At 49.9% G+C, this 138,523-nt stretch overlaps 4 protein-coding genes across 10 annotated transcripts in view; 3 read left to right on the top strand and 1 right to left on the bottom strand.

Moving 5' to 3' along the window:
• The window catches only part of SRMS (src-related kinase lacking C-terminal regulatory tyrosine and N-terminal myristylation sites), a 7,583-nt gene extending 2,950 nt beyond the window's left edge, over nt 1–4,633 (top strand). The window contains exons 3-8 of the mRNA XM_050907338.1: nt 612–778; nt 1,721–1,859; nt 2,374–2,532; nt 3,521–3,702; nt 3,877–4,033; nt 4,401–4,633. Coding sequence (XP_050763295.1) covers nt 612–778; nt 1,721–1,859; nt 2,374–2,532; nt 3,521–3,702; nt 3,877–4,033; nt 4,401–4,594 — 998 coding nt within the window. The 3' untranslated portion in view covers nt 4,595–4,633. The remainder of the gene's footprint in view (nt 1–611; nt 779–1,720; nt 1,860–2,373; nt 2,533–3,520; nt 3,703–3,876; nt 4,034–4,400) is intronic.
• A 5,387-nt stretch (nt 4,634–10,020) lies between these two features.
• On the bottom strand, nt 10,021–13,173 carry PPDPF (pancreatic progenitor cell differentiation and proliferation factor). Its single transcript, XM_050907398.1, has 5 exons — nt 13,094–13,173; nt 11,809–11,898; nt 10,865–10,942; nt 10,601–10,697; nt 10,021–10,384 (listed from the first exon to the last, which is right to left on the bottom strand). Exons 2-5 carry the CDS (start codon nt 11,861–11,863, stop codon nt 10,273–10,275), a joined length of 342 nt encoding a protein of 113 aa, XP_050763355.1. The 5' UTR covers nt 11,864–11,898; nt 13,094–13,173; the 3' UTR covers nt 10,021–10,272.
• A 10,430-nt stretch (nt 13,174–23,603) lies between these two features.
• On the top strand, nt 23,604–36,747 carry EEF1A2 (eukaryotic translation elongation factor 1 alpha 2). The gene is made up of 7 exons (XM_050907165.1): nt 23,604–23,816; nt 27,641–27,820; nt 28,913–29,209; nt 33,432–33,582; nt 35,025–35,281; nt 35,368–35,602; nt 36,335–36,747. Exons 1-7 carry the CDS (start codon nt 23,673–23,675, stop codon nt 36,460–36,462), a joined length of 1,392 nt encoding a protein of 463 aa, XP_050763122.1. The 5' UTR covers nt 23,604–23,672; the 3' UTR covers nt 36,463–36,747.
• A 13,614-nt stretch (nt 36,748–50,361) lies between these two features.
• KCNQ2 (potassium voltage-gated channel subfamily Q member 2) lies at nt 50,362–118,163 on the top strand. Of its 7 annotated transcripts, XM_050907245.1 has the most exons (18): nt 50,362–50,657; nt 75,135–75,225; nt 76,489–76,615; nt 77,785–77,960; nt 79,118–79,243; nt 81,576–81,686; nt 82,373–82,468; nt 83,183–83,277; nt 86,673–86,702; nt 91,234–91,302; nt 93,304–93,333; nt 98,976–99,029; nt 106,351–106,574; nt 107,014–107,122; nt 107,660–107,791; nt 110,687–110,794; nt 116,593–116,716; nt 117,444–118,163. In XM_050907245.1, exons 1-18 carry the CDS (start codon nt 50,362–50,364, stop codon nt 118,161–118,163), a joined length of 2,718 nt encoding a protein of 905 aa, XP_050763202.1. The 7 variants fall into 7 exon arrangements, with proteins under 7 accessions (XP_050763202.1, XP_050763203.1, XP_050763204.1 ...); XM_050907246.1 differs by lacking the exon at nt 98,976–99,029; XM_050907247.1 differs by lacking the exon at nt 110,687–110,794.
• The last annotated feature ends 20,360 nt before the right edge of the window (nt 118,164–138,523 follow it).

Raw genomic sequence — 138,523 nt, 5'->3', positions numbered from 1 at the left:
CAATTCACAGCGGCTTAATGATGGTTTCGTGGCACTAACTCCCAGGATTTCATTCCAGCGGCTTTTGTCATCTGAGCGTTGTCTAAAAATATGCTGCCGCTCCAGATTATCAGGGCCTGAGCTGCTCCCACGTACAGAAATCTGAATTCAGGGGGTTTCGGACCAGGCAGCTCCATTATGATCTGGTCCGATCCATGTAAAAAGAACCCGAGAAATTCACGGCGAAGCCCGCATCCCGCCCACTGGTCCCTGGGCTGCGGCATGCCTGCGGGAGGTCGGCCACCGCTGCTTTACCCACCTCAAGCAGCAACGAGCTTCGCCGCTCTCTGAGCAGCGTGGTTGTGTGGGGAATTACCCCTGCTAATAAAGCATCACCTCTCTGGTCCAAATGAGCCCCACTCCCCGAGGCCAGGAGTCTTCTGAGCCTGGAGGTGGGAGCAAAGGGGGTGATGGGGAGCGGGATGTAATACCTCAGGGGCGAGTTGGGTTGCTTTAGGGTGAATTAATAGACCGGGTGCCTGGAAAGGAGAGAGGATGAGAGTCAGCAGGGAGGTGGGAAGGAGCCGGCGATTGCACGAGCTGAGTTTTCCCCCGCCTGGGCTTCCCTGCAGTGCGCAACCACGTGAAGGTCAGCCACTTCCGAATCTGCAAGAGCCCTGGGGGCAGCCTCTACATACAGAAGGGGCATCCCTTCCCCGACATGGAGGAGCTCCTCGCCTTCTACACCGAGCACTGGAAGGTCATCCAGAGCCCCTTGCTGCAGCCCTGCAGCCCCGCGGTGCGTACGCCAACGGCATAGCTTGGCCAAGGTCCCAAAGATGGGAAAAAAGGAAAGAGAAATTAGGGAAAAATAGAAATAATTAGTCTATCCATTTGGGATTTGAGCTTTATTAAACTAAATTTAAAATACACCATTAGTATAGCTGCCAGCATCACCTTTTATCAGCCATGTTAAGGCCGGGGCATGGCATTTATATGTATTTTTGACCGGCCAAAATGCACAGGCTTTTCTCAAATGTCTTCTCCATGTCGAAGACTAGAAACTGCATTGTTACAAATCCCTTCGATACTGAATCTGGAAATACCTGCGCTTCCAATTTTTTTCCTAGAGTATAATAAGACCTCATTGCTATTATGTAGTTTTCATGCCAATTAGTGTGGCACTCATAAATCCAATTAAAGTATTAATCCCAAATTGCTGACTCATTTCCTGATTAGAATTCTATCCACCGATTATGACTTAGAAATAACAATTAAACATGTGAATAATCCGAGAGTGAAATTGAAAGGTGTAAGATAAAAGAAATGCTTAATGAGCTGAAGTCTAAATCAGCCATCATATGCAATAATATTCATTTACTCATTTTTATTTATTGGTGGAAATGGAGAAAAGCCACCCTTGAGGTCTGATGAGGAGTGAATTATGACTTGAATTCCTGATACTTCACGTAGTCTCCAAAAATCTCCCCCCTTGCATACGCTGGCTCCCAGCAGAGGTAATGCAGAGGATGCCCCACATGCTTTGTGCCCCCAATGAACATTGAGCAGAGGGAAAAGCAACGCACAGGCTGCAGCCCCAGTGCAATGCAGGTGGTGGAGCACCATGTCCTGCTCGCTCCTCCGTGGCCACGGGGCCTTGGTGGACACCAAGAGCTGGTGCAGGCTCCACCAGCAGGTCCTGCCCGGCGGCTGGTCCAAGCGTGCAATGCCCGTTTCACAGACCCCCCCTGAGAGGGACGGCTGGGAGCGCCCGCGCTGGGAGTTCACCCTGCGGAGGAAGCTGGGCGAGGGCTACTTCGGAGAGGTGTGGGAAGGACTGTGGAGGAACACGGTGCCGGTGGCCATCAAGATCATAAAAGGTAGGTGGAGGAGCAGATGTTAACAGTGGCCGACTGGGTCCCTCTTTCACTGCCACATCGTTCACCCCCTTTTGTTTCCTAGTCCTCTTGGTCACTGTGTCTGTCTTATCAAGCAAACTGTGGTAGGACCTGGCAAGTAGCCACTGGGCTATTTCTGTGGACCCACCTAAGTTTGGGCTGCACTTTTATAAAATGGCTCCGTCTAGTGGGTTTGTGGTAAGTCATGTCAAGTCAGGTCAAATGAGTTTGTGATAAGTCAAGGCAAGTCAAGGCCAGTGGGTTTGTGGTAAGTCAAGTCCCGATGGGACTATGATCCTGAAAATGGGATCCAAAGCCCCGTGGAAAACATCTCTTGGGTGTTTGGATCTGAGACACAGGGTGTGCAGACATGAACTTTGAGAGCAGGGGTGGGCTGCGAGGAGGAAAAAGGTCCTCATCCCAGTTGGAGGTGCTGAGCTCCCAACATCCACGTGAGAAAGTAGCTCACAATGGCCATGTTGGCTTTCTCCCCCAGCCGACATGAAGGCAGAAGACTTCACCAAGGAGATTCAGAACCTGAAGCGCCTGAGGCATGAGAAGCTGATCCAGCTGCACGCCGTCTGCTCGCTGGATGAGCCTGTGTACATCATCACTGAGCTCATGCGGAAAGGCAACCTCCACAGCTACCTCAACAGTGAGTACTCGTGCCGGCACCACGGGGAGCGGGCTCCTGGGGCACTGCTGCTCTGCGGATGCTTTCTGTGCCCCAGAATGGCCCTACGAACCTGAGTGGGGACCCTAAGAGAGCACAGGCTTGGTTTCGGTCCTGTTTAGATCTGTGGTAATGCAGAGCAATCCATGGGCACTTGGTGGAGACAGTCTCGGGTGACCCCAAGACCCAAAGACCTCTCAGTCTGGTGTGATCCTTTTGGTGTCTGTGTGGGCTGGGTCCATATCAGTCCCTGGGAGCCCAAGCGTGTTGGTAGGGACCTTCATCCCTCCTTCTTCACCTACCCACAGTCTGCCAGCTCCCACCAGTGCACAGAAACCCCACTGCCGTGTTTGGGCAACTCTGCCTTCGTTAGGAATGAAATGGCCAAACCTCCCCCTGGGCCGGCAGCATGGTTTTGTTCATGTGCAGAGCTAGTAAGAGGCCATGGTCCACTCATCACCCGGCCATCAGTTTATTTTTCTTGGCCTTTCTTTTCCTGACCCAGTAATCAGTCTTGAAGGGAAACAAGACAAACCGCTCCCACCAAGACCTGTTTTTCTACTGGGTACACCCCCCTCCTCCCCCACACTGACCTCGTTTTTGGTTGGGGCTCCAGCAGCATTTGGTGCCGGAGGAGCTGGAGCTTGCAGGTAGGACAGGTTGAGAGGCCTGGCTGGAGATTTGCATGGCAGAAGGTCACCTTTAGCTTTGAACGAGCCATGGACGTCTGCATCCTCATCGTAGCACAGGGCGCTCTTCGGAGCTCACCCCAGTTCCATTCCTGAGGAGCACGTGGCTGTGCTGAACTTCCCAAGCAGTACCACCAGGATGGTTAGGCAGGACCTCCAATTCGAGGTTTTACGCGTTCCCCTGGTCCCACGTTGCCAGCACAGGATCTCCTTTCAAACCAGAACACCCAAAATAGATGTTGCCAGATTGCCCTCAACGCTTGGATCATCTGGGTTAACAGGTCCTGAAGGGAAGTCCCTGGGCACCTCCCACCTGCTTAACATCGCCTGCCAAGTGGCGGATGGGATGAGGTACCTGGAGGAGAAGCACATTGTCCACCGGGACCTGGCAGCCAGAAACATCCTGGTGGGAGAGGAACTCACCTGCAAAATCGCCGATTTTGGACTTGCCCGGCTCCTCAAGGTCGGTCAGCGGGATGCTGTGCTCCCTCCCATCACCCCAGGCCACCAAGCTGCCCCACGCTGCAGCCGTTCCCCCACCGTCCCCTTTCCCAGCCCACAGCCCCAGCAAAGCCCTAAAACCCGCGGCTGTGTTCATCATACCATCCTTCACGACCCATCTCCCATTGCTTTTCAGGATGACATTTATTCCACCAGCAGCAGCACTAAAATCCCGGTGAAGTGGACAGCCCCGGAGGCAGCCAATTACCGCACCTACTCCCTCAAGTCCGATGTCTGGTCCTACGGGATTCTGCTCTACGAAGTCTTCACGTATGGACAGATCCCGTATGAAGGTAGGGCTGCCAGCACCCTCCAGTGCCGCTCCATCCACATGCCGGGCAGCTTGCCCATGGTCCCCAAAAGCCAACATGTCATGAATTGTTACGCTACCCCTTCCACAAGGGATGTGGAAGCAGCTGCTAGAGCATGAGCAAGTTATTGTCCACTTTGGGGATTGCTTAGAGGGATTTTCAGTGCTTGCAGAGTGGGTGCAGGAGCTGGGGGCAGGAAGGTGGTATGGCTGATCTCCCACAGCCTCTCCTCTACCAGCCTCGTGGCAGAGAGACACCATTTCACAGCAGCGCCAGTTGACATCTTGGCCCGCTGCAGGTGTACGTTTTGGGGACATCAGATTCAGGGACATCTTCTCCTTCCTTGCAGGAATGACAAACCAAGAAACCGTACGGCAAATCACCAGGGGCTACCGCCTTCCCCGGCCCAGCTCCTGCCCTCCCGAGGTCTACAGCATCATGCTGGAGTGCTGGAGCGGCAACACGGAGGAGCGTCCTACCTTCCTGGCCCTGCGGGAGAAGCTGGGCTTCATCTACAGACGGCTGCTCAGCTCCCTCTCCTGAGGGACCCCTTCCCACCATCCTTCCTGCACAAGCCCCTCCAGGCCAGCTCTTGCCAAGAAGCTCCTTCCTTCTGGTTTGCCCTCTGACAGGGCTCCAAGGAAAGCACGTCCCCCTCAAAAACACCCAGGATGCAGGGAGGTGGCCAAGGGAAAAGGCAACGGGTTGCGGAGAACTCGTCGCCAGCGCTTGGCTGTGTAGCAGTCTGGAAAAGCCCCGTGGTAGCGAAGGCATCACCCAAAGTTTACATCTTCATTCAGCCAGTAGGATGGGAGGTCCCTGCCGCTCCCCACGCCAACGTGAAGGTTTGCAGTTTGTGTTCAGTTGTGGCTCTGCTTGATTTTTCTTGTAGTGTGTGTCCAGTGTATTTATCAATAAACATGTGTGCATCCATCCACGTGAGTCCTTGCAGGGCATCGCTGGACGCTCAGCCCTCGCCACGCTGCTCCCCTCCCTGCCCAGGAAACAACGGTTTGCAACCAGTCCCGCTCTTGCAACCACAGATATAACCATCCTCGTGTCTCTTTGGGCTCTGCTCATCCAAGTATGCATTAAACCTTCATGTGCGTCTGCCCAGGCAACAGCCCCGCTTGCGCCGAGGACCCTGCACAGGCAGCTCCCGCCTGGGCTGCTCCGCTCTGGCTCCTTGCCTTGCTTATCATCGTGTGGTTATTCCAAGAAAAATGTATTTCTGGGTTCAAATATGTAACGCTTCCTTAGCCCAGGTGCAGGCAGCAGAGGCAGCACTCGGCAAAACACTGCTTCACCTTGTTTTGCTCTTTATCACACCCACGGTGCAAAGTCAAGAGATGCTCCCACCACCCCCAGCTCCTCGCCGAGCCCCCCTCGCCGATCCCAGGGTACAGCATTACAGGAGGACCTCGAGCATCTTGTCGCCCCATGAGCCGGGGGGAGCATTTGCTCCAGCCAAGTACCTTTTGTCCCCCCGCACCCGTGCACACTCTCAGAGGCCGGGCTGTCCTTGGCAGCAGTGGAAGGACTCACTGAGAAGCAGCACCGGGAGCAGTGCCAAGGCCCCGGGGCTGGTGCAGGCAGCGTCCCCGGGGCCGGCCCGAGCGGGGCTGCTCGAGCACTGACATGCTCAAGGCACTGGTGGCAGGGAGCATGACGTGCTGTGGATGAAAGGCAGCCTCGCACAGCCGGGGCTGCCTGGATTTAAATTTCCTCCTGACAAGCCCATTTTGCCTGTTTGCAGGAGAGGGGGTGACGGGTAGGTCTGAAACAACAGCAGGGTTGGAATATATAAAGTTAATAAAGTTTATGCAATACTCTCCATGCCTGAGCGGCACCCGTGCTGTGCAAAACAGCAGAAACAAGTCTGGCTGTTAATTGAGCAAGTCTCCGTGCACGAGGGGCCCGGAAAGGGGAGGGGGGAATGGAGTTTAGGTGTGTGATAAATTCTGATCTGGCCATGCTTCCTCTGAAGCCCGAGGAAGGGCGAGGCGGTTGCTGAGCCCTCGGGAGCTGCAGCCGTGCCCCGGGAAGGTGGCAGCTCCGCGTTAGAGTGTTCCCAGCTGGCAAAAGCAACAGGTTGGGTTTGCTGCGGTGTTTGCACGTGGTTGCAAGAGGAAACTCTCATCTTGCAAAGCATTTCCCAGCCTGATCAAACACCCAAGCAGAGAGCGCACGTATGCACAGCCCAGGTCCCCTCTTACAAGAAACTAAAGACCGAAGCCGTGTCCGGCAGGTGATGGGTTTATTGTGTGCCAAGAAAGGGCAGGGACACGCGTGGTGCGGGCACGGCAGGGCTGTTGCAGCAATAAAGATATTAAATTTGCAGGTCTGGCTGCCACCAGATGGAGCTAAAAATTAAGCAGGAGGAGAAGGGTGCGTGTGGGGTGATGGGGCGGTGGGGCTGGCGTGGGGAGCAACAGTGAATAGGTGGGGGTCCCTCGAGAAGCCAGCGGGGCTGGCAGGGCTGCAGGCAGCCCTCCTGCCTGCACCGGCCCCATCAGACACGTGGTCCCAAAGCAGCTCACTCGGCTGTAGCAATGCCGTGATGGATGGTGTGGAGAGGGGACACGGGGACACGGCGCTGCCCACAGCAGCCTTTCCTTCCTCCTCCGCAGCGCGATTAAAAGCCGATCCACTGCTTGGGTTTGCCCTCCAGCACAGTCTGCTGGGTTTTGGCATTTCTCCGAGTCATTACTTGCTTTCTAAAAGTAGACAGAGTTGGGTGGAGGCGGGGGAGAGGCCCAGATTTTCTCATCTTCTCCGAGGATCTCAGCCTGGCACTGCAGCTCCCCCCCAAAATCGGGGCCGCGATGGGGACCGGGCTCTTCCCGAAATCCATCCCGCGAAGGCAGAGCTGCCAGGGCCCCAGTCCTTTCCGAACGCCTCCGGAGTGGGCATTGCAAATACTGTTGTCAAAGGCATTCCCCTGCTCTGGTTTCAGCCTGGCACATGCCCCGTTTGCAGATTCAACTTGACCGAGTGGCATTTGCAAACAGCATCAGGCTAACGCGACGTATTTGAGCTGCACAGTTTGTTTCTATTTTTAAGGTCCCGCATTGGCCTTTGAAGGGTGAGGGGGAAGCAAAGCTGCTGGAGGAAAAAAAAAAAAAAAATTCCCCAAGCAGCAAGAGGCAGGCAATGAAAGGAAGTATTTCTCACACCAAGGCTGCTGTGAAAGCTCCTCTGAGGCGGCGGGGTGGCACGAGGGCCGCTGCAAGGGCCGAGAGCGAGCGGAAAGCACCGGCTATTTTTTGCCCAAATACGTGAGTGAGTTAATCAACAGTCAAAACACGGCGCCTTGTCAAGCGGCACGAGGCAGCAGCGGGGGAGCGGAGGAGGCGACGTCCGTCCCCGCAGGGGTTGGTGCCCTGGGAGGTGGATGCTTGCCCCTCTGACAGCAAGCACAATGGGAAGGGGGGGATGCTTAGGGAGGGGTATGGTATATAAAGAGCCCCTTTGCTTGTCTCCCTTCTGTTGCCCAATGAATCCCTTGCTATCCCACCACAGCGGGCAGCACGATGACCCAAGACAAGGGAAATCAGCTGGAATCACAGAATCATTTAGGTTGGAAAAGACCTTTAAGATCATCCAGTCCAACTGTAAACCTAACACTGCCAAGTCCACCACTAAACCATGTCCCTAAGTGCCACATCTACACGTCTTTTAAATACCTCCAGGGACGGTGACTCAACGACTTCCCTGCGCAGCCTGTTCCAATGCTTGACAACCCTTTCGGTGCAGAAATTTTTCCTAATATCCAATCTAAACCTCCCCAGTCGCAAGCTGAGGCCATTTCCTCTCGTCCTGTCACTTGTTACTTGGGAAAAGAGACCGGCACCCACAGCACCGGGGATGGAAACAGCACAAAAATAAATGTGCTTGGCTGTCAAATGCTTTTGCTCCGCTGGACAGGGAGCCGCTGGCATCAGGGCAGCCAACTCACTGATGCTGCGGTCACTGCTGTAAATCCAACCTGCCTTGCAGCAATGTGGGAACGAGCTTAACCTTCATGCAGTGTCCAAAAATGGGATGGAGAAGCATCGATGTGCTGGTGGCATCGCAGCAGGCAGCAACAGCAGCACACCCCGAGCTGGGTCAGGCCGGGGAAAGTGCCCAGCTGAAAACCAGGGACGCAGGATTGGTGCCTTTGCTCTGCCACAGCCTCCCCGGGTGCCTGGGGACAGTTGCTGGGTTTGACCCTCCGCGATCACGAGACCAACAAGCAAATATGGCAATATTGACTTTACCTTTCTGCGTCCACACTTTAATCTGCAGCCCCTGAGGCTCCAGGCTTGGAAAAAATATTTGTCTCTCCAATATCTGGGGCTTCTGCTGGGAACCAGCAGCAGATGAGACCCTGCTGCTCCCCGAGGCATCCCAGGGGTGAGCAGCAGCCAAAGGGGTTTGCTGGGGCATGGGAAGACCCTGGAGCAGTGCTTGCTGGTATGAGCCAGTGCCGTAGCCACCCTTCCCAGCTCACCAGCCAGACAGTCTTGTCTTACTCAGAAAGGAATTTTTTTTTCTTTTTTTGCGTGATTTTCCTGTGTTTTGTGACACGTGCCTCCTGTGATACACAGCCACATGCGTGTAGGTGCAGCCCCTCCCAGCACTGCCCAGCAGCAGTTTGCTGCCTGGCTGGAAGTCATGTCAGATCAGTCATGGGGTGATGTGCTGCCGTGGCATGGAAGTCACCCGCAGGCTGCTGGCAGCCTCAGCAGTCCAAACCGTGTGCCCAAGGCTGCTGGCCCTGGGGAACCCCCCTGCAGTCATTCCCTTCGGAAGCACACGCTTACACAGAGGGAGTGGAGGTCCCAGTGCTGCCCTGGCCCCTCCTAGGGACAGGGGGACACACAGACCCTCTGCCCTGAGGACAAGGACCGCTGCCTGGAGATGCAGAGCTCAGGGCAAAGCTTACACGAGACTTTTCCCTACCAGCAACAAGGAGCGAAGCTGGAAGTGACCCTGGATGCCTCCGCAGCACGGACAAAAAGCAGAGCAGCCACCCCACCTCCCCCCCAGCCGCTCCCTGGGCCGGGCAGCGGAGAGCTGCCTGAACTCAGCTTTGCCCTTCATCCCTGCCCGCAGGGGATGCCGGCGGTACAAAGTCACCGCTCCGGGGTCCCATGGCCCCGCCTGCCATCGGGGCTGCAGCGCCTGGTACACGCAGGGACTGTCCCCTATCCTGTGCTGGGGCTGGAAGCAGACCAGAGCAGGAAGATTTGGCACCTTTAAATCGACTCCTGCCAGGGTTTTGTTTGCTTCCAGCAGGAACAGGGACCTTGCCCCCTTGCATGCAGGCACCTGCAGGCTCTTGTTTTCTCAGTGCTTTATCAAGCAGCACTTCCTAGCCATCAGGCTGATCACAGAAGGGCCAAACAGCCAAGTTGACTAATTAAAGGCAAAAATCAGCCAAACCACCACTTAGGGCAGTACAGCACATGGGCCAGCTGGGCTCCAGGGCTGCCCAGCCCCGTGCACTCCCGGAGCTGCCATCCACACCATGAGCTCCAGCCTGACATCAGACCCACGAAATGCAAGCCCTGAGCAAGCCTTCTCTCCCCGCTCGCTATGGAGGGCTCACTCTGCACCCAAATCCTTCCCCCAGCCCTGACCAGACCCAGGCACTTACTCCTACCCCATGAGGCAGTGGAGCAGGGCAGGGCAGCAATGTGCTTGGGGAACAAAATGAGTTCAGTGCCAAGAGGGACAAGCTGTGCAGCCAAGTAAGGAGAAAAGGGTGGGGGAGGCATCTGCAGCCTCACCGCAGCCGAGCTGGGTCTTGCTCACATGCAAAACACACACGCACTGGTGAGTCACACCGGCACGACCGTGCCATCCAGCGTTACCAGACTCTGCTGCTGCGGTCAGAGGCTGTGCCGTGTCCTGGTCCAGCCCCACCGACATCCACAGCACTGCTCTGCCCTCCCAGCCTGGTTGAAGAACAACCCACAGCGTTTTAAAAGGCTGCCCAAGTTTATTAGTTGCCATCGTATGAGTACAAGGTAAATAAAACGTGTTACCAAGTCTGGGTGGAAAGGGCATAGTTACGTCGAGAAAGACTAAAAAGGCTGGTGTGGGAATCATCGGGGTTTTGCTGCACTTTTTTATTACAAAGCAGCACCTTTGCCTTGGAGCCTGTCTACTTGGGGGGGGGGAGGCAGGGCAGGGGCTGTGCCCGCCGGCGTGGGGAGCAGTCGCCGACCCGCTCATGCCGAGGGTCCGGAGCTGGGCTCGCTGGCGTGGCGCCTCCGTCCTGCTCCCGGGGCTGGCACCAGGCCACATGCCATCGGTCCCGTTGTCACCCGCAGCGCTCCCAAGCTGCAAGACAGAGCAGAGAAAGGGTCAGGCTAACGCGGAGGCGTCGCACTGTCGCTCTGCATTTATTTTTGCAGCAAAGGAGCGGGTGCCCTGGGCATGAAAATATCGCCCATCGGGTCAGGAAGCACCTCAGAGCACACAGCAGGGATGTCCCCAACTGCCCTGGGTGCTGCACTGGCACTCCGCCACGTCACCTTATCCAAGGAAAGCACTCACCTCTCCGGGGACTCCGACACGGTCGTCATGGCTGGGTGAGTCGTCTTCCCGAAGAAGAAGCTGGCCCACCAGTGGCCGGGGTCAGACTTGGGCAGACCTGGGGGACAGCGTGTGCCAGGGAAGGTCCAGGTCAGTGCAACCCGGGCAGCCCCGCTACCACCCCAGTCTCATCCCATAGGAGAGGCTGGGTCACCTCCAGTAAGATTTGCAGCGGAGGGGCCGGGAGCAGAGTCCTCCTGCGGCCCCGAGGCAGGCAGCACTCACCCGGGGGGTGGGGGATGACCTCCCCAGAGTACTCTGAGCTGCCGCAGGAGCTGTTGCTGGATGTGGAGCTCAGGCGCCCTGTGGAGAAATCACGGCCGTCAGAGCCGCCACCGACCCTCAGTCGTGCCATAAAAAGCAAAGCATGGCCTTCGTGCAGCTGTCCCTGGGGTGAGACGGCTCAGTCTCATCACCATCTCACTCCAGGACTTGCCCAGCTTTAGTGCCAGGTCAATAAAAACCACTAGGAATGGAATACTGGTGAGATTACAAGCTGGCCAAGAGCAGGTAGCAGAAAAGCACCTGAACACCGCTGTAGGAAACACTTGCAACCCCAAGGACATTATTTAATGGCTTTGCATCTGTATGCAACACTTGGGAGGCCTCTGCAGGTGACTTGAGGACAAGAGGATGCAGATTCCTGCATATAATCCATGCAGTTTTAGTCCAACTGCTACAAGCCTGTTCCAAGTTTTAGCTCAAGGCGAATACTTTAATTCCCTCTGGTTTAGGCAATTCTTTAAACCAGAACGTCTCTCCCCTGGACAGGTACCAGTAGCTACCATCGCCCAGGCTGGTTTTGCAGCTCATTTCCACAGCAACAGTGCGTGCAAGATGCATTTGAAGCCGTCACCTCCCCTCACCTACAACCTTAATAACAAGTGAAGGAGTTTGCAAGACCCATCTCCAGCTGGTACAACTGGGCAGGGGCTGCGGTGGCCCAAAGGAGGGTCCGAGCCGCAGGAGGGACGGCTGCTGGCTGCCCCCCTTTCTCAGCAAGGAGCCTGCCAGCTCTTGTTGGGGCTTCGGCTGAAAGCACACACCCGAGCTCAGCTTCATCTCTGCTGGAGCCACATCCCCCTCTGAGCCTGGCAGAGCACCCTGCCCTGCCACTTGCCCACCGCCCCGAGCCCACCCCAGCCCCGAGCGCGCACGTGCACCCTTACTTCTGTAGTAGTTGTGCGTCGCCATGAGCGAGCCGCTCGATGGGATGGATGCCATGGTTCTCGATCTTGGTTCTTGTGCAGATCTAAAACCTGCGAGCAAAGGGGCAGCCGGCATTGCGGAGGGGCTGCAGCGCGGCCCCCGCAGCCCCCAGCCACCCGGGGCCTGACCCGCGCCCACACATGAGAAAGCTGCAAGAGTTTAAATGGTACCAGTGTGATTTCTCAAAAGATTTGACATGCATACAGTGGCACTGCACTGGGTACAGAGGTTAGCGCTCATGGTGCTACAGGCGGTTTAAATCCACAGCTGTAAAGCTAAGAGCTACGCACAAAGCCAAAATAATTCCTTCCAAAACGACTGCTTGCACAGAGCACAGGCCTGGCAAGTCTGCGCAGCACCTTCCCTGAACCCCACACGCGTGTGTTTTGCTGCCTTGCAGAAATCCAGTTCCCCTCGTCCTATCAACAGTTGGGAGTTATGAAATCTCAAGCAGAGATTGCGTAAATAAGCAAAGGAGTGTTTACCTCGGGGCACATGCCGTGGCTTTTCCTGCCAGGAGTTGCAGCCCCAGCCTGTCCCCAGCAGCCCCTCCGCCACCCCCGAGGCGGGGGCAAACCTGCCTGCCCTGCACCGTCATGCACAACACATCCCTCCTCCTGCAACGTCTGCTTCCAGCACGGGCAAGAAAATTGCTCTCCCGGCCCACAACATGCCCAGTTCTGAGCTGGGGAAATATTTTTGGCTTCCTGGTCCAAAGCACCCCCCCCGCTAAGATGCTGACTCTTCCCACACCCCACGGTCTGATCCCTTCTTGTTCAAACAAACTCCAAAAAGGCTCAAATAGTCAAAGGGGCCACTTGCCAGCACAAGCCACAGTCCGCTGCGCCTGCGGAAGGACACCGAGCCCCACCGCCATCCGGAGGAACAGCAAAAGCACCGAGCTGGACTGCAAGCCGGGTGCAGGGCAGGCACACAGTGCCCCGGGACCCCAACCACCCGTCGGGCGTCCAGCTCCTCCCCAACTCCTGATGAGGCTTTCCCTGGCCTAACGATGCACCCACTTATTGGGTGGCCTGCTACAGAATGTCCTCCACACACCCACGTCCCCGGTAATACAATCGTTAGTGGGGAAACTGAGGCACGGAGCTGCCTCCCAGAAGTTTCACCCCAAAAGGACTCGGTGCAGCCTTGCAGTTGACCCCTCCCAAAGCAAACCCCTCACCCCCAAATTGCTACTGGCCGCCCCGTTTCCCCGCCGGGGCTGCACTACCGGTCGCAGCGCACCTGGGCTGGGCGACGGCGGGGTCCGGCGGGCACTAGGGCCGCGGGGGCCGCTTGGCGGCGGCAGCGGCGCCGCCCGGAGAACGCAGCGTCCGCTCCGCACCGCACGGCCTGAGCCGCGGCGCTGCCGGCTCCGCCCTCCCCCGCTCCGCCTTTATATCCCCTCTGGCCACGCCCCCGCGGGGCGAGCAGCCAATCGGGATGTGGGCGCGGCCGGGCACGCCCCTTCCCCGTGAGGGGCGGGGTCTGCGCGGGCAGCGTGCGCGCAGCGCCGAGCACTTCTGCGCCGTTCCGCGTTACCGGGGGTGGGGGGGCGACGGGACCCTTCTCGGGACTGGCTTGCGCTGCCACACAGACCCTCCACGTAGCATTCAAATAATACCTGAGATCTGGAGCGAGAAGATTTAAAAAAATACAAGTGATACGGCCTGATGCCACCGTTAAAATTAGAGGAAAAACGAATAAATAAATAAATATGGATTTGAAGGGATTCTGAGCTGCCTGGGCTGTATCGATTTGGAGGGAGAATACTTTTATTTTAGAGGAAAAAGCCTACAGCAAGGCCTAAGTACAACCCACACCAAAATATGACTCCTCCATATTTGGGTACCGCGATAACATACTGTATGGATGCTGCTATAGAAACCAGGGGTATTGCAGGGCACAAGTCCTGGAGAGCCAAGGCAATGCCGTCTCTATGTAAGAGGAAAACAGAAACTTTACAGAACGTTGCTTTCTGTGTGGAAGGGAAATGCGGTTGAGAACACAAAGTGAATCCACTCGAAGTGTCCAAACGGCAGTCTGCAGAGACGCGAGAGCCTCGCGGTACGTCCACGAAGGCCGTTTGATGTTGGCTATAGCTAACGTGTTACTCATTTCTTCTCTCTCCCAAATTCAGTAATACTTCAGAGCAGAGGGCTGCAGCCCGGCACCCCGAGGGTTTGCAATAAAATCTTGCAGTTTGGGTGCAGCTGTGGGAACGAGCATTTTAGGGGAGGGATGCTTTCGCCATTTTAGGGTTTGGAGACAGGAGGGAGCCCATATCCCAGCCTGGGGTGGCTGTGGCACAAACTCTCCGTGCAATGAGGTTCATTCCTCCCCCAGACTGTGATTTTTCTTATTAAGCCGGAGTTATTCGTTAAGCACCGGGGACGAGCAGCCAGCTCCAGGGAAGGCAGCGCTGGGTTGCTTCCAGGAGGACATCCGTCTCCCCACGCAGCTCATGAGGCTGCAAAAGGGCCGAGCTGCCCTTAGGGCTGTGTTTCTTAGCGGGCAAGCCCCCCCGCCCCAACATGGGGACACTCCGGTGACCTGTGTCCCCAGATCCCCCCCGCCTGGCCCACAGAACAAGGCAATACTCCTGCCGTCGCCGCTGGGACGGGCGCCTTCCCCCGCGCACAGCCCATGTGCACGCTCCCAGGAAACCAGCCGGGACAGCTTCAGGGCACCACGAGGTTATAAATAAATTATTTATTTCCAAAGTCTACCCCAGAGGTTTAAGGACCAACACAAGAGCATGCGTGATCCAGCTCAGGACCAAGTTCCTCCAGCCGTGCCTCAGTTTCCCCATTGATGATACTGACTCAGCGCTTTCCAGGGAAGGAGTTGGCTAAAGGCTGTGATGGACTTTGAATATACAAATGCCAACAGGCAGTTTAAGCAGCCACGTGGTTGTGTTCATGCCCAGCATTAGGCTTCGCTTTTGTGCCTCACGCTCAGGTTTGATCAGTGGTTTGATCTCAGGGTCCCTGGGACCCCCAGGCCAGCCCTGCTGGGAGCGTTTGCTCCCAGCCCCGCTGGCTGCAAAGCACGGAGAGCTCTAGGGCACAGGTTTGGGAGATTTTTCTGGCCCAGAAGGGAAAGATAGAAAGGCTAACAACTGGATGCTTCAGACCTGTAAAAGTCACTTTTCTTTTAGTGAAGCCGGTGTCATTTCTCAGGTTCCTCCTCAAATCCTTCCTGAGCGATGCATTCCTGCACCCTAAGTCCCTCTAATAACGTACAGAGCAATGAGAGTATATTGATACAGAGATTATATTCTATAATGGAGTATATTCTCCCCAGTGGGTACAGGATGGCTTTGTACCCCACTGAGCCTGAGTGGGCTAATTGCTTTAATTAATGATAAAGCAGAGATGAACAAACACTTCCTAGTCCCTTTGTGCAATGACACCACTTACACCCACGTTTGGGGCTGCTTTTTAAAGGATCAGCTCATTAAGCAGATAGCACCGGGGGCGCGATGCTGCACCCACAGCGACGGGGGATGAATCGAGGCTTCAGCCCCGTTCAGGGGAGAGCAGTCTCCCCGCGTGGATGAATTACGGTCTCCAGCAAAACGTGTCTTGCTCTGCTCTTCATCCCAAAGCCAAATCCACTTCGCCTTAATGATGCAGCGGGAGCCACGCCGGTGGGACAGAGCAGCCAGGGGGGATTGACGGAGCATCCAGTCTGGTTTCCCAGGACAAAGCCTGTCCTGGGTGTGTTGTGGAGAGGAAGATAAATTTCATTTGTGTTGATCAAGAATCAGTTGTTTTAAAAGCAGGTGGATGACAAGATTTGGATAGATTTTCTCTTCGATTTTCCTCTAATTAGAGCCTCTGAGTTGTCTGCGACTCTCCTTACAGTTTGCTTTTGAGCAAGGTTTCTGTGTTTTCCTTTTTTTATTTTAAATCTGGCTCTCTGGGCTCCATGTTACCAGCTCTCTCTCCAGCTGGCAACTGACTTTTGTTATCTGCTGGTTGTGTGTGCCATTGGGAAATGGCCTTTCGTGTCACATTTTGTAGTTGGCAGAAACATCTGGAAGCCAGCAAAGGCCGCGGAGCTGAAGGAGCTGCTGCCTCTGGACTCCGCCAGCACTCATGGGACATCACAGATGGGTGTTAGCTAATGCTGGGGACGATGGGGCACCCCAATGCCCAGCCAACGAGGCTTAATGCTGCTGCCAGATTCCCTCTGGGGATGTGACATCCCAGTGGCTTCAGGAATTTGGGCAACGGTGAGAAAGTCGCCCAGCAGCCCCTTCCCCACCACCCTGCACCGGAGCACGCAGCAATTTTCCTCCCGGCTAAGAAGGCGGCGCTCACTCTGGGCACAGCAGTAACGCAGACTCGAGCTCTCTGTAGTGCTACAGAGCCTGATCCTGCACCACTGAGGGGTTTGCTTAATTCTCCCTCTGTTGAGGACCTCTCACTGCAGAGAAGGGAGCAGGTATGACCTGTGCTCAGGCTCTGCCCTCCTCCTCCTCCTCCTGCGCTCCATTTTCCCGGCTGTGTTGCTCAGTGCCAGGTTTGGGATTCGGGCAGCGTCCGCCCAGCGCAGGCAGCTGCTGCCACCTATGGATAAAAAATAGCCAAAATGTTCCCCCCAAAACACTACGTTAGGGCCATCCTCTCCTCTCTGCCCGAGGCCTTTGCAGCCACACTGAGGTCAGAGCAAGAGCAGCTGCGAAACGAAACCCAGGGTCGTGTCGTCGCCCGACACAGATGCCTGGGCATCTTCCCCTGCCTGCACATGTTTAAATCGGAAAAGGGGATGTCCTGGAAATGCAAGGGGAGACTTTCCTTAAGCACAACACTTGAGCAGCGTATTTTACCTGTCGACTGGAAATCCTGCTCTGCCTTTCTGGGATATACGCAGCAAAGTAACCCGAGTGCTACCTTGGCAGGAGAATAAACCAACGTCAGATCAGGGCATGCACCACTGTCCCCGGGGTGACGGGAGCAGCTCTGCTGTCCTTACCTGCGGTTTGTGCCGAGGGGTGCAGGCATCCAGGGCTGGTTTCCCAAAAGGCTCGGGGAATTGGCACCAGGGCCCCCCAAAATTCTGAGTCTGATCTGCAAATATGCACACTGTGGAGAGAATTAGGTAGAAAGTCACAAAGTGCCTGATTTGCATATGCAAAAGGGATGTCTCCAATTTGCAAAAAGCAGTGAAGAAAGATGACCGCTGCTTGCTGTAATCCAGAGGCTTTAGGTGAACTTGGTCCCACGAGTTCCTGGCTTGTGGCCCGTCTGTTCCTCTGCAAAAACTGGGAAATCCTCTGGCAGAAACCAGCAGCGGCGCAGAGCAGGATCCATCTCTCTGCAGAAAACTCTTAGACCAGCATCTCCTTCATGGGATTGGGGGAGATTTCACTACCATTCACTACCATCATATGCAAACAAATTCCTCACTAATATAAATCCTTGGGCTTTGATGGGGGTTGGTTCAGCAACAGATTTTCTCATTAAGTTCCCTGATCCTTATTTCTCCCTGTAGATGCATCCAAAGCTTACGCTGTTAGCCAGGTATCTCCATTCACAGCCCTTTGACTAAAGCAATCAGAAGATATGAGCAGCCAGGGCTCTTTTTGCTCAGTGGCCGTGGTTTAATATGAAAAGCCATCCCCAGGATTAATGCAGGCTTCTCCTAACTCGGAGATGTGCACGGCTGCCAAAACAAACACATCAATCTGTTGTAGCTTGATACAGCACCAGACTCCCTTGCTGTAAAACCAGTGTGGTCCAGGAGCAACCTAGCATCCTGCAAACAGCATCAAACCACAGGGCAGAGGTGTCTTATCTCACTTGGACTTGACCTAGATCAGGGTTTGTCCCCTCCTCGGCACGCGGGGAGATTTACAGGATCAGCTTCTCACAGCCCCCGCAGATGCTACATCCAGGTATCAGAAATGTCAGGGTGTCCCCGAAGAGATGCATTTGAAGTGGTGTTTTTCTCCTCCCCTGGTGTTAAAAAAGATTTCAGAGCATGGAAATGTTCATCCTGGCTGCTTCCCGGATGGACAGCGGCTCAGCTTGAGCAGTTTCATCCTCCACAGCCTCTTCTCTGCCAGTGGCATCTCGGATAGCTGGAAGAAATAGAGTAGCAATATTAAAATGACAGTGGGGAAGGTGAAGAGCAGTGCAGGAGTTAAAATCTTCAGAGGAAATCCGAGTTGAGGGGAGGAGCTGCTGCGTTTGACCTGGGGATGTGCACCCAAGGGTGTCTTGTAACCCCTGGGGTGCTGCTGAGCTCGGAGAGGTGGCAGCCCTAGGGTGGAGGGATTTCCCTGTCTCGACCCCGTAACTCAGCCGTTTGGTGGAAAAGGGGTTTCTGGAGGAGCATCCCCCCAGCACCCCCACCCAGGATGGATGGGGACAGTTTTAAAGGCCTTTAAGCATTGTCCCTTCAGCAGTGCTACCTCGGATCACCTCGGGCACCCGATGGCTGTGGCTACACTGAAACCCCATGGGGCAGGTCCCAGCGGTGTGAGCACGATGGTGGGTCCTTGGGTGCAGCCTGGGGCAGCTCGCCTCGCACAAGGCCTGCTGCTGTCCCATCGGGGATGACACCAGACACCGTCCCCAGCTGGCCGGGTGGCTGGAGGGCTTGGGCATCTTGTTATCACCTCCAAAGTTTATTTTTAAACCTCTGGCTCCAATTTAAAGGTATCAGCAGCATGCGCTGAGTGCAGGACCTCAAAATACTCCCCTCCTCCTCCTTCCCCTGCCTTTCTGTCCCATCATTTCTGTCTTTATCTCCCCTCTCCAGGTCCACAGCATGAGCCGAAAAACCTGCTCGCATTAGAAGTTTCATGAAATCTTCTCCTGTTTGGTGCCTTGGGCCGGGAGTGCTGCCAGGCGAACACAGAGAGAGGCACGATAGGTCAACACGGGGGCCTGGAAAGGTTGATCTTAAAGCCAGCCCCGCTTAATCATGCTCTAGAAACCTCTGGGAGATGCAGCGGGGAATCCCATCCCATCTTAGCCTCAGTTAAGCTGGGGTTTAACTGAAATGGGAATGCCTGTTTTATGCGCACCGACACTGGCACTCAGGCTTGCCATGGGATGCATGTTGTATAGACGAGGAGAGGATGGCCAATGTCTTGGTGTTTTGAGCTTGTCCACTTCCAGCAGATGGTAAATGCTGACACATCTGGGTGCAAACCCTCTGCAAAGCCTTCAAAACTGCTGCGGAAGGAGCTGGAAGCCTGACCATGGGAAGAAAGAAACCTAGCAGCGTTCACTCCATCCATAAAGCTGCCCTTCAGAGGACAACCACTGCCCTACACGCCTCTGATCTGCTTTTCCGATAGCTGTTGCATGAGGCCAGCATAAGACCCTGCATTTCTTCCTTTCAGGGAAAATCTCTCTATTGCTTTGCACGGGAAGAAGGAGGAAAATAGCAATTTATAGCCATTCCTGTGTCCAGCCCCAACTTTTCCTCGGCGAGAGCGGGGCTACAGGAGCGACGTCAGAGCAGGCATCCCTCGTGGCTGCTGTCTGCTCTGCCCAAACCCCCGCCTTCAAAGACGACCTGATGCATTTGATAGCGACAAAAACACAAGTGCTCAGTTAGCTGAACGCGTTACTCACAGGAAGAAACATCCCCAGCGCGAAGGCATATTCAGGCAGGCAGCCTGGGGTGTTCGCATCCCAGATACATACAAATTACTGGCACTGCGGATTATTCACTCTCCCAGTCACACCGTGCGGGGCCTCTTTGGGGAAAAGAAAAAAAAAAAATTCTCAATTATTATGTCTGGGCAAATGGAAATTTTAGCACAGCTTAAAGCATCAGATCCTAACCCCGGGGCTGTGGGGCTGGATGGGGTCGAGGTGATGATGAAAGGGGTAAGAAGTACCTGCCATGCATGTGTGCAGCCTGCCCATCCCTTCGGGGGGGTTCTGTTTTCTTGAGTGACCCCAAATCATTTGGTGATGGTTTTTGGGGTGGGGGAATCAAGCCTAAATAGGATGTACGGGAATTGTTTCAGCTGGGACCTGAATCTGAAGCCAGATGGATGGAGACGAGGCGCTAAAATTCAGCCGCCCTCGGATTTTGGCTGGTCAGGTCTCTTTTATTTTACATAGCTGAACATTTAAGGCCAGATTGCCACTATTTTCCAGGAGGGAAAACGGTTCCACTCGGGCCTGACAATTGAGCTTGACGGTCCACAGGGACCACAAGCGTTCGGTGAAACCCTTTTCTCCGGGCGCCGGCCGGACCTGGGCACACAGCTGTGGCTTTAAGCTTCTCGGAGGCTGGGCGTAAGGTGGCTTAACCGAGCCAGGATTAGCCAGGTCTGACAGCCCTCTCTTCTACTCATGTCCCATACTATTTATAGTCCGATGGGCCATCAGGCTCTGTTTCGTTGTAGAAGTAAAGCACAGTGCACTGCCCATTTCTCTTTTCCCTGCCTGGGAAAAGGGGTGAAAATTCAAATTCTCTTTACTGGAGAAGGAACGGAGAGAGGAGAGCTCCATCACACACTCACCTGGCCCGAGTGGCAGAGGGACCTGGGATTTACTCCATCTCCGCGAAGGCTGAAGTCTTCATTAGCAAACGCAGCCTCTGCCCCGCTGAGGGCAGTTCCCAGGCTGCCTGCAGCCCTTGTATAAAAAGGGGACATTATTTCTTGGCAAATCACTCAAATATGGATAGGAAGAATAAGGGATTTATATACCCATCCTTCCTACATGTTATTGCACTTGGTGTCCATCCCCGGCACATCCAGACCCGGGCTAACGCTGCTCCTCCTATCTCAAAACAAGTCTGGGTCAATCCCTTTAAATTCTGTCTTAGAGGCTTCCTCTTGGAAGTTTCTTTTTATTTTTTCTGGCACTCAGTGCATTTTATGTTGCGCAGGGAATGCTGCATAAAAGTAAAAGATATCTTTCCTATCATATTTCTAAGAAAATACCAATGAATTATAGCATTCATAAAAAAAATAAAGTCTCCCTTTAAGCATTAATGAGAGGTTAGTAACATTTTAATCTACATGATGTGTAAGTTTTTAACCCTTAGACTATGAAGGTAAGAGTACCTTCATAAGAGTACCTAAGAGTACCTGATTTAGCTGTTAAATTCACCGGAAGGGTGGTCTGGGCCATAAAATTGGCCTGGACTATTACGTAGCTTAATTCAAAATTAGCTTTCTTTTGACCTATATTTGGCTTTGGGACACAGAAAATTTTGCATTAGCCTTGTAATGGCACAGCTGACACAGGTATAAATATTCTGACCACTACATGTTATTTTTTTAATGCAAGGAAAGTTTCATGGTATTGCCGAAGGAGATTACTTATGATTTCCTTGGCCTCCTAGGACTTGAACCCCATCTCCCATTACATGAGATGATGTTAATAAACCACAGATTCTTGAGCAGCCAACATACGTGTTGCAGGTGCAGAAATCTGTTTTGCTCTATTTGTCCCTTGCTTTGCTGTTTGCTCCTGGGCTAATGCATTTCCACCGAGGCAGAAATGCGGGTCAGTGCCTGCGGGGCTCTGCCCAGGGACGCGTTTGCCCCGTGTGCCGTGCAGGGACCCCTCTCCTCCCAGTATGTGTGGGAAAACAGCCCTTCTGCACCACTGGCCCCACTGGGAGCAGAGCAAGGGCTGTGGTACTTGGTGGCCCTGGGCGCCCCTCCAATTCCAGCCCTGTCCCTTCACCCCCAGGCTGCCATAGGGGGTCCAAGCCCCACTTGGCATCCAGCTATGCTGCTCCCCCTGGACCAGCAGTTCCATTATTTCCCTTGTCTTCCAAAAAGCCCTTCCTTCCATCTCCCTCTATCCCTCCATCTTCCTCCCATCCCTTTATCTCCAATGCCTCCATCTCCCCCATCCCTCCGTCTTCCATCTCTCCTATCTCTCCATCTTTTATCCTTCCACCTTCCTCCCATCCCTCTATCTTCCATCCTGCTCTCTCCCTCCGACCTCTGCCTTCCATCCTTCCGTCTTCCCATCCCTCCATCTTCCACCCCTCCATTTCTCCCATCCTTCCACCTTCCCTCCCTCCCAGCCCCGTCCCCCGTCTCCCCCCTCTCCCCCCGCCTCGCCCTGCTCCCTCCCTCCCTCTCTCTCTCTCTCTCCCCCCCTCCCTTCTTCTTCTCCTCCTCCTCCTCCTCCTCCTCCTCCCCCCGGCGCGCCTCCTCCTCCTCCTCCTCCTCCTCCCCCGCCCGGTACCGCATTGCCGTAGTGCGGGGGGGTCGCTGCATTGCGCTGCCGCCGTCAATAGGTGGGCCCCTCCCGGGGAGATAAAGCTGCCGGAGCCCAAGCTGGCAGCCTCTGCCGCCCCGACCGCCGCTCCGGTAAGAGCTCCGGGTCCCCCCCCCGCGCCGCGCCGGGATGGGGCCGCTCCGCAGCGGGGGGGGGGGGGGACGACGGGGACCAGGCTTTGGGGGGGGTCCTGCCTCAGGGGCTGCGGGGGTTCAGTGCACACCACACCCCGCCCCCACCGTGTGCTGTATGTGCATGGGGTGCTGCCGGTGCTGCCGGTCCCTGGGGTGGGGGGTACCCCCGGGGAGGGAGGGAGAGGATGGGGCTGGGCCGTTCCTTCATCCCGCAGGTGCCTCTTCCCGCAGGTGGGAGATAACCCGCTCCACCACCCCCCCCGCCCCCCGACTTTAGCTCCTTGGGGAGGGGGGGAATAATAAAATAAATCCCCGGTTCCCAAAGCGACCCCGCATCTCCCACCCTGGGTGCTGGGGGTGCGCACGGGGGAGAGGGACCCGCACCCAGGGCTGGGCGCTGCCGGGGACCGGGCATCTCAGCGGAGCTGCAAAATGGCCAGATCCAGGCTGGAGCTGTTCAAGGGCAGGGGAGGGACGGGGCAGCCAGGGCTCTTGCTGCCTAGGGAGCCTTCTCGCAGGGGGATATTACTGCCCGCATGACTGAATCGCTATTAAAGCAGCAAACTCCTCCTGACCTGCTTTACTTTTACAGGCAGATTCGTAAAATTGGATTTTATTAGACGTCAAATTAAAGCTCCTAATTGTGCTGGGTTTGTGTAGCAGCTGCAGAGCCATGGTAACGCTGGGAGATGCCAGAACAGCTCCCCAGATATATCGATTTGCGTTTTTAGCCTCTTCCCTCTGTTTCATCCAGATTCATGGCAGCAAAATATAATAAACCCCCCCACTGCAGGCTCAGCCCGCGCTGCCAAGCTTTCGGCAGCCCCACTATTTGCAGCCCGGCTCGGGGGGAGCAGGCGAGGGCTATTTTTGTCCGTCCCATTTTGCGGACACCATGTTGTCACCCGAACCGTGCACGGCTTGGGAGTGGCGAGGGCAGCCTGCAGGGATGGGCACCCACGGCTCCTCCCAGGGCACCCACAACATGGAGGAGATGCCCTCGGGTTTGGAAAGACCGAGAAGGCAGCAGTAGCAGCCCTGAGCCGGAGGAAGGTTTTCCAGGGAGGAAGGGCACCTTCGAGGCACCGATGACGTAGCCCTGGGAACTGGGGGTCTCCAGGAGGGCGGTGGAGGGCAAGACGCTGAAAAACGTGGCATCTTGCTGAGATTTGGAGGCTGTACGTGGCGGCCAGAAATAGCCCGGCTGGCCTCCTCCGGGTGCAGACTGGCTCCATCCCAGCGCAGGCAGAGCTGCCAGACGAGGCCAGGCACCCCCAGCCGGGATGGGGCGCGTGGTCCAGCGGGAAGGTGGGGCGAGGGGAGGAGAGCCATCCCCGATGGGCTGGGAGGTTGCTGTCACGGGGGGCTCTTTTGACGCGCCTGCCTCTTCCCCCGCAGCCTCCCCAAAAACGCAGCTGCGTTCCCACAGCCCTCCCCGCCGCCGCCAGCCCCGCGTAGCCCACCAGCATGGGGAAGGAGAAGACGCATATCAACATCGTTGTCATTGGGCATGTGGACTCTGGGAAATCCACCACCACCGGGCACCTCATCTACAAATGCGGGGGCATTGACAAAAGGACCATTGAGAAATTTGAGAAGGAGGCTGCCGAGGTGAGGAGCCCGTCCCTCAGCGTGCCCCCCCCCACCCCACACTCCCACCCACAGGGATGCTCCACACTGATGTCCCACAAGTGTCCCACAGGCAATATTCCCCTTTTCCTGGTGCTGCCCTTCTCGTACCTTCTCTTTCTCCCTTTGTTCCCATCTATTTTTTTCCCTCTGCACCCCTGGGTCCTCCCAACGTCTCTGGCCTTGTGAAAATAGGTCATTTGGGCGCTCGCCACCCTCTCCTCCAGAGCTGGGGGACTCCCTGCTGTGGGCTGTTAATGAGGGCAGGGGCACGGCGAGGTCTGCAAGATGGGTTAGGGAATTGGCGGTAATCGTCAGGGTTCTGAAAGAGCCACAAACCATGGTGCTTCAGGGCATGAAATTCCTTCTAAATATTGTGCGTGAGGAGGAAAACCTGATAATCCCTCACTGCCTACTGCAGGACACTCTGAATTTTCACTCTGAAGCATCTGCTTCCAGTGCCTGCTGGGGACAAGGTGCAGCATCAGCTGGACCAGTCGTTTGATCCAGTTTGTTAAAAAACCCCATTCTCATTTTTCTCAGGCAGGTGGTCTGATGTGTAGCTCGATTGGTAGCCTTCAATACAGAAAAGCCGGCATGAAGCATGAGCATTAAGTTAAATTCTTTTGTTTAACTCTTATAATGGCGGCATTAGTAGCAATTTAATAGTGCATGCATTTAGCAGGCTGTCACACAGTAAAGCACCACCCAATACCTATAATGTGGCAAACACAGAGATTAAAGAGGAAGAAATAGTCTTGGGAAGAAAAATGTGAATTGGAAGCTCTCAGAAATTAATGATGGTAAATTCTAGAGAGGTGGGTGAGCCAGGAAAAGCCTGGCTGTGTTATTGATACGGCAGATCTGGTCTCTCAGAAGATGGCTTGTCGTCATCGTTCCAGGAATCTTTAATGCAGATATCCCTCGATTATTTTTTTTTCCTTTTTTTCTGGACAAGATCCCACATTTCAATGGAGGAAAAAAAAAAGGTTTAGAGAGCTGCCACTCCTGATTAGACGTTTTGCTGTCTGTCTGTCTTAACCCTTTGAATTTGCCGATAGCATCCGAGCTAAACCACCCATTTTCCTGCCTCACTGTCAGCCCTTTTTGCCAAGCCCTTAAGCGAAGAGCTTCTTCCTTCGTACAAAATGATCTCTCTCCTCCTTGTTTTAAAATGATCGCTGATATCCCTCCATATATTTCCCCCCCCTTTACCTACAGCTCGGATATGGCGTGATTAGGTTATCGTAGATGTGATTGCGGCTATTTTAATTGAACAGACACTTTCACTGACTTGCCAGAATACGCGGGGACTGGAAGCTGCTATTAATAGCCTATTGACTGAGCTTACAGACTCCATTTTCTGATGCAGGGCTGGGGAAGGGTTTTCTTCCATTAGGTGGCATTCGCAGGAAATGGAGGCCTGCATGCACCCAAAAAGCCAACAAAAAACCCAGGGTCTGATATTTTTTTTTAAGAGAAAGGATTATTTTTTTTTTTCTTTTTGACTCGGAGGCAGAGGTAACAGTATCTCCGAAAGAAGAGTTGTTCTATTTAAAAAAAAAAAGAAAAAAAAATCAGTATTTGTTGTCTCCAAATACAAAGCTGTCCCTCCGCTGGGGTTTGATGAAGGAAAATCAGGCTGTTTCTGGCACTGAACAGGGAAGGTATTGTGCAAAGCTAGATAATACCCTGGGTTTTTTTCAACAACAGCTCTGGGTAACTGAATATACCCTGTGAAAGGAGGGAAACTGTTTGCTAAATAAAGGATCTCATTTGTCTTCAGGCTACGTATGATGCCGAGTTCTGGGGGGGTTTCATGCGAGATGACCGGCTGTTTGTGTGCATGGACATGGTCGCCTGCAATAAGGTGCTGATTCCCACTCCGCTCCTGCAGGAGAGCCAGGGATCTGCTCTGTGCCTCAGTTTCCCCATCCAGAAGTGAATGAATAGGCTGCCGACGGGTGAAAGGCTGTGGGATGTGCTGATTGAACTCCTGCCCGAGAACTACCCATTATTAATGCATTGCACAAAATGCACCGTTCCTCGGTGTTATCTCCGCCATTTCCAGCAGTAAATGAGCACGCTCTAACGACCCCTTCCCTTTTCTCCTGGCAAGAGAGGGGTTTGATGTGCATGCTGGAAAGGGTTAACCTCTGAGCTCCTGCTCTTCCCCCTCGCTAAGCCCTATGCCAGGAGGATGCTTAGGAGCAGAGAGTTGATTCTGGATTTTTCCACCCCCCGACTGCCCTTCCTGCAAGCGCGAGAGCTCGCAGCTGCCCAGCGGGGATGGGGCATCACCCTCTCAAGCCGCCGTCCCCTCTGAGGAGGGGGAGGCTTGCCCCTGGCTTTAGGATTTTGCCCGTAATCCTCCAGAGCAAGCTGCAAAGTCATCGCAGCGCTCAGCTGTTACATAAATGGGCCGGCACCGTTAATTCCTTGTGCTGCCCGGCTACGGGGCTGGAGTGTGGGAGCCAGGGGCAGACCAGCCCCTGGGCATGGTGTGGGCAGGACAGGTTCAGATGTGATGCTGCGTTAGCCGCCTTGGTAAGGATCAGCACTGAAGCGTTCACTGCCCGCAATCAGGAAGCGCTTCCCTCTGGACCGGTGATTTATAATTGGCCAGAATGCATTTTATGCGTTGATACTCCAGAAGAAACCACAGTTGCAGAGAACAGCGGGATGGATGGATGGGAGCGGGATATTGCACCTCTGTCCTTGGACAGCGGTAGGAGCCCACTAAATCATCTGCAAATGACCTGAATTCCATTTTCCATCTTAAAAAACAAAAACAAACAAACAAAAAAACCCCAAAAAACCAAACCCCTTGCATCTGAGGCCAAGAGCTGATGATCAATGCCCATTAACCCTTTGCTTCAGCCAGGCTCCCCGGACTGTCCCGGCACACAGTGTGGTCAGCAAGAGGTGGTCTTGTCCTGCCCCATCTCCACGTTGGCAGGATCCCAGCTCAGACTGGGAGCACCACCTCTGTGCTGGGGGGGAAGTCCAGCTCTCCCTGATGGCACGATGTTAAAGGACACTGACCCAAAGGAGAAAGCGGTTCAGAAGTGACATTGAGGTTTTACCAAGGAATGTGCTTTATCACAGGACAGAGAGATTTACTATAGCTGATCTCACCCAGCGTGATTTTATGCATTACAATGTTGGCTGAGTTTCTGGCCATTTGGCAACAACAGTTGGTCTGGCTGCAGCTCACAGTAGCTTTTCGTGTGAATTCGCACACTCTGTGGCAAAAATCAATCACGTTTCTATTCTGCTCATAGCAACCATTTCGCATTTCTTTTTCTTTTAACCCATTCCCCTCCTACACCCCTGTCAGTTATGGGCTCACTCATGCAGCAATGCCCTTTCCCACTAACCAGCTGTCTCACGGGTTTGGTTAATAGATTAAAACGCAACAATAAGAAGCTTTTCACCATTGCTGTATAGTTCTGTAGCAGCGTGATTTCCCAGCAGCAGTGCAGGACCATGGCGTTTCATGGAGGGGACCTTGTGGTCACTGGCTCTAGCTCCTGCCCATCCAGTCCCACTCAGAGATTCACTTCACAGCTCTTCCAGCCTCTCCTCCATCCTGTTGAGGAACGCATTGAGAACAATATCTCCTTTCACCTGTATTTATTAGTAAATAGATCACGGCTGCCATTGGATTTAGGGAATTTTGCCTTCATTGTTTGCAACGTGACCCTCTGCCTAAGCGAGCTTGGGATGTGCCCTGGAGGGTGGGTTGCCGGCACCAGTGCTATGGGCTCAGGTTTCTCACCGGCTCTTGCCTTTGTGTTGGCCAGATGGGGAAGGGGTCCTTCAAATATGCCTGGGTGCTTGACAAGCTGAAGGCCGAGCGCGAGCGTGGCATCACCATTGACATCTCGCTGTGGAAGTTCGAGACCACCAAGTACTACATCACCATCATTGACGCACCTGGCCACAGGGACTTCATCAAGAACATGATCACCGGGACCTCCCAGGTGAGAAATGGTGGCCAGGAGGTGGGGGGCTGCCAGAGGTGGGAGGCTGAGGCTTGCTGATGAGCCCAGGGTCACGTAGGTGCTGTTGGAGTCCTTTTGGAGGTGAGTAGTTGAGACAGCAGACATCAAGTGACATTGAACAGGGTCCACGCAAGAGGCTGGGTAGCACCAGGGGACCCAGCTTGCCATTGTCCTGTACCTCCCTGGGTGTCTGGGAGAAGGGGCTTCCTTGCACACAGAGAGGTGGTTTCTCCACCCCATTTCCCCTACTTGGAGAAGGTGGGGATGAATATGGCCTCTCTGGGAGGTGGGATGCTATGACCTACAGGCCTTTGTGTGAGGGTGTCTCCCACATTATTTTAGCCTCAGCCAACTGAGATATACAAGAAACTTCCAACAATCCCTTAGGTTTTATTGGCTAAAGGAGACTCCAGGGGTCTTTTCTCCTTCCTTTTTCTCGAAACAGCTGTCTTTGTCCCATAAACCAGATCACATTTCCAAACTCCATGGTCTACCCTTCCAGGGCAGGGTGGTTTCCCCTCGTTGCACTGCAGAACATTCCTGCATCTCGCTGTGGTTGATGGGTGCTGGATGAGCCTCGCTGCATGCCCAGTGAGATTCCCATTGTGGTGCCAGTTGGGCTGGGCATGGCTTTCCGTCAAACCCATGCAGCTTCTGCTGCGGGCTCTGGGTACAGAGGTAAGCCAGGGAACAGTTTGCATGGCTGTAGTCTCATCCATCACCCAGGGAGATTATTTGCAAGACTTCAGTAGGGCTTTAGATAAGGCCTTGTCTGTGCATCCCTGGATGATCAAGATGAGGTCCTGGTTAGAGTCATGCAACCTGGAGGCACCCACCCTGGTTTCCAACCCACGTTGCAAAACCATGCACAGTTGGCAAGGCTGAAATAACACAGTTAGGTCAGTTTTGAGGTAGATCAGCAGGGTTATGGGTAGCAGCTGGCAGGGAGTCTGTCCAAGCTGTGCTTATTCTGAGTAGTGTTCATCTGGGACTTACTCAGAGCTCTCAGGGGTGTCACCAGGAGCAGTGCTCTCTGGGGACAGAAGCAATTCATTAGCTCTCTCCTCCCAGGCTGATTGCGCCGTCCTGATCGTTGCTGCCGGTGTCGGTGAATTTGAAGCCGGCATCTCCAAGAATGGGCAGACTCGTGAGCACGCCCTGCTGGCTTACACCCTGGGGGTGAAGCAGCTGATCGTGGGCATCAACAAGATGGATTCCACAGAGCCCCCGTACAGCGAGAAACGCTACGATGAGATCGTCAAGGAGGTCAGCGCCTATATCAAGAAGATCGGCTACAACCCGGCCACAGTTCCCTTCGTGCCCATCTCGGGCTGGCATGGAGACAACATGCTGGAGCCCTCTCCCAATGTAAGTGTGCGTAGTGTTAGAGTTTTGCCCCCACCCTGACTATCCTGATCCAGGCTGAAGCTGACCTCCATGCTCTGAAAACCACGGGCACATTTCGTGCACCCGTTGTGCGTAATGACCCGCGTTGCCAGCATGGATGTGTTTGTCACGTAGCTCTGATTGCGCCGAGCCAGGATGAATGGGTGCACTGTTCATGGGCACGCTGGTTGCTGTACCATGGCCAGACACCTCAGTGGCTAAACATGAGCATCTTCAGGAGATGATCTGTATGGCTTTGCTCCTCGGATGTGATTTGAAGGTTTCGCACGGTCAGACCTATGGTGACGTTAGAGTCATCCGCAGCGATTGTCACTCTCAGCAGGAACATCGTGTGTGTTTTTAGGGCATTGTTTTCTGAGGGAAATAACACGATCTGGTCACAGGCTTGGAAGGGCTCCCACCGCGCAGCCGGGCTCCCGCGTGGTGGGTATCAGGTACCCTTTCCCATTGGTGCTGTATGCCACTGTGGTGGCCGCACCTCTGGTTCCAGTGCTGGGATCTCACTTCTTAAGGTGACTTTTTCTTGAGGAGGTACCAGGTTTCCCATGCCAAAACCATGGTTTCCTAGAGCATCCATTTGGGGCTGCTCCTTATCCAGTTGATTTTTACAAGGCCCTCCCTCTGTCCATCGGTGATGGCGATGGTGGGGATACAAAAGCGGGGTGCTTTGGGTGGGCCCTTGCCATTATTTCATATGACAGCAGGGGAGAAAGAAGAGCTTGAGGAAGGACAGGAGCTTCTTGGCAGACAGGCTGCCAATAACAGTTGTTACTCTGACACTGTTTTTTTGGAGAAAAAGCTACCCCAGCTTTAGTCTTCTAAAGAAATGATGGGCTGGAAAGTTCTGGCCAGAGGAAGGTCCCTGCTCTCCTTCTGGCTTCTGGGTGACCTCGAGCAAGTTGCTCAGACCAGAAACCCCCAGCAATCTCCTGTGAAACCAATGGGAAATTTGATGCTTAAGGGGGCTTTAGGACTTCACCTGTGGAGTATGGGTCAGGGCTCTATGATGAGGAAGGCAACGTATGAGTATAGCAGCAATTGAGGGAGGTCAGGGATCACGAGCCTGAGCTAGAGGAGCGCTGCAATGCCAGCTCACGCCGTCATAAAACGCAGCTCATAGCCTTGCACGGGAAAGGCAGCTCACTTGGGGCTGGCTTGGAAGGAAGGAATTTTTGGGGTGCTTGAGAGATTCCTGTTCCCTGCGGAGCAGAGCTGGGATAAAGGTCAGCCGCGGCCATGCCAAACCCAGCCGCATAGTTCCTGGGTGCCTCAAATCAGACAGGCTCCAAATGTCAGCAGCTGCTGGGCCGGGAAGATGATCCCGAACAATTCTCCTATTAATAGGCTGCAGAGGGGAGGCACAGAGCAGGATGGGGCTCGCTGGCCCCCTTCCTCTGGATGGGTCTCTGAGCATGTTCTCAACGTGATGCGCTGCCCAAGAGAAGGCAGGGGCTGAAATAACTCGCCCCTCTGTCGTAAGGAGGCAGCTGGCTCCAGGCTGGGTTCCCAGGAGCTGCCTGAGCTGGGGAATTGGGAAGAAAGCCTGGCCAGAGGTCTGGATCAGCATGAGCTTTGCTGGAGAGGGTGCAGGGTCCTCCCCACGCTGTGGTCCCCAGGAGGTCCCCATCCTGCCTTTGCCGGGACACCGGCTTGGGACAGACTTCTCCTCCCCATATCGCACCACATCTAGGAAAGCTCGAGCAGGAAGCTGGTGTAGATATCTCTCCTCTTGTTCCTCGCCCGAAAAAGCTCTGATTTTTTTCACTTGCAGTTTCTGGTGGGGTTTCACTAAAGCACAAGGCAGTCAAGTGACTCGTCTGTCTGTCAGGGGACTTATCAGAAAGTGGGGATTAGAGCCGTGACGTCCCTGCAGTTCCTGTCACCTCCGGGCGAGGGGAGGTGTGGTGGGACGTCAGGCTGGAGCCAGTTCTGCGTGGGAGACTCCAGCCCACGTCCCTGTTGTACAGCAACCCAAGGCCAACTGCAAAAAATGACGGCTGGGCTGCGCTTGCATCAAAGTTTGACATTTGAGAGCTTTTTGGCAAATGGGGTTTTATGTGAAGCCAGCTTTCTGTTGCTGCAGCCGACAGAACTGGGCCATTCGATGTGGTTTGGGAGACTTGCACCCCGTTGGGATGCTGCAACCCGAATGCACCCGATCTGCGGTGCAAAGGAGCGTGGTGGCCTGGGGCTGCAGCCTCAATGTTGGGGTGTGCGGGGTGGGTGTGTTGGGATGCTCACAGGCTGGGTAAAATCAGAGAGAGGCGACAGCTCTGTAAAATGCACTTGGAGTGCAAAAAGAGTTGGAGCTCAGCTGTTATTTATGGGGGCTTGAGCCTGCAATTTAACCTGTCTGGCTGCGGGGTTTGGTCAGATCCTGCTTTTGCCATAGGAGTGGTGGAATAGGAATTGCTCTTTGGGAAGCAGATTTGAGGAACACGTAAGAGAGGTTTTACTTGGGTGGCCCTAGGAGGCAGCACAAACCAGGTTTTGCAGACGCTTCTCACCCTGGGGCCATGCCGAGGTTTTGCAGAGTGGATTTGTTCCCAGAAGGTGTCGAAGTGCATCTTTATCTGATTCTTGGGATGTCAGAAGTTTTCTGGATAAAGCATCAAAAGGAAAAATGATGGCTCTGACAGCCAGGTGTCACGGGGCAGAGGTTGCCATTTCTCCATGTCCCCAAGCCGTGCAGGGGCAGAGGGATGGGAGCTGCGGGCCCATGGGTGGCCGTCACCCTCGAGGGCAGAGCCCATGGGGCAGGCGGCCGCCGGAGCAGCTGCTCGCATGGGCACCTGCCCGGCGTTTTGGGCCATGCGACAGCAGGCTGGAGGGAAGGTCTGAGTCATCCTGCGCATCACATGCGGCTCCGTCACCGGCTGGATGGATTTATCATTTCGCCGAGCTGTTAGCCCAGCGTTGAGGCTGGCTGCGTAGCAATAGCTGCAGTGCCCTGGGAAGGATGCCTCTGCAAAAGGGTCCCCAGGCTCCTCCTGCCACTGTCACCAAGGACAATCGGTGTCAGATGTGACCCTCCGAGGGAGGCTGACTTGAACACGTTCGATGCAGGCTGAATTCCCTGGCTGGACCCAGCTCTTCCCCTCGCTCCTTCCCAAAAGCAGTGTAGATTGCAGGATAGGAAACCAGCCTTGGCATAGCCGTGTCCTCCAGGGATGGCTGTGAAACCGGGGGCACTTTGGGGGTCCCGTTTCACCCCTAGCCCCAGCCCCACGCCCAATGCACCGTGCCGCTGGCATTGGTGCCTAAGGGAAAAGCCACGTCCATAATGTGTGCGATGGAGCTGGGGCACGCGGGCAGCATTTTACATCTGAGTGGGAAAATATTGTCTAAACCTCTCTGTGCAGAGGAAGGGGGAATGACCTTGCAGACTCTGATCTCTGTTGTATTAGGGTTGTTTCAGACCCAGGACTGAATCTTTCTTGCCAGCAAGCCCCAGGCGTTGCTACAGCTTCCAGGTGTGCAGCATCACCCCAAGAAAGCACTGTGGTTCCCTGCATCAAACCATGGCGTCTGCTGAGCACATTTCCCTACCTCTCTGCCTCTTTTCTGGCCAATTTTAGTTTCAAGGGTCCAATTTAGGGCAGGAGCAGAGAGCATCTGTGAAAAACAATCCTGCCCCTTGGCAGCCCTCGTGCAAGCACTGGGTTTCCAGCATCCTCCCAAGCCAGGGTTTAAAATCCAAACCCTGGAGGGGTGATAGCAGGAGTGAGCAAGGAGAAGTGTCTGTCTGGGGCTCGCCTTGAAGAAACTTGGTTCCCAGAACTGAAGGTTGGGTGCTTTGTAGCTGGGACTTGGCTGGAGACCCTGTGGTCCCTGTGCTGGAGGCATCGTTGCTGGAGGGCAGGATCCAGGCAGCTGGCGCAGCACCAATGGGTTGGTGTTGGAAACGGGGGCTGTGAGTTTGCTGGTTTTAACCACTTCCATCCTTTTTCTCCTGTTAATGGATGTTTTTCATGTTTCTAGAAGAGAGGGGGGGAGATTGAGAGGGGTGCAGGTAAGCCTGCAGGGATGGTGGAGTGGAAAGAGCTCCCCAGCCCCCAGGTAAAGCCAGGACATGGCTGGACTGACTCTGTAAAAGTTGTCCTGGTGGGACATCTCTCTGGGATCACCTCTGGATGCTAAGGACAGGCACACTCAGTGCATGTTGTTGCTGCTCTGTTTCCAGATGCCTTGGTTCAAAGGCTGGAAGGTGGAGCGCAAGGAAGGCAACGCCAGTGGGGTGTCCCTCTTGGAGGCCCTGGACACCATCCTGCCCCCAACCCGCCCCACAGATAAACCCCTGCGCCTGCCCCTCCAGGACGTCTACAAGATTGGAGGTGAGCAAAAGCCTTGCCACTGTCCCTCTTCCCTCTGCTCTAACTGGAGTCTTTGTTCCATGGGATTTTGAGAATGACATTTCCAGGTATTGGGAAACTGGGGGGACTGGACTCTTCAAACTTGAGATAATGTTGGGGAGAAGGGTGGTAGCTCCAGGGCAAAGACCCTGTTTGAGACTGGACTGTCTGGGGTGGAGGTAGACAAGCCCAAAGGTGCCCAGGGACCAGAGAGGAGCAGCAGGTTTTGAGGTCTTCCCAGGGAACACGTGATGCCAAAATAGCTGCAAATTTGGGTGTCCCGGAGGTCATGGCTGGCAAGGCAAGTTGGAGGCAGCAAAAAATGTGCTGGGACCCAGATGAGGGACAAGACCAGCAGGGAGGGCCACTGGTGAGGCTGGTGTGTGGCAGCTTGGCCACGGTCTGCCCGTGCTTCCCAAATGCCGGTGTCCATCACCAGCACCTCCGTCTGCTGAGCTGGACCACGGTGCCAGCCATGTAGGGAGTGCAGCAGCCGGTGCGTCTCCCTTTCCCTCTGGAGCGGTGATGGGGATGCTTTTCTGAGCTATAAATACCCTCTGAGCTCTCCGACCTGCTGGCAGCAGTGGGCAGCCCTGCTGACTCACCCGGCTGCCGGATCAGGCAGGCACAGCCGTTTCCAGCCCTTTTCCACACTTTTCCAAGGACACGTGCACAGGCAGGGATTCGAACGTGGGTTTTAGCAGGCTTTTTAATGCAGTCTTTTGTTTGCAATGGAGATGAAAGGTGGTGAGCAGGTCTGTGTCCTCCCCTAGCTCAGCTGGGGCAAAGAGATATGGTTTTACCATGAGGCAGGTCCTTAGAGAGCAGAGACACCGTGGGAAGCAGGGAGATGGAGGCAGCAGGGTGGATGTGGAGGAGCAGATGGGTCCAGCCAACCTCCCCAACCTCTTTTCAAGGTTGTTTCTCTTAATGATTCTTCACCTGACTCCAAAGGTGAGTTTTCCCAAAGTCTCCTGATGACACAGGGTGTAAAAGGTCGCCTTCATTTAATTAGCCACCTCGTTCCCTGGCACAGCTGGGCCTCATCCCATGCTGCTGGTGTGGCCATCAGGGATGTGGAGCGTGTTGTTGCACGCACGCTGTGATGTGCCCAGTCCTCCACGCAGGAGATGTCAGAGCTGCTACAGAGGAAGAGCTTTCAGGGCACGTGGATTGCTCAGGGCCTTCTGATTATGGTGTTACTCCTTTTTTACAAAACATTGGGTAGAAAGGATGGACTCATGGTATTTTTGAAGACCCTAATGTTGATCTTGCAGCGAAAAACTGGGGTTTTTTGGGCAAGAAGCAAATGTGGTCTTTGGTGAAAACCACTGGAGATATCTTGCTTTTGCTGCAGCCAGGCTCTGGCCCAGGGATATGCCAAGCAGGTTACATTTTGCTCTGCTCTGTCCTTGTCTCCGCAGGGATCGGCACAGTCCCCGTGGGCCGGGTGGAGACCGGCATCCTGCGGCCCGGCATGGTGGTCACCTTTGCACCCGTGAACATCACCACCGAGGTGAAGTCCGTGGAGATGCACCATGAGGCCCTGAGCGAGGCTCTGCCTGGGGACAACGTTGGCTTCAATGTGAAGAACGTCTCCGTCAAGGACATCCGCCGCGGGAACGTCTGCGGGGACAGCAAGTCGGACCCGCCGCAGGAGGCAGCGCAGTTCACGTCTCAGGTCAGCAGAGCTGGTGGTGCCACCATGCATGGTTTGCCACCGTCACCTGGCTCTCAGCCTTGCCCTGACATCGCTCTGTCCCCCAGGTGATCATCCTGAACCACCCCGGCCAGATCAGCGCCGGCTACTCGCCCGTCATCGACTGCCACACCGCACACATCGCCTGCAAGTTCGCCGAGCTGAAGGAGAAGATCGACCGGCGCTCCGGCAAGAAGCTGGAGGACAACCCCAAGTCCCTGAAATCGGGCGATGCAGCCATTGTGGAGATGATCCCTGGCAAGCCGATGTGTGTGGAGAGCTTCTCCCAGTACCCACCCCTTGGTAAGGGAACAGCTTTTTTGGAGGTCTCCTGCAGAGGAGCATGAAGACTCTACGGGTGTAGAGTTCACACCAGAAGTGCTGAGCCTCTCCCAGTATCCCCCACCAGTTGTTAGACTGGGGAGGGAGCTGAGGATGTTTTGTTGCTCCCCCATGTGCTGGGAGTGAAAAACTGGTGCATGAACTGTGTTAGGGCTGGTAGGGTGGGACGGGCTCTCTGCTGAGCTGGGTTTCCAAAGGCAGGGCTGGGTTTTCCCTCTGGGAGCAACAGGACCTTTCCTTCAAGGTTACTAAACCCTGATTGTTTGTGAATGCAGAAACATTTTTCAGCTTCCCCATTTCTCCCCTAAAACACAACCAGTCAGGAGAAGAAAGAGGGAAGTTTGCTCAGCAGAGGTCACCTTTTAAGACAGGGAAGTGCTGTGCTTTCCTTGGATATGATGTTGCACATCTGGAAGCTTTAGCAATGCCGGGAGCTTGCAGAGAGCAGATGTGATTTAAGTTTAATAAATAGTCATTTAAAGAGAGAGGAGCATCAGGGCTAGCTTGGTGGTCAGAGCAAGGGGCGATGGCTCAGGGCTCGTTCCTGCAGGGACCTGCTCCAAGGACAGGGGTAATGCATGGCACCACGGGCGGTGAGTGCAGATCCCACCATCACCCACCCAGAAGAGTTCAGCCTTAGCGAAGGCAAGGCGGCCGCGTTTCACTCACGTCCCCCCGTTCTCCATCCCACAGGCCGCTTCGCTGTCCGTGACATGCGGCAGACCGTGGCCGTGGGCGTCATCAAGAACGTGGAGAAGAAAAGCGGTGGGGCCGGTAAAGTCACCAAGTCTGCCCAGAAGGCCCAGAAGGCTGGCAAATGAATCGTGGGCTCCCAGTGCATCGCGCAGAAACCATCCCTGACACCAGGACGCTGCCACCGTCTCCCCCGGGCGCATGTGTGCACATCAGCTTGTAAGAGTTTATATGTCAACGACTGGATGCTCACCATTAAGGTCCAGTGGAAATTCTTTAAAAGGAAAAGCATGTTCCAGCGTTTGTGAGGCTTCATGTTAATTTTACCAATAAAACTGGTACAACATCCACAGTGGAAAAAAAAAACCCAAACAAAAAAAACAAAAAAACAAAACCAACCAACCAACCCAAAAGGTGTGGAGCTCTGTGTGTGTGTCTGTCATTGAGAGGGGCAGGTTTTGCTGGGCTTTGTGTAGTCCCACTTAGAGCAGATGGTGGGGACGGGCACAGGCGGGGCTGGGTTGGAAATTTGGAGGAAGGAGGAGAGTTTGGCACCCATATTCAGGGTGTCACCCAGTGCCCAGCCCTTCCCCAGCTCTCGCCCCTCGACCGGCAGGTGTCTGGTCCAATTCCCCCAGCCTGAAACTGGGTTTTTCATGTTCTCCTTAACCTGCTCAACCCTCTAATATCAATTATCAGGGCCTTTATTATCATTTTTTCCATGCAAAATAAGCTTAAGTTAACCTGCTAAAGTTATGCCATTTGAAGAGAGAAAATAGCATACCCCATGCCTCCTGGAAGGGCTGGCAGCATCGCTTTTATTCTTTATAATACCCCATCATTTTGGGAGAAGTGGCCAAGGCTGCCTTCTCTCTACACCTTTCTTTGCCTCACACACGGCGGATCCCCCAGCCCTTTCCAAACAACACAACAGGAACGTTTCTCCCCGATTGAAGCCATGTGCTGGAGCCCAGAGGTGACTCAGGACTCCCAAGAAGCCCCAAAACTCATGGTCTTCACCCAGGACGGTGTCTTGGCTCGCACTGCAAACTTGCAGCCTGGGGCAAGGTCTGCGCCTCTCCCTACTCCCGCCAGAGGCAGCTGCCCCAATCCAAGGGGTTGTGGTTGCTGAGTGGTTAGGACTGACCAAAATGCAACAGCCGGGTGCTTTGAGGGGGAAAGGGTGGGAGCACCGAGCGCGGGGAGGAGCGGGAGGTGGTACGGCAAGGCAGGGAGATGGAGGGAGGAGGTGTGAAGGTGCTGCTCCCACCCTGCCACAGCCCTCCGGGGATATTTCCAGGGGACATTTCCAAGGGACATTTCCTCCTCAGAGGTGGGGTTAGCAGTGTGCTGGGGCATCCTGGGGTTGTCTGTGCTCATGACTCGGCTTTTAGGAGAAGCCACAGTGGACACCACGCAGGGGCTCTGTGAAGGACGGCATCAGGCAAGGTCCTTCCCAGGAGAGCTCCAGAGGCACAAGCATCATTACTGTTTGTGTTGCAGGAGCCCTTGAAGATCCTGATTAACATCTGAAGCTCTGCAGCGCTAAGTGCCCCCTAGGCAGAGCCTCAAGGAGCCGACGCCACGCTGAATTACAGAGAGCGTTGCATGAAGCCACCGCTGCCTGCTCCCCCAGCGCTGTCCCCATCCCATGTCCCGGTCTGACAGCAGACAGACACGTACCGGCTCACTGAGCCACGTTCCCCAAAACTGTGCGCACAGGCCACTGAGGCTCCTCACCCCTCTTCACACCCCCAGCAGCCACCAGCTTCATCCGCAGAAATTGATTTGATGCCCAAAGTCTTTGGAGCATTTGGGCTCTATGAAGTGCCGTGTCCTTGGCATGCCACAAATTGGAAAGGGACCTGGGGATCCCTCCAGGCACAGCACGACCGCGGGAGGAGGCTGTTTTCCCACTAATGGTTTAATCTCATCTTCCAGCTCTTCATGCATGTCCCAGCTCCTGAGGCACGTTGTCCTTGAGCCAGCACGGCAGACTTGTGCCCCTTCCTGGGTATTTCCAAGCAGGGCAGGAGAACATCACCATGTGCATGTTTTTCCTCCATCCCTAAAAGCAGCAGGAACAGGAGCTTCCATTGGGACATCGCGCTGCTGTGCAGGTACCTTCAGCTCTCTGGTCCTCAACAGGAGCTGGACCCTGGCACAGCAGGAGCGGGGACAACCTTGGGCTCAGGTGAGGGACAGAGAAGAGCAGGTGGAAAGTCTGTACCTGGTCCTCTATAGCTATTTTAAAAGCAAAAACAAGTTTGACAAAACCACAGCTACGTTTCCATAGAAATATGCCAGGGGAGCTGTGAAAGACGCTCTGGGAGCGATGCACAAGTGGTGCGGTAATTAACAGTGTAACTGCAGAAAAGGAAAAATATAAAACCCAGAGGATTTAACTCAAACTTGCTCATGGCTCACAGCAGGTCCAAATTTTCAGCCTGTTTTCAGCGCTGGTGGTACCCCAGGTAATCTGCAGGACCAGAAAGAAGAGACAGGGCCTGAAGTGAGATGTCTGCAGCACCAGCAGCATCCCCCATTTGGGGAGGTTTGGGTCAGGCTCTGTGGAGAGACACAATTAACAGAAATATTCTAATTTAGAGCCACTTCAAAGCATGAGGTTCAAAAAAAGAAAATTAAGTATGCTGAATTTCTGGGGATCTCAAACCAAAATCAAATGAAGCCACGACCTGCCTCCACCCAAACCTTGGGTTTGAAGACTCATTGTGGATCTGGGTTTTGGGATTGGATCAATGACCCACCATGTGCAAATCATTGCCTGACCCCACAGGGCTTGCAGGCACACTGGGGACAATGCTTTGTTTGGCACGGGTGACCCATTTTGGGGTTCTACCGAAATTATAAGCAACCCAACATCACCCTGAACTGGGCCACAGATGGCTTTTGGCAAACCTTATAGCGAACTCAAGTTGATTCGAGAGCCATCAACGCTGTGAGAAAGCAGGCGGGTGTTGCATGGCCCGTGGCAGGTGATATATAGGGCTGTGCTGGTGGGATGCATTTTAAAACACTGACTTCTCCTCCAATTCCTCCCTGCCACAGCCAGGTGCGCTGGGACCTCACAACCGAGAACTCAGAGGCATTTTTTCCTAGCAAATTTTTTTTTTTTGGAGGCATTTTTCATGACTGTCCTCCCTGCAGGCGTCGGCGGTGGATGCTTCCCCTCCGTAGCAGTCTCAGCGATGCCATCTCGTGGAAACAGGGACAAAGTCCTTCTGGAGCAGCTGCCAAGGAGAGGAAATCCAGCCCCACGTCCCAGCTCTGCAAAGCCTGGCCCTGGCAGGCAGCGCATCCGTAGCGAAGCAAAGGGTGCAGCCTCGGGAGCTGCAAAGTGCTTATTGTCATTTCTTTGGGGACCAGAGTTTGCAAATGTGATTGTATTACCTGAAATTCAAAGCTCGTGGGGGGAAAATTACTAGAGGTTGTAGGAAAGTCAAAAAGCATCAGGGCTGGCTCTCCTGTACTGCTGAGGATCAGCTCTTCAAGAGGTTGTGGAAGAAAAGGGAAGGAGAGGGAGGTGCGAGGGGGCTGGATGTGGACCAGCATCCAGTTCCCAAAAGGGACATTATCTCCATGATGCAAGCACACCCCACGCACAGTATAGCGCTGATGCCTTGTTGGGGTTTCCTGATGGAGAAGGGAAGACCCCAGGAACGGGACCATCCTCCAAGGCATGGACACCTCTGCCCATCACCCACTGGAGAAGGAGGAATGAGTAACTTCTCCTTTCCCACCTCTACCCCACGGGCCTCGTGTTTGGCTGTGCGCTGTTAATAATTTAAGGTAAATTTCCTTAATCCACCGGAGCTGATTGGCCGACTCAGCAGGCACTTTGGGCTGCTCTAAAAAATTTATAAGGCTTTTGCAAGACTGCAAGTGCAATCCATGCTACAGATGCTGAGCTGGGTGAATTCGAGCCGCCCTCTGCCCTTCCGCACTTGGAGATGAGTTAAAGCATCAGCCGCAACCCCTCGTCTGCCTGGGCACGTCCCTGCAGAAACCCAGCACAGGCAGCACGTCACCAGGCAGGCTGCCGGCCTCCGGCACGCCGGTGTGGAGCATTGCGTGGCAGCTTGGACACGCGAGCAAGCCTCTCCGGTTAAGGCAGCTCCTTTCCCATTGCTCCCTTCATCTGTCACCAGTCTCCCAGTATGTTTTGCTGAACCTTAACCCCACATGGGCAGCGAGGTCCTGCCTGTCTCACGTTGACTCAAAAGTCTTGATGACATCTGGAGCATTTCAATAGCGTTTGAAAATGCACCCCACTGTGGGGGAAGACCAAGCGGAGATCTCCTGACCTTCCATCCCATTCCTGCTACCTTGGAAGCCGATGCCACTGACTGCTGGGGAGGCCAAGGTACACTCCAGCCCCCTGAACACCAGCATCACCAGAGGACATCACCCAGGTGGGCCCTGCCATCGCCTGCTGGTGTCGGAGATGCTGAATCATCTATGGTAGAGGTGGGAATGATGCTGGTGATGCTGGTCACCAGCGACCTCAGAAAGTGACTTCACCACTGACCGTCTTTGCCTGGGGGCTCTGTCCCAAGAGCAGCGCTTGCCTTCTCCTTGGCCGGTTTCGCAGCACGTTTCACCTTGCAAAGCTGCGCTGCCAGTGGGTAGCTCTCCATCCAGCACGGACATAAATCAGCACTGCTCTGCTCCCCAGCCCATGTTGCTGGGCTCAGTCTCTTTCCCGGAGCAGATCTGCACGGTACTGAGCACCCAGGTCTGAGCAGATGGGGTTGGGGCTCCCACACCAGCCCGGGCAGCGCCTGGCCCAGCACGGCTAAGGCGAGCTGCAGGCAGGAGCTTTGTTCTCCCTGGGTTTTTCATCCTTGGGACTGGCTTTCTGTACAGCAAGCTGGTAACACAAAACCCTCGGAGTAAACCTCCTCGGGAAACAGATGATGGGCCAGATCAGAAGGGGGGAAAAAAGGCTGATCAGGGCAGAGAAGAACCTCCCACGCCTGGGTGGGTCTCATCTTTCCATCCTGCTTCCACCGTGCCCCCTTCACAAAGTGCATCGGCCACCCTTGGCCAAATCCTGCCCCAGAGAGGTACAAAGTCAGGGAGGAGGGTAGCAAGCCAGGCCCTCCCCCAGCATTTTGTAACATGTCAAGGACCAAACCTGGGAAGTTTTTACTCATTTTCTTTAACCACCTCTCTCTGCATCCCCCCATTTGAGATCCACATTTTGGGCGTGAGCCCGAGGTGCGTTTGCAGCCGGGAGGGCACAAAGCAGCGGCTCTGGCCAGGGCGATGCGCCATGCCCCATCCTCCTCTTGGCCTGTACCTTCATCCCCCTGCAAAGATATTGCTGATCTGAAGGAGAAACCCGAGCTGTAACACAGCCCTCCTCCGAGTGCTTGGGTATCATTTAGCCACAGCTTGGACGTTTTACATAGAGATACGGCAGCATCTTCAAATAATTCATTGCAGCTCCGTTCACAAACACTCCTTCCATGTGTCAGGCTGCCTGCAAATTTAGGATGGCCTGGTTTTGCCTAGTCTAAATGATTTCTAATCACCCCTTGTCTGGCACTATTTTCGTGCCTTATATCGGCTAAATGCTTTTTGCAATCCTGGCCAGCCGCAGCGAGCGCCTGCCCGCCGAGCACTTAGGAGTGATGAGTCTGGAAGCAGCCAGCCTTTGGGATGGGGCCGCAAGAAGGGGAAAGAGGGGAGGATGATCCCCAAATATCATCTCTGCGGGGAGCTGATGGGTGTGACAGCAGTTACTTAGCAAAGGCTGCAGGTTTCTGAGCCTGTGCGTTGGTGTGGAGTGGGAGTACGGGGGGTTTCGTTGCCTGTGCCAGCCCCTGCCACTGCTCACGCATCAGCGTGATGGGAAGATCCTCTCTGATGTGTGCCAGCTCCAAGGACACAGCGTGGACTTCTCCCCCAGCACCGACCTAAAGGACCGCAGTGATGAGCAAGGGCAGCCCGTGCCAGGCGGGAGGCGGCTGTGATTAATGGAGCTGCACCGGCGTCTTGGATGCTCTGAGCGGTTCCCATTAGAGCAATTGCTGGGAGGGAAGTGTGCCACGGCAGGTCAATATGCTTTGGTGCCTCAGGACATCTCCGGCCATAGATCTCCATGAGGACCATGGGAAATGTGCGGGAGAGGGGGGACAGGGAGGGGTGGCTGAGGCTGACCACATCTTCAGGTGGAGGTGAAGTCCCTCTTGCAGGGTGGCCTGGGCCGCTGAGCGATTGCCAGCTGACAGCTTGCTGTCAGGCTACAAACACAGCTCATTTTTAAAACCGCCCTCCCCTGCTCTGCCCACTGTCTGCACACACAGGCGAGTACACAGAAACGCTGAATGAGATGTTTTGCGGGCACAGCCAGAGCGTCCGGATGCCCAGAGGACAGGAACATCCTTTGGACCAGTTTGAGCAAGACAAAGTTGCAAGAACAAAACAGGGGCTGCATGAAAATAAGGCTGGAAGCGAGGAAATGTCATTCTGCAGACACAGCATCGGCTTCGCCCAGGGGAACCTGCCCCTCCGACTTGGTCCTGCCTGCCTTGTTGAATACCTAGGCACCGAGATGTTTAGCAGAGGCTCGCTGCTTCTCCCGTGCTCCCCACATGGGATCCAAAAGGAACCCACAAAGAAGCAGTTTTGTGAGCAGTAGAACCAGGGGGGTCCAGTTACCCATGGATTTGTGTTTTGAGAAGTCATGGGTGGGTTCTCTGATGTCCAATACAGTTGTGTGCATGCATCACTGTCTCCCTCAGGGATGAGATTTCAGGGTTTCTGTCCTCTCTCTGATCACATATTTTCACTTGTAGCAATATGAAATGTCCCCCCTACCTTTAATGAACTAAGATAAAAATTGCCCATAAGCTCTGCAGTTATTAAAGGAGGGAAGAGAGAGGCAGACACACATACACCAGCTTTCCTTAGGACCTCAGGTTAAAGATAAATAAATCATAAACCCTTGTCCCTTCATGTTCTCTTGATTTCCCAGGCGTTCAGGCTGAAAGACTGAAGCAAGCCTGCAGCAGAAGCTCATGGTGCAGAGAAACTATGAATTTAGTTACTTCAAGAGTTTTTCTTTGCATATAACACATTGTATGCCGTGACAGAGGCAGGAGCAGGAAGACAGCCACGTCTGCCTGGCAGTTTCCCAACAGAATAGTTGCAGTTTTTAACCTGAAACATGGATCAAAAGCAACCCTCTTAATTAAAACCAAAACCTCATCTTCCCTCTAACATTTTTGAAAAGAAAAAATTACATGAAAAAATTGGAAAGCAGATTTTTACATTTGGAAGTGTTTTTTTAATCTCTTTCAAAAATGAAAAGATAAAATAATTAGCCTTAAAGCTTTTCAGCGTTTTAGTGGTTGGGTTTGGTTGTCTTGCTTGCCAAACCTGGAGATTTTGACATTTCAGGAAGAAAAAAAAAAAACAGAAAAAAGAGTTCGCAACAAAAAAGAAAAGAAATTTTTCCTCCATGCAGGTTTGGAGCTGTTGCACTGCTAAAGCCACAGGTGCCATCGCTCCCCGTGCTGCCCCGCTCCTGCTTGCGGGGACCCTCCCAGCCGGTGCATCACACCCCATTTCCCTGCTCTTCCCCAAGGGCTGACCCACCCCTGGCTGCCCCCACCACCGGGGCAGGATGGGCTCATCTCCTCCCAAGACCTTCTGTGATCCCCTCCTGTGATCCAGCACAGCTCCCCAAGCACTGTAACACCCCAACAGAGCAGGAATCCCCCTGCCCCAGCACCTCCTGCCCCAGCATCTCCTGCCCTGCTCCCCAAACCTCCTTTTATCCCCACAGCAGCCTATCGCGGTGGGGTGGAGCCCAGCTCTGGAAGGTCCCTCCCCTCCTAACCCAGGACATCTGGGACCATTTGGAACCTATTTATTTTAGTTGGTCCCCCCCCCCACTCCCCCTACAGCAGAATAAAGCACAGAGCAAGCTGGTGTGCTCCTGTGCTGTTCATCTCTCAGAAAAGATGTGTCAGAGTTGTTAGCTATTTCAGTATGGGCTTTTTCTTTCTGATGACAATCTCCAGGCCCTAAATATTCATGCAGGTTTCAATTCAGCTTTGAAGCTGGTGGGAGGCAGGTGCTTGAATGAGAACAAAGCACCTAATGGGCTTTGTGGGACTGGGTCCCAGCCAGGATGCAGTTATGGTCCTGGGAGGTGCTTTACTGGGAGCAGACTCAGTCCTGAGCTGGACCCCAAGCTCCTGAGACCTGGCAAGGCTGGAAGAGCTCCCACGCAAAACCAGGTTAGTTTTATTGCTATAAAGCTGTACGTTGTAAAGAGTAAAGCACTGGTTTGGAGAAACTGGAAGGGGACTGCTGATGGGAAGTTTTCTAAGTCAATTCACATCTCTGAGGGGTCATTCCCAAGGAGCTTGTGGTGGCCGTAGGGGTGGAGGGAGGAGGTCCTGGAGCAGCCTTGTCTTGGGGGATGAGGTCTAAGAGCACAGACGTGACAGCAATTTGAGTTGTGTGGCTTTGGTCCTTGCGGGTGCAGGAGAAGGCAGAAACCCAAGGAGGTCAGGAGGAAGAACGTGAGCGCTGGGAGATGTGAGGAATGACTAAGAGAGCTAAATTTACAGTCTGGGAAAAGGAAGGCTCAGGGGCAACATGGTCACAGGCTAAAAATACCTTCAAGGTAACAATATAAATGAAGAAAGGGAATTGCGTGTGGTCTCAAAGGAGGCTAGGGCAAGAGACAGAGCTGGAGGCTAATGAAGGAAGTGTGTAGAGTAGAGGTGGGGAAGGAGACCTGGTTGGTGGCGAATTTGCCAGGGGAAGGGTCTGTGGGGGGCTGAGCGGGGCAGAAGCAGAGTGGTCGCAAGGTGCCAGGGGAAACGAGGTGGGCACTGGTCCCTGTGCGACCAAGGGGCTTATTTTCAGCTTTATGGATGCTCTGAGTGTAAGCCAGTTTAACTCAACGGAATTCACCCTAGCTTTGCTTTTTTCCCCTGGCTTCTCCTTCCACGTGTCCGGTCAAGTAGCTGTTCCTTCCAGTAACTGGTTTTCTTTACAGTCAGGCCTCCATAGCACAAATGAATATTTAGACCTCAGCAATTTTAATCATTCTTAGAAAGGAAAAACATAAACTTTCTAGCTGAGAAGGGAGTGCGTGTGTCTCCCTTCCAGGTTAATTCAGTGTAACTTGGGGAACTTCTGTTCATGCAGTCAGACACTTCCAGCTGCAGCTCAAGCTGATCTCATATGGCATGATTTGTCCCAGGTTTTGCTGGAGCAGCCTCCAATGAGGTAGGTGCTGTCTAAGAACAGGACAGAAAGATGGATGGTGGCACAGAAATTTTGCATCCAGTAAATATGTAATATAAAATAAGTAGCTCTGTCAGCACCAGGATGAAGGAAGCCTGGCTTCTTATCAGTGCGTTGGTTGCAAATTCTGATTGAAGAAGTGGCTGGGAGGGGTGGTCTTCTCATGGGCATCTTCTCTGGTATCTAATAAAGATGAGATTACCCTTCAAGATCCCCTTTGGAGGGGAAGGAGTCATTAGGGAGCCTCTGCCTCTCTCTAGGCTTCTAGTTTTCATGAAAATTGACACAAACTTCATTAGCGTTGAGGCTGATGGCTGTCAGATTTGACTGAAAATGGACAACCATCTGGTGCATCTTCATTTTAGGCTGGTAAAAAAAAAAAGTTTAAAAAAATCAGTGATGATACTGTGGTTGAAACTGAGTGCCAAGAAAGGCCTTTGCTCTTTGCCCAGTGCCCAATTTGAAACCTTCTTGCTTGAGGTGGTCCTTCTGCACCAGTGTCTTCATCTCTGGTCTTGGTTGCCACAGCCCCAAGGGCTGGAGTGACCGTCCCCTCTGGTGGCAGCAGGAGGCTGCAGACCCCGCGTTGCCCACAGCAGAAGGCTCAGGCCAAGTCACAGGTAGCTCCAGGAAAGAGATTTTCAGATCAGTGAGACAATGCTACCACACCTGCCGTTAACCCCGTGTCCTTAGCAACTCCAGATTTACAATGTGCTTTTAGTCCCTTCCTCGATCCCATAGACAGGGCATGGGTCTTCAATCTAATTTAAGCTTATTCAGCCAATTTCTCTCTCTTGCCAAAGCCCCGTTTTCTTATGGCTCACCTGACAGCGGTGGTAAGCGGGCTCCCTTCAGTTTACTTTGCCGTGCACTCATCTAAACAATTCCTTCTCCACCACCATACAAGTTCTCTGCAGCTGTGCCCAAATCTCCCCATCCCCAATGATGAAGCCTTTGCTCAGCATTGCTTTATGTTCTAGCCAGAAGTACGTATCCCCTTGTGACGCTCATCTTTCTCCTTTGGAAAACTGCGGATTTCTCCATTTACGCACAAGAATTTTTCTTACAGCATTTTCCCCTGTGGGCTCAAACCTTAACACTGGAGAAGCATCACCTTCCAGGTTGAGTTCCTTGTATGAACCAAGCTCTCTCTTGGGTCAGGGCTCCTGGTTTCAAAACCAAAAATAGTTTGGCACGTGTTGGAAAGGGTGCCTGTTAGCCAAGCAGTGAAGACGCGTCTCATCAATAAACGTGGGTTCCTGGGGGCTGTTTGCTGCTCAGAAGAAGACGGGGTGATGAGAGGTGAGGGGTAGCTGAAGCAGAGGAGGGACATGGGTGGACACTGGGTGCAGAAAGACTGAGCTGTTCACGCCTTTTCTCTTGGCAGGTTAGTTTTGCTGGGCTGGTGTAGCCTCCTGTACAAGGGGAGACAAAGCCATCTGCTTTAGGTTTTGAAAATAGCTCTGGAAGAAAGCTGTGAGTGACAAAACCCAGGCTATGGGCAGCACAGTTCATGCAAACCACCAGCTGGGTGGGCATGGAGAAAGGGCTCTGGTTCAGGGTTTCAAACAGAGATATAGCCCTGGAGTCATTCTACATATTTCACACCAGTCACTTCTTACTATGTCTCAAAAATTGCCAAGGGACAGAGCATGGGCTTTCTGTATCTTAACATAGCTTGATAGATTTCATCTTACCTTCAGGGTCTAAGCTATCTGCCATGGTATTCACGTTTTAAACCCATCAGTAGTGTTGAAAGCAAAGAACTGACTCAGTAATTCTGTTTGTTTGTGGAGACATAATGTCCTTGGATCAGATAAAAGCACCTTCCCAGTACTGCTTTTATACACCTCATTAATTCGCACGGTGTTAGTGGCTGTGTCTCTTCTTCGGTCCCCCAGCAGAAGCAGCAACACAACCGACTTCATCTTCGAAACTACCTGCTGCAGACTCCGTGGCAGGACATCGCAGCATGGTTAGTGTTTATATTCCAGTCGTTCCCAAGAGACCGCTGCTCCTCTCAGGGTTCCGACTCGCCAGGCACTTTGCAAACCGGATCAGGGGAGAGCTGCTGGGAGCTGGCGGGCTGGCACGCAGGGGAGGAAAGCAGGAAGCCATGTGTTTGGGGTCTCAGTGTGATTTGGTGGAGGGACCCCAGACCTGCTCTCCTGCCCCCTGAGGCAAAGCCCTCTCCAAGCAGCCATGCTGCTTCTGAACACTCAACTACAACTTGCAGTGCCAACTCATGAAATATTATCTGTAGAGAAGGAGTTAGAGATGCCCTAAGAGCCCAAGGTGAAGAGAATGAAGGGGTGAGGCTAGAGTGGGTCTTCATCCACAATTTCAGGCCTTTTCCACCTCCCAAAGACTGCTCTGTTCATGTAAGGAGACCATCCTTGGTGCCACTTGCTCACAAGGCCTTGCTTGACTTTGAGGTTTTACCTCCCTCCCAAGTGAAGCAACAAGCCCTGCCAGCTGCTGCAACCACACCGTGTCTTTCCTCAGCCCATCCACGGCTTGGGAAGGATGAAATGCCATCCCCTCCCCTGGCCTACCCCTGTTTTTTGATGGTCTCGGAGATATCCGATACCCAAAGCTGTGCTGCAGTGTGACACTGCGAATGACCAACTAATTAGGCAAAGAGGAGTGCGATGAATTTAGATTCTTCTTTAGGGCTCACAGACTGTTAGTAATCTTGAATTTGTTAATTGAAAATTGCTTCCTCTGTTTGTTGTTGGCCTTTTTGCGGAGGGGGATATTTCCTGCTTTTGGACTGCGTCGCTGGATCTATAATAATGCACTTTGTACATTAGTGCTAGGCACATTTGTAATTGGCTACCCTATTAAAGAACACTAATGATCTTACAAGTGTTCACAAATAATGAATAGAATGGCCCCTCGTTGAATTGAGTAATTTATTCACTGACATACTTGCAGATCTGTTTTTCCAGTATTTAACCCAGCTTTACTTTTCTGTCTGCCTTGCAGAGATGACTTCTCTTTTACCCATGCGTTGGAGAGAATGTGGGTCACAGGAAACATATTGTTCATAAAAATGTAGGGCTGCTCCACGCTGGCTCTTCTCTTAACATACATGGTAGGATTTGGAGAGTAAACGGCAGCAGTTTTAGTCTCAATGCTCCTCTTGTCCATTAGTTGTGGCTGGGATTCTCCTGAGGCGTGAGGAGAGGATCAAAAAGCCAGGATTTGGGAAATGCACTGTGGAAGGTTATGTTGATGTTCTCATTTGAAGATGAATTTCTGGAAAAGCATGTCATCAGTACAGAGTGGCAGGATTGGTTTTCCAACTGCTGCCCCTGGTTAGAGGGGGAACTGAAACACAGCCCTGCGTGGTTCCTGCAGCCATGAAACTTTGGGAAACCATTTTGCTGCTTTCCCTACCAACAACACTGTGGCAAGGTACTTGGTGTTGAAAGGCACAGCTCATCTGAGATTGCAATTTTATTTACATACAAAAAGCCTTGTCCTAAAGCCTTGTTTACTTACAAAGAACACGCAGAAGTGTGCAGTTCACAGATCGTCCATGACTTGTTGGGTTGTAGGGGATAGAAAATTCACTGCAGTAGGAGTTGATGATCCTGGGCTTGATTTTGTTTGGTTGCAGGTCTTCCCGTTGCACTACAATGACCCTTTTTCATGGAGGATAATTGTGTGGGGCAGGTACCTCTGCCTTATCTCAGGCTTCTGCAGCCTATGTGTCTTCTCCTGAGTCTTGTGAAGGTTTGTCAGGAGGAAGTATTCCTTGGGGCAGAAGCCAGCCATGGTGTATGGGGAAAAATGGTAATGCTGGACCATAACCAATAGGATGTGTTAAAGAGCTGATTTGGGTCAGTACATCTGGAGATGGACTTCCTATGCTGGGAGCTTGGTCTCTGTGCAGTGTGGTGACCACGTCACGGTGGAGTTTCAGTGCATGAAGTAAAGCTGAATTTGAGCTTCCAAGTCTTAAGAGAGCAGGTTGGACCTTGGGGAAGCGTGGACAAAGGGAATGGCTTTGTACAAGGGGATCTGTGGGGAGGTTAAGCAGGTCTGGTGGCCGAGTGGGCATGTGGAGATGGGGCACGGACGTGGGTCCTTCCTGTGAACCTGCGGCAATGTCTGTGCTCGCTGCCAGTGGGACCACGTCGAAGCCACGGGGATGGGCATCCCATCGCAGGCTGTTGTCCAGCCCTTCTCGTGGGGCCTTTGCAGAAGGAGCCCACTCGGTGGTGATTTTGTGGGGGATGCCAGAGCCTGATTTTTGGAGGGGACGCTGGACCATGCCTCGGGGGCGGGGGAAAGATGTCAGACCTTGACTTCAGAGGGGGATGCCGGAGCCTACATTTGGGGGGACGATGCCAGAGCCTGATTTTTTTTTTTTTTTTGGAGGGGAGAGGCCGGAGCCCGCTTTTTTTTTTTTTTCTTTTGGGCGGGGGGGGTGGCAAACCCGGATTTTTCGGGGTGCGGTGGGGAGGGGGGTGGAGAGGAGGAGTGCGAGAGCCTGATGTTGACGGGGGACGCCGAGGGAGGCCAAGGGTTAAGGGGGCGGGCGGCGGCGGGCGGGGCCGCGCTGGCGGAGCAGATTGCAGCCGGTTCCTGCGGCTTCGCCTGCGCCGGGCGCGGAGCAGCGGCGGGGAGCGCGGGCGGAGCCCCCCGCCGCCCCCGGCCCCGCCGCCGCCCCCCCCCCCTCCCCTACCCTCCCCTCCCCTACCCCCACCGGCCCGGTAGCCACCATGGTGCAGAAATCCCGCAACGGAGGCGTCTACCCGGGGCCCGCCGCTGAGAAAAAGCTCAAGGTGGGCTTCGTGGGGCTGGACCCGGGCGCCCCGGACTCCAGCCGGGACGGAGCGCTCCTCATCGCCGGTTCCGAGAGCACCAAACGGGGCAGCATCCTCAGCAAGCCCCGCTCCGGGGTCTCGGGTAGCGGAAAGCCCCCTAAAAGGAATGCTTTTTACCGCAAGCTGCAGAATTTCCTCTACAATGTGCTGGAGAGACCGCGGGGCTGGGCTTTCATTTACCACGCATACGTGTGAGTAAAAGGGTGGGGGGCAAACCCGAGGGGAGAGACCCCCCCCACCACCACCACCCGGTTCGGATCTGCCCTCCTCCACCCCCACCCCACCCCCCAAAATGCATGCCGAAGAGGAAGGATGCTCCAGCTGCAGAGCGGGTGCAGGGAAGGGGATGCCGGGTGCCAGGGCTCCAGAGGAGCCCCGGGGGGATGCTGCGGGGTAGCGGAGGCTGAGCCCCCCGCCCGGGAGCAACCGGGCCGCCGCTGCATCCCTCGCCCTGGCCCGGTGCAGGGCGGCACGGTGCCCAGGCACGCTGCGCCCGGGGACGGGGTGTGTGGCGATGCCGGCCGGGGGGCGGTGGTGAAAGGAGTCCGGGATGGGGTGGGGGGGGGGTGGGCAGAAGCTGCCCCTGCAGAGCTGGGGGGTGGCTCCCCCGGAGAGGTGCAATGCACCGGCCCCCTGTCCCCCCCCCCTGCCCGCTCCTGCTTGCGGGGGAAGGGGCTGCTTCTGTGGTCGGTGCAGGGGGCTGGAGCAGCGGGAGTGATGGGTAGGGACTGCTCCTCTGTCTTGCTTGAAATCACCATAGCAATGCTGTGAGCAGAGGAACAAAAAAGCTCTGCTCAGGCACTGTCTCTCCTCCCCTCCTCCCCCCCCTCCGCCAGCGCTCCTTCTCCCCTGGCCCCATCTTTGGCTGCTGTGTGGCTGCGAAGGGTTTGGGGCCGGGGTTGGTTTTGCGGCTCTGCACTGGGTTCTGGAGGTTTTTCTTGTCCCCCTGTGGGAAGCGGCTGAATTGGAGATGTGTCTAGAAAGAAATGCTAATCAGTGTCTGGGGCTTCCTGACTGCACAGCGATGGAGCGGTAAACAAAGGAGCGGTCCCAGGGTGCACATTGCCCCTCTGCCACCCCGGTTTTTTAGCCAGAAATGGCCACATCTGACCCGCCGTTTGGCAGAAAGATGCCCATATCTGAAGGCATTGCTGCATCGGGAGAGCGGATGACTTCCCGTTGTTCAGAGGATTGCAAAGGGAGGGTCAAGATAAATTGCTGTGTTACTGCAACTCCCTTCCCTCTGGGACTTTCCACAGTCCCACCGGGCTCTTCTGCAGGCCTGGGCTCAGGCTGGGGTGCTCGTTCCCTTGGTGCCGATGCTTTTTTTGTTTGTTTGTGTGTTTTTCATCATGGCTAGGGCCTCTGTCAGCCCCGGCAAGAGGATTTTTTGGGCCTTTTGTGTTTTTCCCCATCCTTTTGCTGTTATGCTATTCCCAGATAAGGTGTTGGGATACGCTTTCTGGTCCTCAGCCATTTTGTACATTGAGGCCTTCCAGGGAGGTGTTGGTGAGTCCAGTCGGAGAGGTGAAATGCTGGCTGGGTGGAAAGGGGGAGCTTTGCCGTGTGCTGCAGTGAGTTGGGGTCCTTGCAGGAAGCTTGTCCCCCCAAGGGAAATGGGAGAGGAGAAGAGGGAGCATTGGTGGAGCTCAGTTGCAGCTACCATGAGGAGTGTGAAGTCCAGCGCTGAGCATCCTCCATGCTGAGGGCCATCCTCTGGAGCTGTAGGTGGTTTGTGTCGCAAAATCCTCCAGAATCGTGTGGAGGGGCCGAGCGTTCACGTTGCGAGCTGGGTGCTTGCCTGTGTGTGCGCCGAGGACGGGAGGATGTTGCATGCAACACGCGCTGTATGCTGTTAAATACAGGTGAGACTCCAGCTTGGGCACACTGGGGTGACAATGACAGAGATGAAGGGAGCTGGAAGCCAAATGGCAAGCGGCAGGGGTAGCCCTGACTGTGAGGGCTTTATAAGCATTTTTGGCTTCTTCAGCTACTCTGTCTTAACTTCTGACCCGTTTGGCTCTCTGCGGTGGCATTTCCTTGGGCAGCCAGTAGTCCTCACGGGGCAGGAGCGGGGCCATCCCAAACTGACCTCCTGCCAGGGCTCACTTTCCCGTGAACGCCCTGTCCCCGGTGCCAGGCTGGGGTGCCCTTTGGCTCTCACCAGGTAGCTGCATCCCCCCCAAGCGCCTCTCCCCCCAGCCCAAGCAGCTGCATTTCTCCTGGGCTCGTGACTCCACTTGTACCTGCTGTGACACCACGTGGAGCCGTGCCCTCCCATTAGAAACTGCTGGCCTGGGATGTGCTGGGAGCTGGGCGGCCTCCCTAGATCACGTCAGGGCGGATGGGTGGATGCCCGAGCAGCGGGGAGATGTAACCGCTGCAAAACCATCCTCTGACCCCCACCCATGCACCCGTTGGGAAATGGAGGCTGAATTCAGGGCTGAGGTGGTAATTGCACCGATGTCTGAAGCATCAGTGATATAACTTCCTGATACACTGTAAAAAATTAATTATATGGACTCCAGTCTTCTGAGCTTTACATATGATAGGTTTAGCCTTGGCAGTTTGCTAATATATTATTTAAAGAGCTGAAGGATATGGTAAACATCATACAAAGTCACCAGGATAAGCCCATGCACCAGTTATCGCCTCTTGCTGCCCAGGGGAGCCTGGCATGGCCCGTGCCAGATCTGTAGGTGTTTGAATGGGGCAGGGAGGGGCTTTCCTGGGTTTCTGTAACTAGACGTCTGTAATCCAGACAGACAGGACAGATAAAAAGCTTAGTGGCTGCTTATTTAAAGATATGGGAGGATGAAGAGACTGGTTCAAGGTCATAAAGTTTGTATGGGAGAGCTGGAGCCACCCCTGATGTCCCGACGGCCGGTGCAGTGCCCTACCTGCGCTATTGGGGTCACGCTGTCTCCTCCTGCCCAAGACCCCATTTCGTGCCAAAGCCTTGAGCACAAAAGCGCCTTGAGCACAAAAGCACCTTGAGCCTTCAGACTGCAGGAGTGGGACTCCTGAAGAAGACTGGATGAGGGAGCCTCGTCCTGCCGCTGTCTCAGGCTGTGCACCGCTCAGCCCCTCCACCCCTGAGCCCATCTGCCAGCACCCCTATTTCTCCGCTCCCGCTACTCGCGGGGACTTTCTTGCACGAAGATTTAAGACCTATTTCCAGTGTGAATGAGTTTGTGACCCTGCAAGGCTGGGTTTTAGCTTGTAGAGATGCTTGTAGACCCAGCTGCATTTCTAGGTGTGGAGCTGCTCCGGGGCTGCTGTGCTGCTCAGGCAGCCTCCCTGCACTCAAATGCCAAGACACAAACTATAGAGACTCCGGCATGGAGATGTTTTAATAAATATGAGAGGTGCCTCTGCGTGAGTACCTCTGATAAATGCCTATCTGCAGAGGCCCATCTCCCAGGCTGGTATTGCACCGGGCGATTGATGCAGTGCCTTGAGATGCCCATGCCAGTTGCATTTATTTCCAATGCTGCATCCTAGATCCAATCCATCTGATTTCTTTTCCTGTTTCTTCTTACTGTTGTCGCTTATTCCCCTTTGCACCATTTCATGCGTAAGAAACCAGGGAAATTCAGAGCAGCTCCCACTCCCCCCAGCCCCAAACTCATTAACGTGGTCTCATCTCAGATGTTGCCTCTGTAAAAGCGCTATTATCTCCGTGAGCAAAAGCACTGTTTTATATTTCTGTGTTGTGATTCATTTTTATACTTAACAGCTCTTCCTACACTGACACAACTGGGTGACCTGCTCATGGAAGCTGTGTGTGTATGCAGATTATATATAATATATATATTTTGCGCAGCGCCATGGGCAGCTGAGCCTGGTGGGTCGCATTTTTGAGCATGGCTAGAGGTGAACTCCGGCTCCCGGAGGTCCGAGCCTCCCCTGTCTCTCATCTTCTCCCAGTATTTCTCTCAGTATCTTTTTTTCCTATTTCCCCCTCCCTTTTTTTTTTTTGACAGAGCCTTAGCAATGCAGCACGTGGCCTCATTCTGCTCAAGGTTGAGCTGAAACTTGAAAAGTTGAGCTGTGTCAAAACAGCAGGCCAGGCTTTTTGAGGGATGCAGCAGCACTTAGATCTTGAGGCAGTTCTTTGCACAGGGAGGCATTTTGCTTCCAAAATTCTTCCATTTTATTTCTTTCAATAGTTTAAATATTTTTTTTTCTTCTAGTCCTTTTACCTTGGTTATTGTAACCTGTCCTGTGCTCACTGGTGCTGAGTTTGAAGGGCTGCAACACTTGAAAGTGATTTTTGTCCCTACCTGCCGGCTTATTTCAGGAGGGATCGCTGTGTTCTGTGCCAGGCTAAGCAAGGTACTTGCACTGGGCACCCCCGTAGCCTGATGCATCTGGAGACGCATTTGCTGATCCCCTGGGTGAGCTGCTCACGTTGGGTCCCTGAGCTGAAGAGCGAGGGGCTGGATTTGGGGCAGGAGCAAGAAAACAGCCTGTATTCAGGCGCTTTTAAAGCTGTGTGCGCTCAGGACCAACGTAATTCTTGCATTTCGTACTTTGAATTTACAACCTTAATGCATCTTTTTAACTGCGTTAAAAATAGTTTGGGTGCATTTTTTATCCGCATACTGTGCACCATACATTCAGTTAATTAAGCAAGTGCATGGACTTAGATTATAATAAGGAAGAACATTTCCTCCCTGTCTAATTCTATTAAAATTTCCTTGTGCCATCCCCATCCCATTTGTTGTTCCCTTTTAACCCAGCCAGAAGCCACGTCTCTCTCCAGAAAGGCTCCTCTCTGCACTGCCCACATCCTGGCATGGCCACGGCTGGCTTGGCGGGAGGATGGAGAGTTGATGCAGTTGCTTCCCTGAAGGCCCAGGGTTTCTGAGTGCAGAGGTGGCCTCTTTTGTGACTCCTTCCACTCCTCAGGGACTGATGAAAACACGGTTATTTCATATAGATCCATTCCCAGATAATCTTTTGCATCGGATTGAATGACTCTGGGAACCCCCAGCCATTTTTCTGCTGCCTGGGTTGGGTTTTTAGGCAGCTCTCTTGTTTTGTTTGTTTTCCACTTATATTTTTTTATACTTATTTTATGGCATTTGCTAATGAGGGGTAAATTTAGTTTGACGGTCTCATTTATCCATCCCCAAGCACCGAGGGGTGGTGGTTCATGGCAAGCCGTCACCCGCAGACAGGGATATTGCTGGCAGGTATGATGCCACCAAACTCAGCCCATCCACCAGTGACATGCAGGGACCTCCTGGGTTCTCCTCCCCACCTCCTAGTTGAGTATGTAGGATGAAGGGCCAATACAGATCTCCCATATGTGCTGAGTTTAATGGACCTGCTGGGCTTTGGCCTCCGGCACTGATGCCCTCGGCCGCGCCGTTGTGTCCGCCCTGGGGACCAGGGAGACCTTCACGGTGTGATACCTCACGAGCTCCTCTCCAGCTGCTTAGTCAGAGCTTGGTGGGAGCAACCTGATTTCAGTCGCTTTAATGTGTCACGTTCCAGTCGTCACATTCGCCCCACACTGACATTAAGGAAATGAAAAACAAGCTGATCCTCCGGATGACCTCCTTTTTGCGCTGCAGCACACCTCAACCAGACGAGTCTTGCTATGGCTCAATTTATTATAAGAGGGGATAACCCAAAAAGCAAGCCCCAAATCCTATACTAAAGGGAAGATGGGCATTGCTTAAAGAGATGCAGTTAGCAAAAATGAGATTTCTTGATTTTTTTTTTTTTTTTTGCATTGCAGCAGAGGGAGAGGATGTTAGCAGGGTGGGACACTGTATGATGCGTTTGGTGGGGCAGGGTGAGCAGGGCCGAGGGTTTGCCTGTCAGGCATCGGTGGGGCTTACCAGGATAAAAAGCATGTAAGTTTGGTATCTGGCTTCTGGGATTTAAGCAGCAAACACTTAGCCCTGCCTAATCCCTTTTAAGGTAGCCCAAACGCTTAGCTGGTTTCTTAGTCAGTTCTTGAGGGACAGATTCCTCTGTAAATTGTGGTGGCAGGGAGATGTGCCAGTCCCTTTTTCTGCTATGTAATCCCCTGTAGAGTAGATACAGGAGAGCTGAGAAAGATGGAGAGTGGTTCCTACAAAGGATTAAACTTTGTCTATGGTGTGCTTCTCAGGCAAGCATGAGCCTGTCCCCGTTGGTGTGATGTCCCCAGTTCCCAAGGCATCAAAGAGAGAGGAGGTCTCCAGCACTGAGATACACATTGCTGCGGAATAATACAATGGCTTTTAGCCCCACATTTCAAAACCAGATTATTGTGGTGGTCTAAACTGAGTTTCCTGAATGTATTTAGACGGGAGCTGTGTTGCAAGGTGATTTGACTAGTGAACACATGACGGCAAAACCAGGTAGTGCGGAAGGACACTGGGCACGGTGGTTTGGCTGGTGCAGCTGGGTCCTTTACCACCATATGTTTAAATGGCTCCTAACTGAGTTGCAAGCCAAAACCACTTGGGCTACTCTGACACTCACCTACGGCAAAAGATGGTCCCACCAGGACTGCAGGAGTAGGTATTTAAACGTGGTCCCTTGGTGGATGTGCCCATCCACCCAGATCAAAAGAAAAATGTGATTTTTTTTTTTTTTTTTTTTCTCCAGTAAGAACAAGTTGTGTGATACTTGATCAGCTCACTGAAGCTGCGGGTGACCTCAGCTCCCCACGAGGTTCTCCTGGCCTTATCCTGGGTAAACTGTGAATGCAGCCTCCTGTGACACTTACATTGAAGGTGTTTTAGGGGTGTCATGTGCATTTATTCTGAAGCACTGAATTACAGATAGTGTTGTTTGATGGGGAGTATCTCACACAAGTCACTGGCTGGGATGGCGAGAGCTGCTTTATTACAGCCTCGGGGCTTCTTGACTGTCTAACTGCCAATAAATGAGGGAAACTGGAGCGTTCCTCCAGAACTCTTTCTGGTCTGTCTTTGGCATCACTCCAGCCTCTTAACGTGCTTTTTAGATGTGCGGAAAGCTTTGGTGTCAGTAAGCATCCGTCCAGTGACTTTTTTTGAGTGGATTTGATGTCAAAGGGCAACCTTTTCCAAGGCGTGGGGAACAGAAGACATGCGAGGTCGTCTCGCTTCTCACTCTTGCTGCTGTAGGGAGGTGATTTAAAGCTACATCAGAGTCACTTGGACTGCTGGGTGCAGCAGCAGCCTCGGCTTTGCAAGCCCTGTGACTGAGCAGTCACTTGAGTTGTTTCAGGACGTACAATGTCCAGACATTGCAAGTGGAGTGGGCTTTCAGCTCGAATTTGGTGATGCTCAGATACCCGCTGGGTTCCTTGCAGAAATCCCATAGGAGCCCCAGTGCAGGCTTAGGTGGGCAGGTCTGCCTTCTGGAGATGCCCCTTTCTCTCTGTTGGTGACAGAGGGAGGCTAAGTTCCCTTGCATACCTTAGGTGAAAGCTGGGTGGGATGAGTCCAGGCAACAAGGGGAGAAGACAGAGCCTGGCACAATTTCAAACTGAAAACTGGAGTGAGTTGAGGCATCTCCCACCTCCTGCCACAGCCTGTAGGAACTGGGATGTTCAGAGCCAGAACTACACTGTGGACACCCTGCCAGGTAAGGTCAAGGTGAGAGATGGGGCTGATCCACACTGAAATGGGATGACCGGGATCTGAGATCCACATTTACTCAGCCGTGTTTGAGAAGCAGTTTTGAGAAAGGAACCTTTATAGCAAACCCTGATCAACTCTTGTGGACCTGCAACCCAAGACCCAGGGGAAATCAAGCATTATTAATACTGATTATGGTTCCTAAGTAGCTACAGTTGTGTTTAGGCTCTTGAGGGGAGTGCCCAGTAGTCAGTCTTCATTCAGAGATCCTCCTTTTTTAATGCCTCCCTGGGGAGGGTGGAACAGGGCAAAGAAACAAGAGGGCGGGCAAGGTCAGAGGGAGCAACTGCCCCTGCTTGGGTTAGGAGGCAACCGCTCTCCATCTGAGGATTCCGGCAGTCCATCGTGGCTGGCACTTGGTCTCTTTAGGACAAGATTGAAAGAGGCAGAGTTTTTTGCCTTCCAGAGGGTCTTTCCCAGGGATTCACAAATGCCTCATTTGTAAACAAACCCTGATCTGCCTGGAAGTCCTGCTTTCTCGTTTAGAGCTCTGCCAGCCCTGGGAGGTGACAGTGTCGAAGCGAAATACGGCTGGGGCGATAGCTGAGCTGCTGTTGCACACTGCGATGGATGAGCGCAGCAGGGCAGGCAATCCTCATGCAGCTTCCACAGATATGCTGTCACTCTCTGTAAAGTTATTATGATGGCCGGGGAAAAAAAAAAAGCTAGCAGAAATCCTGACTCAGAGGTGACTCACGTACACCTCTGCTCCGTCTCTTGCGTGAATGCGGTAGCTTGTGTCTGGGTACCTGCTCTGTGTGTGTGTTGCAATTTCGGTTTGATATGATGGGAAAAACCAATACGCTGTGCAAAAGAAAAAGAAAAACTTCAGTCAAATAATAGTTAAAATGAATACCAAGGGGAAAACAATACTCCATTAATATTACAGGAGTGTGCAAGCACCCCTAATGGAAACAGAAGTCCACAAGTTTCTGTTCTGTACATCAAGCCAAAAAGAGCCAGTCCCTGCTGTAAGGACTTACTGGCTTGAACAGACAAGACAGATGAAAGGCATAAAGTAGTTGTCGGGGGACTGCTGCTAAATGTTGTCTTTGTTCCACTTCTCTTTTTCACAGTATTTGCCGGCTTCTTATTTGCTTTTGAATTGGTGGGTTGGTTTCTATTCGTGCTCCTTGGGTTTGCAAAAGAAAGCGGGGTTGGCTTTTGGCTAGAGCAGACTGTCAGAGACATGGGCCAGCCTATCTTGGTGGGAAATCCCATAGTCTGAGGACCTCAGCAGAGTTAACTTGGGGCTGGGAGGATGAAGGCACATCTTTCCTGGGATTTGGATCACCCATATTTGGGCAGTTTGCTGTGATCTTGCTGTTCATTATAAATGCAGCGCGTAGAGGGCTGTGAATTGGGCTTACCGGCTTTCTCACTGTTCGAGTGTTATATGTGGCAGCAAAATGACACCACTGGGAGACTTTTTCTCCTGCATGTTTATGGGCTTTTGCACAACTCAGAGTCTCGAAGTAGTCATTAATTGAGTTTATGCTTGCTCGGAGGTTCGTTACCTGATATGAAGAATGTAGTAGGGAATGTAAGACCACTCCATCTTTTGCTCAAGAGGAGAGCAAAGGAGTTAAATATAAATATCTGTATGTTATAGCTGGACAAACAAGGAGTGAGGCTGTGTTGCCTCCTGCCACTTCAAGCCATGTGGTGGTTAAGCCTGAATGCTTCCAGGAGGGGCAGTGAAAAACAAAACCTCTCCCCGCTAATAAGGACTACTCATTGCTCTTGAAGCAGGTAGGCTGCACAAAGGGCTCAGGCTGGTGTGGCCATTGGTTCAATGCTGGACATTGGTTTAATAACGTGGTTATTCATCCTTCCTCTTCATCTGTGTCTGGCAAGGCTGGAAATGCCACGTCTTGTCCAGTTAACCTCTCACTGGGCCTTCCTCCAAGTTTCCTGGAGTTTATTAGCAATGATTTGTGCTTTAAGGACTAGTGAGATTCCTGAGTCATCTCCTTAGGCAGGGAGCTATTTATTTCAGTGTGTGTGTGACACTCCCTGGGAGTGGGTGTCTCTCTTCCGCTTTTGGATCCTGCCCTGACTCTATATAAAGACTCCAGGCTTGAATGAGCAGCAAAACCAACCCTCAAGCTGGCTCCATTGTTTGGAAGCTTCGTGCTGCTGATCCCATCTCTCCTGGCTGAAGGAGCATGGCCATTTGGAGCATGGGTAGGAGTTTGCATGGGATGTTTGTCCATCTCGGGGTTGCATGGGTGCTAGGACAACTCGTGGGGACACAGCATACTGTGTGTCCATGTCCAGGAGCAAGTCTTGCTCTACAGTGGCTCATGACCAAGGGAGAAGCATGATTTGTACCTCCTTTTCTCCCCTGAGGTTGATTTGCTGATGCTGTTGGGTTTTTGATTGGTGGGATTTTTCTTATTTAGGAGAGATGAGGTGTTTCCAAGTGGCTGTAATTCTCTGTTGGTATCAGAGCAGGGATTGGAGGTGCCATGGGCAAATGCAGACGGGCCCCTCTGAGACGTTTCCAGTGCAGGAGCTGCTGGGTTTGGAGGAATTTCACTGTGTCATTTCTCCCGGGATGGCCCTTTTCAGACACATCCCATGATTGCTTGGTGGCCTTGCAGAAAGCTGCCTCGCTGCCTGGGCGTTTGGGGGTACAAGGAGAGCCCCTCACATAACAGCTTTCTGGGGAGCTGCAAAGAAGCCAGCGTGCTAATGGCAATGGTTCATCCAAAAGCTGACTTTACACCCAATTAAGCATCACCCTGAGCCAGAGGGACAAGTCCTCATGTCATTATGTCTTGAACTAAATTGCTGGCACTTCATGAGGGCTCTGTCTCCATAGCCTGAGGGACCGATGCATTTAATTCGTATCAGCACTAAAGAGATTTTGTTAATATGACCTCGTGGTTTGGTCCTTGTGGCTACTGGATGCACGTCACTGTGGTTGTCTTTTTCTTAGTTATGGCTGTTCCTGTAAGGAAGGAAAAAGACCAGGAGAAAAGGAGAATTTCCTGAGCTCTTTGTGATCTATCAGGCATGACATGCAGTCACAGAATTTTGCACTGAATTTTTCTTCTTTTCTGTGTTTTTCCCTTTAACATCTAGATGTTTTTAATGCTGTTCTTAGCAGCTTCTCTCTTACCATACCAGCTAATGAGAGGTAGGAAGAATTTCTGCATTGACCTTTTGCTGCTGCTGCTGTTTTTCTTTCCGCAACAGAAATCAGATATAATTTGAAACCTTCTCTGAGCTGCCCCTCCAGGCCCTGAGCCTGCACTCCCCTGATGCATGTTTGGGGGTGGTGGGAGCATCTCAAGTTGTGCTAAACGGCACAGAGCGAGCTGCTGAGGCTTAGTCTGTGAATCAGTAGATCTCCCGTCTAAGCCTGGGATAAATATCACCATGTAGGTCTGAAACTTGGTTTTAAGTTGGCAATGGATTAACCTGCCGTAGCATGGAGGGAATGATTTGAGGTTGTGAGTATAGCGAAGGGTAATGAAAGTGCCCGAATAAGACAAGTGAATGGGACTCTAAAGATGTATCTGTCCCGCTGTTTCTACTGGGAGATGGGAATGTAGATATCTACAAGTAGGCGAGACATATCCCAACTTCAGGTCTCCATGCTGTGCTTTGGAATAGCCAAATCTGGGAGACCTGCTGGTAGGACAGGGCTTGACGTTACCTGGGCTTGACCTGTCCATATGCAAGAACTTGGGCACCTGGGCAGCACCTCCATCGAATTTGCCATTTTTGCTGCCCCTCTTTGCAAATGCTCTGCAGAGCAAATAAGCCTGCCGTGGGTGTGTGCTTGGTGAAGAGTACCTGCCCAAGCCCCAGCTCCCTGCAGAGAAGTGGGCTGAACCTCCAAAATGAGTTCCAGTCCTGCCTAGCCTTGCTCATTTGGCCCTTCTCCATGTGGGAGCAGATGGCTATTAAAAAACCCAGAGAAATTCATTAAGCTAATGGATTGCCAGCCCTTATCTGTGGCTGGGGAGGCCCGTCTACCCTGCAGCCACATCCCCGTGGGACGTGAGTTGGGAAGAGTGGCCGGAGCCAAGCTCGACCCTGCGACGGCATTCCCTGCCGGCTGCAGCGGGCCGGTGGGATGTGCACCCCATGTGTGAAACAGAGGGGCTGGTAGAGCAGCCCAGGGAGGCAGCGCAGACCTGATGGGGCAGCTTACTTATTTTTCATTTGCTAAAAGCACAGCAGAAATTAAATGAAGATTAATTAAGCCTTTTTTTTTTTCCTCTCTCCTGCTTCCTCTTGCTCTTTGCTGTTTCTAGGGAAGACTGAAAAAATGTGCTAGAGGGGAAGCTAAACCCTGAGCATCCTTTCATGAATGCAGCATACGGCCCCCATGGGACTGCAGGGAAAGGCCCTGTAATTACGGGGAACGTCCTGCGAGGCTAGGTTACACAACCAGGATGGAGAGCTGCTCCTGCTTTGGTTTAGCAGCAGGCTGATGATGCTGTAACTCAAAATACTACCTGGCTGTTATCCATTCATTGCTTTTTATCACTGTCGGTGTCCTCAACGCACAGCACAGACCACTCGTGAGGCTCTGAGCCAAGAAGGAGGTAGGCAGGAGCGCACAGGATCATAAAAGGTCCACTTGATATTTACAGTGCCTGGTGACATAATTCCCAGACAGCCCGAGCATATCTCGGAGCTGGCTGATGAGTTGCCGGGGAGATCTTGCTACGATGCCACGAAGTGAAGGTGACTCCTTCCCAGCTCTGGCAGGAGCAGGATGCCCTGATGGAGAATTCGTGCTGCAGCGTCTGCTCGCGAGCTCCGCACCGGCTGCTGCCACCTGGGTTAAGAGCCAAGTTAGCGGCCAGGAAAGGGATTTAGGACTGTAGCAACTGCCTTGAGATGTCATAGGGGAGGACTAACACCTTGGCTGGAGTGTTGGGCATGCCCTGGTGTCATGTGCTGGAGGATGTTGTTCCTGCGTGCTCCCGGGTGGCTTTGTGCTGTCGTTTAAGATGCTGTTGTTGGCTCGGGTCCATGTGAGCCTTGGTTACTGGTGTGCTTTGCAGTGTTTTTGTGCCAGGCTTTATTCTACTCTAGAAGGATTTATTGGTTGCTGAGGGCCATGGGCATGTCTTGAGCTATGTGTAGGCTTAACCTCAGCTGTGCTCCTGTGTGCTGGGGGGAATCGTTACCCCCATTTTCCAGTTTGGGAGCTGAGGTATGGAGGAATGCAGCGACACGGGATGCCTGCGGCATAATCCAGCATCCCTGCTCCCCGTGCTGTAACCCTAGCCTCTCCCTCCTCCAGCAGTAATAACCATTTCCCATACAGACAAGGGAGAGTTCAGCGTGTATCCTTGTCCCGTCAGGCCTTCCTAGGCTTTGAATTATTAAATATTGTCTCTGATCTACATTATAAAGGCTGTTAGCGCACAGCTACTTATCAGAATAGAAAATACTCCGTTTCCGTACTTTAACAATTGGCTTAATCTGCTTGTGGGACTTACAATAAATGAGAAGAGTTAATAAAAAAGGCAAAAACAATCATGAGAGGCTGAGGTTGGAAGTAAACACAGAAGTAACATCTTTGCAAGAGGCTGTCCAATTTTCTGTCCCAGTACCCACGTGGTCGCTGGTCTGTATCTTCTGTATAAAACAAAATCACATGCAAATTCATTAGCATTAATAGGCTGGAGAGCGTTTGCTGCCGTGACTTCCATGATGCCGGATTACAGATTCTGCTCTGGGGGTGCCCCTTCCCACACCCCCATCAGCTGACAGAGACCCCGGCAGACCAGCCTGGCCATGTTTCCGAGCAATGACTGTAGCTTCGGCTTAGAGGGAGCAACAAGAAGGGGCAGATGCAGAGAAGGAGACCCGGGGCCAGCTGCAGACTCCAGCCGGCTGCTGAGCTCAGTGATGGGGTTATCATTATTTCTGTGAGCCCGAAGCCCTGGCTGCAGATTGCCGTAATTTCCAAGGTCAGATTTTTGCTTGCTACTTGTAAGAAATCGGGTGGTACCTGCTGCATTGCAAGAGAGTGGAGTTGAGCAGCCGTAACCCAGGCCATGGTCCTGCTGTTGGTTATTCCCTTGCTGTAGAAGTGTCTTGCCCTACAGCTGGGCACGTCTGTGCCTGGCCAGGCACCATCTGTACCATGCCCCTGCAGCATCCCTGAGCGGAGCTGCTTGATGTGACCCAGGCAGGTGATCCTCTGTTTTTCCCAGGGAATAAATCATGGAAACTGGCTTGAGAGTGAGCTGGAAATTGGAAGCGGGGTGTCACTGCTGTCGGGTTGGGTCTGATTTCCTCTGGACCCCGTGGGAGAGGCGCAGTCCCCTTCTCCGGCTCCTGTGTTAAGCTGCGACAGCTCTGCCAGGCAGCAGTATGGCGTGATGCCGTGGGGCTGGGGGAGCTGCCGGGGGACTTGGATTGTGCCTGAGAAAAGGGGGTTAAAAGCAGGTTTTTGCAAGCCTTTGCCTGCCATTTTAAATGGGAAGGATGTTTCCCTGGCAACGAGATGGATGCTTCCCAGCAGAGCATATGGCTTCCATCGACTTTGATTTACCGGCGTGTTGAAATGGCAGCTAGATAATCTCTTCAGCTTTAATGTGTCCATGCCCTGTGTCCCTGTTACTTATGAGCTTTAAAAGACCGTGGGTCCAGCCCCTGTGGCGCTGGCCTTGCTCCTGTTCCCTCCCGGGGCTGGAGCTCGTGGGGTCCCTTGTGAGGGCTGGGTCTGGGGACCTTTGCAAAGCGGGACCTGCACAGAGGACCCGAGCATCGCCCAGAGCAAGGAGCTGCAGGGTGGGCAGGAAAACCTTCCCTGCTTCTGCTGCCTTCCACCAGCTGAACAGTTCCTCCTCCTTGGAGAATATAATCTGCAGCCCTCTCTTCCTATTCTGCTCCCTGCTTTAAATCATTTTTAGATGTTTTCCACCTTTCACCACACAATCATCTGCCTCCTGCAGCTTGCTATTTATTGTTGTGTTTACTGGCGCGGGGAAATAAGGGGAGGGAGCAAACCTGTCGTTTGCTGAGCGGGGGAACTTGGGGGAGCTGGTTTTTGCAAGCTCATGGCTCTCCCAGGCTCGCTGGCGTGTGCCAGCCCCACCGAGCTCACACAGCAGCCTCCTCCGAGGGGCAAAACCAGGGTGTTCTTTTCCTCGTTGCTGCCCGTCACTGGCTCTCCATTCTTTGGCAGATTTGATGAAAATTGGCCAGCAGGTCCAAATATTAGGTAGAGACAGTGAGGCAGGCAGACAGAGCCTCATTGCCCTAGGAACCAGGATAGCCGGAGAGGTTTGTTCACGCACCCGAGTGGTGCTGGGGCCGGGTCTGGTTCCCGGCTGCCTGTGTCTAGCCAGTTCGGAGCTGCGAGCGGCAGCGAGGGCCAGGCACAGGGCTTGGGAACCGGCTGGCTAGGGTGGCCTGAAATGAAATGAAAGGGTCGTGCTGAGCTGCGAACTGCTGCCCTGCAGGGTCTGAGGGGGACACACATCACTCCTCCCCTCTTCCACTGATGGAGGTTTTTGGGGAGCTATGGATGAGGCAATGCCACCTTTTTTTGCAAGTATCCAGGTGAGCCAAAAAGCCCTGGTCTGCACATGCTGGCTTCTCAGCCCTGATTGCAACAAGCCCCCCAAAGCTGCCCAGCCAGAAAGGCTCTAGAAGTGAGGCTCCCATGTAACTGAGGTTGCCTTTATTTCTTCTGGCAGGATCACAGCTTTCCCCTCCTCTCTGGGGTGTTTAGCTCTCCGGGCAGCTTCTCCCTCTGCAGAGGGCTCTTGATGATGGGGGGCTGCCCGCCGCTCCCCCCCGCCGGCGCTCGGGGCTGAGCCGTGCTCACCCACTCTCCCATCCACACCTGGCCACTCACTTGCATTCAAGTTACGCCGGAGAAGAAGCAAGAGATAATAGAAGTGATTAATTAATTGCCCGTTGGTGCTGGGGATTAATTTATCAGGTGCAAGGAGAGGACCCAGCGCTGTCTGTGCAGGTGCAGGTGGAGCTACCCCGCTCCCATCGGGGCCGGTGTCACGAGCTGGCCGTTCTCTGCTGTGAGCAAAGGAGACGCCGATGTGGGTGGTGGCAGGAGGATCTCCCCATTGCTCCTGGGGAGCAGCATGGCTGGGGCAAATCTGGCTACAGCTCAGGGAAACTTTACTGCTGTAGAGGGGAGATTGGTGGAAAAGGACGTTGAATCCAGAGTTGCAGCTCCTGGAAGACACAAAATAGTTATATTAGTGGCAAGGTTAAACAGAGCTTGACTGGCAGCTGTTGTGTTGCTCTCCCCTCCCTGCGGCATAACTGGCTGTTTCAGCAATTTTGTAGGGCTAAAGACCACTGCCTTTTTAAGCCTGAGCTCTCTGGAGATCTGGGTTTGTTTTGCATCCCTTCACCCTGAGCAGCTCCTCCGGGCCTGCCTGTCTGCATGGCCAAGGCGCTGCTGCCAACAGAAACGTTCCCATCCCAACAGGAGCAGCTTCACGGACCTGAAAAGCATCGGGGCCGTATTCTGCCACCTTTGCCACGGAGGAGCATGCTGTCCTACTGATGTGGGGAAGGGATGCAGAGCTCCAAAACTGGCCACTGGCCTTTTATTTCTTGTTGTTGGATCTAATCCTGCGTTTTTCTGTGTGCCAAACTCAGGTGTCCCTCAGGCATCGCAGGGTTCGGACCCGGCTGAGCCAGACCCTCTCTCGTGGCAGTGCAGCCTCCTTAGCTTTTGAGGGGTTATTCCTGATTTGCACCAGTGTGAGTGGGGGAGAGTTGCAGAGAGGGAACGTGGTCCTGCTGATTGCAGCACTCCCGTTATTCCTCTGGGTGTGTCTTTTTTTACCCAGTTTGGGTGTCATCGTCTTCTGGGGACTAAAATCAAAAGGCTGTGAACCAGCTCTCCTGCTTCTTGGCTCTGAGCTCCTTCCTAATCACTAGCTGGGACAAGAGAAGTAAAATTAAACAGATGGTGCAATTACTGACTCTAAGACATATTATACGGGCAGTTTGCAAATACTTCTTTCTTTTCTCCAAGACTCAGTTAATTAAATAAACTGATGAGCAAATGAAATTAGCAGTGCTTTGGTAATGCTTGCGTTCTACACTTTGGTGTTATCCGTTAGCCTCTGGCTCCGAGAAGCCACATTCTTGTCTTCTAATTATGAAGGCACGAAGCCAGGGATGGACCCCGGGAAGTGGCTGGGGCATCCGCGTGCCTTCGACACTTGCTGAAGTCTCAGCCGTTCTTCTTCGCTGTTAGCTGGGAGGGAGTCCGAGGGCACAGCTCTGGGGTCCTGCCTTTACAGAAGCATAAACTATGGGCTGAGGTGTGGGGAAAGTGAGATTTTTAAACTCAACACAAGGATTTTGAGCCATTTGGTCTGCGGCTGCTGCTCCCTGTGGATGCTCTCGGCGAGGATGCTTGTTTTTGAGGTGCTGTAATTCTTGGTGCCATAAAACTGGTGCAAAGTCAGAGACAGGGGAGCGAAGCTGAAGGAGCTCAGAGAGGCAGAGCGTGTCCTTTGTGGGCAGGAAACCTCGGGCTCCAGCTGGATAGCTGATTCTGGGACAGACCTTTGAAAAACCGGCTACTATTCCTGTCTGCAGCGGGAACCAGCCCTGCACATTTTGAGACAATCTTCCTATCTGCAATTAGACCGGAGCCTATTTTTGTATATCTCATTCCCTCGAGGAATGTTTAGATGAGATGCAGCATTACATTTGACAGGGACATCTTGCTTTTAACCCAGTTTTAGAGCTCAGTTAAGTCAGGTCAAGTGACTTGCCCAGGTCAGTCAAAGGAACTTGACCTCAGCAAGAGGATTTTCTATTCCTGCGTGCTCCAAACATGCAGCATAGCCCTTGGCTGCTTAAGTTGATTTAATTTATTTTTCTCGAGGTGTTGCAGAAAAGCAGGGCTTTGCCCTTAAGAAACAGAAATAACTTGATCTTTGTATACAGATAAAGGTTAGATTAGGAAGGCTTGTATTCCTGTACTCATGAGTAATGATTTCTCAGAGGTAGGGAGGAAGCAGAGGCTCTTTTGGGGGAATACCCTGTGGGATGGAACAGAGGCAGTGCTCAGTTTTCAATCTGAATAATACGGGTCTTGCATGAGATAGCAACTTTCCCTCACATTAAAATCAATGAACGTGCTCTGAGTAAATGCCTGTGCAGATGTTTTAAGAATTACTTAAATGTCCAATATTTTATACTCTTAATTTACCTCCCAATGCACCGTAATTGCACCGTGGTCTTTAGGATTCTCTCCCGTGAACCGTTTCTGCAGCTGCATGAATATATTTCTCCCCCACCAAGTTTTTAAAAGAAAACCTCAGCCTGGCAGCGCTGAATCACAGCAGAGACGGACTCTTCTGGCAGGTGTCTGGGCTTGATTAATACTTTGGGTTTTCCTCCAGACATCTGGCTCCTCTGAGGCTGCGTGCGCAGGGCAAGGAGAATACACAGACAAGCATTTCCCGGTGATTCACGTTAGATGAGGACAAAGAGGAATATTTGAGCTAGAACTTTGTATGTGGTGATTATTATTAATAAGGCTTTTATTCTGAGTTGAGGAAGTTAAATGATTAGAGCCAGCCTGTAAAAAAAACCCCAACCGATTCCTTAAATTTAACCCCTTTTCCTGCTGTAAATGTTCAGATCTTGATCTCCATTTCCTGTAATTTCCAGATGGCTTTTGTTCTTTGAGGCTTCAATCCAGAAAAGCTCTTAAGCTTGCTCTTGCTTGTAAGTGTGGAGATACATAAACCTTTGCTGGACTAGGGACAAGATATGTCATGCAATCCCCATTTCTGCTCAAATTCCTGCAGTTCATGGATTCAGGTCAGGATTCTGGGCACTCGGGGCAGAAGATGCTGTTTCTGCTCCCTGACTCTGTTATAAGCAAGAGGGAAAGGCTGGAGGAGCTCTTGGAGTGGGAACTGATTCCAAAAGTGATGGATGTTGAAGAAGAAAATATATGTGAACCCATATCCTGCTCTTTTGTCTAACTGAGAAATACACTGCCTAAATAGAAGGAAGGCAGGGGAAGAGGAGGGTTTTTTTTGTGACTTGGTTGTGCCACTTTACCATGCTCATACAGTGAAGCTGTGACCAGCTATTCCTTTTTCCTTAGTTTGCTGTGATGGATTTGTGAATGCTCCTTTTCTGCCCATAAAGCAGAAAATGACCTTCCCCCCAAAACCTGATGCAAAGGAGATCTCATCCCCCCCCGACTTCCCCAGGATGTAAACGTGCAGGTGCGTTCCAATAGCTGCAAGGGGAGCCGAAGCACAGAAGCAGGGCTCTCTGCTCAGCCAGCAGCGTTCCCGCTCCCGGCGACGTGTCCGGGGAAGATCCCAGAAAACCTGATCTGCTGGAAAACCGCCTCCTGTTTTTTGCCACCTTGCTGTCACTCAGCAAGGAGAACAGGTTTGCTGCATCCGTGCACAGGGGCCGGGGGGCTTGTCCTGGGGCTTGCGGGTGGTGGTGGTGCAATGGGGCTGAGTGGGAAAGTAAAACCCTCTTCTTCTCCTTCCCATCCCAGTGCCATCCCTATAACATGGTTTGGGGTCTCTAAGACCTGCTTCTCTGTAGCCTGATTAATTCCCACCTCCCAGAGCACCATTTAATGCAGCCTTGCTGTCCACAGCACAGCCTCTGCCGGGACACTGCTTTGGTCCTCTGGAGATGCTCCATTGCTCCATTTACACCACCGTCCTTAGTACACTTTATGGCTTTGTACGAACAGGGTGCTTCTTATCGGGGCTGTTCAGCCATCGTCTCAGTGCACCGAGAAGGCACAGGAGCTATTAAGATTGTCCCAGAGAGGCCTTTGCTAAAGATTTATTAAAAAGTTTATAAACCATGAGAATCCCTGCCTTGGAGCCAGCCTGTGTGTTGCCCATAAACAATGTTTTCTACCCGCATGGGTGCCCAGGGAGCATCCAGGCTGCTCTGAGGAGCAAGATCTCGGCTGGGCTTGGGTGAGAGGATGGGGCTGGGCGTTGTCAAACCTGCAGGGAATGAGGCATCATCAGGAGCTATTTTTGGAAAGGAAAGCATTTATTAAGGCACAGGACCGAAAGGCAGGACTCCCTGCTTCTATTTTCAGCTCTGCTAGTCACAGAAGTCGCCTTGGGAGATGATTTTGGCTGAGACTGAGGGATGTGGAAACCCGGAGTGAGGCATTTAGGCTCTGTTTAGCCTTGTAAATGAATAGCTGGTTTGCAAATCACAGCAGGATTGCTTGCATGAATAAAGATGATGGATGCTCCTGGCTAAGAGTAGGTGCAATACGACAATGTCTTTACCCTTGGAAAAGTCATGGCATTATCGGAGTTTTGCTTCTGATTCACTGGAGATTTAAATTGAGCTGTAAATACTCCCGTTCTGATTATGAGGCTCTCTGAATGTTAAAAGGCATTTGACAATCTCTGTTTCTCTTCAGTATGGATGTTCTTTCACCTTGGTTTATTGTCATTGCTGCATTTTCATGGCCTTTGATTTACACTGAAGTTTTAAGTACTTGAATGCCAGCGTTTTACAGAGACCACAGCAAATGGATTGCTGGGATTACAGATGGATTGCCTATAAGCATTTTGGTTTTATTTTAACACAATTATCAATGCCTTGTTTACACCCCCAAAAGTAATTTTTAAGTGTTTTAAATGTTTTCAGTTGTTTTCCATTGTGCAGCTCTCAAATGCCTGTAGTAAAATACTCCTTCCTTTCCAGCTTTGCTCTTTCTAATTAAACAAATCATTAATTCCCTTTCCCAATTCCAGGGAAAGCCAGCGAAGTGTGTAATAAGCGCAGTGGCTTCTTACAAGCTTGTGCCGTCTCCTTGTATTGTATCCATCTCCATCACATCCAGGAATCCAATTGCTAATTATTGGTGCTCTATCAGAGGAAGCCCAATGTTTTTGCATGTCAGTGAATGTTATTTGAATACAAGTATTTCAGGAATAAATTTAAAGGTCTGTTTAAATTCTTATGTAAATGGGTGTGTAGATTCCAAGGGAGTTTCTTTTGGAAGGCAAATTAGATGATTAACCTGAAAAGCTTTATGATGATTCTGTCATATGCTTTTACTGAGGAAAAAAAGAAAAGAAAAGGACAATCTTTCCTGTTTCAAGTAATTTTAAATTTTTTTTTTTGAGGGAATATTCAGTCATTTCTTTTTCTGTTGCTAACCTGAAGCACAGTGGATATGAAATCTGGATATGCAGATTTTGTGCTGGGATTTATAAATTGTAATAAGAAGCTTGCACTTGTGTTTTAAGTCAACATAACCTTTGGATGTAAAGCCAGACTTTCGAGGACTTTGGATTTATTAGTGTTAGCAGCAGTCAGATTTGCACAGCTGAGTCTTGACTGAGCTTAAAGGTCTAAGCAACAGGCGTGGGGGATGCCGGAGGGGCAGAAGGTGCTGGGTGCCCATAGGAATGGGTGGTGGGTGACAAGATGCAGTGACATGAGGTGTCCTTCTCCAGTGGCTCCGGGAGGCTGGAGCCAGCTTTCTCCATGCCATCACTCTACGGAGGAGACAGTGGTCCAAAACCACACGCTGCCCTTTGCATCCTGGCCTGGGTTTGAGGGAGGCTGGTGCTGGCTCCAGCCGTGCACCGTGTAGGACCCAGCTCCTGTCTGCTCAGGAGGAGCATATTGTCCTCTCCAAAGCTCTAAGCAAAATTGGCATCTCTATAAATCATTAGATGGGACATAATTAACGTTCCTTATTGCACACTAACATTACCCAGAGTCACGCTGCAGACATAATTTGCTTTGATTAGATATGTAGCTTTAAAAATTAGATTCATCCCAACCTCTACCCAATTTTTGGCCTGTTTCCCTTTCCCTAGCTATCCATTATTATCTGGAGCCCTTTCCTGTGCTGTCTGGGTAGATTAGGTGAAATTAAAGCAGAGTCAGCCTTCCTGTTCCCCACTGCCCTCCCTCCGTGGGAGCTCAGAGGATACACACCTCTTCCAGTGTGGACATAAGTCTCAGCTTTCTTCTTCCACCCCCTATCCATAGGGGGTCTGCAGATCCTTCAAAGCCTCCCAGGAGCCATGCAGACCCCAAACTCCTGAATTCAGTTTCTTTGCAGAAAGGTTTCATTCTCTTCGTCTCCTTTTACAGCCTCCCAGAGGTTTGTAGACCACAGAGTCAAGCAGAGCAGCTGTGCATCACTGTGGACCTATTTTGGGATGCTTGTGCAGCTCACCCTGTGATGAGCCAGTGCCTGCATCCCTTGCTCGCAGGACTGTTCCTTACCCGGTGGCTGAATGTCCCCATCGGGACTGAGACGGGGAGATTTTGGTCTATGTGGGATTTGGCCATGGAGCTCCCATGCTTCATTGAAGAAGCTGGCGCCTTCCTCGTTGTCTCCCCTGCTCGGCAGTGCTGTAATTAGTGCTGGCCCTGCAAGCGTGATCTGCGTCAGGTCTCCTCGGCAATGAGAGCCCTGGGGAGCGCAGAGCTGAAATTACAGGAGCGCTGAGCTGGCCCTGGGGAGATGAGGGGAATGGAGAGGCTGGGGACGAGGCTGCAGCGATGTGCTGGGGAAGGGAAGAAGCAGCACCCAGATGTCCCGCTGCCCCAGCAGCACCCGGAGCTGCCCCAGCTCTCCCCACATAACCACCGCTTGCACAATCCACCCTTGGGATTCGAAGTGATAAAGCGATTTCTTTTCCTTTCTTTTTTTCTGCCCCATCAATATGTGTCTAGTGACAAACTTAACATACAGGAATCCTCTTTCTTGTGGCGTTTGTCCCTGCCAGGACTCATCGTTTGAGCGTGGCTTCGTTCTGGATCCATCCGAGGTGGTCACCTTAGCAAACACAGAGTGTGCAAGTCTGCACTGAAATTGGCACTTTGCTTTCAGCACCTCCTCAAGCATTTTACTGTGATGTTTGGTCACAAAAATACAACCCACATTCTCCTTCTTTAATCAGAAAATGTAGGAGTTTTTCCCCCCTGATCCCTTTCCATTATCTTTTTTTGTTTTCCTCTTCTCTTTCTTCTTTCATTGATTATTCATTTGTTTCTCACTCCGACGTAGAAGTTTGCAGCAAAATCTGGGTCACCCCGGGAGCGGGGCTGCCTGACCCAGTTGCAGCTCCTTCCTTCCAGCGGTGCAGGGCTCTGCTCCCCCCTGCCACGGTGCGGGCAGCAGTGGGGTCCCCTCTCCAGCTCCCAGGGCCTGGCCCAGGCAACTTGGAGGATGTAGGGATGGATGGAGTCCATTTGGCTGCAGGGCAGGTTGTGGTAGGCTTGTTTATGGCAAGGGTTTTAAAAGACCAGCTTGGGGAGAAAAAACATTTTAAGTGAGACCCAGCGAAGACATTAAGGGACATGATGAGTGGGATTGCAAGGGATGTTTTCTTACTCTCTTAAGGTTGTTTCAAGTGTCCAGGTACCAGACCTGGTGTGAGAAGAGGAAATTTGCAGTGAGAAATCAGGCAATTGTCCTTACCTGGTCTGCGCTGAATTCATCTTGTTGCTGACAAAGCTCAGCCTTCGCTGAGATGGCTCTGAAGGTCCCTTGCCTCCAGCAGGCAGGGATGTTTCAGCCTGTGGTTCAAATAAATACTGCAAATCCCCCTATTTTCACTTGTTACTGTGACATTAATGGTCATTGCAAAGCCACAAGCACGACCTGGTGGTGTGAAACTCCTTTTCTTTATACAGCAAAAAGGAACAGCACCCACCAGCTGAACCGTACCTTATAGGTATTCAAAATGCAGTTTGTAGGAATGTGAGACAAAGCCAGACAGATGAATTATTTAATGCTTTTAAAGAATGCAGCTTTCAGTTTCTCCTTGCGCTGGCCTACTTTACTGTATCAGTAAATCGATCTTTAGTAAATTAATTTCCCTCCTTTTGTTTGAGCAAGCAGTGGGCATCGCGGGCTGGTGGAAACCTTCTCCACCCACGAGCAGATGCCAGGACACCTCTGTAGCTGCGGACTCAGGCGTCGAGTGTCAGAAGAGAGTCGGGCTCCTGTCATTCATTTTGTGCCTTTTGATTTGCATTAGTACCTCCAGCATTCACGAAAAGCTCAGAGCGGGCAGTTTGGATGGGGACAGCCTGTGAATGACCGGGTGGTGTGGCGCTTCTGAGGCTGCTTTCGGGACAGCCCATGGAAGTAGACGTCAGTGAGACCTGGATGCATACTGTAAGGGTGACTTGAGAATCTCCCCTATTTCATGGTAAATAAAAGAGACTGAGAGAGCTGATATCAAAGCTGGGTCCCCCCCAGCTCCCGGCAGGATGGGGCTTCTTCATGTCCCTGCAGGGCTGGGACAGAGAGGCCAGCACAGCTCCCTCCCCCATGGCAGGGTGTCTCTGGCTTCATACTAAGGTACCAACAGCACCAAGATCACATCCCTTGGACTGGATCAAACCCCTGCTGTGTCCCGTGTCTGGCCACAGAAGAACAGAGTAACAACCATCCACCTCCCAGTGATACTACAACAAATCTAAAAAGTCACCAGCCTTCCCAGGCACTAAGGAGTTAATCTGGAGTACCTGCCTAAGAAAGGAACATTAAATCCACCCAAAAATGTCCTACCCTGGCAAGGATGGGAAATACAGTCCCATTCCTGTGTAAGCTTTTGTGGATGCAAATGGATAAGCAGAGCATCAGTGGAGTTTTCTCTGGGTTTGTGTTCAGCCTGCGCTCCTGCTCATCGGCCAGCCTGGCCACCCAGTATCACCTTAATAAATGTCCCTGCTTGTTGAAAGCACGTTGCAGTAAGAGCTGAGAGTTCCTTGGGGAAATAATGTCAGAGGGGATCAGAGCCACCAGCTGGGAAGGGAATTGGATTGGCACTGGCCAAACTGGGAACAGTCCAGTGGGTCCATCCACACATAACCCTTCCAGTTAGTAAAACCAGGGATTTTACTTTCCCTTTTTACATAGTGTTGTAGCAGCAGCACAGTAAATACTCCTAGAGAAATATGTCCAAAAATGCTCTCTGGATTAGTTTGATAAAGTGTGAAAAATTCCTGCTCTGACGACTGACGTTCTCTCTCTCTCTCTTATTTTTTTATTTTTGTGTTATATAGTTTTCTACTAGTTTTCTCCTGCCTGGTGCTGTCTGTCTTTTCGACCATTGATGAGTACCAGAACAGCTCAGAAGGGGCCCTTTACATCCTGGTAAGTGGGGGGCTGCAAATGAAGCCACCAGTGAGGCATTAAAGTCAAAAACACACAAAAAACTGAGGTTGGGGGTGTTTAACTGGGGCAAGAATTTAAACTGTCGCTTGTGAGAAGGGGACCACTGGGACCTGCAGGTAAGAAATAGGAAAAATGTGAAAAGGGGAAATCTGTATCTGGAATAAACTAAAAATATTTTTAAGGATCCTTTAAAAACGCTCTTCCTAAACTTTTCCTTTTTTCTGCATTTGTCTTCAATTGCAAAACACAGTAGCAAGACTGATCCCAACTGAAAAGCAGTTTGATGTCCAACAGCTCCCAATATTAAAGCTGCGGATGCGCTGCGTAGGGAGCAGCCCACGTATCTGCCTCCTCTCCCACACTATAACATCCCTGCAACTATTTGATCCATCATCAAGCTGCAGAGTTTTGTTCCTTAACTAGCCCGGCATCCCTCGCACTGACAATGTGGCTTCTGCCGTCAGGAGCCAGCAGAGATCCTGCACGCACCGCCACGTCGTGGGGCTGCCGGATTCACGCGTCTCCTTTCCTTTTGTCTTTCTTCCTCTTCCCCAGTCCCTGTGCTACATCGACATCAAAAGGCACTGCAGACTAATTAAGGCTTTCTCAGGTTTGATACATGAGAAAGCTGGGGCAAGTGCCGCCAGTAAAGAAATCAGAGGGAAGGGAGCGTGCGCAGGGTATTCGGGTGGCGATGGAAAGAGCTGCGATGCACAGCATCGGTGTGCTCGCTTGGCATCAAGGGACAGAGGATCTCCGCCACCCCTGCATGAGATAGCCCAGCACACAGAGACAACCCAGTCCAATTTGCTGGGGAAAAACCTCCAATCCCCTGTGAAGAGTCCTAGGATGGAGTAGCCAGTGATTCCCATCTCTGGTCTTCCCCAAGCTGCTCAGCATTAACCTAGTCAAGTCCTGGAGACTAATGGTGGGGAGATGAGCAGGTACTCAGCAGTCCTGTGATGGGGGACACAAACACAATACAAGAAGGTGTAAAACTTTAGTTCACAGGCTACGATGTGCAGTACATCTCGCCACCCCAGGGGAGAGTGAGGGAGAACACAACACCAAAGATCTGACAATCTTTCAAGCCCGGCTTCTCCATGTAACAGTCCTGGCGCAGACAGCTCCGCGGTATAGTTTCTGAGGTGTGCGGAGTTGAGGTTATGGATTTGTATTTGATTCTGGAGCGTGCTCTCCATCACGCTTCTTTCTTGACTAATGGCATTATCTCCCTCGCAGGAAATCGTCACCATCGTGGTGTTCGGGGTCGAATACTTTGTGAGGATCTGGGCGGCTGGCTGCTGCTGCCGATACCGGGGCTGGAGGGGAAGGTTAAAATTTGCCCGCAAGCCTTTCTGCGTCATCGGTAAGACCTGCCTTCCTGCATAGGATTTCCCAAACCAAAATGGCTATTGCACGCTCCTGGTTGCACAGTGCTCTGGTTTCTTGCATGCATTTTGGGGGTTGATCCTCAGTTGCTTCACGGTCACCTTGAGAAGGGAAAGAGCACAAAGGCAAAAGTCCTAATCCATGGACACGTGTTTTGTTATTCTGCACGAGGCCCACCCTGTTTTCTGCAGACGTGGGAGCCGTCCCGTTGCCCTGCCTACCCCAGGCATCACTGACAACTGCCCACAGCCACAGAAAGGGGGTTTAGCCAGGAGAAGCTGAGCGTAGGAGCTGGGATGCTGTGACCCTGTGTCCGACCTCGACACCGAATCGCTCACAAGTCACTGAAACTCTCTGTGTCTCACTTTGCCTTCCCTGGTGCTGAGGAGCTGCCTCACAAGGGAGTTATGAGACTTAATTAATTCTGGTTTGTAAAGCACTTGGCGATCCTCTTGTGAAAGGGGCCATCTATGCGCAGCAGCTATTTTTAACGGGGTAAGGAGTGAGCAGAGAGGCCATGCCATTCGCTATGGAGCCTGCTTTCAAATGTCTGGGAGCTGGCAATGGTCATATGCAGGATTTTAGCTTATTCCACAGAAAAACACTCCCATAAAATTTGCATAGAAAACCAGGGAAGAGGGAGGTTTCCAGCATCCTCAAATTTGGGATATATAGAGCAAGGCGCTTTTTTTGGTGGCCTTTCTTTGTCCATGAGCACCCTAGGATTGCTGTGGTGGACCTCTAGGTTTTCATTCCCAATCTAGACAGGGGAATTCACACCTCTGGACAGCACTGTGTAACAGGCAGCTGCGGCTGATTAAAAAAGGGTATACGTTTTGCAAGGGTTTAATCCAGTTTAGCAGTGTTAACACTGAATCATATCAGGATTCAGGCTTTGCAGTATTTGACCCATTTTCTATAGGAAGGATGAGTGTGGAGAAGGAAACTAGGATGTTTCCATAAGGCGTGTAGTGGCTCCTTTCATTCAGGTTAAGATTTATGCTGTGTCCTTCCAGCACAAGATACAAGTGATGCCAGAGCCCTTTCACGCACAGCCTCCTGCTGCCGGTGGCAGTAGGAGTGCCATCCCATTTGGTAGTGGTTCAGTAGCATTTCTTCAGCTTTCAATGCCCTCTGTTCGTGCAGACATCATGGTGCTGATTGCGTCCATCGCCGTGCTGGCGGCAGGGTCCCAAGGGAACGTCTTTGCCACCTCGGCACTCAGGAGTTTGAGGTTCCTGCAGATCCTGCGCATGATCCGCATGGACCGGCGGGGCGGCACCTGGAAGCTCCTGGGCTCTGTGGTCTACGCACACAGTAAGGTGAGCAAGTCCCAAGCAAGGACATTGAGTTGCTCTTCATGTTCCCCCCACCAGAGACACTGCTTTGGTTCAGTTCTCCACCCCAAATATCTCCAAGGCCTGGGGAGATTGGAAAGTAGCCGCAGAGTAACACGGGGAGCAACGCAAAGTCAGAGACGCAGGGTCCGATGGAGCCCCCCAACTGGTAGAGGAGAGAAAGGAGGGATGTTTAGATGTTTGCAGGGAATATCTTGAACATAGTGACCCCCTGCACACTGACACAGCTCATTTCAAAGAGTTAGCAATTAGCCAGCAGCCTCATTAAGCACAGGGGGCGTTGCGAGCTCTTTGTCGAAGATGCACGCTTCAAAGCGGACGCGTTTCTGAAAGCGCATCCTGGGAGCGGCAGCCTCTCGCAGACACGATTGTTGTGCTGGGTTCCTCTTCCCAGCGTGAGATCACGTACCAGTTGCAGAACTGATCCCTGGTGTAAGGCATCTTGGCCTTTCTCTGGTTTGGGAAGAGTTTGTTGATCATTTTTTTGTTTCCTGCTGCTGAATCATGAATTTAAATTTTCTCCTGTTTCCTGCACTTTTTCCATTGAAAAGCTTAGCCAGCTTGTCCAGACCTATGTAAAAATCATAGGGAATTTGTGGGTCTCCTGTTCACCCTTGTATTAACTTCATCTGAAAATGATCACTCCTGTGAATTCTGAATTAAAACTTCCCTGAAATTGGGGGATATTGTATCCAGACCCCAGCTTGTAGCTCCTCCCCAGTTAGTGGAAGGGACCTGCCCTAAGCAGAGTCCCCAGGGATTTGGGGGTTCCCATTTCAGTTTTAACCCCATTTACCTGTGTGAACTGGGCAAATATTATCTTTTTTAGTCTCAGTTCCTCACCTTGAAATAACGGCGCTATTAACGCTCCCTTTCCTTCTCTGTTTGCTGTATATGTTTAGATGATGGGGTCTTCAGGACGGGGATCACCTTGTATGTGTTGCAGGGCCACCAGTACATGGTCCCATCTCAAAAAGTGGCACTACTGATCTCCAACCGAAGCCCCAAAGCCTAAACAAATGCAGGGAAAGTTCAGATCCAACCGCAAGCAAGTAACTGAGCTTTTGGAGCTGTGCACCAGGATTGCAATTATTCTCTTCTATCCCTTAATGATCTTGCAGGAGTTGATTACTGCCTGGTATATTGGCTTCCTGTGCCTCATTCTGGCCTCTTTCCTGGTATACTTGGCCGAGAAAGGAGAAAATGAGCACTTTGATACATACGCAGATGCACTCTGGTGGGGTCTGGTAAGTAATTTTCATAGAACAGCTGCTGGTTATTAAAATAAAATGTCCATTAACCCTCCATCTTCTATCACATGTGTGAGGAATCGACTTATGGAGTGCTCAGTTAACATTTTTATTAAATGGCTTCCGGCTACTCCATTTAGCTCTTTTTCTTAAATAAACCTCGTAGAAAATGTTAGGGGATTGCATTTCTTGAATTAGCTGGAGCTGCAAGGAAACTGGGAACTTGTGTGCTCTCAGTCGTGTGATTTAGCTCTGTCGTGACAGTAGAGGCAGGTCAAATAAAGACCCCATGCTATGGAGTGCTTTGATCATCATTTTGACAAGTATTGCTGCCCTTCAATTATTTATAATCATACTTGGGCAACGTGCTGTTAAACACGCTGGAATAAATTTTATAAAATTAATAGGGTCTAAGTACCAGAAAGACTTCAGTGCTGAAAGCACTGCTCTTTCACATCTTTGCTGACAGAGGAGGAAAGGGCAATACTTTTAGTTTGCTCTGTGTGTGTGTGTGCATGTGAATTATTGGATTACCCGATTAACAAAGAGAGAATTAATGACGTTCTAATCTTCTTGCGTTATTGTTCTTCTGCTCCGACACTGTGGCGCTGGTTTGGCCTTGATTACAAAGCATGTAATGAAAATCCCAGATCTGATCAAATCCCAGTAACAGGCTTGGGGAGGAATCGGCTGATCAAGCGGCTCCTCTGTTCCAACAAAGGGAAAGAAGCAGTAAATTGCTTTTCAAGCCCCTTGGTTATGACAGAAAAATAAAAACAAAGCCCAATTTGACATAACTAGAAAATAAACAATGAGGAAAAAGTGACAGCCCAGATTAGAGCTCAGTCTAGGGAGAACCATGGGCAGATTTATCCCTCCTGCTTCCCAGGCTGTGCGAGTCTTTGGCAGAGGATCACTGCCCTCATTTCAGGACGTGGAGGTGCACCAGGCTGTTTTGCCACTGAGAAGCTCGGAGTAAAATTTGAGCTTCATTAAAATAAACAGGTTTTGTCATTGTCCAACTCGCGGGTCCAGTACAGACAGATGGGCAAAATAAATCAAATTTTAGGTTCAGAAACTCATCCCTTGGTCTGATCTTAGTGGATCCAATCCTTGTAGTTGTCTATATAAATTATAGAAAAAATTGTAAACCAACTTTGCAGTGATTATGGAGAGAGCATTGCTTCAACTTTGTGTTTCAGTAAGGAATAGCCATGTAGATGCATTTTCTAATCGCTTTGTCAAAATGGCATCTAATTGATAGGGCTTTTAGCGGGTCCAATTAAGCAGCGCTTTGGGATCGTACTTCCATTTGTGTAAAAGTGATTTTATTCTAAGTTGAATGCATGAGGTTTCCAAAGCCACATCAGCACGGTGTCAGCTCCTGTCCCTGGGGCCAGCTCCTGTCCGTGGAGGCTTTGGGATGGGGACAACTTTCCACTTGTCACAGGGACCGTTGGGGTCCATTGAGCAGAAGTCTCAAAGAAGATGTTCCTAATCGGACCATCACTCCCTGCCTTGCCCTGCCAATCCCAGGCTCTCCAAATCCTCTCGGAAGCCTTAGGGGATACCCACCATTTCCCACTAGTGATGTCCATGGACTGAAGGGGGAAAATGCGCCTCTTCCTGCAGTTTGGAGTTCAGGGGATTCTTTGTCTCCAACAAATCTCTCGGCTCCTTCCCCAAAATGCACACAGCAGCTTGCCAGCACTCTCTTGGTGCATTGCAATAATACTGAGGAGGGGAAAAACCATCCCTAAATTAGTAGTATGAAGCAGCCATAATTTGTCCTGTTGGGCTAATACGCTGTTGTTAAATAGGAAGGGAGACCGGCTAATAGGCAGTGCTGGGAAGATTAGGAATAAACAGCATCAGATCTTTATGCATGCAAATAGCCCTGCCTTCTTCCGTGAGATGCCGAAAGGGAGTTCGGGGGAACTGTGCCAGTCTGCTTCCCCTGCCGAAGGCGCAACCCCATCTCCCGGGGGAGGCTCCGAGCTGCCGCAAGCCTCTGCACCAGATGGCAGCTCTCTCTGTGTCAGCTAAAGGCAAGAAAATGCTCCCGCCTGGCGTGAAAACTCAGCGCGTCGAGCAGGGAGGATGGCAGCGCTGTCCTGGGTGTCAGGGCATCGCTGCTTCCCACGGAGGTGCCCATCCCAAGCAGCCGGGGTCCACCCGGGTGCCCGAGCTGCACCTCGACTTGCTCAGCTCAGGGCATGGGGGTGACCCTGGCTCCTCCATGTCCCGCTCGGCTGCTGCGGGAGTTTTGCCTGTGTTGTTTTAGTTTTAAGGCTGTCTGACCAAGGGCTGTGCGGTGATCTCCCTGCAGATTACTCTCACCACCATCGGCTACGGGGACAAGTACCCACAGACCTGGAACGGGCGGCTGCTGGCGGCTACGTTCACGCTCATCGGCGTCTCCTTCTTCGCCCTTCCTGCCGTAAGCGGAGGTTGCAGCGTCTCGCTGGGAGGGGGGCTGAGCTCTGCTGTGCTTTGTCCCCGGCCCCTGGAGCTGGTGGCAACGCAACAGCTACGTCCAGCGGCGTGATGCACCCAGAGACCTCCCGACTGCGACGGCTCCGTGGCTGTTGAGTCAAAAATAAAGGGGAGAAGAGGGGAAAACTTGTCTGAATATCCACAGCTCAGACACCGTGCTTATGAGCGAACGGGATGGAAACTCTGGATTTGGCACCGCACAAATGTTTATTGAAGTGAAAACATCTTTTTTTCCTGCAAAGGGCTGTTCCTAGGGGTGATTATGCCATTTCAGCAAATTACCCCAGTCCCTTTCGCAGTGCATTTCAGTGCGTTGCACAGATTTGATTTTCCCTTATGGGGATAATCTGCTGAATGCCAGCACGGTGTGGTTATTTTGTATTTTATCAGCCAGCTGGAGGTAGTTTGGGAAAAGGAGCAATTCCAGTGAGCGCCAGCAAAGTCTGCTGCCCCTTCACGGGGAGCGTGTCTGCCAGGGCTGCCTCGGATGGAGGCTCCTCCTTCCTTCCCCTGTATGTCTGAAGCAAAAAATGACCCAGAAGAAACCTTTGGAGGGAAAGTTGGCTGCAATTTTTAAGTGAAAGCTTAGCTAACGCCCTGCTAACTGCAAATTTTTGTTCTCTTCCCCAGGGCATCTTGGGTTCGGGGTTTGCTCTGAAGGTTCAAGAGCAGCATCGACAAAAACACTTTGAGAAGAGGCGAAACCCAGCAGCGGGCCTGATTCAGGTGAGGATCACATCCATGGAGCCTTGGGGTTACATCGTCCTGATTTTGGGGGGTTTAAGAGACTTCTAGAAGTTGGGAATGAGACGGGCAGGTGAAAAATGGGGCTGTGTGTGTAAGGTGTGAGACAGCAGCTGGTGACTGGTTGTGTCTGGGAATAAATGCCAGGAAATCAGCCATGGGAAAATAGCATATGTGGTAGGCAATCTGGGGGAGAAGAGGAACGAAATCCAGCCCAGCACAGCAAGACAAATGCATTAGGACAGTCTGTTTTCACCAAACTTTTTTTCCCCCCCAACGAGAATATTTATACTGATATAAAGTTACAATGGGGAGCATTTTCTTCACGATAACAGATGTCTGCGCAGAAGGCTGGCCTTGGTGTGTGTCTTGGAGATTTGAAATTAGAGTCATTTTACATTCCCCTGCTCCTCTCTATCCAAATTTTTTAACTCCCTAATGGGCAACAACACCCGTTTGATACCTGACCTCAACCTGACGGCGAGTTGCCTGGTACCCGCAGCATTTTTAGCTGGGCTCACATGGTCAGGAGTATCACGGTACCACCCCAAATTTGTCATGTATCAAGGAAAAGGCAGAATGTCAGAACCGTCCCACAGAAAACAGAGGGAGGACTCGGTGTTGGCTGAGGTTTATAAAACCGAGCGTAGTGCTGGCCATGCCTGGCTCCGCAATCCCACCGTGTCTTCTCCGCAGGCGGCTTGGAGATTTTATGCCACCAACCTGTCCCGGACGGACCTGCACTCCACCTGGCAGTACTACGAACGCACCGTCACCGTCCCCATGTACAGGTACCTCCTCCTCCACCCCCCTCTTTCACTGCCTTCCTCGTGATGCCACTGTCTCCATATTTATTTTTGTGTTCTGGATATATAGTTTTGTTTGTTTATTTACTTTTTTTAGGTTGAAAAAGTTGATTTCAAGAGCTCTTAAGGGCTGGTATATGCTTTTTTCTTTTGGAGTGTTTTTGCTTTGGTTTTTTTTGTGTATTTCTTTTTGACTTTGATTTTAATTTCCCTGTTGTGTTTTTTTTCTTTCTTTTCGTGTCTGTGTGTGTACATGCTCTTCTTTTCACCTTTATTTCTCCACGTCCGCTGGTAGTTGCATTGTGTTGTGACAGTTGCCGTGCCCAGGTGTGAAGACCTCCCTCCCAAGCTGCCCTGGAATCGTAGGTAAACGCCGCCCTCGCCCTGCGTGCAGCTCCTCGCGCCCACTCGGGCTCTCCTTGCCCCTCCAGCTGGTCTCTAATGGTCCTTCTGCCTTTCAGTAAACTTCTGTCCCTCCTTTGACTGGCCCAGCTCTCTCCCCGGGTGCATTTGCCCTAGGTCCCCCTTTCCTTTCCTTTTTTTTTTTCCCCTCTAAGAGGAGAAAAACCAAATCAGGATTCAGTGAGCATTTTCCCATTTCTTGCATTTCATTTATCCATCACGAGCTGTTGACATGAGTAGGGAAGGACGGCAGAGCCGTGACGGATGACGCTGATAAAGCACCGCTGTGTTTTAGCAGCATCCATCTGGCTTGCTTTAAGGAGAGGTAACTCGTTATCATACCCAGGCGGCTTTTTCAGCTGAAACGACACAGGTTAGAGCAGTGCTGTGGGAATTCACAGCCTCTTGGGATTTGGAGCTTCATGGAGATGGGGACAGAGTCCCCTGCCATGCCTCGCTGCCCTCCGGGATGTGGGGAAGTACCGCATCCCCCGTGTCACTCTCGGGGTTGGCAGCGTCGAGGAGGAGGCTTCCCCAGAAGCTAAAATGAAAAACATTGCCGTTCATTTTCCACTCCAAACTGCACTGCGTCCTGGGCAGGGCCGTGCATCCCTTTCTGGCGTGTTTTTAGGGGCTAGCCAGATCTCTCTGGGTTTGTAGAGGAGTTGGACATGTTCGTTAGATATTCCCGTAGCTTCGTGGGGTTTTGTTGGGCGTGATGGGGCTCCCTGTGCCCCATCTCCCTGCTCCCAAGCAGGGCTGTGGTCCAGCACTGGGTTGTGCCACTGCGGGTGTGAATCCCTTTCTGTTTTCGCATGTTACTGGTGCCTTTTAGCCCTCGGGCAGACAGTCTGGATATATTTCCTAGGGTAAGCATTAGCCTGTATTTGAAATGCAGTGGCCAGCCTGTTAATCCATCTTAAAAACCTGTTGGAAGTCACGTTGTCGTGGTCAGTAATTTTTCATTGGATTCATTCCCACTATGTGTCTGATCGGTTGCTTTTTCCCTAGAGATTTATGAACCGACTTCAAGATTATGCCTAAAAAGAAAAAAAAAACCCAACAAAACAGAACAAAACTGTTTTCCAATAGCATTAAACCCACCCATTGAAACTCTCCCTCCCAGTATTTGACCTTCTTGCTGTCCATTTGCAGCACTGGCTGAGATCAGCTACTGGAGAGGATGAGGACTAGAGCCTGGTCCAAAGTCCACTGCAAAACGCAGAAAGCCAGGGGCTGATTTCAGTGGACTTTGCCAGGTTTTACTGCTCTTTGAAAGACTGAACTTACCACCCAGCCAGACATGCAGTGACACCCTTTTGCATGAGGACGTACTGGGGTAATTACCTGCTACTTAATCTGCTTGTTAAAAACCTGTATTTCCCATGGAGCTAGTATGCAGGAAGAAAACTAAGGTAAAGAGCTCCAGAACAGGCAAAATAAAAAGTTAGGGGTGGAGAAAGAGCAAAAAATGTAGTTTGGTGAAAATCCCAGCTATCTTGAATAAAAAAACAGGACAAAGTTGTAGCAGGGTCGTAGCAGTTTTGCTGGCTGATGCTGCGGGTGCTGCTCCCAACGCCGGCCCCAAGCAGCAGCGTCACCCTGGGCTTCCCTAGGCGCAGGTTTCTTTGCTCTCCCAGCTTCACCCTTAAATCCCAACTCCTGTCTGTGCGCAGGCAAAGTGAACGTCCCCTGGGAGAGTGAGCTGTGGGTGCACTGATGGATTCAGCTGTTAGTCAAATTGGATTTTTTTTTTTACCAAGAAAGCAGTGAACCTCTTCTGAATATATTTTGGATGCAGTCAGGTAAATTAATTGGGGAAAAAAATAAATAAATAAAAAAAAGGGGGTAACTGCATGTTCTGGCTGCAGCTTCCATCACTCACACTGTCCATCTATCCTCGTCTACCCACTTCACTAAGCCAGCTGGCAGGCGCTGGCAGCCCTGTGCTGGCGCAGCCTTAGCAGCACGTCAAGCCCAGCGCCGCATTAAGGCGATGGCTGCTGACATGCGGCTGCAACGCACAACGTGGTTAGGAAGTGGGTTGGAGGAACAGAATATCCCCGTCTCCCTCCCGGGTGCCTGGGGGTGATCTGCAGTCACCGCTACCTTGGCACCCTTTCTGCTCTACATTGGGCTGCTTATTACTCATAGCAGGAGCCCTGTGACTTAAGCTTACCTGTCTTCCCAAGGCATCTCCGAAAAGACTGGCTGCTTGATAGGAGAAAATTGTTACACATGCCTTGGAGGAGCTCACGTGTCTCCAGAACATCACTCAAATCACTGCAGCAGAGCTAGTCTCACTCGTTTGGGGAAAATATGGTGGCCTCTGAGAGAATCTCAGATTTCATCTTAAAATTCAGAACGTGGTAGAACCGAATCTGAAATATGCACAAGGCTCCTGTACGTGCAGGTATGGTTTGGGCTTGTAATGCATGCGTAGCTTGGTGCGCCCAGACATCGTGACCTGTTATGCATCAGCCACTGGATTTGCTGAAAAAAAATTTGCTCTTTATTGTCACTCGTGAGAACAGGGCCTTGATCTCAACTACATTCATATATTGGTCTTCACTAAAAAAACCCCACCGGCACATCACGCCCAAGTCAGCAGCCCAGCCCAAGGAGTCCCTGGCTGATGGGACTGAGGATGTCTCACAACAGGTCTCTTGGAGGCCCCCACATTTTCCCCGCTCTGTGGTGCCCGTTTGCTTTCGGAGCAAGGTGCCAGCTGCCTGTCCCCGAGGGTGACACGGGCGTGCAGTGGTTTCTGAGCAGGCTGCAGCAGGAGCGAGCTCAGCCCACGCTCCCGTGCTCACCTGTAAGCCTGGTCACAGCACATCTGCTCCCGGGGATACACTTCGTTCATATGCTAATTTTCTTCATTCTGTTTCTTTTTCCCCTTTCCTCCACCCCACCTTTCCCCCCTGTTTTTCTTTCTCTTATCCCTTTGGTTTTCTTTGGTGAAAACACTTGAAAAGCACGCAAACGCAAACGTACGGTGCCTCCAGGTATGAAGTGCATGTGACTCTGAAACTGTGTGTCATGTCACTCCTTGTTCTTCGTTTGGGACTGTAACATGCAAAGCCTTTAATTAAAAAAAAAGAAAAAAAAGAAACCTCTGAAGATCAGTTTTTTCAAAGGAACGAGTGAAAGCCCAAACCAGACTCCCCATCCTGCTGCCTACAGACTAACTCCATGCACCTCCATGTACATTTTAGCTATTGGTACACACAAGTGTTGGGAAACTGTCTGCCAAAACGACGATTTAAGGAAGGAGAATGGGAGAGCGCTTGATATTGATAAGCTTGCTTTTTTAGGGGTGATTTCTTGATGGTCTTACCAACTTCCTCCAGTTCATACAACGCTTAACAAGAAAACTTTCCCGTTCCTACTTGCATTTTCCCTCTGCCATCACTCCTGCGTGTTCCCCTTTCTCCAGCCCTCTTCTCCCATCCTTCGTTGTGTCATTTATCTCACTTCATGCTGTAGGAGCTGTGCCCACCAGGTAACACTGGGTTTGCTGAATTTGCTGGTGTGGTGGCACCATGGGACGCAGCGGAGGTAGCACAGAATAAAATCACAGTAGCAGCTGTGCCTGCTTTTGCGGACAGCGTCTGGAGGAGAGAGAGATCTGGAATGCTAAACTGAAGTGATCATTCATTTCTTCTAGTAATCCGGTCTGCTTTTTGGGAAAGGGATGTCCCATCTCAGCAGGACTTTTCCATTTCAGTTTTTTCTTCCAAGACTGACCTAGCGCCAAGCAGTTATTAGCCCTGGTTATTCAATCTGGGACTTAACTTTTTGGGATCAATCCAAATGCAAAGACCTGTATATGGCTGTGTAAGATTTATGATAAATAATATTATCTCAGGTTCTGCAGAAAAGAGTAGATTTTCAAATCACAGGCATGTTTTATATGAGGTGGGTATCTGAAGGTATAGTCAAGTCAGTATTTTAAGATGGGGAATAAATGGCTTGCATTTCAAGACTGTGGGCCAAGCTCTGTTCTTAGAGCAGTTTAAATCCTCACTAGATGCATTAATGCTGTTAAAGCTAATGTGATTTAGTGCCTGATTTCCAAACCTGGTTCCAGTTCTCACAGGTGCAAGTTTTACAGCCATAGTAGATCACACTTACCATGTTGTGTGGTTAATTTACAGCAAATTGCATCAATGAATTGCAAGTATAATACTATGAATGCATTTTCCTGTTGTGCTGAACAGCCTGTTTTGAGAATCAGACATTTTTCTACTGCTGGGAGTAAAATAAGAATGTGCCACTTCCATCCCGTTTCTTATAACAAAATATTTTATAAGTTTCATAAATGTTCTCAGTTATGAAAAATAGCTTAGGCTGGAGGCATAAAGTCATGGTTAGGGTAAAAATTGGCTCCTCATAGGAACTCCAACACAGCATGGAGACTCATTTAAGTCCCCATCCATTCCAGCATCCATTTCCTTGTCACCCTCTTCCTAATTGCTCATACTTGGGCTGTTCAAAAAAATCATCATCGTCTCCGTGTGCGTGTCGTGCTGTGTGTGCGTTTCTGTGTATGCTCCCACCCACTGTTGTGTGCTGCTACCCTCCTCGTGTTGTGGGTTTTTGATGATGTCCTGGCCGGAGGCATGATATCCCTTCTGTCCCCAAATGCTTGAACGTTATCCGAATAGCAAATTTGCCTTCTCTTTGGATGGGGGAGCCGGCACCTGGAGTTAGTGTGGTGTTTCTCTGTGCTGTACTGGGAGGGGTGATGGGAAGCAGCTTTAGGTACCGCTGGGTTCCCTGCAGCAGCCGGCGACTCGGAAGTGTTGCTGCGGTGGGTAGCATGAGCTGTGTGTGTTCCTGTGGCGTGCAGATCTTCTCACCTAGCTCCCCTTTAACCGAAACATGCTTCCCTTGCTAACAAGTGACACACGGACCAGGAGGAGAGAGAGAAAACGTGAGATGCCCCAGCCGGAGGTCCTTTCTCCATGTCTCTGGAGGACACGGTAGCACCTGTGTCACCTGTCCCCTGGGCAGACACACCAGTGCAGGGTGCCCTCCGTCCAGCATTTTATAGCAAAGCTCAGTTAAAGTGCTATGCAGAGCCCTGCCTTTTCTTTGAGGTTCTGGTGAAATAGTGCAATGCAGTGGCTGTTCTCTAAGCTGCTCTTGTAATGACAGGTTAGGCTGAGCATTCAATTCAGATTAAATCTCAGGTCGGGTACGTGGATGAGCTTACACTCATTTTTAATAATTATTGTTTCAGTGAAACATTGTTTTTTTCCACCCCATGTGTACCAGGCCCATCACCCTGCCACAGAAACAGTGAATTTCTGTGTTTGCTCGTGTGTCTTTACCTTTGCGTGGAAGCATCTGTAGTGGCCCAAGAGATTGCCACCTTCGGCACAGTGTAGACCTTGTGTTATGGGCTAATGCAAAGGAAGGAGCTCCTTTGGGGATCCCGAATCCTTCGATCTAGTGAGCTAATGCGCTCTTCAGCTCTGAGACTTGCATCAGTGGGAGCCCTGGATTTGTGATCCCAGCTGGAGAAAGTGGGAATGTTGTCCTGTGTTCTGCTGGGTATGGATCTCCCTGAGAAACTAACTCACCAAAGAACAGTTGTGCACCCTTCCTTAACTGCTAAGTACACTTTGTGCTTGATTTTATGCACCACCTTCTCTCCTCTTGGAATGAATCTGCAAACCCTACAGTGGGTTTGAAGGGAGGTGACAGCCCAGCACTCGTGCACTGCTCCACTGCACCAAGGTCAGCTTCTTCCTGATGTCTTGAGTGAAGAGGATCATTAATTCATCGGATCAGGATGTGCTCTTCTCTGGATGGAAGCGACCAGAGCTGGACTGGGGAGCCGAGCCAAAATTTTCAGGCCTATTTTTATTCTTTTCTCCATACTTAGGATTGGAAAATTTTCTGATTGCCTCAGTCTTGTGAACACCAAATCTGCTTTGCTGAACAACTGTGTTTTTGAGGATGAGTTTTATGCATGCAGAGGAGAGGTTTTTCCAGGGGTTTTTTTTTTTTTTCAGTTAGAGGAAAACTGTGAAACTATTGGTCTCATAATGGCTGAAAAAATGTGGGCATAAATATCTCTGCCTTTATTTTACAGTAAGCAAGAGCCCCATTTCTTACAGCACCTCAGCCGAGACCAATCTGTTAGGGGAGTGCAAGCACTTGCACCCCTTTCCTTCCAGTCCTAAGTAGTGTTTTTGGGACAGTTTGAGTAGGTCCTTCTTGCTTTCATTAAAACCTACGTGGTTCATTTTCCAGCAAAGCCATAAATATACACTGCCATCGGGTTGTGGCTCTTTGGGCTGTGGCCCCAGCCGCACAGCCACGGGCAGCTGCGGGCAGCCTGTTCCTAGCCCGCCAGCAGCCCCTTGTGCTGCCCTTCATCCCTGCAACGATGCATCCTCCTGCTCGCTTGTCACAAGCACGACCGGAGGCGGCTGCTGTGCTGACTTCGCACCCTCTGGGCGCAGTGATGGCATGTGGCACTTCCACAGTTTGACGAGGGCACGCTGGTGGCCCAGAAAGGATTTTGCAGCAAGCCATGGGATGAGCCCCGTTGGCCTTGACCCCGAATGCAGAGTCCCCAAGTGCACTCTTAAGTAGATGCTGCTCTTCCCAACCGTGTGCAGTGTTGTCCATCCTTCCCCCGACACCTCCAGCTCGTATCTCTCTTGGTTGAAAACCTGACTGTGAATATCGACGTTAAATATTTATGGAGCAAGCCTCAATCTCCCAGGGTCTGAGGGAAGAAACCAAAAGTGGATGTGGGAGCTAATTCAATGGCTTTTAGCACAAAAGCAGGATAGGCAACAGGGTGTTTGTCGTTGGGTTTTTTTAATTATTAACCAGGATTCCCATTGTCAGGTTCTTTTTCTTCCTGAGAAAGGAAGGAAACCTGTGGTTCCTAGAAGGCAATGATACACAGTTTTGCCTCATTTTGGGGCAAAACCTGATATGGACAGTAGGGAATTGGTTAAACTTGACCCGGAGCACACTGCTGTTTCTCCTGGGATGCTCCCAATCTCGGGTCTCTGTTTTCTCTGCCCCATAAGCTGCTCCTTCCCATGCCTCCCCACATTCCCAAGAGCAGCAGGGTTGAGTTTTCTCATTTGCCTCCAAAACTGGAGCTTCTCTCCACTTAATACACAGCCGAAGCACTGATCTCCAAACAAAGCAATGCCAACCGCTAGACTACAGGTGGTGAAACAGCTCTCCTGCCAAAACGCTGCCGTACAGCTCAGAAACCCTGGCAGCCGCTTGTTTTTTGGGAGCTTCAAAATCCGGTGGTGCAGACAAGTTTCTCTCTCTCTCTTGCTGTCACTCTCTCTTCCCCCACCGCTCTGCCGTAGGACACTCTTGGAAGTAGGAGCCAAACCCCTCTCCATCCTTCCCGAGCTGTCCCCCAGTTGCAGTTGGTGGCACAAAGCTGGTTCTAGTTGAAAGGATGGGGCAGCGGGGGAAGTTTCCGAGACAGGAGGCACTGAAAACAGCTCTGCCTGAATATTAATGGTCTTTATTTTCTCCCCCTAGACTCATCCCTCCTCTGAACCAGCTGGAGCTCCTGAGGAACCTGAAGAGCAAATCGGGACTGACATTCAGGTTAGCAGCAGAGTTAAGAGAGCTTGGAAAGCACACACTTTGCAACCTTTTTCTTTTGTTTTTGGTTTTTTTTTTTCTTTTTTTCCTTTTGTTTTTCTCCTTCCTGCCTTTTGCATATGGACAGCCTTGAAGATACGAGAGGTTTTGGCAGCTGGTCCCCCATGGGTTGTTCAGCGACCTCCTCCCCGTCCCTCTCCCATGCTGTAAAGTAATTTCTTCAGCCTAACTTGGCTCTGGAGTAATGTTACAGTGCTTGACTTAAAATGCGAAGTCATATTTTCAAAGGGTCTGATCGAGGTAGTGTTCCCAGTTTTCCTCTGACCTCTCTGCTCTTCACCACCCTCAGAGGAGACTCAGGCCCACGATGTGTTAATTAATTCTCTGTTCCCTCCAGCCTTCCCTTGCCTCCCCTGAGAGCAGGCAAGGTTGTAGCCGTGAGAAATTTTTGCTAGATTTGCTATGGCAAGATATACCTGATTGCCCCAGAAAGCCAGGAGTCCTGCAGCTTAAACGTGTGCTCAGGAGGGGTAATTCTTGTTTTTTTAAGCAGGTGAGGTTGCTCCATTTGGTGAATGGGGAGCGTGCAGACCCCAGGAGGGATGGCGAGATGCTGGCCATGCCGGTGGGCAGTGGGGCCAGCCGGGGAGGCATGGGATGGGACCTGCCCTGGGCTGTGAGTCTCTCCAGAGGGTAGAGATCTGTAGACCCATGGGTCAGACTGCAAACTTTCAAATGTGAGTATTTGAGCTAGTGACTGAGGCTGGGTTTCCGAGCTTGTCTGAGCAAGGAGCAGAGGGCGGTGGGGCATTTTTTAAGTCTCTCCAGGCTGCTGCCTTCAGCCGAAGGGAGAAGGGTCGGGGTCTGTGCAGATCTCAGCATCTCAGGTCACTGCTGGGTGGAGGCAGGGCCAGGGCTGGTACAGCATCACGCTCAGAGGGAATCGAGCTCATCCTGCCCAGGTCTTCTCGCAGTCCGGTTTGTCCCTTAGACTGTCTGGTGTTAGGGGAGGCAGACCCTTATCTGCTGAGAAACACAGCCTGCTCCCTCTCTTGTGGGGCTGCAGGGGCAAGGCTGCTTCAGGGCCCTGCATTAAATGCAATTTTGCAGTGTGAAGAAGGTGTGAATCAGAATAGTTGAAGGCAGAGCAGGTTTTCCTCGTTGCTGGAGGGAAATGCCACCAAGATGCCTGGTCAGTGAAGGTGAGATTTTTTTTTTCAGTGTGGCCTTAGCTTGGCTTGCAGTGCTATGCCTACCCTTTTGCAGGCGTTCAGCTCACTTTGTCCTCAATGATGTCAATGATTTTTCAGGGCAATCAAGTGGTTTGGGATCTCAGGAGGAAACCGTGTACAAAAATTGTGGCGTCCCGCTCCCTCCACATAGCCTTTGCCCAGCTACTTTGGCAAAGTAGCTGCCAAAGGCTTTGGAGGCAGAAACCCCACCTGGGGTGTCAGGATGTCAGGGCAGGGGTCCATACTCCTTCCCACCAGTGTCCCCCTCCCAGCACCACGCGTTAGCACTGCGGCGTGAAGCCGTGCATCAAGAGATCTGACATTAGCTCTGTCCCAATGGCCAGGAAGGAAAAGCAAATGCACCAGGGTCACGGGAGCCGTTCAAATCCTTCCTTATGTGCAGAAACAACTCAGGGCGGTGCATTTCCAAATGAAGGGGGCCGCTCTCTGAGCCCACAGAAGTCCTCCTGTGCTCACACAAATCACACGACCGTCAGGTGTCTCAGTCATGCGTAGGCACAAGGAATGGGTTGGAATAAATTCTTCAACCCTCTGCGTTGTATGTGTCTTCTCTGAGGTTGTGTGAGTCTCCAGTGATCTTCTGTCCGGGCCAGAAACTCCAGGAATTAAGTGCTCCTTTCCCTCTCTTCTGTCCACAACTTCCACTTAGTTGTATTGTTTGGTATTGTCCTTTTGTTATGTTTTAACAGTGAAGCAGCAACATCTTTTGCCACCTGACACCATGCTAATGTACTATTGCTTCTGTTTAAAGGAAAGAGCAGCAGCCCGAACCATCGCCAAGGTCTGTATCACTGCCAACACGCCATTCCCATGCATTACCTGTAGATTTCTATGTACGTGTGTGCGTGTGTGTACCATGTCGTGGCGCCATCGAGGGAAGCATTCTAGGTATTAACGTGCTTTTTCTGTGCTGTGGCAGTCCAATGTATCTACGTGTATGCTGGACCTTAAATCATATCTTCCTTCCAGTCTGCCTTGGGCTGTAGCTGCGAGGTTAGCGAGGCTGTGGGGGCTAGAGAGAGCGGTGGGCAGCACGGGCAGAGCTGGCAGACACTTCTCCGGGGTGATGGCAGGGCTTTGGTTTGTGCTGCTATTTTTTCTTTTGTTGCTGGAGTCGTAGCTGAAACAGTATAACGCAGGCTCGATGAGTGCTGATGGGTAGGTGATGCTTTGCCTGTGTCTCCATCACCCAACGCCAATGCCAGGCGGGGGTGACATGGGAACACGAAGCCATCACCATGTCACCGAGTTAGCAACTTCTCCTGAGCTCCTCTCGCTGCAGGGCATTGCACGGGGGTGCGTGGACCTGCTGCTCCGTGGGACACAGGAGGGCTCTCTGACACGGCACGACGTTGCGTGGCAGAGACACCCTTTCTCCACCCCATTCGTTTGGGCCTCACAACCTCTGGATGAAGCACAGTCCCTGCTCCGTCTTCCCTCCATGCCTCGAGTCCACCGTGCAGAGCGTGCTCAGCCGGGCGCCCTCTGAGACGTGGCGAGCACCTTCCAAGGCCAGCCATAAATCTCACCTACGGGAGAGCTTTTCTCTATTCACATGTCCCAGGGAAAGCAACAGGGCTGGTATTTGGGATACTTTTAGGATACTTTTCATCCCCTTAGAAGTATTTAATTCTGGGATTTTTTGTCCTATATTTTCCCAGTTCTTTTAAGAAGTAATTCTGAGACTGAATCTATTTTTTTTTTTTCTTGGGAGGCAAGACACAGAACTGATGATCTGTGGAGATCATCTGCTTGGTTTTCAGATCTTCCATCTCATATCTCAAAACATAGCTTACAGTCTAAGTATTGTAAACACTGAATATGTTTTTCAGAAGTATAACTAGAGCCTGGCATTTTGCAGGTGTAACTTTCTGCTGTGCCTTTTAGCTTATAAGAAGCCAGAAACTAATTTTTCCCTGGCATAAAATCCAACCAAAGATATCTGGGTAGATATGGTGCTGACTAAAGGGAGGAAAATTTCATCCTTCCTTCCTTTCCCCCCCCTCTTTTTTCTGTCTTTCTTTTGAGCTTTACTTTGCAAGCAGAACCTCCGTAGCACTCCATCCACTTTCCTGCCAAATAATCCAAATCACCAAGATCATGTTTCACCTATCCAGAAATTTTTTTTTTCCCCCTACGTGGGGTCTCAGCCTGTGTAGCTGGAGCGAAGGCAGCCTCCATCCAGCTTTATTAAAGCAGGGAGCATTATGTGGGAAGTGCTCTCTGGGAGCAGACCAAGGCTGAAATCTCGGCCACCAGCCCGTGGCATCAGGAGGGTCAGCATTTCATCCCAGGGGCCTGGCTGCTCCGCTGCCCTGTCTCAGCCAGTGACATACTTTGGATGCGTCAAAGGGTAAATCCACATTTCTCACAGGCATATGACTGTGCAGTGAGACGAAATCTCTGTTCAACCCGATCAGCTCCATAGCCGAGGAAATCTGAGGACTGATGGTCCCTCGTAGGGTCACAGCAGCCAGCATCCCTGCAATTGCAGGCACTAGTCTTATTTCTGAGGCAGTAGTCTTATTTCTTATTTTTGAATCTCAGTCCTGTCTTGCAGGGTTCATTTTCACCAGTTAAAACACTAGGTTGGATATATTTCTTCATAGGGGTTGCAGGTTTTTCCCTGTTCATTTTCTACATTGCTTTCTTAATCTCATGTCACAGAAAGAAGTAAAAACAGCCTTTCACTGCCCTTTTCCAGAGTATTTTTTACTGTATATAGCTCCTTCATCAGAGTCATTTCCAAATGCTGCTTTCCTACTCCTGTAGCGTATCTGTCTCCTGTGACACTGAGGGTTTTGTTGCCCTCCGTTGTAAGATGCTAAACCAGAGCCTTAAGCTGAGGGTCTGCAGCTGCTGCGTACATGGCGTTGGAGTCCTTTCTGTATTGTTCAGTTCGGCTGCCATAGCAGAACCAAAGCTCGCTCTTTCTGTGTTTTGTTAGACCAATATCAATTCTACCTGCTCCCACTGCCCTTTTCCATCTGATAATGGCTCAGACCTCAGGAAGGAATTTCACATGGTAGTCGTATATTCAGCAGGGCCCAAATCGGCTATTTTCCCAAATAAAAGTTTCTGGATCTTTTACATTCACATCCCAAATCTCCCACCCACTTTGATTTCCAGCAGCCTCACAGTGATGCTCAGTGTGTCATCCTGCCCTTAGAGGAGAAAACTTGTCCTGTTTCTCAGCCCACCCGTCGGTTAATCATCCAGCCGTCGTCTGTCGCTGATGACTGTTTCGCTTAGGAAACTCCTCGGGATGAATCTTCCCTCATAGCAGACCCCAGCACCACACTTCTATTGCTTCGGCTGGTAAAGGATTTACCACTTTCCATTTCCATCGATGTAAGGAAACATACAGTCTCTGATCTGGAAATAGCTGGATCTTCCTCCCGTTGTAGTTGTGTGTAGGGAGTGGCTGATTTCCTATATCCCTCTGTTACTGATACACCACAAAGTCCTTACAGCAAACAGAACAGAAACAGCTTTTTCACTGTTTTGCATCTTAATATATTTTAAGTTAGGGAAGGGATGCTGGCACGGCTCGTGGGAACGTGCTGTGCAAGACAAGCATTGCCTTGCAAGATCAGGGAGCGTCCCAAACGCCCCGCCAGTGCACGGGGCAGCTGTCGGGGTCTTGCCCATGCACCAGCGGCGACACTGCCCTCTGAGTCGGGTGCTGCTGTAACCGTGCTGATTTCTGCCCAGGACAGCACTCGGAGAGCTGCTGCCCAGGGTGGGAGGACGTGGGGAGGCGATGGGGTTAGTGTGACGGAAGGCTCGGGGTCACCTGGAATTACTCGGGTGGCTTTTGATTTGGTCTTGGCGTAAAATGGGACAGCCGATCTGAGAGACAGGTTACGTCCTTTCTCTATCGTTTCTGTTCTGTTTTCCACCGTGAGCTTGTCTGCATCCATCTCTGACCAAGTGCCGGGAAACCTGTGTGCTGACCTGCTCGGAGGGGCAGGAGCTCACCTCCCCATGACATGGAGCCCAGGCTGTGATGAGCAGAAAAGATGCTGGCCTTTTTCTACATGCTACGTACCTCTTCCCCCTTTTTATTTTCCTCCCTTTTTAAAAAAACCTGCTTACAGAGCCTCCTCTGTTGCCTGTCGCTTTGGGTGCTGTGTCCACCCTACCATCTGCCTCGGCCGGGTGGAGTGCCCCCCTGCCCTTCCCGGGGCTGGCTGCTGCTGCAGGAGCCGTTAGCACCGATCACGCCTCCGAGACCACGCTGCTCTCGTGCAGGGTCCAAATACGAGTCCTCTCTGCCTCGTAAGCCCAGGGAAGGAGGGCTGCTCTTGTGGTGGGGTTTTTCTCGCCCTTCCTGCTGCAGAAAGCCAGCAAATCAGAGTGGTAACGGGGTTTGATTACTCCTATGTTAATGAGGCTGGAAATTCGCTGTGGCATCTTGTCTCTGTTTATTTTGTCTTCTGATTGTAATGTCAAAAAGACAAACATATGGTTAGCCAGGGCTACGGAGGCTCCTATATGAAATGTGTGCTTCAGATGCTCTTTAACAGATGGTTTGATAAACATCTGAAGGCATCCATGACCACATTTCTTCCTCTTGTATTTTCCAAAATATGATTGGGTGAAAAGCTAAAAATTAATGAACCGAATGATCATAATAATACATTAATATCAGAGAAAAAGAAACAGAAGGATTCCAGGGAACTGGGAAGCTAAAACTCAGATTACTTTGTCCAGCATGAGTTCAGTCCTGTAGGTAATGAGAGGAACCTCTTTGGAAGGTTGTCCTCAGCTGTGGTTTGTCCTTGACCCTAACGAACTCAGCAAGACCTTGGCCATTATATTGAGTGAATGCTGGACTGGGCCACCTTGTAATGTGTATGTATATCTGTGTGTATATCTATATATCAATGTATGTATATGTCTGTCTGAGATACACACAACATTACTATCTCTGTTCAGGGGTGTGATTAAGGCTTTTGTACGCACTGGAGGATGCCTTTGGTTGACTCAGTGGGCCCCTGCTCATCCAGCCTAGGGTGTCCGAGGTGTCACTAACTGCTACTGCCCGTGGAAACTGGTGTCAATCACAGGAGCCTGATGGGCCACGTTAGCCTGGGTTGGCGTTTGACCTTCTAACCGATTAAACTGGTGTCAGAGACTCATGCTGGGACTGACAGTAATCTGGAAATAATCGGTTGCCTTCAGGGGAGCGGATTATTTGCACAGAAGGGACTGCATCTTTCCGTAGGGACTGCAGAGGAGACTTAAGAGGAGAATAACCCACGTGTCTCCCTGAGGCTCTGCATGCTGAATATCCCACTCCCACGCCGCGATGCTCAGACCCCAGCTCCAGAACAGCCCCGGTAGCACCACCGGTCCCCGGGGCTCCCTGGGGATGTGGGGTCCCATTGCGGGTGCCTAAGGAGCCCCCAGGATGCAGAGGGTGGTGTCAGCTGAGCTTGCACGGGATGCCACGAAGCAGAAGGAATTCCTGCAAATTCCTTCCGTGTGTGTGCCCGCGAGCTCCTCCGATTGCCGAGTTCAAGTGTGAAACGAGACTGGGTTTTTACGCCCCTCAGCCTTTTCGGTCTGTCCGTGAACTCAGCAAGCGATGCCCGCTGGTGGCCAGGTGGGGTGATGGGGGCCACGTCATTACCCTTCCGCAGGTAGAGGGCTGCTCCATGGCGTGGAGGACCCTGGTCGTGGTGGCGATCTCCTGGCAGGGCAGTGCCTGAGCGGCGATTTGGGATGGGCTCACGGGAGCTGTGGCGGTGCCTCAGCGAAGCCAGTAACTCGCCAGAAGTGGTAGGGCCCGTCTAAAAAGTGGTACAAAAACCAGATGCATGAACACAGATGTTCAAATCCCTTCCCATAAGGGACTGCACCACAGTTTTTATCTATTTTTATTTTTTTAAGTGCCAGGCTTAATATAATGCTATTTCCTGTGTGAGAAGTGCAAATAATTCACAGATTAACTAGCTCTCTTTGTGGGTTTTTTTTTTGAAAGAAAAAGAAGAAATTTGAACCTTTTGGATGTTGTTGGACAAAACGAGTTAAAGTTTTGGCTCTCCATGGCTTAGACAATTAAAAAAAAATTGTCTTTTTTATCTGTTTAGAGGAAGAAGAGAGTACTTTTTGTTTCCAATGCAGATGAAAAAATCTTCCTGCAGGACTCAGTCAATTGTAGATGAACTGACGCCACCAATTCAATGCAGAACGCGTCATTTCTAAAACTGACATTTATTGACCACAGTGAGACAAATTTCAGAAACCCTCTTGATTTTGTTTTTTTTTTTTTTTTCACTTAATGCTCAAACAGAAAAATCCTGTCATGAACCCGGCCCTCAAAACACCTGTCTTTTAAACCTAGAGTCAGTAATCAAAAGTTTCCTGTCTGGCATTTGCTTCCAGGTCTAATTTTTACTCTCCCCTCATTTCCAGTAAAAGCAAACCGTGCAGAGAGTCACTATGCGGATGCTGCTCAGGAAACTCTAGGTACCACGGGAAATGCGTCGCACGAAACTAATCAAAAGCTGCACGGCTCATTCTCCCTCTACCCTGCTACCACCCGTTCTGATCACTTCTCTGCTTAATAGAGGTACTAGATGAGTAAAAAAAGGTGAAAGAGCCTCCCCATTGCCCGCTCAGAAATTAGAGGTTTCCTTGTCTGCTAATCATGCAGAACACGTGAATCAAAGAGACGAGGATGGGGAATTTGGTCTGGGCTAGCAAGCCAGTGTCTGCTCAGCAATGAAGGAAGCCAGGAACTGAAGTTTAACAAATAATGGAAAATAAAAAAAAAAAAAATTTTTTTTTAAAAAAGACCCCTTCCTCCCTGTCGCTCCATCCCTCCTCAAGGTCCAGGGAATCCTTACAAATTGAATTGCACTGTACAGCAATATCAAGTTAGTGGCATGAGAAATACCAGCTTCCTACCTCTGCTCAATCACCGTTCCTTTGGCTCTCTCAACACTACAAATTGACCTTTCCTAGTCTTGTGGCCTTTGGAAGCCACGGCTTGCCTGTCTAGCACCTCTACTACGCAGCTAGAGAAGGACTAATCTCAGCCTGTCCCACCAGACGTAGGGGATATGGGTTCCCCTTAGAGTTGACATTGGCATTGTGAATGGTTCTGTTTCTAGATCCCGTGGGGAACAGATAGCTAGAGCAGAGGGCTTCGTACGAGCAGTGTTGTCATCTTTTTCATCAAGCTGACAATTGTTAGGCGGCTTCAGAGAATTCCCAATGAGCATCCCTTAGTGCACCCATCTGATGGCCATAAGGGTACACAGACACGTATATCTTATTTTACTTATGCATAAATATGTCTACTTCCACGCCTGCACTGGAAGAGTCTCTTCCCCCGCCCCAGACACTGCTTCTCAGCAGCAAACATGCACCTTCTTGAATTACCAATGCCCAGAGTTTGCATGCTGTGAATGCTGGCAGGAGAACCCCCTCAGCTCTTCCCCGCAGCCAGGCAGGTGGAAAGCCCAGGAGTGGCAGGGCACTGAGTGATGCCGCATGTTTGTGAAATCGGATTTTTGCATGCTCTTTTTTGGAGTCCATTTTAATTCTCAAAATCACCAGTCTCTGTCTCCCTCAGAAAGCCAACAAACTACAGTTTTAAAAGTATAACACTACAGTTTTAAAAGTACATGTGTATCTGATTTTCTCCATTAATTGTTCCAACTTGTATCTTTTCTTTTCTTGCTATTTTTTTCCCTGCTGGCTATTTTTATTACCTGTCAGTCCAGAGGCTAGGACTCGTGCCTGAGACTTGCGTGTAGTAGAAGCTCACAAGTAGTGTGGCAAATCCCATCTCTGAATGGGTAACAAAAAGGAAGAGGGCATGATCTAGGTTTCACAATAAGCAGTTCTCCATGGTAGGAAATCCCTTGTACCTGGATAAATAGCCTTTATCTTTGAGTTAGCCTCCTGCTATGTGTTTTGAGGGTACTGTGGCCTTCCTTGAAGTTTATCCTTGAAAGAACTGGTTTAAATATTGGGTGATCATCAGTTGCACAGACAGCATTTCAATACATTTCCAAATGGCAAAGATTTGGTCAATAGTCTAGCTGAAAAAATTATCATGACTTCTGTAGAGTTTCTGTTTGCCAGGTGAGGTTGTTTTATCCGTGGAGGTGGAGGCCTACTGCCAGCAGGGACTCCTCCCCAGAGAAAGGCTCCTTTCAGTTGCTTAACATTGAGGTTGGTTTTGGCAGAGATTAAAACAAGCAGTGATATTTGTAATGCTGTCCTCTCACCTGTCCGTGTCCAGATCTGTTTTCTGGAAAATCAGCCACTCTGATCTTAATGTCTTCCTTGCATGTCTTCCTAGGCATGAATTTTTAATTGGTAAAGCCAGTATAATTTTTTCTATTTTCTACTGAATTACTTCCCACTGTGGTCCTCATTTCATCTCCCCCATCTTGAGTTCTGCAAGGGAAAGGGAGGATGAAACAAATTATTATCTCAAGATCTTCTTAATCCATTGGAAACCCTGAGAAGCAGGATTACAGACTGTGGTTCTTCCAGTCAAAAAGGAGTCTTGAACTTTGGAGTAGCTACAAGAGCATCTGTGTTACCTGCATCCATCCTGAATGTAGTGTTTTACACTGTGCTTTAGGAAAACTATAGGTTAACCTTGAAGGGACATAAAAATAATTCAGATGTCTTGTTTTCCTGGACCCTTGGGCTACCTGCCTGCAATCCCCAGCTGCACAAACTCTTAGGGGCAGATGCCAGCACTTTGATGCATCTAAGGCTGAGTGCTAAAAGCCTTCATCTAGGATGCATATAACAAAATAACAGTAAACGATGAGGCAATCATGGAAAACTCAATGTAGTTAAATTAATAGAAAACTCCTTGGAAGCTGTGGTTTCTTAATGCACTAAACCAATGATCTCTAGTCAATAAATGCAATAATGCATGCATTTTTAGACAGTAATGTAACTACACCAAGCCAGATTATCAGGTCTATCGTATTCTGCTTTGTAAGCGACTTTCCTGGTGTCTACTCAGAGAGATGAAGGGACCACAGAGACCTGGCAGTGGGAAGAAATGGCACACAGACCAGTGAAGGAAAGGTGTTTGCAGAGCCCTTGACTGGCCTGCGGGTCTGGGTGTAGCATGTTTCTTAAAGTCTTGTTTAGGAATAATCAGCCAGCTCGAAGATGCAATCTAGCTGTTTTGCTTTGCTCCTGAAATGCAAAACAGCCGAGCTGGCAAATAGCAAAATGTTGTGAGAAGGTGCAGGATATGTCTGATGTGGTGTTTGACAGCGCTCAACATCGGTTTGGAAAAAAAGGCTGTGTGTTAGGAAGAGAGGGGTGATTATAACAGCAATGCTGCAAAATACCAAAGGCCAAGGTTAAAGACGTGTGTCTGGCTCCAGTGTCCCTTCACTCACCCGAGGCCCCACGCTCAGCCAGGCTTACGTGGTGGCTGCAGGGACGGTGCAACTCTGGTCTTTCCCGTTATGGTTTCAGTGACTCCCTTCAACCCAAGTCTAACACTGTGGTTGTGGACGAGGAAGAGAAGAGGGATTACTCACCATTACAATGATCATGGGCTGACCTTTTATTTTCCTTATGCCCAGGTTGCTCTGCTTCTAGAAACTCCATTCTCTGGGCGGAATTCACCTTTGCAATGGCTTTTCTGAAATCACTGGAGGCAAACCAGGCTTGAGCCTGGTCCTCTCTTGATTTCTGCTCTAGTCATGGCAAGTTTTGCACACACAGATGTATTTTCCTGTCCTTCATGTCTCCAGTAATGGGTTTCTGCCTCTTATTCACACCGGCGACCAGACTGGAGCCCAATGATAGCCACAAAGGCTGTCGTTCACTCCTGGCACTCCTGCCTGGTTTTAACAAGCTGTTCTCGTATGCCATGTGGTCAGCACAAACTCTGGATTAAAAACCAGCTTCATTTCCCAACAGGAGATAACCTCTTTCTCCTGGCCATAGCTTCTCAGAAGAATGAACACTGTTACTGGTTGAGTTCGTATGCAGAGGTGGATCTGAGTCCATGCTAGTCCAACTTGGTTTGGCTAACATTTGCTGTCTACAAAATGAAAGGAGAAAATTAAACAATTGCTCAAGCGTAGTTTAAAATCAATGACAAGATGTTACAAGTGATACTTTTTATTGATCCAAAATTACTGCTAGCATAATGAGTCCACAGTTTTTAAAATTGCTGATTTAATACTATAGAGGACTGTGGAATGAACCGCAAACCAGAGGGTTTCAAACAGGAGCTCAAACCCCCAGCATCCTAAGGAGGCTGATGGCAGCTCATTTAAAGGTTAGTTCTCCTGCATTTTGCTGCTGAGTGCTGGGCTGTTGGACCTAAATGAACCTGAATTCAAAGCCCACTAAAGCAGTGAGCATCTTTCTATCAGCTGTGAGACCATGCATCGGTCCTTACGTGTTCGTCCAGCACGGGCTCTCATTTTTTGACTGGCAGCAGGGAAAAATCAACTTGGTTTCTATCCTTTGTTAAATTCAAGTCGAAAGCTGAAAGTTTTGTAAACCTTCCCCAAAGTCAGCCTGGAAACATAATTTTTTAGTTATCAAATATGTTTTTAATAGATGCGAACTGAAAGTGGTTGTGAAGACCTAGGAACTAAAGCACACCCTATTACACTGTTACGGCTTCCCATAATCTTTGTCTCTGGTTGCAAAGCCACAGTTTTCTTTCCCTTCCCTTCCTCCAGGCACGAGCAGGGCGCCTGTCCCGTGCTCGCGTCACTCTTGGCTATCACGATTGCAAGCTTCAGTTCATGTTGTCGTGTGTGGCTGGATTACTGCTTTCCTCATGTTCATGTCACCGACACATACACTTTCCGCTGAACTGAGGCTCATTTACCATCTACTTGACTGACATCTAAATATCACTTCTCCGAGACACTCTGCGTCACTCTGCATGACTTTCTGGTTGAATGAGAACATGATCTTGGATTAGCTGACAACTTATATCTCTATTTATGTCTATATTTCTTTTGGATTCTTTCCTACCAGCTCCTGCAGACCCCAACAGCATTCTCCTCTGCGGGGATTGTACTTGCATGTGATTCCGGGTGTCATTTCCAATGAGAGAATTGCATGGCAGAAGGAAAAATTCAATTAATTGTTCATGTTGTCTCATGTCGTCCATGTTAAAACAAAGAAGTTACATCAGGTGTTGGGTTTTTTTCTGAGTAGTGAGTACTCAGGAACAAAACCCACCCAGATCTTAATTGTTCATCAAATTACTATAAGATTTTTTTAATGTGTAAAAGTGTTGCACCTCATGCTATCAGGCTTGAAACTCTTTGCTCATATTCCTCACCGAGTTCAACGCTTTCTTTTTTGCCTTTTGTGATTCTTGCAAACATTTGCAGCACATTTATTGTGGAAATGGAAAAGGGGCCCCAAAGAAAAGGCCCTGCTTTACTCAGTGATAGGCAACTGGTTTTACGCTGAGATCGGTGATGGGAGCAACTCAGCAGAGGATGAGGCACAACGAGATTTCTTTGAATTCTGAATATTGGTGTGTTGCTGATTCAGTTTTATAAAATTTATTTTTAAAAAAAGACCAGATAGTTCAAAGTATTAGTACTACTGAAATGCACTAGATTCCAGGAATATTCTTCTGTAAAATCAACTAAAATAAAGACCAAAAAAAAATCTAATTGGCCTATTTAGGATCAAATGATAAATAAAATTTCAATCTGGTCTCTAATCCAAGAAACACAGAATGAGAATTGCTTTTAAACCTTTGGCTCATTATGTACGATGATTTTGGTAGCATTAGTGACTGAGGCTTACATCCAGAAAGGTATTTAGGCACATGCTTGTTCCTAGATTCCTGTGTGGATTTGTACCTCTGATCTGATTTTCAGCTCTGCTGAACATCTGTTGGTCCCATGGGTTTCAGACAGACCCTGCAGGTGGGCAGCACACTGGAAACGAAATCCCCAGTACTTATCTGAATTAGAAATGCATCATTAATTGGAATCATTCTGCCTTTTCTAACTTGGTCGTGAACGAATTTTATTTTCTCTCAAATGTATCTTTCAATGTGAAATTGTTGCCCAGCCAGTGGCCACAGATAACCCTGCCCTGCAGCCCAGGAGATGCCCTCCCCGGTCCCTGGGCGTTGCATCAGGGCAGTGGTGCCTCCCCGGGATCGCGCGGTGCAACTCCGGAAAATGCTGCCTAAGCACCTTTCTCTCCCTGTAAATGTTCAACGTCTGGCAATGTAAAGTGACTTTGTAAAAATAGCACCTTCTTACTCAACAAATCTGCTCCCTGTGTGTCTTCGAGTCACGTCTTCTTCCTTTACTGACAAAAACGAGTGTCTGTTCCCGTCAGCGCGGTACAGCTGATATGGCTGGCGAAAAGGGAGCTGCATTTTGCTTTGCTTCAAATATCCACAGCTAAGTTCCGATTGAAGAACCTCGTGCCAGTTTTGAAGGGAAAGGAGGACTGTTTGGCTCTGAGTTTTAAGGTGGCGTTGCTGAGAGACAGAAAAAAAACAGGTCTTTGGTTGGTGACCTGGAAATCTGATGTGGAAATCAAAATTCCTGCAATGTTCTTCCCGCAAATTGAGTCAGAGCATTTGCAGCAAAACTATAAGTGGCTACTGCAACAGTATAGAGTATTGGGAATTAAATCTGCGTTTTTATTCAGTTTTAGTTTACCTATATATAAAATCTTGGCTGTACGTGCAAGTGCCTTGCACTGGTTGTCTAACCTCTATTAGTATATTTTAATAATCAATTGCTGTTCAGAAAATATCAAATTATCCAAAACTATTTGCAGTTTGGTTTCCCCAATGCTGTCTCTATAAAGTTTGCCCTTTCATAAAGATTCACAAAATCTTTTTGTTTTGCAATTTTCATGTGAAAATTCATCATCTTAATTTTTAATTACAAATTTCAGAATCTGGAAAATAATTAGAGCTGGGTCATCAGACTATTTCTCAGTGAGATCATCTCTGTGTCTGGAGAGATCTTCTTTTCAAACCATTATTACAAGGTTTTAAAGAAATGGGATTCTAACAGAAAAACAGCAATAAAATGCCATATTCTGAAGTTGTAAAATTTTGCTTTGCATGTTTGTGACACCCGTAGCAGACCTGCAGATAGATGTTAGCTAGCTTTTAGATCGAATCTTTACAGGATACAAAGGAGTTGCACATTTAAGTGTTCATATTTAAGTATCTAAATATGTGACTGGAAAAAGAGGAACTCTTCGGAATATATAAGAGGGGCAGATCATGTTTTAAGAGGGAGGAAATACAGGAGCTGAAGAAAGGGAAAGGACAGGTCTGAGCACCAGAAGTAAAGTGTTTCCAAGAAAGTTAAAAGTTTAAGGTAAAGGCTTTTTTTAATTGGTGTTTTCTTATTAGAGATAGGGGTTTGGAAGGCAGTTGTGAAAGAAAAGCTTCCTCGCTCATGATCGGAGCTGATCAGTGATTTAAGGAATCATAACCTCATTGTTTAACGTCATTCTGTCCCGCCAGCCCTGGCATCCCACAAGGGGCTTCTGTTTAAGTCCTCATTTTTTTCTCTCTCTTAATAATCATTCCCATTTCACTCATTATGGCGGAAACATTTCTACAATGCTTTCTTTAAAAAAAAAAAAAGAAAAAAAGAAAAGAAATACATATATTTAAAAAAAAAAAAAGCCAACAGCAAAACTACATCTCACTGCTGCTTGGAAGTGCTCTTGGTTTCTAATGGCTGGTGGGGAAGGACTGCGTGGTTTCCAGAATGACTCCTCCTGCTGTCTCCTTTTTGTCTTTGTTTCAACGTGTTTCTCTGAACAGTCAGAAGGTCAGTTTGAAAGATCGTGTCTTCTCCAGTCCCCGCGGTGCTGGCACCAAAGGGAAAGGCTCTCCACAGGCTCAGGGCATCCGGAGGTCCCCCAGTGCTGACCAGAGCATCGAGGACAGCCCAAGCAAAGTGCCCAAGAGCTGGAGCTTTGGAGACCGCAGCCGAGCCCGGCAAGCTTTCCGCATCAAGGGAGCGGCGTCACGGCAAAACTCAGAAGGTGAGGGCTTGGGGCACCATGCCGGACCCCAAATCCCCAGCTCGCCCCGACATCCTCTCCCTCCCCACCTAAGAAAGGCAGAGCTGCCAGCCAGGGTGCTTACATACGTGTCCTTCCCTTTCCAGTCCTTTAGCTTGGAGTATAATAAGAGACAAGAAAAACCCTGCTCACAGCCATGATAATCTTTATATTTATGTATATAGGGATGGAGAAAGGAGGAACAGTCAGGCATCTAGAGATGGATGAGAGCTGCAGTTGACATTGCTGGATGTCACCTTAACACGTCTTGGGAAATGCTCCCATCGGGATGCTCAGCAAAGATATCTCTGGTGCTTCCCCCTGGGATTGCTGTTTGTGATCCGACTTGCCTTTTCTTGCGTGACACCGGCATGGGAAATAGTAACGCGTTGTCTTTATTCCTCCCTCTCCCAAACCCCAGAAGCAAGCCTTCCCGGAGAAGACATTCCTGATGAGAACAAAAGCTGCAACTGCGAGTTTGTGACGGAAGATTTGACACCAGGACTGAAAGTCAGCATCAGGGCAGTGTGGTAAGAGAGGGAGAGCGGGGAAGCGGTCCGGAAAAATAAATAACAGGGAAAAAAAAGAAATTATAAAGTCCAAGCAAAGGTGGCAAATGCTGAAATGTCTGTGCTGCATACAGTTTTTCCCCTGGGTGGTGTGCCCTCCTTTACAGAAAATTCTGCCAGAAAGGGCAATTTTTGCTGAGGGAAGGAATAAATGGAGAAACAGGAAAATCCCCTGCAGGGATACATCCAAACAGTTGTTCTCACCAGCTTTGAGATTTAATGCTGACATTTTTTATAAAAGCGGTGCAGAGAGGACACTTGCACAGCTGATAGTCCAAGGGGCGTCGGGGACCCCCCGTCGCAGATGGGGCTTCAGCCACGAGCCCCTGCAATCACCTTTCCCTCTCCTATTGCTGCATCCTCTCCCAAACCCACAGGGTTGGGATTTATTCCATTTTCCTTCCAAAGCAGCTCCCTGTGGTGTTTTTTATCTGCCACTAAGCAGGTCAGGCTGCAGCCCAGGGACTATATTTTGCCTTTCCTCTCCATCTCCTGTAGCATTATGAGATTTCTGGTCTCCAAGCGCAAGTTTAAGGAGAGCCTTCGACCCTACGACGTGATGGATGTCATCGAGCAGTATTCAGCCGGTCACCTCGACATGCTCTCCCGGATTAAAAACCTTCAGGCCAGGCAAGAGACCCCTCTCTTTGCTTCATTTTTTCACTGTTTTTTGTTCATTGTGGAGGTATTGCCAGGAGAGAGACACTTTCCTTCGCAGCTACAACTTATTGTCTTTCTTCCTAAGAGAAAGCCTCAAGGCAAACATCAGTGCTTGTGGCTGGAACCCGCAGGGATGAGCAGGACAAGGGCTGCAAGCAGTGATGTTATGCCACTAAACTGCCTTAGTGCCCACCCCAGGACATACACACAAGAATCACGGCCTCATCCTCCTACTTTACTTTGGGAGTTTCTGTCGTTATAGTATATCCCATAGGTAAGGCAGGGGCGTATCTCTGTGGTCCTCCTGGCAGGATAGCAAAGGTTTGGTGCCCCAGCCTTAAGGCTAATGTAGCTGATTTGGTACCTTTCTGGGAGTGACACAAAATAAAATCTGGCCTGCTGGTTGTGACCCTGCTGCTGTCGGCAGAGGGGACAGCGAGGAAGCGGCGGCTTCCTCCCGCTGTTAGGATGCTAAGCTTTTTTAGGAGGAATTCGGCACAGTCTGCCGAAAATATGTGCAGATGGGGATTTCTCATCCAAGCCCACCGACGCAGGTGTCGTGTAGCCAAGCTGCATTTCAACTTCTGTGCTCAACTTATAGGGGGAGATGAGTTAGTTTTAATAGGGGAAGAAATGTGAAAAAGGGACGAATGGAACCGAGAAGGGCATTTAAAATTTAATTTTCTCCTGCAAAAATACCCAGATGAATTTGGTCCCCTGAGCAGAGGATCTGAGCTAAACCTTTTTGTCTGACCACTCCTCGCTCAGCCCTGATGTCCCACATTGAAAATGAGACCCTAAACCCCCAACACCCTCCGGCTGTGTCAGCTCAGCAGAAGTAGCCCCAGTTCTGCTGAGCTCAAAGGACACCCAGAACAGAGGCAGGCCTTGGCCATAGGCTATCTCCAGTCAAAATAATATACCATTTGGTTTTACACTTGGAGAATGAAAGTATTTCCCTTGATGGCTGTGGCAGCCCAGCTTCTTCTGGAAGCCATTGGGGAAGTTTTCCTTTAGTTTCAAACCCGTCTAGGTCCCTGGCAGAGTCAACAAATGTGCAAAAAAATGTGTTTGGGTGTGCAACCAGCTTATACGAACCCCAGGACTGGAATAGGAAAATTGTCATAGGAAAAAGAGGAATCTCTCTTCTGTCCTTAATCTCTCAGAGACCATTTTAACTCTGCTATTTTTGATGTTCAAGCAGCAGAGGTAACTTTCTCAGCAATGCTGCACGCTGTGCGTTTCCCATTTCCAGAAATGCAGCCAGGAGGTAAATTCTCCCTTGCGATGTAGACTAAAATATCCTGGAGAATTTCCTCTCTTTGAGCCTCTCACCCCCATTCAGTATGAATTCAATGATTATAGATCCAAGATGTGTAGCTGAATCTGGAGGGGGAAGAGGAGGAGGAGGGGAGTGATATTTCCTAACTTTAATAACCTGAAACGAGAAGCCTCCAGGCTGTCTCCGCAGTGTGTAGCGAGCCACTGAGGTTGTCATCTCCACTGGCCCCAGGTGGGACACCTGAGTTTTCAACACCCCAAGCTGGTGTGGCAGATTGCCTCACCGTCCACCCAAGTCTCCCATTGCCAATCCTTCAGGGTGATGTGCTACAAAGACAAAGTAGTTTGGTTGGCTGGGTTTTTTGGGGGGTTGGGGTAAGGAATTGCAGCTTTCAAAGGCCAAACTGAATTCTCCTCTTAGCTGTACACATGGGACTGCAAGGCTAGAGTTGCTGAGGCTGGACTAGGCTAGGGCTGCCATCCACCCCATTGCAGGGAAGTCAGGAAGACCAGGAGCTGCTTCAAAAGTGTGAAGTACCTGGATTTGGGATCCAGGGCTACCAGGCGGTTTCACTGTCCCCACCGAGCAGGAGATCAGTGATGGTGACAGGAGCAGACACCCTTGGGGTTGTCCTTTGAAGCACTCATCATCATAACCAGATGGGCACCAAGAGGTCCCATGGCTGGTCATCTGCCCAGTACAACTGGAAGGGGCACCCTGTAGATGAGATGTGTGCCTGGGGTGGCCGTGGCCAACACTGGGGCATGACCAAGTGGCACTAGAAGTACAGTACACCCCTACGGTGGAGCCCAGGGAGGTTGTCACTGGGCACCTTGGAGAACAGATATTTTTATTTCCTTTTCCTTCAGCAATCAAAGCCCTGTGTTCTCCCTGCCAGCTCAGCTCGGCAGGGCTGGCTGTGACCTCCCGTAGCCAGGGCTTTAGTGGATTAAAGCTGCATTCAAGCAAATTTCTGGGGTGTTTACATGCACTTTCCTCTTTAATCATTAATGCCTGTCACTGTGTCTGTAATGTGCTCTTTTCAGTGTTGTGTTCACACTGTCTCGTGTCTCATCCTGACACCTTGCCAACCATGGATGTCTCCCATTCATTGAGTTATACAGTCCCGCAGCGTATCTCGCCGACTCCCAACAGCTCATGCTTTTCTGAACTAGCTGAGGATGTGTTATCTAGCACTGGAACTGAAAGGAGAATGAATATATGTTGTTTCATATCCAACCGCCTCAATGGGATATTGCTACACATATGCAAATGTATTCGAGAGGGTAAAGCATGTTGCCTATTATATCTGGGGCGGGGGGATCTCCTAGTGATGTTTCAGTGGTGCCTAAATCTCCAAATCTTACCCCGGGATGGGTAAGACTGTGGCTTTCACCGACAGCCAGGTGGTAGGAGAGAGCCTTCTGTTTCCAGTGGAATATAGTTTCAAATTCTCTCTCTTTTCTCTCTCTGTCGTTCTGTTTTTCAGTTGTTTCTTTCTGCAACTTTTCTGACCAACTTTTCTCTATGTGTTGCTTCATTATGCATTTTGCTGGTGTCTTTTTTCTTATTTACTTTGCCAGGATAGATATGATTGTGGGTCCCCCACCCCCTTCAACTCCCCGGCATAAGAAGTATCCAACCAAAGGACCCATGTATTCTTCCAAAGAATCTCCCCAATACTCGCCTAGGTTAGGATTCACCAAAATGCCGCTTTCTCTGGATTTTTCATTTGCTTAATGTCAAACCCCTTTCATGCCAGTTATATGACGGCATTTATCACTTAGCAGTGCAGCTTGCTAAATCATGACTCAGAAGGGCTTGCTACTCTGGGTATGCTCTGATTTACTTTCAGTAATGAGCTTTCACACTAGGCAAGCCAAAGGAAAAAAAAAAGGGACATTCATACAGTCATCAATAACCATCAGTTTCTTCAGCTAGTGTATTTTCAGTCTTCTTCTAAGTGTTAGAAAGCAAAATTATATCTTTGTAAAATCTCATATTTTATCAGGCTATCTTCAAATGTAGAAGGTGGAATATTTACCCACAAAGCCAATATAAACTGAACGATCTACTTTCTAAAAGATGAAACACTCCACACACAAGCAAAGGAGCCTCCGCAGCTCTTTGTACTATGAAATGAGTTTACTTCAGTGGGCAAAGTAAGAATGAAGTGTTTCAGATCCGATGAACACGGTGGTCTCTTTTTCTTGCTGATGCAACTCTACGGACCACGGAGGAATAAATTGTGTTAAAATATTACAACCACGGGACTCATATTCAAAAAATAAAAAGATCTTGATTTTGCAAGCAAAAAGAAGAGCAGGAGTCAAACCCAGCCCTCAGTCACGCAGCGAGATTTTTCTCATTGCCCTTATTAAGTTCTCTCCTTAGGTAAAACCGTACCTGAAGCTGATGCCATGAGGAACATAGTCTCACTGAAGTTCCCATTTTAGGGCATTCTGAGGTCTGGTCAGCAGGGCAATGAGCTGAGCTGTATTTTCACCTTGTATTGAGACCGCTGGAGCCTAAGGCAGGTACAAATATTTGCCAGAAAGTCATTTTCCATGCACAAATAGTAGGTGCTTTTTAAATGCAGCAAGCTTGGCCTCAAATATTTTTTTTTCTAAATGTACTTGCCTTCCCTAAGAGCTAATACGTGACAAATCTCTCGATTTTTATTTAAGTTGCTCTGAGTAATCTTCACTAGAGGAATGTGGGTAAGAGGGATATTGAAAGCTTACCTTTTCCCACTCAGCTAGCTCTAAGATTAAAAAAATAAGAGAATTTTTCAGAAGCCCCAAGCTTTATGCTTGGAAACAAGTTGCTCTCAGAAAAGCATTTTTCCCATTTCTCCTCCCTGCCAAATGATGAGGCCCAAAACTAGTCTTTAAAAAAGAAATAACTTTCTTATCTGCAGAAACATTTTGATTTTAAAATAAAAATACATATTCAAATGGATTTTGTTGTATTTAACCTATAAGATTAAGTGTGCAACAAGCCTTTACTAGAGGCAAGATTTTCATGTGCAAGCTTGTGCCTTGCACCCAGAAAAGGTGATTGATGGGTGCTAGGGGAGGCGGCCTCAAACTGGGATATTTATTTTGTTCAATCCAAGTTTGTTGCTATATGAGCTTAATGTTAATGACTTTTCCCCCGCTGTTTTTACCATTTCTAATACTGATGGCCAGATTAAAAATCTGTTCGCATATGCCCATTAGGTTCCTGGGACATTAAGACTTTTTTTAATAATTGCTCCCTTTTTTTAATGAATTTTCTCATTTCTTCTTTATTGAGCTGTGGCTGAGAGGCTCCAGAAAGCAGCAGAGTACAGAAGGCTGCTGAAATCTCTGCTCCCACCCATTAAAAGGCTTAAGCTGTGCGTCATTTTTGGCAGCTGCATCCTCCCACAAACACCAGTGGGACTTGTGAGGTGCTCGAGGTGTCCGATGGATGGGAACCAGAGCTCTGAGCAGCCCCAAGCCCAAATCCAAAAACTCTGGGTCAGGCTCTGCTGCTAATATGGCCTTCATCATCTCAGCGCCACGTGGGTCCATGCCGTGGGGACACGTGCCACGGGGTCCCCATGGGCTGCACCAGCCTCTCCTTTTTAGCCTGCACCCCCCTGTTTTAGCCAAATGCTGCCCAGAGAAACAAAACTGAGTGATGTCCCATGAGCTATCTCGACCCCGTGGATTGCATTGTGGTGCTCTAGTGACAAGGGCTCAATTCAGCCAAAAGATTTCTGCAAGTAGCTCCCAGCAAAGGTGGCTGGATACTAGTGGGTGTCCACGGCTGTGTTTTGGCTGAAGGTGTTTGCTCCGTGCTGTACACACAGAGAATTTGGATTAAATTCCCTTGATCAGCTGATTTAACATTGAATAGGTGCAACCTCAGCTGTAATTTTTAGACAACAGATATTGGTCAAAATAAGTCTAGAGCAAACTTTATTGCCAAATGAGGAGGTAAGTAGCCAGTCCTGTGACATGGATGAAGGGGGTTTGGCTTCAATGCCTGGATTGTGTACAAAAAATTATAAGAGATAAAGAAAAAAAGAAAAGAATTGAATATATATTCCCAAACACTTCATTTTTATCTCATTTGAGCCGTTTGACCTTTTGATGTCTGCTTCTGGCCCGAGGGTGACATATTACACCTCTTTGCATGCACTGTTAGCATGAAGCATAATGAAGCATGAGAAAACCTGCACTGTGGCTGATGCAAGACTTTACATTTTTTTTGTATCATTAGAAAGAAGGAAAGATATCAAAGTTCACTTGAAAGAGCAACCCCCTTTCTCTCTCCCTCCCGAATTAACACCCAGCAGAGCCTATCAATCAAGGACAGCAGATGGCACAGTTTGTCATGCATCGTTAGAAATCTCTCAATCCTCTTCTGCCACGAAGGGAAAAACACGGGGCTGACTCTTCCAAAGCCTCAGCTGAATTCTTCCCTCTGCACGTGTGTATTTGACACACCCAAAATAAGTAAGTGTTGGGAAGACACAAGGCTCCCCATGGGATGTAGTGCAGAAGTGGGGTTTGGCGTCGCAGAAGATTCATGGTCCTTTGTCACGCAGTAGGAACATACACTGTCCCCCTCTGCTTGCAAAGTTCTCTCTTCTTCATCTTTTGAGCTTTGCTGCCCAATTTGGACAAAACCTCAAACTCTTTTATAATGGCTAAAAGGACCTCCTGCTCCTTGCGGTGCTCAGCGAGGTACAGGTGGGTTGGGAGCTCATGAGGGAACTCTTCTCTTGTATCAGATAAGGCACAAATGAAATCTCTGTGCTTTGCTGAGGGTAGGAGCACTCTCCTCTGGTCTAACCTCTGCCATGGGAAGCAAAGGGGTGGGAGACCTCAAGCCGCCTGGTTTCTCCCATCAAGAGAGAAGGACTTGGTTCACCTCCTTCTCCCCTCTCTGCACTGAAGTCAGTGGCCCACAGCTGCCCACCGCACCGTCCTCAGTGCAGACTCTGCCTCCAAGGCGAGATCTGGCTCTCTGGTTTCTCAGAGCTTTGGAAGATGACCACCTCAGGAGTCAGGACTATGTTAAAGTATGGACATGAAGGGAATGAATCAAGCAGGAATTCTCCTGGGCTCTGGTATCAATGGTATATGGGCAAGGGCTTCTGAATGCTTTATGGTTGCGCTCTGTGAAGGGCTTCAGTCCTGCTTTTAAATCACAGCAGGTCTACAGGCAAGTTGTGTCCATCCTGAAGGTGGTGGAAGAAGTCAGTGCTCTTCTATATGATACTAGTGATCACTCCATCTGTGAAGTGCCAGCTGGCCTCCTGTGCTTCACATGGGTCATGTGAGATTCGCTTACTGGATAGCTTTTCGCTTAAGGACATGGAAGAGGGCAGAAGTCCTTCCTCAATTTCTGCAAGATTAGAAATAGGGTTGCACAAGACTATCTCTGCTATTACGATACACCGTAGCATGGCAATGTTCAGTTTTCCTCTCTGTGTTACGGTCTGTCCTGCCTCCCTGCTCTACTCAGCAACTGTTGAAGGACATCTCATTTCCATTAGTGGACACATTTCAGTGTTAGTGCTGTGCTAGATGGGACACGAGGACAGAGCACTCTGATTGTTCTTGGCCTTCCGCAATATTCAGTAGCGTTTAGACTCTGGGCCTCTTGAAACACATGTTCATTGTTTTACTAGTCTGCTTGCTTGTGCATACAGGAGAGGAGTTCGTACAGTGGCTGTACTACGCCTTGACTTGTGATTCCAAACCGAGGTAGCCCGAGGTATCCAATTTAATACCTCTTTGCTTACATGGTAACAACATTGTCATAGGATTTCTTGTGCTGTATGTCATGTCAGTAATTGCATCCCTTGTGGGGAGTTCCTGTACATGTCAATAATTTCCTTCTCCCATTACAAGAGAGAAATAAGGCATGCATATTCCTCACACTTGTAATTATAGCACTTGGTGCTCCTTGTACTCCTGTGCTTATATTGCTAAGCAAAGGATCAAACATGACTTTTTAAACAGAACGGTATTCTGTCGCATCCCTGCCCAAATGAAGTATCTTCTGGGATCAAAGATAAACTCTGAAATAATTGTTGGATTATATTTTCTGTCTTTGGTGTGATGTGTTCATCCACTTCATCTCTTTGAGCCAGATCTTCTGGTGCTGTAAACTGCTGTTGCTCTAATATAAGCCAAGGGAGCCACACTAGTCCATACCCACTGATGTCTGTCCCTTAATGTCAACAGCCAACATACCTATTAAGTCCCTGTCAAATGTAAAGGAAACAGATGGCTCTTGTGTTGGAAATAGCCTCACGTCTCATTCCTTTCCTTGGTTTTCGTTTGTTCATTTTCCCCTGTCTGTCTGTGTTCAGCTCCTTCCTTTTCCTCCTCCTGGTGCATGGACCCATGGCCCACACGGCAGAACTGCGTAAGAAGCATTTTGAGTTTTCCGCTCAAGATACCTCAACTTGGTTTCAGTCAGATTAATTAACCCTTCTTTTCCCCCACCACCCTTATGTTTGGTGCATTATGCAAGAGTAAAGTTTGCCTGGCATAGAATTAGGTTATAAACCGGGCTGCCATTAAGAAGCGATTCCAAAACTGTGTTGCTCCCCTGACTTTTGAGGGACCAAGAAGCTCCGGTGTTTACTCTCTAGAAAATTTATATTTGATGCCTCAAATAAAATTGACTTCCAGCTTCCCAACTGGCTCTGTCCTGCTCCTTCCTCTGCATACAGAGCTGTATATCAACCCCGGTGTTTCTATACTGGGAACGAGGAGTTGCAAATGTAATGTGTGTAAAGAAGTTAGTGCCAAACAACATGCCCAGTAGCTTTAGCTGCTGATTTGGCAGGAGCGTCCTCTGCTGTTACCGGCTTGGAGCCCTGCTAACAGAAAACATCTAATGATACAGGTGTGAATTGCAGTAGCCTTGAGATGAAGACGATTTGGTAATGTTTGGTGAGTTATGACCAAATTCAGCCTTGATGTAATTCCACTAAAACAGTTAGCACTACGCCTGTTTGTCTGGATCTTAGGACAAGCGGCTCATTTTCATGGACATGAGAATTACACACTTACATTTGCATTGAGGAGAGGAAACTGCTGCAAAGACTGAAAAAAATCCCATTTACATGCTAGACAGAAAACTTGATCTTCCCCCAAAATAATAATTTCTCAGTACAAATAAGAAGTTAATTGATTTGGAAGAAAGCCAGTTAAAGAAATTCTTTGCAGTGGGTAAATTTACTGTGCATAATGTGCCAGGTTTTATCTGTATAAACAGAAATGGATAATTTCAAACTCTGCTAATACTGCTCTGAATTTTGCATCTGAATTAACACTTCAGTGCCACTGCGTGTCTGTGAGTAATTTGGAGTGTTAGTTGGGAGAGAGGCTGTTGCTTTGTCCCATGGAGGTGCGACAAGCGGAGCCCTCCTCGCCTGCTGCCTCCAACTGACTCCAGGTCCTTTTCCGGGGGCGGGGGGATTTTCTGATCCCGCTAGAGTTGACCAGATCGTTGGGAGAGGATCCTCCATGACCGACAAGGATCGGACCAAAGGGCCAGCGGAGGGGGAGCTGCCTGAAGACCCCAGCATGATGGGCAGGCTTGGAAAAGTTGAAAAACAGGTATATTGGGTCAGGAGGGAGTTCTTATCAGAGGGTGTTGCATGCATTGCGTTGGTTTTTTCTTGCCTTATTTTTCCCCAGGGGGACATTACCATTTAGAAAAAAAAGTAAGAGCTAAGAATATTTTGAAAAAGAAACAAGGTGTTATGAAAGGGCACTAAACGTCTTGGAAGCCTAAGTGCTACTTTCAAAACAGGCGCTTTGGAGTCTGTGACGTATAGTCTTTCTTTTTTAGTGAGTTTACCAAAAGTCTACATTATTTTTGAAAATGGCGCATTGGTTTCTTTGCCACCATACTAGACATGTTTCAAATGAGTCCATGAGCCTGGCTGCTGTAGCTGCTGGCCTTGCTGAAGGTGAAAATCTTCCTGGAGGATAAGGCTCAGAAATCGCCATGGCCATCTGAGCCCAGGCAAGTGCCAAATGCAGTAAGGAGCTGCAAGGATGCGAGTGTGCTCCAGATTTCCTGGAATTCGGTGCCTGTCGGAAAGATTATAGGAGCTTAAGGAAAACCCTGTAACAAGGTGGAGAATTAAACACTTCAGAATAGGGCAATTAAATATTTACTAAAAGTTTCAGTTTGGTGTAGGTCAGTGTAGGCAGAGGTCATCTGTGAAGCCCAGCCCCACACTTGTGCCTAGATGGGTTGGAAATTGCTTGTACTCAGGATGTTAATGTGCTTCAACCTGCGTGCAGCGTGTAGCACTGGAACTGTGGTGTTTTGCAGGTTCAGTCAATGGAGAAGAAGCTGGACTTCCTGGTGAACATTTACATGCAGCGGATGGGCATCCCACCAACGGAGACGGAGGCTTATTTTGGGTCCAAAGAACCAGACCCAGCACCTCCCTACCACAGCCCCGAAGACAGCAGGGAGCACATTGACAAGAACGGCTGCATCATCAAGATCATCAGGTCCACCAGCTCCATGGGTCAGAAGAACTTCTCTGCCCCGCCAGCCCCGACCAACACATGCCCGCCCTCGACGTCATGCCAGCAGCAGGTCTACCAGCGGCAAAGCCATGGCTCCTCGCCCGTTGGAGACCCCGGCTCGCTGGTCCGCATCCCACCTCCACCCTCCCACGAGCGCTCCTTGTCAGCATATAGCGGTGGGCACAGGGCGAGCGCAGAGTACCTGAGGAACGAAGACATTACAACCAAACACCACGAGAGTGCCATGAGAGACAGCGACACGTCCATCTCCATCCCCTCAGTAGACCACGAGGAACTGGAGCGCTCTTTCAGCGGCTTTAGCATCTCCCAGTCCAAAGAGAATTTGGACATCCTTAACAACGGTTGCTATGCAGCTGTGGCCAAAATCAGACCCTACATTGCAGAAGGGGAATCAGACACCGATTCTGACCTCTGCACGCCCTGTGGTCCTCCTCCCAGGTCGGCCACGGGCGAGGGACCCTTCAGTGACATGGGCTGGTCAGCCCCCAGGCAGTGAAGCCTTCTTGCAGCCACCGAGCCACATCCGAGCACTGGCAGCTGCCCGCTCCAGCTGTCTACACGTCGAACTGCTCAAGGAGATTCACAGCTAAGGTTTTCCTCCTTCTAGGACATCCTTAGCTGGCAGATACTTTCTTGCAGCTTATTCTGCGGGGGAACAAGCAGGTCTGAGCCTGCATTTGTGGAAGAGGTCACGGTGGTGAGCGAACTGGAGCCGTGAAGTCCAGATTTCTTTCATACTCTCTTTCTAAGATCATTAGGTGAAATGATTTCATGGTGCAGGGTAGGCAATTTGCAATTCTTGGGAATCTTCAGAAGTGCAGGGCAGGAATAAATCACCCAGCCAGGGCCTTTGGAGGTCACAGTAACTGGTGGCTCACAAGTGTTAGGTGGGAATTGCCACGTCATGGCACTGGTGATTACACCTTTAGGAATTTTGGAGTCATGGAATGAACACATGTCTGTTTCTGGCTTAGATTTCAGGTCACGTGTAATTATGGGGGGTTGTTACTCTGTGGTTCCCCATTAACCGTCAGGAAGGTGGTATAATTCCAATATAATACATGGAAACGTTGCGTAGGCCCCTGGAGGAGAGGGAATGTTGGCTGGAATATTTGCATGAACAGAAGACATGGCCTCAAAGTGGGACAGGTTAGGATACCACTCTGAACCAGAACGGTTTGGAAATTATCCCATCTTAAGAAACTGAAAAACTCAGAAATATGAGCTTGAGTGCAAGAAGAGAGACAACCCAGAGGGCAGAGAAATGAGACAGAGAAGGAGGACAAGAGACTGCGGGGCTGGAATTTTATGTTTTAAACCATGTATTATATTTAATTATCTCTCCTCCCGTTCACAACGGACCTGGAGGTGCTTTGGAAGCAAAGGCAAACCAAAGGCAACCCCTCTGGAGGGCTGCCACGGTGTGAAGCCATTCTCATGGTCAGCAGTGCTGGAGGCACAGCCACCAGGCCAAAAGGAGAGGGTACATATGCAAGATGCTGTGGTCCCTGCATTGCTGCGAGTTAAGTGCTGAGCTCCATCCTTTTGAAGCCTTGTTGGTCAGAGTGGGCACTTTTCTTACAGTTTGCATTGTGCCTGAACACTTTTGCACACACTATGCCCCATGAAATTCTTCCCTTTCTTCCTCTGCCCTGCCAAGAATCTCACACTCTTGTTCTCGGGACATCCTTCGGTTTTGTTTGGATCCCTCAAGCTGAGTTAAGAGGTGCTTCTTCGTTTCTTCATGCTCTTTCAGAAGCCTCTTACCTGTGCTTGCCTGCAAGTTGTGCCAATCCAAGTCTGCCCCGTTTTGTTGTTGTTAAAGTACTTTCTTGTGGAAAGATCGTTGTGTCGTTATCAGGAACCTCAGCAGCGCATTCAGCTGGGGGAAGGCGAGGGGAAAAGCGATGCTCAAAGTTTCTTTTGGGACCAAAACGAAGTCACAAAGTGATCCTTTACGTGGATAGGTTGGTGGGGTTTTTTTGCAAGGGGGTGGGTCAGGAAAAGTTGTGTTTGGGATCCATCTCCAGGGCTGAGACACCGTGGCCAGCATTGTGCCTCTGAACCCTCCTGTGCATCTACAGCCCAGATCCCGTGTGTGTTTTCTGCTGGGGCTGTGTCTGTGATTTCCAACCCCGTCTCTCCACATTTTCCCTGTGTCGTATCAAGAGTCTGTTAAGGATATTTAGGTGACAACTTCATTTCTGTGTGGCCTTTGAGAGGTTGAACATTGACTTGCTTGGCGTGAAGGGAGAATCACAGCCTTTTTCTCTCCTCCTCTTTGCTTGACCCGAGGCAGCAACCAGGGGAGACCCAGGACTATTTTGGCCTTAGGGAAGACGTGGGTGCAGGCTGACAGCTTGCAGATGGGAAATAAAACCATCCTTTTGCTAGTGCTCAGGACCAACGCACAGGTCTTCACATGGGATTGAGGAGTGGGGAAAGGCTCTGCACGATTTTTCCTGCCATTTTTCACCAGTCAGGAGGGGAAACCATTTTTCTTATAGGGAACTTAGGCTTCCAGCCATGCTAGTTCCTTTCTTTCCCATTTGATCCATTTTTTTTGTTACCTCCTGCAGTTTTTCCCTCTCTGCTTGTGCTCCCAAACTCCTTTTGGCTCCAAATTTCTTTGTGCAAGGTGAACCCAGTGATGCCCTTGGCTTCCGTACAGAGAAATCTTTGAATGCAAAATGGCTGCAGATTGTGCAGATTTGCCCCTGACATGTTGCAAAACGAGCTGCCTTCTGGCAGAGCAAGAAATGTCAGCAGGTCCCAAATCAGACTTGCTGTCATGTGTTTTCTAGTGACCACAAGAATGGAAATTACATTGGGTGAGGCAAAAGTCAACATTGCTCCAGCCAGCGGCTCGCTGCAAGTTTTGTCCAAGTCAGAGATAACAAAGATTTGTTATCTTATTAGTTTGCAATTACTTTTCGAGGCCTGCTGGAAATTTGGCACAGAAGGGTATGATATAAAGGCAGGAACTCCAGATGAGGATGATGTCATGCGGTCCTATTGCAGCACAGGTACATGACTGGTCTTTAATATAGGAGGCAAAGTCAACAGGACTTCAAGGCACAATTTTTGCGGGATGTAATTTTCATCATGTCCTGATTTTGAAGCCCTCTTGGCTCTATTTTGAATGTTCATTTCCTAGTTCTTATTGCAAAATCCCTTTCTCCCGCCCAGATGGTGTTACACCCTTAAAAGCAGATACTGCCAGCGTGTCCCGAGGAGACGCAGTTCCACTGCGTCCTCTGAGTTTTCCACGAGCTGAAATCTGGCAGTCTTTTACCTCCTTTAGGAACTGCATAGGAAGAATTGTGTTTTCCCTCTTCAAGTTATTACGCCAGAGTTTATAAAGATCTTCTGACTGGTAGCTTTAAAAGGTGTTGGATTTGTCCCGCAATCACTGATTACAGAAAACTGGTTTTATATACCTGCAGCACAGATTGTGTCTTGCTGCTACAAATTTCACATAGAATTTTTTTTGGAAGGTGTAAGAAATATTCCACCTTTATCGGTGGCATCATTTCAAAGAAATTCTGACACATGCCTCCATCCACAACCATGCCATAAATCATCACTTCTCATTCATCCAGGCCTGGATTTTTGGGTTAACTCCAGAATTAACTCCAAATAATGCTCCTTATTTCCATGAAATGCTTTATGCCTGCATAAATGATAATAGAGCCTGCTCGTTGCTTAGTGACATATAAATAATTTCATTTCTGTCCTAAATCATAGTCCAATACTCCCTGCAAAGTCTTCACTTTCAATCCCTCAATTTCCCCATGCCTGTATCACACACTCCTGGTGGTAGTCTCCCATGAGAAGTCTTAACCATTAGATTAAAAGAAAATAAATCGGTTTTGTTTTGCTAATAAGGCAGTCCCAATGATAAAGACCTTTAAAAGGATGGACAGGCAAACTTTGTCCATCTGCTGAGCCTCTCTTGGGCTGGTCTTTGCTCCCCTGTTCCTCCCAAGTCTGGTTCTGTATTTTTTGGAGGACAGAAACAAGTTTTAGACAATGCCAAGTGTGGACAGAGGAGACCAAGGAGAGCTGAAGAAGATGTGAAAGCCAAATTTCCAGCAGGCCATCTTGAACTGCTCCAGGGGTGCCCGTGCCCACGCGCGGTTGCGTGCACAGAGCCATGTTTCGAGGTGCATTTGTGCTGAACGTGAAGCCATGGCCTTGGACCAGGGCCTGGGATCTGGTCTCCAAGAAACTTTTGGACTTTTTTTTTTCAGGCTCTGAGTCTAGGTCTGGAGAGAAATATTGCAAATGGCCCCACAGGCGGGATGGAGCAATCCCTGAGACTGGGACCTGAAGCCACAGTCAGTTTTTGGGTGCTTCAGGTCCAAGCGTGAGTTCAGGTTGTCTGAGGAGTTCATGTCTTTGAACAGGAGACGTGGCTGGAGATATTTCAATCTCTGTGCAGGTGGCCTTTCATATTGTGACCCCGAGACACAGGAACAGAGCACTAGCCATAAGTCGAATTTCCCAATATTTGGGAAGGGACTTTAATGTTACTCAAGTGCAGTTTTTGTATGTGAATTTCCTTGTTGACTCATTTTCCTATTAATAATTTTTAAAACAAGAATGTCAAGGAACTCACTGAAAACAAACCTCTTGTCCAGCTCAGAAAGCCATTATATTTCTTTAGACAGACTATGTGATAGATCAGATTTTCTAAAAATGTATTTTGTTTCAAATGCTGCTTAATAGATCCAAATAAATTCTGCAGGGTCATTGCTATTTACAGATAAATAGGTATATTTTTACATTTTTAATTGATTTTTAAGATTTTAAATTATGTGAATTTTTAGAACAAGTTTGTATAATCTACCTGAGAAGCCAGAGCATCACCTCAGATACAAATGCTCCCCTTCCTAACAGTTACCCAAGAGAAAAGAAAAACACATTTACTCATATTTTTCTCAAGAGGTAGCTACTGCTAACCTCATGTCCCTGATATCCTCAGACCACTGTGGTCACAGCAACATTACTGCTAAAAACAAAATGTAAGTATTAAAAGAGAAACTGAAATTCCTAAGGGATTTGCCCAAGTGTTATCCCATATAAAGACCCTTAGCAGTGAGTATTGTATTGGGAATGTTAAAAAGCCCAGGAGCAGGCTAAGGATTTCTGTTTCTCCATCCACGCTCGTGTGAACCCTCAGGTTGAGCGAGCCCTGAGCCTCCATCCCTTTCTTCCCAGCACGCCTGTGGTCCTCCGACCCACGGCCGCACGCCCGCATCCTCTCACCCGCTCTCCATCACGGGTCAGCATCTTCTGTTTTCATCAGCTTCCTTTCCGTGAACCAGAAACAAGGAAATCAGATACAAAAGCTCCTTCACCTGCAAGTAACATTGAGGCTGCGAAGCGGAGGGCCGTGGCACAGGGGTGAGGGCAGCAGCCCCCTCGGAGCCCCGCATGGGTCACTGCTGCTCAGCGGTGTAAAAGCAAACTCTTGCTTTTAGCACACAAACACCCCGACTTTTCTGCGTCACAGAGCAAAATCTGCTTAGAGCATGGGTGTGGGTTCGTTGGTTTTTTAACAATAACAATAGGGGTTTTTTTTAATAATAAGGATAATAATAATGCATAGGAATCTTCTTTAGTATATCTTAGTGTTTGATGCCCCAGTGACACAATACTGCTTGCCTTATATTAGTGTCTAGAGGGAGAGGGATTACACACGTTTTGATACCGTATTAATCACGCTTATAATTTAGGTAGCAGCAAGGAGCGGCTGCTGCAGGCAGAGCAGCTGGGTCCTTTTTAATGTATGAATGTGCTTTCCAGACTATCTCACTGACTGTACTCTCAATTTTGCCTACTACTGCATGCAGCCTGAGATGAGTAGACAGCAATATGCTCCAGCTGTATCTGCACTCCCAGATTGCTGTAGTACCTGACGAGGTAACATTGCCAAAAGCATCATTTTGGGGAGAGGCCGTCCTCCCTGTGACCCATCATGTAGGGTGCTGCGGTGCTTCTGTAGGTGATGCTGATATACCAAGTGTCTTTCATGCTACGACTGATCATTGCCCCATCCCTCTGATAACAGCATGCACAAACTCCACTTCTACTGCTTGTAACTAAGGGGTAAAAAAACCACGTTTGTACCTGTGGTTCCCTGAAACGTGTACGTGGGGAGGAAAAACTGCAAATTGTGTTGGCTGTGTATAACAACCTCCTTTCCATCCAGATGCCTCTGAAGAAGAGCATCTCAGATACCCCTTTCTGAGGGTTTGGAGGAGCAGGCAGAACAAGGCAGGCAGTGCCAAGGACGGAGGCCTGGTCTTCGTTTAGGAGATGCCATTTGAACCCACATGTGTGGGACTTGCCATATGTCTCTCTTAATTCCCGTAGGGTTCTCTCGCCTGCATCCAGCTCTGGTGTGCGTGTGCGTTTGTACCTGCAGCCCAGCCCGAGGGCCAGGGGGGAATGTGACTCCCAAACTTTGGAAACCTCTCTTTGAAAATTTCATCCACCCTTGTCTACAGCCCTTGGGGGTCTCGGGGACCCTGCAGCTGTGCCATATCCATTCCTTGTGGAAGCATCTCTTACTCTCCTTACGGAGAGGCGCTGAGCTACCTTCATATCACCATAAATGTTTTGCCACAGTTCTCCTCTCTGTAATACCAGACTGTCATGAGGCCTTTGCGGTTTGCCCACCTTGCTGGTGTTTGCAGTCTCTTGTATCTCTTTGTACTGCTGCCATAATCTAGTTTGACACTGGTCCCATATCCTCACCTTCCTTGTCCAGACTATATACAAGTGACAATGTAATGGCAGAACTCTGCTCTGAGACTTGCTTTTGGCCTGGCATCACTGAATGCACCAGAGAGCTTTCATGTTTTGTTAGCATGACAGTTTTGCTTTTTATTGGCAATTTATTTGCTTCCTCATTGAGCCACCGTGGCCTCAGCACATCCCTGTTTTTTTCTGCTGGAGCCTTTCAGCGCAGGGATGGAGTCTATTTTGCCCCTTGTGCAGCGCCTGTAAGGGTTTGTCCCCTTGGCTTTAGCTGATTACAGTGAAACAGCAGTGAGGGTTCGGGTCAGGTTTTCTTGTCAAGCTGAACATCTCAGAGAAGAGCTTACAGACTCTAACAGTGTTGATGCTTTTGCTCCCTGAAGCAAGAGCTGCTTTCAAGACCCCAGTCCCCTTCAGCGGTCCATGCATGTGGCTTTGCATGCCAGGCTCCAGCTCAATAATGGGGAGAAACAGAAAGCAGCTGGTCCAAGCTGTGCTATTTCCAAAGCTGCCAGTGAACCTGGAAGCATCTTGCCCTCTCCTAATTCCTGTAAATAAAGCCGCAGATGAATTGTTCAAGCAGCATCTGTTTGCCTAGTCCTGAGAAACTTGAGCTAACTGCAAAGCTTTCCAAAACTCAGTGCCAAGCTCAGGCTAGATTTCACCTGCAGCTATGCCTATAATTTTAGGGCAGGGTTAATAGTTTCAGGTAGAAGCCATGCCAAAATCTCCAGTTTGCGTGGTTCTGGTCCAAAACCAAGGCTGAATGTCACGCTGCCGGTGAAGCCTCCTCTGGAATTTCGGCTCCATTTGACACTGATGACTGTGGAGCTGGGGAGATGCTCTCTTCTTCCCACTCCACACAAGAAAAGGTCGGCACAAGCCTTGCAAGCCAAGATGAGAAAATGCCTCCTTATTTTAGCATGCCGTGAGCACCTCCCGTTAAAAGTAGAAGCAGCATTTCACAGTAATCCCTTAAACCTGACCGACACAGTTGCCATGACCCAGTGTTTCACATATGCAGTGATGCTCATGAAAGGGATTTATTACAGGTGTGGATATAGAGGGCTCAGTCCTTTAGCATCTCAGTAGACACCATGTTCAGCCTTGCTGATGACCTGAGGAGAAGTCATCAAAGCTGGTGACAGGCATTTTGTGTCCTGCCTGGTTATTCACACTGGTCCAGCATCTTCCCTGAAGCTGAAGATATCCTGTGCTCCTGTCAGCGGGCAGGATGGGGACCCTTCTGTGGTGGTTACTCTTCCCCACCACCCAAACCCAAACCCTAAAATTTGAAGTTTCTTCACTTTTTCTCAAAAAATTCACACATGGGGTAGAGAACCTGAGACTTTCAGGAACACCGAGGCAAAACAAGACATAGCTGATAAATGACAGAGGTTTTGTTATTTTAAATCAAGAGCAGATTTTAAACATAGTTGCAGTTGCTGCGTGGTATATCAAATGCTTTAGGAGATTAAATAAATTATTCTTATAAATGTTTTATTCTTTTATCAGTAATTCATATAGGTGGGTGCCACTGTTCTTATACAGCAGTGCTCCACACACTAAAACTATATTCCTGTTTCTCCAGTATAGACATTGTATTTATGAAATTTATCTTGCTTAGTGTCACTTTGGCACACTAGCCACATATACTGCACACAGATTGCACATTACATGCCAAATGCTGATAGGTATCACTAAATATAATAAGCGTATGTGTGTTGAACAGACACCAAACAAAGTGTTTACCTGCCTAGTTTGTGATATGACTCAACTTAACTGGGAAAAGAGAAAAATGAAGATCCTGTTTTGTTAAGAAATACACTGCATTTGAATGCTTCTTTAAACAGATTTTACCAGGAAGCTAAAATAAGTGAGATTGCCTCTGCAATGTTACTTAAAAAATACCTGAACAAAACAAACACACACAGCCCGAAAATACTGAACAACTACTGTATTTCTATATATTCTTCATTGCTATTCATCTGAACTGTAAATTCTGTACAGATTGAATGAAGTTCACAGTTTATCTTTGTCATAACCTGCAAGATAAAAGGACAACACAACTTTGGCTGCAAAAGCGTGCGCATGTTGTTTGCGTACATGCATACACGTATTGCTGTACGTGCGTGTGTATACAAACACATGCACACACATGCTTTAAAACAGATAAAGCTGCATCCGAGATGCACAGGGGGAAAAAAGTTCTTTTTTTGGAGGTGGGAGAGTGGGTAAAACCAAACCAAAAGACTATTTCAATAATGTATATCTATCAAAAAGGAAGATTTGCAAAGGGAATTGATGTGTAACTGCCATCCCAAGGAGAAATCCCACTTCTGAAGGCAGCGCAGGCCATGCAGCGGAGTGATGCCGTTGCTTTAAATGATAATTTCTTTGGCTTCCTTTCAAACAAACAAACAGAAGAATATAGTGGCCAGTGCCAATTCCAAGTCCAAACCAAACAGCCCATTCCTAGGATGTGTGGCCAAACAGTTGTCCTACGCCATCGGAGAGCCAAGGGCAAAGGCTTTACGTGCTGTGACAGGGTGACCCGACGGCAGCGGTGCTGGCTGATGGGCAGTGCCACGGTCTCCTGGCAAACCTGGCATCGCCCCAGTATGGGCAACTGCCCGGGCAGAGGATCCTGCTGCCCTGTGGGTCTTGCTCTTACCTTTGCCTACGTATTTAAAAAAGCCCCTAGTTAAGAGACATTTAAGAAAAAAGTCATCAAAAGCCCATTTTTGATCTTAGAGTTATGAAAGAAATGACAAAGTTATAATCAATAAATCTGATTTTCCAAGCAGGTCAGCCCGCAGACTCCGATTGCCCCTATACAGAGATTTCACCAACCTCATCGAATGAATCATCCTCTAGGATTTAATTTTGCCCATATTTTCACAGATATAAGATCTATATTGGGTAGAACTTATCCTTCAGTGTTTAATCTGAATAAACAAAGGCACGAAGAGCTAACTTTTCCAGTTAAATACTGCTGGATGCCATTGAAAAAATAGTAATCGGATTTTTGCATTGGCCTGAAATTCATCTCTAGGTCCAAAGTTATCAGCTGTAAGAGCCACTTCAGTCCTAAATATGTTTCCAAGCAAAAGGTACATCCATTGCTGGAGTATGTTGCCGTTTCCCTGAGATACCTTGAAGCTATCACGGTTTATAACAGCATCTGGCTCATTTGGCCTTAACTGGGCTGAAAAAGGTTCATGCATTTGTCCTGACGGTGAGCTAAAAGAGGTGAATTTCACACTGGGACAGGCCATTCTCGCTTGGCGCGAGTGCAGGTGCTGCATGCCCTCGCCTCCCGCTTGTAAAATTCTGGGGCTCAGTTGAGCATGGAAGTTTGGTTGTCCTTTAGAAAGCAAAGACCGCTGCTTCTTTGCTTCCTTTAATTTGCTCTGTTGCCTTGGCTTTTTTGCACTTTCGTTTCATCTCCAAAGAATCTCTCATAATGCCTTTGGTACTTATGTACAATTTTAAAACATTTTGTATGTATTGAATGGTACACACTTTCTCTTGTAAAATAGCAATCGGACTTTTTTTTTCTTTTTTTTGGTGAATGTGTGATTTCCTCTGTACATTTCAATCATGACTTTGTGCAATGTACATCTTATAGGGACAGATGCCAAGGGAATGACCTGTACTCTTCTAAGGGAATAGCTAGAAGCTGAACAACACAGTCACAGATGTTTTTACATTAGCACCGCGGAAGAGCAACGTAGCCCAGACTTTTACACCGAAGCGTTGAGCGTGATACAGCGTGTACCTTCACATGAATGACTGTGGCAGCTGTATATGTGTGATATTAAAAACAACAGCGACGGTTGCAATCGGAAGGGAAATGGAGGAAAATTAAATAATCACAATCATTAATTTAAGCCTCAAAGCATCAGAATGGAAAATTTGCATTCAGTAAAAATACCAGAGATTTAACCTTCATGAGATGAAATACACATTTATTTTTCTTTGCACTTCTTCTGTTCACTTTGTTTGTTTATTTCTGGTGATTTCTTGGTGCTTTGGGGACATATTTAATGGCTGATGAAGAGGGGCGAGATGGTGACTGAGGGCCTGACCCTTCCTGGCATTAAACCTTCACACCTCCCTTTCTTATTTCTAACGTTAGACAACATTTTTCTTTCCGAGGTATAAAATCAAGCTCAGAAATCTCAAGTGCCCTCAGTTACAAGGACACTGGCTCTTCAGAGTCCTTTAACAATATTGATTTTCTTAAGGGTAGACATCAGCTGCATCCTGACAGATAAAGGATGGTTACCGAAGCTCTTCGCCCCCCGTGCCAGCTCCTTATCACCGTGCTAAAAACTGAGGCTGGTGTCATCGAAGTGGGCTCAGAGCCAAGGAAAGGCACTGAAAAGGGACATTTATCTGTCCCACGAGTTATCTTGCTTATCAGGCATCAGTCCTAAATTAAGAAGGCGCATGCTGGATTTTGGAGAGCTCTCTAGGAGCGAAGTGGATGGACTGACAGTATTTTCCATAGCGAGGCTGGCTGATGAAACAGCAGTTCCATTTTGCAGGAGAAAAGGAAATAGTAAAATCCCTCCCTCCATGCTGATATTTTTTCCAGAAAGATGAAGTACGAGAATCTAGATGAACCAGTGCCTGGATTTTAAAAAGCCTGCCAGTCATTTGGACAAGGCAGTGAAAGAGGCTTGGCAGAAGAAACGGTTTGCTTCAGGCACAGCAGCCCCCTGCTTGTACCAGATGACTTGGCTCCAAGCCTTCAGCAGCTCCTGGCCTCCCTAAAACCATTAAAGAACGCCAGGTGCGAGCGTTTCCCAATGGGCACAGCACATTAAGGTGTACTTAAATAACATCGTTATGTATTATCTCATTATGTTTCACGCCAGTGAGATAAGCAGGGAAGTTCTCAGCTTGCTAAATCACGTTCCCCTGTCATCTGAACAGGCTCCTGCGTTGGCGTGTGCTGCATCCGAACGCTGTCCTGCAGCTGCCCCCGCCGCCCAAGCAGGGGTGCTGCTGGAGCCAGGCGGGGTACCTGCTCTGCCAGAGCCGAGCCGAGCTGCCCAGCGGACCTGGAGTCCTTGCTCACACCTTCAGCAAGGCAACAGGGGAGACCACGCAGGAGGGGACATTGCTTTTTCTTGGCCATTGGCCTCCAGTGCCCTGATAGTCTGGTCCAGAGGAAAAATCAGGAGGATCCGTTTCCCTGCAGGGGTAAATGTCCCTTTTTGTGGGGCAGAGGTAAATGCTGGAGCCTTAGAAGAAATTCATATGAATACAAAGCATCCAAATTCCTTAGGATTGCAATTGCCCTGGCTATCATAGGAACACATCTACCTGGTCTTCTCACAGCTAAAGCTCCTCAAGGGCAAATGGTTTTTATTCAAATGCTTTGCGCAGGGATATTTTACCCTCAGTGCTTTTTACCGCATGGTCTATCAGGATGCCGGGAACTGGGTCCTGAGGAGGTGCGATAACACGACGACATTGCGGTAACTCGGGGACGCTCCCATGCAAGTTTGCAGCCCGCTGACTCTAACTAGGCAAAAGCAGCTGGCTTAAGAAGTTAAGTAGAAGTTGTTTTCCCGAATGAGCACAGTTATTTGGGATTGTACATGCAGTGACAGGGTATGAACTTCTGCAGGATGAACTCGTTGCCAAAAACCCTGCCAAGCTCTGTTCCTAAGCAGAATCCCAGTCTAGGTATTTCCGTGCCTTGTTCGCTGACTAATTAAACCGTATACTATCCTTGAAAATTAAAGAAACCTTTCTTCCTTTTTCACTGGAGGGGTAAGCAGGAGTTGTTACAAGAGGAAGACTCAGGTTGTAAAATCTCAGTCCTACTTTTGGGCACCCCGTTTAAGATACCTGAAGCTTCTCAGTCCAAGGTGAAAAAAAAGCCAGCTCCAGCTTTTGATCCCGGTAACACCTGACTGCAACATTTGGGTTTCCAGCCCTGGGTGGGCAGAAACCTTTTTCCTTTCCGAAACTGTGTAATAACTCAGTGGCAGAACCATGAATGAAATCTCTCTGATCCATTTAACTACTCCAGCACCGCTCTGGGGTATCATTTACCCTTATTACCTCCTTGGCAGCTCTCTCCCATTTCCATCAATAGTAACCTAATGGTGGTTTCGGGCATAAAGTATCTTTCTGGAAAGAGAAACCTTTTTCAGCAAGGTCGTCGCTCTCTTTGTATGTAAGGAAGTTAATAATACATAGCTAAACAGAAAGACATAAAATGAAGTGGAAGGAAGAGGAAGAGGCCATGGGACACACTTTAAAAGATCATGTAATTTGGCATGGGTAAGGAATTTGGTGAATAATGGAACATGAGATTTTTCACACAAAACTCATGAGCAAATTATCTGCTTGCCCTTGAAGGACTGTTAACAGGAGGCAAGTCAGATGGAGAGAGGAGATTTTGGGATACAACTGAAAAAGCAGTAAGATTACTCTTTAAACCATTGAACTTAGATGCTAAATAAAACAAACAAATGCCCCCAAGCTCCTCTTTCCACTTTGGCTTTCAGAGATTTCTCAGCTTCAGTTGAGTCAGTCCCAGGTACTCCCCCACGACCACACCTATCAATTACACATTTCCTGATGATTTATTGAACAAATGTTTTAGACGCACTGACAGACTTTATCACTCCAACTTTCTGGTACCAAAAATGAGTAGAAATCCTTGCTGTTTCTTTTTCTCCCTCTGCCACTGGTCAGCACTGATGTGAGGTTTTTGTTGATCTGGCATTTCTTTAATTTTTGGAGCTTTCTGCTCAATTCCTTTTTAATCACAAAAGCAGTGCATAGGTTTGGGGCTGGTTCTCTGCACTGAGATACAAACACGGTCCCCGTGTCTTTTCAGGTCCTGATTTCTTCTTTAGAAGACAAATGCTAAAATGTGATTTTATTCTTAGCCTTCTCCTGACTCAGCTGAAGCTTTTACTGAAATCAAAGCATGAAGGAGCCAGAGAATATAAATCAATTAAGACAGTTTTAATTAAGTGGTTAAACCAGATGGCAGCACACACCGAGGCATGATAGATTAACTGGGAGAGCTGGTGCGCTCTGTAATCCCAGCTCCCTGCTACGCACAAACAGAGCTTTGCTGGAGCAAACACATGGAGGCACATTTTCCTTGGGTGGGAAGGGTTTGAAATAGTAAATAAAAAAGTAATCTCAGACAAAACAGCTCCTGCTCAGTAGTGACATGACCGAAGGAGGTGATGATACCTCCAGATCTCCCTCTCCCAAGGATCCAGGCAGCGGCACTGCTTCAAAACCCCCTGCATTAACTCATCCCCGAGCAGCACATGGGTGCACGTATGCATTGCGTGCATTGCATCAACTCCCTCCAGAGGGGCTCAAAGTTGAAATTTCCTCTCCAGTCCATCCTGCAGAAAAGTCAGAGCTCCTCTTCGTGAGGAAGGCAGGCTTGCTGGAGGCGTGCAGCCCGCCACGGAGCCTGGACCCTAGATGGCAGAGTGAACACGCTGCCGAGCACCGTGCTGGAAACCCGCCTGCTGCTGCAGAGCATCACCTAAACGGGAGCAGACTAACTTGCTCCCTTTTCCAACTGAACTTCTGGGTCCTTCAGAGTCCAGAAAGCCACCTACCTGCTTGGTAATTTTAGTTAAGCACCAATTGGACAAACACGGTGCAGTTTCTGGGGAGCCCCAGGGAAGCACCCCTTATAACCGTCCACCTCGGAGCTGTTTGCTCTGGGGAGAAGCAGGAGATCGCTCCCAGAATCAGGCGCACGCCTGGGCTGTGCCCGCAACCCCAGCTCAGCAGTGCAAAGCATCTGGATTTCATTTCTCCTAAGTAAGGGAAGAGCACAGGCAAAGTTTGGGGTCTTCCCCAGTTTTATGATGTCTCCCTTCAGATGGCTCACCCTTGCTGTTTGTAGAGTGCCAACAGCACTGTTGGCAAAAATAAAGGGATTCAGTGAGACTGGGTTTCCTAAATGGGGCAAAACATATATTCTTGTGAGGAATGGGGTATTCTGTGAAGTGTGCAAAGCTGCCGGGTAGGCAACTACCAAAGATTCAAGTATTAATGTCTCCTGGCCTCTTGCCCTTCAAGCTGAGGGTGGTAGGAGAAGAAAACTATTTTGGTTTTATTCCATGATTTATTGATAGCATCAAATATATTATTCAAAGCTTCCTTCTCATCTGGGGTCTGCAGGCTTTCTCGTTCAGCATGGCAGGAAGGGCTGGGGTGGGGGGAGATCCTGTCTCGTCTCCCCCAGCCGAGTTTCACACCTCATTTTGCTGTGGGTGCCTCGATGCCCCTGATCATGCTGCAGCTCAGATGCCTGTAGGTACAACTGCAGGTCCATCAGTGAACTGATCCAGGGAGGGGGTACCAGAGCAGGAACTCAGGTCTGGAGTATGCTCAGGTCTGTCCTGATTTTCATTCTTACATAAAATAACAAGTTCTTCTAATGTCGGGAAAGAAAAGATTAGGTCTTTAATAAAGTGGCTGTTTCTAAATTGAAGGATGAAGGGCTCCTGGCATGAGTCAGGGGTGGTGTGAGGACCACCTGCACATCAGGCCTTCTCCCGCTCCAGCCCGTTCATCTGCTGGTGCACATGGCAAAGCTGAGGTCTGCAGAGGTCTGAGTCGGTGTGTGAATCCCTTGGGAGCAGCAGACCTGGCCACACACGTGTCTGTCACTGCCACCGCATCAACGCTGCCCTTCACGACGCTGAACTCTCAGATGTCCCGTTTGCACTGGTCTTCGCTTGGGCTTGAGTGGGGAGGTTGAGGAAAGGAAATAAGGGAAAAAATCTGGGTTCTCTGTCCTCAAAATAAGGGAGAAATAAAGGAGAGGTGAAGCAGGATGGTCCCAGTTCTGACTGACCAACCAATGGTGCCTCTTGGAGTGCATGGACCCCTCTGACCCTGCAAGGGCAGCTCCGCCACAGCCCTGCTGGTATTTCCTTGGTAAAATAAGCATTTTTAGATTAATCTCCTGTGAAAAGGCAGCATCCGACCAGGACAGCATTGGCGTGCCAGGCTGTGCAGCCACGACCCTCTCCCCAGCAGAGGGTGCAGGAGCTTTATTTCCAGAGCCGATAGTGCATCATTTGGTTAATTTGGGATATTTATTAGTGCAGTGGTGGTAATCTGGTCCTGCCTTCTCTCACTTGCATTCTGTCCTGCAGAGTACAGGGGCTGTGCTCATCTCGTCTGTATCCAAAGACTTGTGACACTGTCCTGTGAAAAGGGAATGAAGCTCCCCCATAGATTTAGTTGTATTTCAGATGGAGGAAAATGTGTACTATTTTTCCCCATCTCGCATTATTGCGTGCTTTCCTGTGTTGAACAGTGCTACTTAGCTAATGGACATACAGCTCTTTGAAGATGTATGGCCCTTTGTAAAGTCTTAGTATGATTACTCTGCATTAGTCATAAAAGGCAAGGGTGCAATTCATCTTCCACTACAGCGTGGAAGCCTTTGGGACCAGCCTGAAAGCTGATTTACTTCGTCTCTTCCTAATGGAGAGAGGGTTGGGAGGCTGAAGCTGGTCTTTGAAGGAGATGCTATGTGATGGATATTGATAGGGTGTTTGATACAGAAATGAGAAGGCTGAGAGAAGAATAGGGGTGGGTTTTTTGCAAAGCAAATTTCTGCAGGTTTCTAGGGTACAAATTGGGCAAGGTGGTTTTATCTGAAATACAAGAGAAGCTGTTTTACCGGGGTGGAGTTTTGCAAAAGTGGGAGTAAATACATACCACTGGCTCTGCAGAAATATGAGTTCTTCAGCAATCCCATTTCCCCACAGCGTCTCAGCCTGCCTCCTCCGACAGCAGAGCACCCTGTGCACTAACACTGAGGCACTGGGACACATGGGGACATGGGGAAGGCTCCTACTGCTGCCCAGCAACTGAGGCTTTTCTTGGAGAAGGGAGGAAAAAAAGCCAAGCACTGGGTCGCTAACACGAAGTTCAGCAGCATTTGGGAATTTTATCTGCCACGTTATGGGGCGGGCAGGGGGGGAGGAAAAGAAAGCAAGAACCTTTCCCATTCCTTTCATTTCCAAGATTTCCAGTAACCAGAAACCGCCTGTTCCAGCTGGTGGGATGAAAGCTCAGTCCTGTGCCGTGGAAGGAGAAAATTCCTTTGAAATGTAGGGGAATGGATGTGCCGGGTGCTAAGCTTTATTCGCCACTCACCCTCTTGGCTGTACTGGGAAGAAATGAGAGACACTGAAAGGAAGGAGCTGGCTGAAGATTGAAAGAGAAGCCAACCTTGGCCTGTGATGATAAATCCTGCTCCTTAATAAAACACTGCTGGGGAGCGTCATGTTCTTGCCCTGCTTCCAAGCAGATAAGGTTTGCTTCCCAAAGTCTGTTTGCTCCTTCAATCTTCACAGATATCGATCTGTATAAAAATGGATTTTAGAAAAAGGAGGGGAGAAAACAGCCCCATGACCTTCACATTTATTTATTGGTTGGAGTCACTTGAAACATATCTTGATTATAGCCTGGCAGTTTTCTCTGGCTGCTCTGGAGGCGACAGGCAGGGCAGCCGGTGTAGGCAGGAGGGCAACACAAGCAGCAGAACTTGCCTCTGTAATCTGAAGAAAGGCTTATTCCAGAGGGCATGCAGTGATTTCTTTGTCCTATTCAGCCCTTTGGACAAAGAGTTCGGATCGCTGGTTTTGTCTGAACATGGTTCTTAGTTGTCTGCTGGCCAATGGGTGCACCTCCATTGGAGCTGCTCGCATTCATAAGAGCTGACGAGGCCCCCCATTACCCTTGCCCAGATGCGTTCCTCTAATCCACATCATGTGGGATGCCCAGCATCCTTCTCAGGAGCCACACAGCTGGGCTTTGCCCAGGGACACTGTCTCCAATGCTGCATGTGGCTTGTGGGACAGCAACGAAGATGCTCCCAAGCACTGCTCACATCCCACTGAATAAACCAGGTACATTCTTCATAGATAGTGGTACATGAAGGGCATCACAAGACATGTGCATGGACTGGTGATCTAGTGACCGTGACTGAGCATAAACACAGTTTGTGGGCTCCTACAGTGAAGGCATCTGATACAGCCAGAGCCTACTGAAGGCAACGCACAGACTTTTGCTCACATGGTTTTGGAAAAAGTCTTAAAACCTTTTTAGTTATGGGCATTGTATTAACATGTAGTTCGAGAAATTTCCAGGCATCTCATAGATGTGGTGGCTGATGAGATTGGTATCTGATTTCTGGAAATTCTTCTTATCGTGAGTCTTTGCACTCTAGTTTTCATTTTTGTGCAAGGCATTATTTGTGCTAAGCAAAAAAAAAAAAAAAGAAGGGAAGAAATTTCTATAGAGGAAAAAAGACGTTCTGTTCTCTTGCCTTTGGCTAAAGTATCTTTAGTAATGATGGCAAAATAGAAGAAAAAAACCAAGCTTTGTTTTTCATGGACAGGTGGGCAGACAGCCAGAGGGCTGTGAAGAAAGCTCCAAACTGACTCATGACCTCTCCCTTCTAGGCACAGAGATTTTCCCCTTGGCTGGGGGTTGTTACAAGAAGCTGCTTTCTTCGCAAGGATTTTTAAAAGCATTTAATGAGTTCCCTGTTCAGAAATCAAAAGCCAGCAGAACAGCATCACAGCCTGCTCTTTACCTCTGAAGGATACCATCTCCAGTGTATATCTCCCTCTCTGGAGCAGTAAAGGGGGCATAGAAAATAAATAAATATCCTAAATATCTGTTAGTCCTAGTACCCCCAGCCACCAGCTGTAGGCACAGTCTAGCAAGCTTTCCTTGGGGTCTACACAGGGACAACCGCTGAAAGAAATACTTCGCTGGAGACACTCTCATTAATTCCCCATGTAGGCAAGACACAGAGAAACTCTGATAGCTTCTTCAGATGTTGAGAGCTCCAGTTTTGTGTCCTCTGTAGAGCTGCAGACGCAGAGCCCTGGCCGATCTCTGTCATGCTACTATTTGCTGAGTGAATTAAAAGTCTGCGCTTATCGTGGGCACACAAAACAAGTGTTATCTCTGTAATTAGACTGTTAAACCACAGCACAAGCTACAATTTCTCATGATAATAAAACAGTTCATTAGCATAAGTCCATCAAGAGCAGATTTTAAAAATAATTGGTTTAGATTTTGAGCTAACATCTGCTTTGGTTATTAGCTTTTGGACACTTTGTTTTTAATTGGACAATTTAAAGAAAATGTTATCCAGTGCCTCTGGTCTTTCTTCAACCGAAAATTTCTTTTTAAAGCAGAGTTCTGTGAAAGTTTGCCTTTCTGTAAAGAAATGTATGCGGGTAAAAATGTATGCAATAACAACAGTTACAGCTATTATTAACGGTGGCCAAGGTACAAAACTAAAAGAAACAGAAATCGGGTACCATTTTTGAAAGTTTTAAATCCCATCCTCCAGGTCTGAGCACGGTGTCTTGGAGGAACCAAGCATCTCGCATCTCATAGTTTCTTCGTGTGCTGGAGATGCTGTTCCGCCTGGGGTGGTATTTTTTAAAGTGGCACCCGGGGACCTCCTGTGGGGTCCCAGCCCATGTGCTCAGTGCAGCTGCTAGGCAGCAGCCTATGCTGATGGCCCATGCTGGCAGACGAAAACTCATTATCTCCTGCACAGCCAAGAAACAGGGGGACAGAGAGACAGAGGGAGCTGCTAGAAATGGCCCATGAAGTTTTCTGCTCCAGAAAATGGATCACATGGATAGAACTTCAATTTAGAGAGCTGGAAATACACACCAGATGGAAGAGACCCGTTTGTGCCAGAGCAGAACTTGGCAAGTGATGGCTGAAATTGTTGAGATAACATCAGCTTCTGTTTCATTTGAAAGCTGTGTTTATTTTTCTTTTTAACCTGAAATCCTGTTGCAAAAAAATTGAGAGCAGAAGAGATTTTACAGCACGTGAGGCAGAAGTATCAGGTCACAAGCTGAGATAAGACCCTTGAACCTTCCTCTTCCAAAGAAACGTGAATCCTGGCCCATCCCTGGGGCTTGTCCTACTGTTTTTCAAACTGCAGCCTTCCAGCATTGCCAGGGATCTCCTCTTCTGCTACTGCTTTTCAGCAAGTCTGTAGCCAGTTCTCGAATCATCCTCTTACTGTCTCCATAAGCTTGGACCATGCTCTGTCCGCTTCTGCTGCTGCAATCCTTCTTTGGGACCCCCTGTCCTCCCAGGCTCCCCGCAAAGGTCTCTTATGGGAGGTCAGAGCTCCCCCAGGTCACTGCTCCCACGGAAATGATTACAGACCCTTTCCAGACACCTTTTCCCTTCCCAGCCCAGATTTCTGGAAATAGCAGCCTGCCCACATTTGGACACCTTGCCTGAAATGAGGCAGATGAAGCCTGTAAAACTCTTTCCCTGACATTCAGAGCTGCTAATTTTTAATGCAAACTGTTGCCTTGGTATTTGCATTTGAAATGAGTTTGCATTTCCCTAACTCTGTTGCCACCCCCTCTGCAGCTCTATAGACTCTGTAATTTTACAGGTGCCTTCGAGACACTAGGTTGTCCCTGGGAGCTTTGCCCGTGTCCCCAAGATGTGCAGTTCTTGAAACACCTCAGTAAAAGGATGATGCTGCCCTCCTCAGCACTGCCAAGTTTCATCCCAACAAGGAAAACCCAGTCTTCCTAAACCAGTGGCTGGGGAAAAGGACCATTTCTGGCACGCTCCGTATTCCTAATCTCTTTTTTTTTCTTCCTGGTTTTGTGGCTTGGGAGCTGTAATCAAACCATTTTGTTTTCTCAAAGGCATGTAAGAACAGCTAGTCATTCAGCGTGAATTAGCTTCTACCAAGCATTATATCCAGCAGTAAAAATAAGATATAGTGTAGATGATCAAAGAGACATAGTCTCCTTTGCTTGAAAACAGAACATGAGAATAAAGCAGAAACGAAAGATGATATGTTGGGTCTTCTTCATACCCAACATTTTTTAAAAAATTGGAATTCTAATCAAATTAGTGACATGTTAGGGAAGGGGGGTGCTACTACCAGCTAATATAAATGTATTTATGCAGAAAACTCTCATCAGTTTTGGAAGTTTAGGTTAAAGCCAGAAAAATAAGGAGTCACACACAGTTCAGTGTGGAAATATC

The sequence above is a fragment of the Gymnogyps californianus genome, chromosome 17 (assembly GCF_018139145.2).
Source record: "Gymnogyps californianus isolate 813 chromosome 17, ASM1813914v2, whole genome shotgun sequence".
In the NCBI taxonomy this organism is placed as follows: Eukaryota; Metazoa; Chordata; class Aves; order Accipitriformes; family Cathartidae; genus Gymnogyps; species Gymnogyps californianus.
Note: the sequence above shows the minus strand (reverse complement) of the source record. Positions and strands in the feature narration are given on the sequence as shown.

Bases quoted from the DNA above. Each gene is read 5' to 3' on its own strand.
- PPDPF (XM_050907398.1), bottom strand. From the start codon at position 11,863: ATGGCATCCATCCCATCGAGCGGCTCGCTCATGGCGACGCACAACTAC. The intron at 10,943-11,808 runs GTAAGGGTGCAC...ATTTCTCCACAG, and splicing joins GACGCACAACTACTACAGAA to GGCGCCTGAGCTCCACATCC. The intron at 10,698-10,864 runs GTGAGTGCTGCC...GCTGTCCCCCAG, and splicing joins GGTCATCCCCCACCCCCCGG to GTCTGCCCAAGTCTGACCCC.
- EEF1A2 (XM_050907165.1), top strand. From the start codon at position 23,673: ATGGGGAAGGAGAAGACGCATATCAACATCGTTGTCATTGGGCATGTG. The intron at 23,817-27,640 runs GTGAGGAGCCCG...TGTGTTGGCCAG, and splicing joins TTGAGAAGGAGGCTGCCGAG to ATGGGGAAGGGGTCCTTCAA. The intron at 33,583-35,024 runs GTGAGCAAAAGC...TTGTCTCCGCAG, and splicing joins GGACGTCTACAAGATTGGAG to GGATCGGCACAGTCCCCGTG.
- KCNQ2 (XM_050907245.1), top strand. From the start codon at position 50,362: ATGGTGCAGAAATCCCGCAACGGAGGCGTCTACCCGGGGCCCGCCGCT. The intron at 76,616-77,784 runs GTAAGACCTGCC...CTGTTCGTGCAG, and splicing joins CAAGCCTTTCTGCGTCATCG to ACATCATGGTGCTGATTGCG. The intron at 81,687-82,372 runs GTAAGCGGAGGT...TCTCTTCCCCAG, and splicing joins CCTTCTTCGCCCTTCCTGCC to GGCATCTTGGGTTCGGGGTT.